Source organism: Elgaria multicarinata, chromosome 5 (assembly GCF_023053635.1).
Source record: "Elgaria multicarinata webbii isolate HBS135686 ecotype San Diego chromosome 5, rElgMul1.1.pri, whole genome shotgun sequence".
Taxonomy (NCBI): domain Eukaryota; kingdom Metazoa; phylum Chordata; class Lepidosauria; order Squamata; family Anguidae; genus Elgaria; species Elgaria multicarinata.
The window spans coordinates 2,475,457-2,599,323 of NC_086175.1; the positions used below are offsets into that span (position 1 = coordinate 2,475,457).

The following is a 123,867-nucleotide window of genomic DNA, read 5'->3' on the forward strand; positions in this document are numbered from 1 at the left end:
CTTTTTTGTTTTCAGGTCATCTCTAAGCTTTTTGTGGAGCCACATTGGTTTCCTCTGTTGTCTTCTATGTTTTCTCCTTGTTGGAATTGTTTGTAACTGTGGCTTTAAAATTTTAAAGTGCATGACAGTCAGCATACTTGCACAGATACTAACCAGAAAACAGCATCCATGTTTTTTAAGGATCTACAAAGAAAAATGAGACCGCTTCATCTTTTCTTTTCACTTTTGGATAGTGAATACTCAAGATAGGAGTAGGGGGAGGGAAACGCCACCTAGTGGTGTGATTGCCATTTTGCACCAAAGGCATTTTGTTCAGCACAGCAATGTTAGCGTGATTGATTGTTTCAGTGCATCAGCGCACAATCATAGAATCATAGAATAGCAGAGTTGGAAGGGGCCTACAAGGCCATCGAGTCCAACCCCTGCTCAATGCAGGAATCCACCCTAATGCATCCCTGACAGGTGGTTGTCCAGCTGCCTCTTGAAGGCCTCTAATGTGGGAAAACCCACAACCTCCCTAGGTAACTGATTCCATTGTCATACAGCTGTAACAGTCGGGAAGTTTTTCCTGATGTCCAGCCAGAATCTGGCTTCCTGTAACTTGAGCCCATTACTCCGTGTCCTGCACTCTGGGAGGATCGAGAAGAGATCCTGGCCCTCCTCTGTGTGACAACCTTTTAAGTATTTGAAGAGTGCTATCATGTCTCCCCTCAATCTTCTCTTCTCCAGGCTAAACATGCCCAGTTCTTTCAGTCTCTTCTCATAGGGCTTTGTTTCCAGACCCCTGATCATCTTGGTTGCCCTCCTCTGAACACGCTCCAGCTTGTCTGCGTCCTTCTTGAATTGAGGAGCCCAAAACTGGACGCAATACTCTAGATGAGGCCTAACCAGGGCCGCATAGAGAGGAACCAGTACCTCACGTGATTTGGAAGCTATACTTCTATTAATGCAGCCCAAAATAGCATTTGCCTTTCTTGCAGCCATATCACACTGTTGGCTCATATTCAGCTTGCGATCTACAACAATTCCATATATTGGGGAAGCCTAACGAACATTACATTCGGAGCTCTTCATCATAAGGAACCCAGCAATACACCGTATGGATTCAGAACTAAGTAAAGGACAGGGACTGAACGTAGAAATCTGCATCCATTTACTGTTCAAGTGAATATCAATAACGAGAAGAAACATTTGAGAATACAGGCAAATGTACTCACCTCTACAACATTGCCTAGGCAAACAGTGCTTCTGAGGAACACATGCTCCATGGCTAGGCAGACCTCCATGACGATTGCTACTGCTGTTGTCCTGTCCACACCAAATTGATGAGCCACCCGCCTGTAGACACTGACATTGGAAAGCCTCCAAATGCAGATTGCAACCCTCTTTACAACTGGAATTGGTTTCCGCATGTCCAATTAAGTAGGCCATCTCAGGACCAGACACCATACATGGACGCAGAGCTGCTGGGTTTTCTGTTAGGCCTCCAGTCCCACCATCACCTTTTGCAGATGCATTATTCTGCTCGTGGGCCTAGTCAATGGCAATAGCAGAGAAGGCACATTTGGATGTTTTTGTGACAAATTTCCCTTTCATGAATTCTTCATAGATTTTACAGTGGCGCTCTTTAAGTGAAACCATGTCACATAAATGGGATCCATCTTGCATAGTGGTATGGTCCAATGCAAAGAACCAGGGAACAACTTTGGTCAGGGCTTCAATATAGAGCTGGACGTCTCCCTCTCGTATCGCTCTCACATAAATCGTCAAGACAAGCTCCAACTATAGAATGATGTACCAGAATTGGAACTGGGAACATACATTACTTCTTTCCTTACACCAGCCTTCAAGCGACAAAAAGTGGCCATTGTCTTCTAAGTCTATAAATTAATCAGCTTTTCCTGCTGTGGTAGCACCAGCCTGAACAAGTGCTCCAGTCCATCCGCTTTCATCCAGAAGATCTCCAAGTACCATCATCTCAGTATGGAGCCCACCAAACATTACAATGCATTGATCCTCACAATGAGTTGTTGGACAGATCCACTGGATTTGCTTATTTGTGCATGCGCATGCGCAAATGTGTGTGTGCGTGTGTGTATCAGTGTGCATGGCGGATGTCTCCACATAGAATCATAGAATCATAGAATAGCAGAGTTGGAAGGGGCCTACAAGGCCATCGAGTCCAACCCCCTGCTCAATGCAGGAATCCACCCTAAAGCATCCCTGACAGATGCTTGTCCAGCTGCCTCTTGAAGGACTCCAGTGTGGGAGAGCCCACAACCTCACCAGGCAATTGATTCCATTGTCGCACTGCTCTAACAGTCAGGAAGTTTTTCCTGATGTCCAGCTGGAATCTGGCTTCCTTTAACTTGAGCCCGTTATTCCGTGTCCTGCACTCTGGGAGGATCGAGAAGAGATCCTGGCCCTCCTCTGTGTGACAACCTTTTAAGTATTTGAAGAGTGCTATCATGTCTCCCCTCAATCTTCTCTTCTCCAGGCTAAACATGCCCAGTTCTTTCAGTCTCTCTTCATAGGGCTTTGCTGAAGTCAAGATACATGACGTCCACAGCATTCCCACGGTCCACAAGGGAGGTTACCTTATCAAAAAATGAAATCAAATTTGTCTGACAGGACTTGTTCTTGACAAATCCATGTTGTCTTCTAGTGATGTGTTTACACACCAAATTCAAGCAAAATTACATTCATTTTGACCCACATAGCATCAAATACACAATAGGGCAGATTGAAAATGTTTCTTAGGAGTCTATTTTGAAAAATGTTCACCATTGCTGTTAGGAGAGAAATCTGCGATGGCCCTATAGCTTATAATCTTCATGAAAATAAATCCTACCTGTGCCCAAAGTCTCAGGCTTTTATCATTAAAAACACAATTTGGCCAAGTGTTGCACCGATCTGCTGGACTAGTTGGGAAAGGGTAATTTTAGCTTGTTCTTATTATGCACGAAGTTTAAATGACAAAGGGCCTTGGCAAAGGACCTGGAGTGGGGAGAACAGACAGATAGCTAGGCCTCAGCACCAGGAAGATGTTTCATATCTACCAAAAGGCCTTGAGTCATCACAGCGCAGGAGGTGGTGTGAAACGGAGGTAATTGACAGGAGCTGAGAAAGGAGGGGGCCAGGGTGAAGCGAGACGGAAAAGGAGTGTAAGTAGGGGCCCACCCCCAAACCTGGGTGTGTCTTGTCTTTGCCAAAAGGCAGTGGAAGAGCTCTGATGTGGGGGCCAGGTCTGGCGTGAGTATTTAGGCACAGTTAAGTTTTATTGTTTTAGTGGTTCCTGGGTTCTGTGCTATGCATGCTTTTATGGTAGTTTTTTAGTTATTCTTCCTATGTAACATCCCTACCCTTAGTCTTATTAAAATCTTCGACTTCACATGGTGAAGCTTCTTATGTCTTGATTTGGGTCCGTGCGAAATCCAGTAGGAGCAGACTACAGCAGGGCGTGTCCTATTCTTACACAGACTTTCTCTGAGTGATCTAGATACCGTATGAGGATCCCTCTGCATACATAAAAATGAATAATTTTAGGTCAGTCAGTGGGGAATGAGGTAGGGGTATCCCATTTCCTCACTAACCAAAACAATCCAGTTTAACCAGGGGAGTGGATGTTGTTAGCAAATGTAACTCCATTTTAGAAAAATCTTGCTGTGTGACTTGGGAATGAACTCTGTTTCACCCAAACCCCCTGTCCTATGTAAGTTGTTTTTCAGAATCAGCAGTTGAGGAATCGGTTTGAACCAAACCCGGATGCCTGCTAACATTTAGTCAGAACCAGTACAATGTACACATTTTTAGAACAATGGTAGGAGAGAGGCATATGTAATGCTAACTATACCACGTATACATTTTTAGAATAATGGCAGGAAAAGAAGCATATGTGATGTTAACGGTATAAATAATTGTAATTTCTTGTATTCAGGGTCCGAATAGCTTTAGAGCTTTTCGCACCCAGCGCTGCAGCCTGAATATATATATATATATATATATATATATATATATATCTCCTCCAAACTTGATCTGTGCATTTCTATGGGATCCGCCCTTAGGAAGAAAGAACCAGATATTTGTCTAACAATTTGGTGATGTGACTCGGATATCTTCCTAAGTTGGATTGCTGTCGGCCGTTCTGTCGAAGTGTGGGGCAACTAGGGTGTGGCCACAGGACTGAATTCAGTCCTTCCTCTTTGCCTCAAGACCACGGACTGACCGATGCCGATGTCCAATTAGGCAATGATCTGAAAGTCTGACAAATTTAGACACAGATCGGAGGCTTTGAAAGGACGTCCTAAAGTTGGCAGTTAGACGTGACTGCAACATTGTCTTTGGAGTTCCCGGGAACAGGGGTAAGTGTAATTCTTTTCTTCAAATTGGAAGTTCAGACTTGTCTGAATTTCACTTGGGAAGACATGGGAGTTAAAGTCCCAGTCTGTAGAAGAAAGTTCCTTAACCCCACTTGGTTATATGTTGGGAAATTTCTCTGTCCTTTGTGGCGTTGTGCTAAAAATGTTTGTTGTGTTAAAAATGTCTGTTGTGTTAAAATGTCTAAAGATGAATTGATTAAGTTTTGTGATTGTGAATGGCCAATTTTTGGCACTGGATAGAGACCAGGGGGGTCTTTTGATGACGTCACAGCCTGCCCCCTCTTGGCTTTTAAAAATGTAAAATGCAAACGTGTAATATTATGTTAATAGAGAAATGGTTTAAGGAGTTAAAGTCCCATGTTTTACCCCAGAGTGAAACCTTTGCACCCCCCCCTTCTCAAGGAGGCAAAGATGATCCCTTTGATCATCCCCCTTTGAAACCTACCCCCAAGAATAAGGTTCACGCTCCCAGCAGGGCATCGCCTGCCGTCAATAGGATTAAGACAAAAGAAGTTAAAGCCCCCCCTTCCTCTGACTCTGATCAAGAGGAGGGAGCGTTTGCCCCGTCATGAGTAATGCCGCTCCGCTTGCGAACATATTTGCTTACTCTCTCTTCTTCACGTCAAATCTGCACAATTGGAAAAACCAGAACCCCTCATTTAGCGAAGACCCAGAGAAGTTGGCAGGTCTGTTCGAATTTATTGGAGTTGGCGGGGGCTCAGCGGATGCCGCTGATTCAGCTCATGCCTCAGGCAGATCCCAGCAGGGGAACTGGCCAGGCAGAGAGAGCACCACCTATTACAATTGTATAGTAGCCGGTTTAAGATAGATTGTTTCGTAAACCAGTGAACCTGTCTAAAGTTTTTGAAATCAAACAGGAGAAAAACTGAGAGCCCTTCCGCTTTTTTGGGGGGGAATGGCTGACAAATACTTTTAAAATGTATTCTGGCATAGAATCATAGAATAACAGAGTTGGAAGGGGTCTACAAGGCCATCTAGTCCAACCCCCTGCTCAATGCAGGAATCCATGGATCCCTTGGCATGGGTCCCTTGGATGATGCCAACCAAAGGGTAATAGTGAATCAGTTTAGATACAACACAGCCAGATATATATATATATATATATATATATATATATATATATATATATATAATGCAGAAGATAGATGGAGTGTATGGGAAAGGAATTGGAGAACTTTTAGAGATTGCTCAAGCAGTATATGATCGAAGGGATGAGATAGATGAGAAGAACCAGGTGAGGCGACAGGCAAAATTTATTGCCCTAGCCTTAGAGGAGAAAGACAAAAAGAAAGTCAGAAATTATGGAGGAGGTTCAAGAGGGCAGGCAAGAAAGCAGCCCCTTGGCAAGAGTCAATGTGCGTTCTGCAAAGAACAGGGACACTGGAAATGGGAATGCCCTATTTTAAAGGCAAAATTGGAACGTGAAAGTCCCAGAGGAGGGTCTGGACCAACACCAGTCCTTTATGAATCCCAATGAAGGGGACCTGGGTTGGGCTCCCCCATTCTTCGAACTGATTCAGCCAGCACCGACCCAGTGGTTAAGATTAAGGTGGGGGATAAGACCTTTGAAGCCCTGCTGGATACCGGGGCGGCACTTTCCTTACTCCCTTTAGCTAATGCCCTGGGAGGAAGAACCCGTGTCGCTGCCATTACAGGCGTGACAGGAAAAGCACAGCAAGTGGACGTCACGCGCCCCCTGCTGACAAAAATTGGCAATACTCATTTGCGACACCAATTTGTTTGTTCAGCTGCTTGCCCAGTACCCTTACTGGGCCGAGATATTCTAACAAAACTACAGGCTCAAATTTGTTTTCTTGAAGATGGCAAACTTGAAGTAACCATTCCTAAACAACAGGGAAGCAATTACCAAATGGCCTTATTACTCCAAGATTTGTCCCCCATGAGAGAGGACAATGAAGAATTATTATTATACACTGTGGACCAGGATGTCTGGGCTGAAAATGGGGGAACAGCCAAGGCCAAGAATGCTGTACCGTTACGCATTCAGCTTAAACCAGGCTCTAAGCCAGTGGCCCTCCGCCAGTATCCCCTTTCATTAGCTGCACGAAAAGGCCTCCAGCCTTTAATTACGTCCTTTTTAAGGAATGGATGGCTTAGGAAAACCTCCTCCCCTTATAATACCCCTGTGTTGGCCATTCCAAAACTAGGGGGCAACACTTGGAGGATAGTTCAGGACCTACAGGTCGTGAATTCACAAATTTTGGCCCCACACCCAGTCGTGCCCAACCCCCACAAGCTTTTAGCCTGACTGAATGGACAACATGGGTGGTTTACGGTCCTAGATCTTAAGGATGCTTTCTTTTCCATACCTCTCGACAAAGAGAGCCAACAGCTGTTTGCTTTTGAATGGGATGATCCTAATACAGGGGAAAAGACCCAACTCTGTTGGTGTGTAATGCCTCAGGGTTTGACCTGCGCGCCAGATGTTTTTGGGGCTCAGTTACAGGCAGATTTGGCCCCTTGGAAAGAACAGAACCCCCACATAGGCCTGCATCAATATTGTGATGATCTTTTGATAACAACTGAAACAGCCGAGGACTGTCAAAGAGCCACTATCAGTCTTCTTAACTGGCTGCATGATGCGGGCTATAAAGTATCTAAAAAGAAGGCCCAAGTTATTAAACAGAAGGTTACCTTCCTGGGATATGAGCTTAAACAGGGAGAGAGGTCCTTGAGCACTGCACGTACCCAAGCTATCCGTGAATACCCTCGAGCTCTGAGGGCATTTTTGGGTCTAACAGGATTCTGTCGCCTACGGATACCTGATTATGGAGGGAAGGCAGGCCCCTTATATGAGGCATTAACTAAAGAAAGATTATTGCAATGGAAATGGACCCGAGAGATGAATAAAGCGTTTCGAGACTTTAAATCAGCATTACAGGTGCCACCCGCCTTAGCCTTACCCGATTACCGGAAGCCATATCATGTCGCCTGTACGTGCACGAAAAGAAAGGACTGGCCTCAGGATTGCTGTGCCAGAAGCTGGGACCTTCATGGAGACCGGTAGGCTATTATTCTAAAGTCTTAGATCCTGTAGCTAAAGGTTGGCCTGCATGCTTGAGAGCTGTCGCTGCCGCCGCCCTCCTCGTCCAGGAAGCGGACAAGCTGACCATGGGAGGAGAGATGGAAGTTCTTGTGCCACATGGAGTGCCCCAGATCCTAGGATCAGGAGGAGGAGATAAGTATCTCAACCCTGCACGGCAGTCAAGGTATGAAATTGGATTATTGTTAACTGAACGATTGACTTTCAAGGCCATTGCCTCTTTAAATCCTGCAACATTGCTACCTGAAGGAACCTCAGAGGAGGGCCCCGAGCATGACTGTTTAGAGACTTTAAGTCTAGAATCCAAACCTGGACCTGATTTAAATGATATTCCCCTTGAGCACCCTGATGTGACTTATTTTGTTGACAGCTCTAGTTTTGTAACTGAAGGGAAAAGACACACAGGAGCAGCTGTGGTAACCAGTGAAGAAACCATATGGCAGGAGAGATTACCTCCACATTTCTCTGCACAAGCCGCTGAATTGATTGCTTTAATGTGAGCCCTCGAGTTTGGAACAGGTAAACGCCTAAATGTATATACAGACTCTCGTTATGCTTTCTCTGTATTATATGTACATGGTGCCTTATGGAAAGAAAGAGGTTTCATCACTGCCAATGGACAGCCTGTCGTGCACTGAGGTCTCATCAATGACCTGATGCTTCCCCTTGAAGTGGCTGTGATGCATGTGCAAGCCCATGGACGTGCGCCTGGAGAAGAATTGAGAAAAGGAAACCAGAAAGCAGACCCAGCTGCTAAACAGGCTGCCCTGCAAGGAGAAGCAGGAATTTTTCTAATCCAGCCCACCAAGCTGCCACCACCCGTGAACGAGCACACAGAGAGACTATAGCTCGAGAAGCCAAATCCCAGAAGAATGAGAGTGGTTGGTGAATAACCCCCAAAGGACTTGCAGTGCTGCCTCGATTGATCATGAGAAAAATCCTACAAGATCTCCATCAGAACCTGGGACATACTGCAGCCAGCAGCATGGTGGAGCACCTGCAAAGAACAACCATTGGAAAAGGGATGCACCAAGAAGCCCAAAGAATAGCCACAACCTGCACCATCTGTCAGAAGACCAACATTCCCAGACGACCCCCTCCAGCGATGGGAAGAAGACCGTGGGCACACTACCCATTTCAGCGTCTACAAGTAGACTTCGCCAAAATGCCTCCTGCCAAAGGGTTTAAGTATTTGTTAGTTTTTGTTGATCAGCTCACGGGTTGGATAGAGGCCTTTCCTTGTCAGAATAACCAAGCTAAAACTGTGGTTCAAAAGTTAATGTCAGAAATTGTAACTTGCTTTTCCTTACCTGAAGTCATAGAAATCAGATCAAGGAAGCCATTTTACTTCTAAGATAGTGCAGTGGGTAGCTAAAAGAGCTAGGGATAGATTGGAAGCTCCACACTCCTTGGAGGCCACCGGCCTCAGGACAAGTGGAAAGAATGACTAGATCCTTGAAAGAAACACTTAAGAAAATCCAGCTAGAAACCTCTCAAAATTGGGTAGATGCCTTGCCCCTAGCCTTAACAAAGCTTAGGAGAATGCCTCGCAAGGGTTTAAAGATATCACCTTTTGAATTGATGTTTGGGTTTCCACCGCGTGTGCTGACTGGGATAAGGGAAGAAGTTAAGTGGGAAATGGGAGACCAGATGTTATTTGATCATGTAACTGCCCTTCAGTCTGTTTTAACACAGCTCCACAAGTACGCCGCACCCTTCCAGCGATTGCCACTTGATGCCCCGATCCATCGCTTCCAGACGGGAGATGAAGTGTTGTTGAAAAGGTGGAACCCAGATTCTGACGGCGTACGGTGGGAAGGACCTTATTCAGTAGGAATTGTAAGCCACTCAACAGTTAAGTTAATTGGACTAAATAAATGGACTCATTGTTCTAGAATTAAAGCCACCCCTGCCTCCTTCGAGCCTCGCATGCTCGAGGGACACGGGCAACCTTGAGGACAGCAACCCTCCCTCTCTGAACTCACCGGAAGCAGCTCAGAGCATAGGACAAGAATCCAACAAGGATCAAGACAAGCGTGTTAAGTATACTTGTATACCTCTTGGAGGCACCAAAGTTAAAATTGTGAAAAATCAGTAGATGGGTGGGCCTCCAAGTGTGCACTATCATACAGCAGCTGAACCAGTCATTCGAAATTTTGTAAACCCACTGCCCCAAGGAGAACAGAACAACACTATTGTGTGGACACAAGGAAAAGGGCCTCAGAAAAACCCCTACATCTTTCAGAGGTTAGGGACTGTAGAGCCCAAAATCTACTGGCCTTTGTGGTATAGGCGGCATCCAGAGAATTATCGGCCTCGGCCCTAAATTAAAAATAAGTGTGTAACCACTTTAAAAGTAAAGAGTCTCAATTAGATACTCCCATTTGTGTACACCACGATCGGCACCCATCAAAGTGTGCCATTTCCACGATAGGCCATGTCTACTTTTAAAAGATTCAGAAGCATGGCCTTGGTCCTGCTTGAATGCTTGATCCTAATCCAGACGGGACAAGGAAACTGGTTCAAAACACATGCTGAATATATGTTTAACCAACATGGACAAGATGCAATTTTGTTTTATGAACATCCTCTTACTGTAAGAGACTTTGCCATGATACCTAGTTTAATTACTGATCCTGACGTGGTTGTAGGAGTTCTGCAAGCCACGCTAGGGAATAAAGGAGCAGGTACTCTTTTTACTAAAGTAAGTAGCAGTGAATTCAGAGCAAACCCACACCGAAAGTTTAAAACCAATAAGTACACCAAAGGAATGTGTTTTTGTTGTTCACACTCAGGAAGTTAGAATAACAAAACCAAAGATTGGGGAAAATAGAAGCCATTCTATGAACGATTAAAGAATTATTCCTATTGTTCTGATAAATTTTGGTTGTGGGGACAGAGAAATACTTCCATGTCTATTAACTCCCCTAATCAAATAACCTTTTCTGATATATATCCTGAATACCCAATGTTTCAGGCGAAATATTCAGGAAAAGGAGGAAGCATTTGCTCTGGATGGCAAGCCAGAGACCCCAATTTATGGTTCTTTTATAAAGGATGGGCCACTAACTATCACCCTGGAAACTACCAATGTCTGGGCGTTGGGTATCTGACCATGCCAGTGCAAGTGGTAAAACTTGCTGGAACCAGAACTCGGAGAGAAACAGGGGGCTTAGGACAGCTAGTAGGACCCATAGGAAAGAATTGTAATGACATGGTGATTGTAGGAGAACAAATGTCTAAAACAGAACCATCAAGAGTAGCAGGTGGATTATTCTCTGGAATCCTAACATTAGGAGCATATCCTGGCATCATTGCACAGGAAAACCGTAAAAGTATATTAGGCTTGACCTGCCGCTTAGAGAAAACTATAAATGCTACTGCAAGAATGATTAGAGCAATGCAATCTGAAATAGAAGACCTTAGTCAAGAAGTTGCACAGCAGCGTTTTGTATTAGATTATATTTTGGCTAAACAAGGAGGATATTGTAAGATAGTTGGTAAAGGGTGTCGAGTCACCTTTCAAGATTTAAATAAAACTATTGAAAATGAACTTGAGAATCTCCAGCATATGAATGGCCAAAATACAAGAGGGATCAGCGGACCAAATGATTAGTTTAACTAGCTTACCAGCTGGTTACCTGATTTAAGTTGGCTCAAGGGATTGATAATGATTATGTTAGCCGTATTGTTTGTTTGTCTAGTATTATCTTGTTGCTTTCCCTGTTTAATGGCTCTTATTCGCCACATGCAAAAAAGCTTGATGCAAAAACAAATGCTTGTAATGTATGAACAAATAGATGAAGGAATCAATGATAAACTGTGATTTATGATCTATAAAACGCTTTAAAGGAGGGAGAAATGTTAGCAAACGTAACTCCATTTTAGAAAAATCTTGCTGTGTGACTTGGGAATGAACTCTGTTTCACCCAAACCCCCTGTCCTATGTAAGTTGTTTTTCAGAATCAGCAGTTGAGGAATCGGTTTGAACCAAACCCGGATGCCTGCTGACATTTAGTCAGAACCAGTACAATGTACACATTTTTAGAACAATGGTAGGAGAGAGGCATATGTAATGCTAACTATACCACGTATACATTTTTAGAATAATGGCAGGAAAAGAAGCATATGTGATGTTAACGGTATAAATAATTGTAATTTCTTGTATTCAGGGTCCGAATAGCTTTAGAGCTTTTCGTACCCAGCGCTGCAGCCTGAATAAATATATATATATATATCCTCCAAACTTGATCTGTGCATTTCTATGGGATCCGCCCTTAGGAAGAAAGAACCAGATATTTGTCTAACAATGTGGAGATAAGGAAACCAACACAATACTTTTGCTGATGATGTGTTCACACATCTAATCCAAGTGCAGTTTTTTCTGTATCCCAGGAAGAACTGGCAATATATAGAGGGGTGTTTGGATTTAAAGTAAGCCACAACATGTCATAGAGAAAGGGCATCATTTGAGTGTTCATCTGACAACTACTTCTGAGGACTGGATTGAGAACCATTACCGATATTGCTTTCTAAAATTAAAGCAGCTTTGCAGAAATTGGATTGCTTAAATTTAAGTTTGCTCATGTGCCACCAAGTGGTGAAAATGATTATACTCCATTGCTTTTGTTTTTATTTCAATCCATTCCGTATACCCCGCTGAACCATCACCCGCAGAGGAAGGCAGCCCATTACCCAGGGAAGAGGGGGGTGCTGGCTGCCAGCCTGCCTGCCTGCTTCCATGCTTGCTGCTGTTGCCGCCGCTGCCATCACCACCACTGCTCTTTCTCTGTGGACTTCTGCCTGGCAGACTGCCACTCCCTGCAGGCCCAGACCCCCAGGTACTGAGCCAACTGCTGTGGACATCTTCCACTTGTCCCCGTCCCTGGAAGGCATATATAAGCTGGCTGGCTGGCTGAGGTGGCCTGGGAGAGCCATCACCTGCAGGAGAAGGAGCCCTATTGCCTGGGGGAGGAGAGGGGGCTGGCTGCTTTTTTCCAGGCTTGAGCTGTGTGCCTGGGAGGGAGGACGGACACAGGGCCAAGTGGGGGGGGGGATATGAGGGGTGCCCAGTCAGTGCAGTGATGGGTAGAGGGAGATATGGTGCTGCGAGGAGGACTTGCCAGGTAAGAGGAACGTGGCCCGGGGGCGGAGCCTGACGGTTCAATGAAGCGGTAGGCTTTTTTCTCAGTTCCAGAGAAGGAGGCCAAGAAGCGTAATTATCTCTTCCTAATTCTCTTCCTAATTGGCAATTATGTGAGTACTGTCTTTAATAATGAACGGTGAAATATCTTTGTAAGCGGATAAGTTGAACTGTCTCTCAGTGAGCTGTGGAAAGGTTAGTTTCACTTTCGAAGATTTCCTAGCAGCTCCAAGGGAGACTTTCAAAATATAAATCACAGCGTTACCAGAGGCAGAGACAGTAATTATTCACTATCTGGAAGCAATAAAGACAAAAGTATTAAATAACCCTGAGGTGAAGGTTTACTGAGGCGAAGAAAGGTTCAAAAAGTTGTGAGTTGTTAATGTGATTGACTTCCGCCCAGTAATTAGAAGAGTGTCGGAGGATTAAATGCCAAAAAGGAAGAATAAATAAAAAAATCCCACTTGGGTGAGAGAGAAGTCACACCCCTCAGACCACTCAGCGGCGAGATTGTTTAAAGTTGAAACCCCCAGTAACAGCAACGGGGAAGAAAATAGTGTGGGAAATAAACAAAACAGTGAACAACAGCAGAGCGAAAAGATGGTGGCAGAAGCTGGCATTGGGCCAAAATCAGCACTTGATGAACTGCAGAAGAATTTGAAAGAATTTATTAAAAGCAATAATGAGGCAATGCTTCAAGAAATGAAATCAATTAAGGAAGAAGTGTTTAGAAAGATGGAAAATCTACATACTTCAGTGGTGAAAGCAGAGAAAGATGTTAAAGAGATTAAAACAGAAATTAATCAAATATCAAAAAAGTGGATCTGAATGAACAACAGCTAACTGAGCAAAATATTAAATTTGATCTGAATGAGAAGAGGCTGATTCGTTTGGAAGACCAAGAACGAAGAGGAAATATTCAAATTAAATATCTTCCAGAAATACAAGGAGAAAATTTGAGATCTAGTATTCTAGAATGGTTAAACGAGTTGGTCCCAGATTCGGATATAAATCAACAGGACATAGTCAGAATTCATAGAGTAGCTGGAAACAGATCAAGAACTATGCCAAGAGATATTTTGGTTAAATTTGGCAATTATTACAAGAAGGAGGAATTGATGAAAAAATTAAGATCAATAACCACGCTGAAGTTTCAAGAAACACCAGTCCAAATCTACGACGATCTTTGTCAGCAAACTATTCTTTGGAGAAGGAGTGTAAAACCAATTTTGGCAAAGCTTAAGTGGGTGGGCATTGCTTACTCATGGGTGTTCCTGAGATTTACGCGAGATGGAAAACAGCACATAGTAACATTGCTGGAGCACGGATTGGAGCTGCTGAGAAGTCTGGGAATGGATAGTGATATTTCATCTCAGCAAGAAGTAGGAGAGGGAGAAGGTCCAGGCCCAAGTGGGGAATAAAGTGTCAATAAGAGGGAGATAACAAAAATAAAAAATGAGTAAAGGGCTTGCCGTATCAGAACTGTGGGCTTCATCACACACACCCCTTAGGGTTGGTTGACCATGACCGGGGTGTTACACCCACGGAGCAGAGGAGGGGGGAAAGGGGGGGAGAGAGGGAAGGCGAGGGAGGGGGATTGAGGGAGGAAGGGGAGGGGTGGGTACTAAAGTAGTGTTTATATGTTGTTATATGTTAAAAATTATGTTTTTGTTACAAATGTGGGTGGGCACACGGGATCTAGAAGAACTCAATCAAAAAGCATATGGATAAGAAGATACGAATTTCAACACTCAATGTCAAAGGTCTGGGGGCAATTGTTAAAAGGAAGAGAATAGAGCAATTATTAAATAAAGAAGGGGCCGACTTTATCTTTCTACAGGAAACACATCAAGCCAAGGAAGGTATGAATGAAATACGTTTAAAGTGGTCAGGGTGCTATGAAAAGTCCCTGGGGACTTAAAAAAAATGGGGTAGCTATAATAATCTCGAAGAAAAGTGGATTTAATATGGAAAAGAGTAAAAAGGATGATAAAGGGAGATTTATTATGATACAAGGGCAATTGGAAGGTAATTATTATACTTTAATAAATGTATATGCCCCAAATGAGAGACAAAAAGATTTTTTTTAAGAATTGTTTAAGGAAATAGATGAATTTAAAAGAGGTTATGTTATTTTAGCTGGAGATTTTAATATGGTTATGGACAATAGGGTAGATAGGTCCAACCCTACCAGGTTTGAGATAAGAAATAATATTACAATTTTAAATAAAATGATAAAAGAGAAGGATTATGTGGATGGGTGGCATTTATTCAGTAGGGGGGAACCAGGTTTTACGTATTATACTCCAGTTCATAAAACTTTTTCCAGGATAGGTCATATTTTTGTCTCAAAGGATTTAGCAACAAAGGTGTGTAATATGAAAGTAGGGGTAATTAAAGTAACTGACCATGCATTGGTAAGCCTTGATTTTAAAGTTAAAAGAAATTATAGGGAAGCGAATAGATGGAAGATGAACACTAGGATTTTAAAATATGATAAGGTTGTAGGAAAAATGCAGAAAGAAATGTCGGAAATATGGCAAATTAACGAAAAGGGGGAAGTTCACCATCAGTTGTGTGGGACACAATGAAGGCTGTGACTAGATGGATCTGTATTAGAGAAATGTGTAACTTAAGGAGGCAACAAGAGGGAATACAGAAAAACCTAGAGGAAGGGATAAAGAAGATGGAAAAAGAGTATTTGCAAAGCAGAAATAAACAAATATTGTTAGAATTATAAGCAAAAAAGAAAGAATTAGAAAATAAGAATTTAGAAGAAATACAGAAGAATTTTATATATGAAAAGAGAGTATTTCGAGAATAGTAATAAAAACTCAAAGGTGCTAGTGAGACTCACACAAAAGGAAAAGTTAAAGAATTCGATAGGGATAGTGAAGGACAAATTAGGAAAACTATGCAGTATTATGAAAGAGAAAATAAAGATATTTCAGGAATTTTACCAAGAATTATATAAAGAGAAAGACACACTAAAGATGAAGATGGAGAGATATATAGATAAATATATAAAGAAGGGTCTAATAGAAGAGGATAAAGATTTAATGGAAAAGGATATATCTCAAAAGGAAATAGAGGAAGCTATTGAGAAATTGAGAGAGGGTAAATCCCCCGGGTAAGATGGGTTGGGATCTGAATATTATAAAATATTTTTAAAAATGTTGGTACCAAAATTATTGAAATTATATAATGGAATTATAAAAGGAGAGAAGATACCACCATCGTGGGAACAATCATTAATTATATTAATTCCAAAGCCGGATAAGGACTTAACAGACCCAGATTCTTATAGACCAATTTCATTAATAAATCAGGATGCAAAAATCTTTTCAGCTATATTGGCAAGAAGAATGAATACTTTTATAGGTAAATATATTGGAGAAGATCAGTGTGGCTTTGTGGCGGGTAGACAAATGCCTAATTTGGTTGGAAGAGTTTTAAATTTGATCAGCAGGGAACGCTGATCAAATTTGCAGATGACACAAAATTGGGTGGGATAGCTAATATCCTGGAAGACAGAAACAAACTTCAAAGTGATCTTGATAGGCTGGAGTGCTGGGCTGAAAACAGCAGAATGAAATTTAATAGGGATAAATGCCAAGTTCTACATTTAGGGAATAGAAACCAAATGCACAGTTACAAGATGGGGGACACTTGGCTCAGCAATACTACAAATGAGAAAGATCTTGGAATTGTTGTAGATCACAACCTGAATATGAGCCAACAGTGCGATATGGCTGCAAGAAAGGCAAATGCTATTTTGGGCTGCATTAATAGAAGTATAGCTTCCAAATCACGTGAGGTACTGGTTCCTCTCTATTTGGCCCTGGTTAGGCCTCATCTAGAGTATTGCGTCCAGTTCTGGGCTCCACAATTCAAGAATGACGCAGACAAGCTGGAGCGTGTTCAGAAGAGGGCAACCAGGATGATCAGAGGTCTAGAAACAAAGCCCTATGAAGAGAGACTGAAAGAACTGGGCATGTTTAGCCTGGAGAAGAGAAGATTGAGGGGAGACATGATAGCACTCTTCAAATACTTAAAAGGTTGTCACACAGAGGAGGGCCAGGATCTCTTCTTGATCCTCCCAGAGTGCAGGACACGGAATAACGGGCTCAAGTTAAAGGAAGCCAGATTCCGGCTGGACATCAGGAAAAACTTCCTGACTGTTAGAGCAGTGCGACGGTGGAATCAGCTACCTAGGGAGGTTGTGGGCTCTCCCACACTAGAGGCATTCAAGAGGCAGCTGGACAAGCATCTGTCAGGGATGCTTTAGGGTGGATTCCTGCATTGAGCAGGGGGTTGGACTCGATGGCCTTGTAGGCCCCTTCCAACTCTGCTATTCTATGATTCTATGATTCTATAAAATATGGTACAAGAGGTAAAAAAGATGGGAACAAAAGCAGGAATAATAGCGTTGGATATATTTAAGGCGTTTGATTGTGTGAGCTGGCAAGCACTAAAGAGGACAATAGAAAAAATGGGGTTTGGAAATAGATTCAAAGGTATAATTGAGCAATTATACTCACAAAACACAGCTTCAGTGGTGATAAATGACGGAGTTACAGAAAAGATACAATTGGCCCGAGGGACTAGACAAGGATGTCCACTCTCACCAGGTTCTATTTGTATTGGTTATAGAACTATTGGCAAATGTGATAAGAGAAGACGATATTATAGAGGGAGTAGGGTGCAATAACAATAAAAAAATAAAAATAAATATGTTTGCAGATGATACATTATTGACAATTAAGAATCCATTAGAAAAAATGGAAAGAATTAAGCATCATCTGAAGGATTTTTTTTAAATAGAATGTTATTAAACACTAAATAAAATACAGCAACATAACATCACATACATAAACTAGTCGTAATACATAACAAATTACTTGATTATTTGACTGTTAACACATATTTTTATCCATAAACATAATCAAAAAAGAAAACATAGTGCTCCCCCTGCCCTCCGGGATCATTCCTGATTCCCAAACCTTAAAACCTCTTCTGGAGGCGGTTTCCCACTTCCTTTAGATAACACATATACCAGGAACTGTCTCCAAATCCCCTCAAATTCATTCGTTTTTGCTATACCTCTTCTTACTTTAATATTACATGTCAATTTATCATTAATAGCAATATCCCACACTTCTTTATACCATTCTTCAATAGAATAATCTCCTTGAATCTTCCAGTTCCTTGATACAATTAATCTTGCAGAAGTCAGCAAGTTTGTTATCAATTCTTTAGTTTCTTTGGTACACTTTACATCTCCATATAAAGATAGTAATGCCACTCTTGGTGTCTCATCAATCTTTATTCCTACAATATCTTTAATCTCAATAAACACCATCCATCTGAAGGATTTTGAAGAAGTTACGGGATTGAGAATAAATTGGACAAAATCAGAGATGATGTTGTTTAATTATACTAAAAAGGAAGGGAAGGATTGGGAAAGTAAAGAGAAGAATATGAAAATTAAAGAGATGATTAAATATTTGGGAATTAAAATTACAAAAGATTTAGAGGATTTAGAAAAGGAGAATTTAAACAATTAAAAAAAATAATTTAGAAAAATATATAGGATTAAATTTATCGTGGTTTGGAAGAATAGCTTTAGTAAAAATGAAGATATTACCAAAGGTAAATTCTGTGTTTAGAATGTTACCAATAAGAATATCTGAAAAAGAGATTAAAAGTTGGCAAAATATTTTAAATAATTACTGCAATGGGAATAGGAAAGCGAGAATAAACAAAAAAAAGGTGGTATTTAACACAAAAAGAAGGAGGATTAGGACTCCCGAATATAAAAATATATTATGTAGCCAATAGATTAAGACATATAGTAGAAGGTATGTTAGGAGTGGGAGATTTAAGTTGGTTAGAGGATAGAAAAGGAATGGATAAAGAGTGGAAATTGGGAAATATATATTTTTTAGAGAATATAATAAAAAATGGGGGGAAGAAATAGAGAACCCTCATCTAAAAAATCACTGGGAAATATGGCGTGTATATAAAAAGGAGTTACTTCCAAGTATTTCTCCAATTACACGAGTGATAATGTTAGGAAAATTTCCAGGGAACTTAAAGGATAAATTAGGGAAAATATTAATAGAGAAGGATATAATGAAACTAAAAAATTGGTTAAGGAGGATGAACATTCGAGAAGAAATAGAAGAGATATTAAAGGAGAAAAATTTAACATGGTTAAATTATTTCCAATTAGAGCAATGGACGAAGAAATGGTTAAAGGATAATGGAGAGTGTAGAGAATTAACAAAATTTGAGATGATTTTAAAAAGAGAAAGTGAGAAGGGAGAAAATAAAATGATAAAAGGTTTAACGAGTGAAATATACAGAATATTGGTTGGGAGGGGGGAGTCAGAAAACATGGGCAAGATGGTGTGGGAAACGGACTTGAAGATACAAATAGGGCAACAGAGTTGGAAGGGAATATGGAGACAAAGAGTGTTGAGAAGTATGTCAGTGAGGATAAAAGAGAATTATTACAAGATTTTATGGAGGTGGCATCTAACCCCAGTGAGATTAAATAAAATAAACAAGTTTTATTCAGCAAATTGCTGGAGAGGATGTAAAGAAAAAGGAACGTATTTACATATGTGGTGGGAATGTGTATTTGTTCAAAAACTGTGGAAAATGGTGTTTAAAGAGATAAATGATATAGTGGGAATGGAGATCGAAGAGACACCTACAGTGGCATTGCTATCATTATATGGAGATTTAAAATGTAATAAAGAAACAAAAGAATTGATAACAAATTTGTTGACAGCAGCAAGGTTGATCATATCTTGGAACTAGAAGGTGCAAGGAGATTATCATGTTGAGGACTGGTATAAAGAGATTTGGGATATTGCTATAAATGATAAATTGACATGTAATATAAAAGTAAGAAGAGGGATAACAAAAATGAATGATTTTGAGAGAATTTGGAATCAGTTCCTAGAATATGTATTATCTAAGGGGAGTGGAAAACCACCTCCAGAAGAATCAATGAGATTTTGGAAACAAGAATAGATCCCGGGGTGGGGGGGGGGTGCACTTTATGTTGTGCAATGATGTAAAAGTATTAAATTAGAAATGTTATAAGGTTATTCAATTTATATATTATGTTTTTTCTTTTTGTTTTTGTGTTTTTGTGATTATTGTAGTATTGTATTAGTGTATTGTTAAATAAAAAAAATTACAAAAAAAAAAGAGGAACGTGGCCCAGACAGTTAATAGCTGTGCCGTGTTCCGATTCTCCCTACACCCTCCGGTTTCTGGGTTGTCCTATCAGACAGCCCTCTGTTTTCTGGATGCTGCTTTTAAACGTCATAGAATCATAGAATCATAGAGTTGGAAGGAGCCTAGTAGTAGTAGTAGTAGTAGTAGTAGTATCCCGCCTTTTGCCCAATACTGGACCTCAAGGCGGTCTTACAAAGTTTAAAACATACATTGTTTTAAATGTATTAACCTAGGTTAAATGTTTTAACCTAGGAAAAGAAATTAAAAAAAAAAGGGGGTTAAAATACACAACAAAATTATAAGTCATTAACATAGATGGAGGACCAAATTACTCTCCAAAGGCCTGCTGGAACAAACAAGTTTTAACCTGCTTCTGAAAGCCCATCAAGGAGGGAGCCAGCCTAGCTTCCCCGGGAAGAGAGTTCCAAAGCACTGGAGCAGCCACCGAAAAGGCCCTCTCCCATGTTCCCACCAAGCGTGCCTGTGGAGATGGTGGGACTGAAAGAAGGGCTTCTCCAGAAGATCTTAAAGCACGGGCAGGCTCATAAGGGAGAATACAGTCTTTCAAATAACCTGGACGCGAGCCATATAGGGCTTTAAGCCTATAAGGCCATTGAGTCCAACCCTGCTCAATGCAGGAATCCACCTTAAAGCATTTCTGACAGGTGGTTGTCCAGCTGCCTCTTGAATGACTCTAGTATGGGAGAGCCCACAAACTCCCTAGGTAACTTGTTCCATTGTCGTACTGCTCTAACAGTCAGGAAGTGTTTCCTGATGTCCAGCCGGAATCTGGCTTCCTGTAACTTGAGCCCATTAGTCAGTGTCCTGCACTCTGGGAGGATCGAGAAGAGATCCTGGCCCTCCTCTGTGAGACAACCTTTCAAGTATTTGAAGAGTGGTATCATGTCTCCCCTCAATCTTCTCTTCTCCAGGCTAAACATGCCTAGTTCTTTCAGTCTCTCCTCATAGGGTTTTGTTTCCAGACCTCTGATTACCCTTGTTGCCCTCCTCTGAACACAGCTTGTCTGCATCCTTCTTGAAGTGCGATGCCCAGAACTGGACGCAATACTCTAGATAAGGTCTAACCAGGGCTGAATACAGGTGAACTAGCACCTCACAGATTTGGAAGCTATTCTTCTATTAATGCATAAAGTGGAAAGGCTCGATTCTACCTACAATGGATGAATGGCTGGTGAAGTTATTGGAGTTGGCAGAGATGGCAAAACTTACATCAATAATTAGTGAACAGTCAACATCTATGTTTATAACCATATGGAAACTTCTTATAGACTTTTTGCGGGGACTAGAAAAAAATGATTTCTTTATCTGTGGATTCAATGAATAAGAAGAAAATGTAAAGAAAAATAGAAAGGGGGATTTTTTCTTTTCTTTTCTTGTAATTATAGAGTAAGAGAAAATAAAGTTACATACTTTTGCTGTGGAGAAAATCAGAAGTCCATTTTAACTTTGTATGGTTTTTTTGGTAGTGTCTGCTTGTTTGTTTGTTTGTGTTTTGAAAAAATAAAAAACATTTAAATCCAAACAATACTTGCCCATAGGGAAACATAGGACAGTTCTTGTCTGTAGAGAAACCATACTCGCCCATAGGGATCCACAGGACAGCACTTGCCCACAGGGAAAACATACTTGCCTACAGGGAAACGTAGGACAGTGTTTGCCCATAGGGAAACATAGGATAATACTTGCACATAGGAAAAATATACCACCCCATCGGGAACCATACTTGCGCATAGGGAAAATATACTTGCCTACAGGGAAACATAAGACAGCACCTCCCTATAGTGAAACCATGGTTGCCCATAGGGGAAACATGGCATTCTTAGTCATATGAGCTCTATCATTCCTGTGTTGCAGTTATAAGCCATAGTTTGAAATATACTTGGTACTCTTATTGGGATTGAATGTTGTTTTTAGTGAGTCCAAAGCATCAGTCAATCGTACCCTAACCAGTGCTGTGCCAAAAATTTCACTCATGAAAGTTTCAACCATTCACATTCAATTTGATAGAAAGAAAATTGCCTTTGAAAAGAAATTCAAAGGAGAAGAAATTTCAGAGAAATTCTCATGAATTTAGTTTAGGGTTCTTGTGCTTTCCTTACACATGAGATGACTGAGGACTGTGCATGATTGTCCTGTCTTTCATTGTACAGCCATCCCTCTGACATCCTGTAGCCTCCTTGGCTTCTTGCACTTCCTGCGAAGGGGAAGAGTTCATGAATTTATTCCTCCCATTGGGCCTCTTCAGATCAGGAAGTGCAGGCAGCCTGGGAAATGGCACAGCAATGGAGAGGTGTGTAACTGGGCGGGTGGGGACGATACACACACAGTACTACCCTTGACCATCTCACAGTGATTAAGGTAAAAAAAAACCCACCACCAACACACATTCAAAATAAATGACAAAATGCCCTGAGAATGAGGCAGAAAAATAAAAGCCTCTTTCATAGAGGAAGAGAACTTTCAGGAAATTGGAGGATGGATTTTGGCACAGCATTAGCTCCACCTTTTACATGGAGCTAGATGTAGCACTACATTTTTGTGTTGTCTTGCTTTGTATAGTATTATTAATAATAATATTAATAGCGTCATCTGTGGACTGCTCCTTCAATCTCCGTTTTTAAGGCTCAGCTGAAAACTTTTTGTTTTTTGTAAATAATTTTTATTTTAAATTTAATACAAAAATAAAGAAATGGATACAAAATAAACTTGAACATAATAATCCCTCCCCTCCCCCTATCTCACAGGAAACCAGTGAACCTATTATAACTATTACAGTATATATTACAAAATATATACTTCAGATCTTAAACATTTCCTTCCTTTCTTTGTAGGTCAGAAAAAATAGTATACTGTATTTTCTGGCGTATAAGACTACTTTTTAACCCAGGAAAATCTTCTCAAAAGTTGGGGGTCGTCTTATACGCCCAGTATAAGATGACTTTTTAACCCAGGAAGATCTTCTCAAAAGTTGGGGGTCGTCTTATATGCCCAGTCGTCTTATACACCGGAAAATACGGTAAATTAATCCACCACAGGAGAGATACCTTTCATTATGCCAACTAAAAAAATTGAAATACTTTTGAGATTTTGTTCTCCCATTCCAACCAAGGGCCTTGCTAGACCTACCTGAAAATCTGGCCGGGAGTCGCGGCGACGGCGCGCTACAGCTAGCGCGCGCCGTCGCCCTTTTCCACACGTAAGACGCGACGGGGCAAGGGGAAGCCCCGTTGCATCCGCCATTTTTTTCAGCAATTAAAGGGCCATGTGCACAGGAGCGCACCGCCGGAACGGGTAAGTGGTTTTTTTTAAAAAAATAAAGGGCCCCCTGCTCCTGATCCCCCCCACAATTCCTGATGCCCCCCTGCCCGCTCGCTCGTTCTCCCCCCATGCCTGACGCCTTGTCCCCCATCCTTCTTTCCCCCCCCGGCCGCCCGGCCCGTGCCCGATGCCCGCTCTTCTCCCCCGCCCCCTGTGCCCGCTCTTCTCCCCCCATCCCCTGTCCGCCATGCCCGTCCTTCTCCCCCACCCTCTCTCCTGCTGGTTCTGGCCTTCCCACCAGCCCCTATCTCCCCTCCCCGGCCCGATGGGCACAGCGCTCCTATGAGCGCTGTGCCCAGTCCGTGGCTTCTTCCGGCTACTCACGAGTAAGCGAGCAGCCGGAAAAAGCCACAGACCCTGCTAGACCTTCCTCAGAATCCACTTATGCCGGGTTAAAGGAGGCTTTAGCCTGGTCTGACCCCGGAATCCCGTGCGTCATTTGGGGCTAATGGGGCTAACACCTGGTGTAGCAACAGCCCAAGTTGTATATATCACGAAGCAATGCCAATTTGTATTAAATTTATTTATTTAAGGATTTTTATGCCGCCATTCAGCCAAAAAAGGCTCTCATGGCGGCTTACAATGGTATTTCTTGACAGTCCCTGCCCACAGGCTTACAATCTAAAAGACATGACACAAAAGGAAAAGGGATTGGGAGGGAGGAGGAGGAGGGGGAAAAGGAAAGCAAACTCAGGCACTACAATCTTAGTTGGAAAGTTCAGCAGTTACAGATGACAGCAGGAGGGAGGGGGCTCTCAGCTGGAGCTGGACCCAGGCATGGTGGAGAGGTGCCTGGCTGCTGCTGCTGTTTCCTCCCTCTCTGATGGCCTCTTAAATGTATCTTTAGATCTTGTTCTACTTAGGAATTTCAGTATATTGCTCAGTTTCTCCGTTAAAGCTATGTGCCAAACTTTGCTATACCAATTTATTAGTGTGACGCCAGCCAAATCCTTCCAATATCTAAGAATTACCAATCTGGCAGCAACCAAAAGAAATCATATTAATGGCTTAAATACAACTTTTTCGTTATCCTCCTGAAATAATCCTAACTATGCTAACACTGGGAATTTAATAACCTTTTGTCTTGTAATCTTTTCAATTTCATTAAAAATTAAGTTCCAAAATTTTTATTTTAGCACAATGCCACCACGTACGCTGCTGAATAGCGCCTACTTCTCCACAGCCCTGCCCTATGGATCCCTATGGGCAAATTCTGTCATTTGTTTTAGTTCGTCCTGCATTGCCAGTTTTGCGGGGAGGGGGGGGAGTTGTTTGTTTCCTTTCGTTTCTGCTTGAACTCCATTTAGGTTTCATAGACGTTAAACACTAGACTAACAAAACTACGCCAACTGTGAAGACTTCTTGCTTTCTTTTGACGCTACTTCTCTCCTCCCTGGCCGGGTAAACGTGACGGGTCTTATGGGAAACCGCAGCACGAGCCAGCAACGTGTCCTCCGCCGAAGATAAAAAAGACGGTTTAAATGTGCTGGGATGGGCGCTGCCGCCGTTCTGCGCCGCTGCGCATTCTCCGTCCGGCGCTTCCGCTCCTCAGGCGGCGCTGCGACCCGCTCCTCGCACCCGCCTCGGAGCCCAGGCTCCACTTCGCCCGCTCCGTCGCCCTCCCAGAAAGAAGGGCGCCTTTCCCGCCCTCCGAAGCAGGAACACGGAGAGACGCGCCCTCGCGCCGCACTTCTACCCCCCTCTCACAGCTAACGCGGAGATTTCAAATCGAACCGGAAGCGTTGGCCATTCTGCCCCTCCTTTTTTTTTATCTTTACGGCGTAGCCGCTTCCTCGCTCGTCTCTTCCGAGGAGCCGCCGCCGCCGCCGCGTCTCGCGATCACGTGAAGACGAGTCAGCTGACCGTTGGCCGGAGGAGGCTGGGTCTGCACGGAGCCGCCCCCCTTTCCAGCCGCCCCGATGTCTTCGGCTGCTTCGTTGTCCCCCTCGTCGTCGTCGGAAGCGGAGGCTCCGTCCGGCGCTGGGGCGGCGGCGGCGGCGGCGGCGCTGCTGTGGGAGCGGGCCTGGCCCCTTGAGGAAGTTCGCGCGGGAAGCCAAGGCTGGTCTTTGGCCGCCGACGCAGGGGTGAGGCCGGTTGGGGAGCGCGCCGGGGCGGAGGTCCTGCTGCTGCTGCTGCTGCTGCTGCTGGCGTCTCCCCAGAGCTTCCGTTCACCCGGGACGAGGCCTCGTCGCGCCTGGCAACACCCGCCCACGCCCCGGTTCCCAAGTGGGACTATCGGGAGGATACCGCTCAGTGCGGGCACAAAGTTACTGCTCCTGACGGGGATCTTCCGAAGTGGACGTGCCCAGAGCATCTCCCCCACCCACCGCCCCCACGGCAAGGGTGGACGTAAACACTTCCCCCCCACCGCCCCCGGCCCCCAATTTCGGGCGTGAGGGGAGCACGACACCCCTGCGTTTCCCGAGGAAGCAGGACTTCCTGTGGAGAAAATGCGGCTTACAGCAGTCGACCTCTCTCACTCCCTCTTAGGAATGGGCGGCCCTACGTTGGTGGGGTTGCAAGAGTGGTGTAAGCCGAACAGATAAGTCTCTTACAGGTAGTGTTAGCCACGTCTAAATCGGGGTGGGCAACATTTTGAACCCCGAAGTCAGTGCTCTGAAATGTAATAAATAAATAATTCCCATCTTGTATCTGGGCATGCTGTTGAATCAAAGTGCTGCTGTTGCTCATTGAAAGTTAACTAATCTACCTTACAGTGCTTATATGTGAAATGTCTCAACATATCAATCATCCCAGAGTACAGGGCACAGAATAACGGGCTCAAGTTACAGGAAGCCAGTTTCCAGCAGGACGTCAGAAAAAACTTCCTGACCGTCAGAGCAGTATGACAATGGAACCATTTACCTAGGGAGGTTGTGGGCTCTCCCACACTAGAGGCATTCAAGAGGCAGCTGGACAACCATCTGCCAGGGATGCTTTAAGGTGGATTCCTTCAATGAGCAGGGGGTTGGACGTGATGGCCTTATGGGACCCTTCCAACTCTATTATTCTATTTCTAACTCCATGTGAAATACACCTTCGTCTATTTTAGTGACAGGCTGTATTCTCATATCTGACAAACTTCCCAAGAATTCAATTGTTCCATAATGAACAGTATTATTCTTAGCCACTTAGCTGTCAGTTTTGCATTTTTTTTAGTTGCTAATGGCCTGATAGCAAACTTAATAACTTTGAATGGAGGACAGTGCCCTGTTCTCGTGTTTCAGTGTCTTCCATTACTTCACTTTAATCTCTGGCTGTCTAAATTAAGGTCAGGACAGAAAAAAAGGAGAGCAACAGATTCTCAGGATGCTTAAAGTACTTTCATTTCAAAGCCCAACGCATTTCAGCCTGTGTTCTTTCAAAGGCCTTCTTCAGGGGGTGGATAAGAGAAGTCTGCAGAAATACTCCTAGCAAGGTGATTGTCAGTTGCCATTGATTATTTAAGGAGACGATCATCTTGCTAGGAGTATTTCTGCAGACTTCTCTGAAGAAGGCCTTTGAAACATGTTGGGCTTTGAAATAAAAGTATTTTAAGCCTCCTGAGAACCTGTTCCTCTCATTTTTTCTCTGTCTAAATTAAAGACATGAAAGGTGTAATCCTATGCTTGTGTTATGCTGGCTGGGGAATGCTGGGAGTTGTACAATTTTTTTCTGTCTAAATTTGCATAGGATTGCACCCTATGTGAAGTAATCAGATTGAAATTTAACCATTCTGGTATTTTTCACTTCCTAGTAGGGAATTTATTAATTTATTGTACCCCATGTGTGTTTGAATGAATAGTGTATTGCAAGTTTGCTATGACTTTAAATGCTGAGCAAGGGCATATTATTTTTCTGTAGCTTTTGCGTTTTCTACAAGAGTTCTCCCAGCAAACAATCTCCAGGACACATGAAATCAAGAAGCAACTGGACAGACTGGTCCATGAAACAAAAAGCACAGATTGCCGCCTGCACAATGTCTTCAATGGCTTCCTCATGCTTTCCAATACACAGTTTATTGAAAATGTGAGTATGCGGTAATTGTACATTGGGCTATGAAAAGTCATATGGTGATCCCTAGATCTTTGGTAAGGTGTGAGAAGTCAGTATGAAAGAAACTGCACTTAACACCATCAATCTCATTCGTTTGCCTGTGTCTTGCATCTCTGAGTATAATGTCATATAGACGTATTCTTAACTTGTGGTATCTTTTGAATTCCATAATATACAGTAGATTCTTGCTCTCTAAAGTTTTGCCTAAGAAATTGTGTTTTAAATGTTTAATTATTTTCTAAAACACAAACAAATAAACATAAACAAAATCAAACAACATAAAAAACATACACAATTAAGATGGACTTCCAATTCCCTCCCCAGCAAAAAATATGTAACAATATTTTCTCTTCCTCTATAATTAAGAAGAGTTTCCTTCTTTCTTTCATTTTAGCATTTTCTTCTCATTCATTGAATCCACACATAAACACATTATTTTTTCTAGTCCCTGCAGAAAGTCTATGAAAGGTTTCCATTCAGTTATAAACCTAGATGTTGACTTTTCTCTGATTATTGACATAAGTTTTGCCGTTTCTGCCATCTCCAACATCTTCAACAGCCATTCATCCATAGTAGGTAATATTGTGCCTTTCCATTTTTGTGCATATAGTAGTCTCACTGCCATAGTCATATACAAAAACAAGGTCCCAAAGTTCTTTTTCATCTGGTCATTCATTAATCCCAGCAGAAAATATTCTGGCTTCAATTGTATATTGGTTTTTAATATCTTCTGCATCAAAGAATGAATTTGTATCCAAAAAGTTTTGGCTTTTTACAAGTCCACCACATGTGATAAAATATTCCTTCTTGCTCTTCACATTTCCAACAGGTTCCTAATACATTTTTATACATTTTAGACACTTTGGAAGGGGTCATATACCATCTATACATCATCTTACAAAAGTTTTCTTTAAGACCAGAACTTAAGATAAATTTTAAACCTCTTGACCACATATCCTCCCATTGGGCCATTGTTATGTTATAACCAAAGTTTTGGCCCGATTTTATCATACAATCCTTTCTTGTTCTTCCTCCGTTTCAAACTTCAACAAAAATTTATACATTTTTGTAATAACATGTTCATCATTTTTACATAATGCCCCTTCAAATTCACCTTAGTTTTATCATACTACAAGTAACCGTGCCATCTAAATCTCAATTCATGTCCTTCTAATTCCAATAGTCTTCTATTTTTCAAAAATATCCATTCTTTTATCCATACCAAGCAACAGGCCAAAAAATGTAATTTCAAATCTGGTAAGCCCAGTGTTGTAATAATGGGTGGCTTCAATTATCCTCACACTGACTGGAGAAATTCATATTCCAGTCATGACAAAGAGGTTAAATTTCTTGATGTCCTAAATGACTGTGCCCTGGAACAGTTGGTCATGGAACCGGCCAGAGGGGAGGTAACCATGGACTTCATCCTAAGTGGTGCTTCCCAGGACCTAATATGAGATGTAAATATTGTTGAACCTATCAGTAACAGTGACCACAGTGTTATCAGATTCAATATATACTTAAGTGGGAAATTGCCCAGGAAATCCAACACATTCACACTTGACTTCAAAAGAGGAAACTTCTCTAAAATGAGGGAACTAGTGGAAGGAGGAATCAAGAGGGTTAAATCCTTGGAAAATGCATGAAGCTTACTCAAAAGCACAATAATAGAAGCTCAACTAAATTGTATTCCACAGGTTAGGAAAGGTAGCACCAAGTCCAAGAGGTCACAGGCATGGTTAACAAGGTTAACATGGTTAACAGGCATGGTTAACAAGCAGTGTCAAAGAGGCTACTGTAGAAAAGAGGGCTTCCTTCAAAAAATGGAAATCTTGCCCAAGTGAGGAAAATAAAAGGGAGCACAAGCTGGCACAAAGGAGATGCAAACAAACAATAAGACCTTCTAAAATGTGAGAACAAATAATATTACTAGATTATTATTTATTTAAAGCATTTATATCCCACCCTATATCACTAGGATCTCAGAGGTACAGATAAAATCATACAATACTCTTGGCTTAACTAAGAGCCAAACTAAACATGGTGGCAGCACATTGGATATTTAAATGAGGTTCTGTAAAATCATGTAGATGGTGAGTTTGAGCAGACAATTTGAGGAGCAAAAGAGATGAACCCTCCTCTGTCCCCACAACTTAAAATCCACAGCTCCTTTCCTCAAGAACATTTCTCTCACCTGAGGTTCAGATACTGAAGTGAGCTTGCTTAGACAAATCGCTTAGTGAGAGGGATTGTGAGGAGATCAGCCATGGGAAGTGACGTATTCCAGTCCACTTGCCTATGTGTTAAAGGAACACAATCACACACAGGGGTGCCACCATCATGTCCCCTTTGGTACTTAACTCTTTAATTGTTATTGATACAAACTGAGTGGAGACTTATGAACAGTATCTATATCTAATGCTAAAACTTAATTGAAAATATTTGTTTACATTTATAGAGAGTATATGATGATGAAGTCGAGGAACCCATACCCAGAACTGACGTGGGAGATAAACCAGAACAGGCAAGTGGATTACATAAGAATTATCTGTTGGTAACATTCACTATCCTTGTGCAGTGCTGAACGGTGAGAAATTTAAGAATTCAAAGGGGCAGAAGCTTACCCATGTTTGCCAAAAGACAGCAGTGGATCAAGATGCCCCCGCTTCTTTCTCCCTTCCTCTCCCTACCCCAAATGTTGCATGCTGAAAGTTGCATATGCACTTTTCCCTCAAACCTTGACTGGAGAGGGCAGTGTACAGAGGCAAATTGTCCTGTGGAGGCAAATTGTGTTGGCTGATAGGATGCTTCTCCTTGACAAGAAAAAAAAACCTTCATGTTTGCAGGCCATGGTATCCTGAGTTCTGTCAGGTAGCAGCAACAGCCTCCTGCTTAACAATTCCTGGGTCCTCTCTAGAATTGTCAAGCAAGTGCATTCAGTTGCTTTGTGGACATGCACAGAGTCTCTCCACTCTAAAATGATTGATGAGTCTACAAGACCTTTTTCATCAATTCCTTATCTCCTCAGTGTGGGTGGAGAAAGGATGGTTGTTGAAGGAGACAGCAGAGGAAACCAGAGGCAGCATAATTCTGAAGAGAAGGGCGAAAGGATTTCCCCACTCCTTTTCTCTCAGTTCCTTTTCCAAACTTGTAGAATGCCACAAAGAGTTATATCTAAAGGGAGAGATTTGTTAGAGAGTGGTGTGGTCTTGGAGTGGGTGCATTCCCTTCCCTCCCTTACCATGCTTATACCATATAACAAAGGCAAGCACCCAGTTGCATGGATAATTGGTTTGCACAATCATAGAATCATAGAATAGCAGAGTTGGAAGGGCCTACAAGGCCATCGAGTCCAACCCCCTGCTCAATGCAGGAATCTACCCTAAAGGATCCTGAGGGGGGAAATAATCAAGTTCAGAATCTATAAGGGACATCTGTGTCATGCATTAAGTTATGTACGTTGGTGGAGGTAGGGAGCGGAGCGCCCACTTACCTTTCACATGAAGTTTCTCTGCCCCAGTAACGGTCTGAATCAAGTCATTAATTAGTCGAGCTAGAAATATTCATTATAAGTATTACTCAAATTAGTGATAATAATTATTGCTGAAGCCACAAAGTAGTTCTTTAATGTTCTTTAGGGATTTTTATGGGATTTTATGTTTTATGGGATTAAAAGATGACAAGATTTTGTAGCTTTTTACTTAGTGGAGCCGCTGTTGAAAACTGTTCAGAAACTATGTACTGTATAGTGTGCCTTACTGCAGATGAGAGGCAATATGAATATATTCTGGTTAGATAATGTCACCTGAATTGGCCAACCATTGGTATTTGGGCACAACTCAGGGTGCAACTTCTTAGTTTGAAATCCCCAAATATGTCCTCCATATCTCCCCAAAACATACCTATTACAACCTGTGGCTTGTTAAGCAGGGCTTTTTTTAACCCTTGCCCTGGTCTTATAGAATAGGTTCCTGACTGTTTTTATGTTCAGCCTGTGGGCATTTAGGAAGACTCAACAAGCTGTCTTGCTTTGGCAAGAAGTCAGACTTGCTGAATATGTCTTTATCAAGATATTCACTTTTATCTGGGGTACTTGTCTCCGTATTTAGTACAATAGTTCTAGTGACAATGGCTGCACAGTGCTGAACAAAAATCTCAACTTGTTCCATTGGACTTAAGAACATTGACTGTTATGGGAAGTTAACTGTGGAATGTGGTGCTTTTGATTCTAAAGGAGAAAACACGTGAAGAGAAAGAAGCTGATTTGATTCCCCAAATCCAGGAAGCTGTGAATTATGGACTGCAGGTGCTGGACAGTGCCTTTGAACAGCTGGACATTAAAGCGGGGAACTCAGATTCTGAAGAAGAAAGTAATGAAAGAGTAGAACTAATACTGGAGCCTAAGGTATTGGACTTCTGCTTACCTACACTGAAGGGAGATGATGATGATGATGATGATGATGATGATGAAGAAGATGAAGGATATCCTGCCTTTTTCCCAGTACTGGGACTCAAGGCAGTTTACAAGATTAAAACAAGTACAATTAAAACATATAAATATAAATTACAGAAGTTAAAATAGAATTAAACCTACAGAAATTAAAAACATGTTAAAAATTGTAACAGGTTAAAAAGGGGGATCCAATACATTAACACAGGTCCAGTGTAGTTCCAAAAGCCTGCTGAAACAAAAAAGTTTTGCCTGCCTCTGAAACTGTAGCACAGAGAGAGCCAGCCTAGCCTCCCTGGGAAGGGAGTTCCAGAGCCTTGGAGCAGCCACTGAGAAGGCCTTCTCCCGCATACCCATCAGGCGTGCCTGGGATGTCGATGGGACTGAAAGAAAGGCCTCCCCAGAAGACCTCAGAGCACGGGCAGGCTCATATGGGAGAATACGGTCTTTCAGATAACCTGGACCCGAGCCGTAGAGGGCTTTATAGGTGATACCAGCACTTTGAATTGTGCCTGGAAACAGACCAGAAGCCAGTGAAGCTGTTTTAACAGGGGAGTTGTATGCTCCCTGTAACCAGCTCTGGTCAACAATCTGGCTGCAGCTCTTTGAACCAGCTAAAGTTTCCAAAAAGTTTTTAAAGGCAGCCCCACGTAGAGTGCGTTACAGTATTCCAACCAGGATGTAGCTAAGGCATGTATCACCGTGGCCAAGTCCGACATCTCAAGGAACGGGTACAGTTGGTGCACTAGCTTTAACTGTGCAAATGCACAGTTTGGCCACTGCCAAAACCTGGGCATTCAGGCTCAGGGAGTACACCCAAGCTGCGAACTTGTGTCTTCAGGGGGAGTGTAACTCCATCCAACACAGGCTGAATCCCTATTCCCTGATCTGCCTTTCAACTGACCAGGAGAACCTCTGTCTTGTCTGGATTAAGCTTCAATTTGTTCACCCTCATCCAATCCATTACTGCCGACAGACGCCGGTTTAGCACAGAAACAGCTTCCTTGGAATTGGGTGGAAAGGAGTAGTAGAGTTGGGTGTCCGCATACTGGTGGCACCACACCCCAAAACTCTGGACAACCTCTCCCAACAGTTTCATGTATATATTACACAGCATGGGGGACAAAACAGCCCTGAGGGACTCCACAGGCCAATGGCCAAGGAGTCAAACAGAAGTCCCCCAGCACCACCTTCTGGGTCTGCCCCTCCAGGAAGGAATGGAGCCACTGTAAAACAGTGCCTCCAACTCCCATCCCAGCAAGGTGGCCCAGAAGGATACCATGGTCGATGGTATTGAACACTGTTGAGAGGTCCAGCAGAACCAACAGGGACACACTCCCGCTGTCCAGTTCCCAGCATAGGTCATCCACCAAGGCCACCAAAGCTGTTTCTGTCCCATAACCAGGCCTGAAGCGAGATTGAAATGGATCTAGATAATCCGTCTCATGCAGGAATCCCTGAAGTTGAGAGGCCACCACATGCTCCAATACCTTGCCCAAGAATGGGAGACTGGCCAGTAGTTATCCAATATGGTAGGATTCAAGGAGGGCTTTTTCAATGTAGGTCTTACCACTGCCTCCTTCAAGCAGGTTGGCACCCTACCTTGGCGAAGGGAGTCATTGACCACTCCACTTAACCACTCAGCCAGTCCTCTGGCTGCTTTTATAAGCCAGGAAGTGCAAGAATTGAGCATACATGTGGTGGCTCTCACCTCTCCAAGGATCCTGTCCACATCATCAGGCTGCACAAATGGAAAAGTATCCAATAATACTGGACAAGCAGGTGCCAAAGTTATGTCCACTGGGTCTGTATCAACTATAGCAACCAAGTCAGAGTGGTCTGAATACTCCTCTTGGGGGCCAGTATGTAACAGGCCCCTGACCACTCGAAATAGTTCCTCTGGACGGCTCTTTGTAGATGCAACAGCAACAGAAAAGAATAATTGCTTTGCTACCCTTATTGCCACGGAGTAGGTCTTTAAATAGGCTCTAGCCCATGTTTGATCGGATTCACTCCGAGTTTTCTGCTAACGTCACTCTAGTCTCCGTCTCACTTGTTTCATTGCTGCCATCTTATTATTATTATTTATTTATTTATTTATTTATATAGCCCCATCAATGTACATGGTGCTGTACAGAGTAAAACAGTAAATAGCGATACCCTGCCGCATAGGCTTACATTCTAATAAAACCATGATAAAACAATAAGGAGGGGAAGAGAAAGCAAACAGGCACAGGGTAGGGTAAACAGGCACTGGGTAGGGTAAAACTAACAGTATAAAGTCAGAACAAAATCAAGTTTTAAAAGCTTTAGGAAAAAGAAAAGTTTTTAGCTGAGCTTTAAAAGCCCCCTGGTAAACCAGGGTGCTGGGGTAGCTCCACTTCGTGGGAGAGGACACTCAGGAGCAATCGTGTCCACTGCCCTGGCCACTTCTCCATTCCAGAGATCGACCAGGGCTTCGACAGAATCACCTGCTGAGGCAACAGGAAAATCCCCAAGAGCCATCAAGAAACCATTCAGCCTCCTGGGGCGGACCATCTTATTCGGTCCTCCACCCCTGCAGAGGTTCTGAGTGCCAGCAAGTCTAAACCCCACCAGGTAGTGATCTGTCCATGACAACGGAACTATAGAAAGTTCCTCCCTGCCACCCCATCCAGCACAACAAACGAGGTCCAAAGTGTGCCCAGAGCATGGGTGGGTTCCAGATACTATTTGGGACAGACCCATGGTTGTCATGGCAGACATGAAGTCCTGAGCTGCTCCCAACAGGGCAGCCTCAGCATAGATATTGAAATCCCCCAGAACAACAAGCTGGGTGGACTCCAACCCCAACCCCGACACTACCCCGGCTAGCTCAGGAAGAGAGACTGTTGAGCAGTGGGCTGGACGGTACACCAACAAAATCCCTATTCTGTCCCAGGCACCCACCCACATTCGAACCCCACAGACTGTGGGACAGGGCACCTGGTCAGGGGGATGGAATCCCAATAGACCACTGCCACTCCAGCTCCCAAGCCTTGCCTGCTGCTGGACAGAGAACCCTGGTGGGCAAAGCTGAGAGAGATTAACGTTCCCAGTTTCATCCAACCAGGTCTTTGTGATACAGGCCAGGTCAGCATGCTCATCCAGGATCAGGTCCTGGATAGTAATTGTTTCCCCATTCACTGACCTGGTGTTCAGTATGACATTGTGAATGGGCTTAAACTGGGAGACCTGGGTTCATTTCCCCTTTCAGCAATGAAACGTATTGGGTGTCCTCAGGCTAGTCACTCACTCAACCTAATTCACCTCACAAGTTATTGTAAAGATAAAATGAGGAGGTTGACCACATTTGCCACTCTAAACTCCTTGGTGAAAGGTCGGGATAAAAATGTAATAAAGTAAATTAGCTGAAAATAAAGTTCACCAAAGGGCAACAGATCTACTGTTCCCACCTCTGCTTCCTAATGAGGTCAGTTCTGGCTGTGCCAGAACTCTTGGCTGAAGTTTTGTTTAAACCTCTAGGATTAGAGCAGCAAATTGAACTCTTACCTCTCTAAAGCTTCTGCTCTGATATCCTAATCCCTGAAGCCTTGCTTCTAAAGCTGCTGAAGGTTTAGGATCCCCAAAGATATTGGGCAACAGTGCAGGCTTTAGGAGTTTTGGTGTCCAAAATTGATGGCATGGGTTCAGGCTCTTCCTCCTTGTTATATATAAAAAATGGATCATTGGAGTGAGATACAGGCTGAGACGGAAAGGAAAGGAAAGGAAAGGAGCGTCTCGTGCCAGCACTGAGTCATTACTGACTCTTGGAGGGGCTCCAGCTTTCTCTGACGTTTTCTTGGCAGGCCTTATAGCAGGGTGGTTTGCCGTTGCCTTCCCCGGCCGTTATTACCTTTCCCCCAGCTCGGGAGGATGGAAGGCTGAGTCGACCCGAGCTGGATGCCTGAAACCAGCTTCCGCTGGGATCGAACTCAGGCCGTGGGGAGAGTTTCAGCTGCAGAAACTGCTGCTTTACTGCTCTGACTCAAAAACCTGAATGTAATTTTTAGAATACCTTTACTTAGATAACATGCAGTTGGTTTCAATCCATTCACAGTTGTCACATTCACTCAAATAGTTGCCAGTGTTGGAGGAACCAAACCTGATGGCCAACCCAGATCAAATACTCAGAAGCAGAAGGGATGCTAGCTGCTTCTCTGGCGTTCCTGTCTTTCCTCAGTTTTGCTGAATTTGGTGTACTTATATACTATTTTCCTCAGGTTTTTGCACACTTTGGGAAAACATGATCTTTGGTTGCATGTTTTGGGTATACATTATTTGGGCTCATCTTGTTTCTTTGGGTGGGTGGGAATGCATTATTATATTGGTAATTTTATTTTCTATTCCTTTCCTAATGACCAACATGGAATTTGCCTTTTTCAATACAGCTGTGCACTCGTTGAACAATTTTATCAAGCTATCTAACAAGATCTCTTTCCTGGTCAATCACCACCAGCTCGGTTTCCATCAACATCTATGTGAAGCAAAGATTTTTTTGACCCGATGTCTATCATCTTACACTTGCTTTTATAGAGCCCCATTTGCCATTTTAATGCCCACTCACCCTTTTGGAGCTATTCACAGTAACTTTTTGTTTTTACCACCCTGAATAATTTTGAATCATAAGCAGACATAGTCACTTCACCTCTAATGCCACATAATTTATGAACACTTGAGAGCAAACGTAGTACTTTGACTCTCTTCATTGTCAAAGTCTTGAAGCATGAACAAGAGAATCCTCTGCACAGAGCCTCTACAATGCCACACTACAATGCCAATGAGACTGTGTTTGACCTTTGTATTCCTTGTTATGGGTTCTTTAAGGTTAGAGTGGGGAATAAGACCCTAACTATAGTAACAGATGAAATCCATCTAGTCACCTGGAGGTGATGTTTACTGACCACTGTGACCAAATGAGTAGCTAATTGCAAAAGTGGAAATTGGAACTTTACAAACTGTCAAATGTTTTTGGAGCTTTATTCTTGAAATATAAAGTTTGATCTCGCATTGATATTAGAGAACTAAAAAAATACTTGTTTGCCCTTTTACAGGATCTTTATATTGATAGGCCCTTGCCATATTTAATTGGCTCCCAACTTTTCATGGAACAAGATGATGTTGGTCTTGGTGATCTCTCCAGTGAAGGTATGTAATGGAATTAATAATGGATGGGTAGAACCTAATTTACTTTTATGACTTATGGTGGACCAAGTGGTTCATCGCTACATATGTTACAATATTTTCTGGTACAAGTTTAACTAATTGGGAAATCCAGTATCTCTGACCTATAATACTAGCTCATAACCCTTGGTTAGCTTTTGGTGCTTTCAAAAATGTGGTGTTGTCTTTGTGGATGTCCAAGTTCTGCAGCTGTAATTACATGACCTCATCTGATTCACCGATACTTCGGTTGTGGCATCAGTGTGAAATAACTACTGAACATGCTTAAGCATCCAAAGCCATATCTTTTTCAGTTATGACAGTCTTATAACTGTTTTCCTGTCCATGCCTGAGCATGTTTTCTGGATAACTTCCCAGCAATCTTCTTTGGAGGAAAAAAAAATCATTTTAACAACTTGCGCCTTTACTTCTTAGGATTATTGTTTACTGCAAAATGGAAAATCAATCTCTTCATTCAGGGATGGAAGGGGGGGCTATGAAGAAGGATCCAGAACTGGGTTGCTCCAGGGAGGGATTTCACCTGTGAGGCAGGGAGTGCTGAGGTGACATAATTCTTTGGAAATCACTGCTGTGTTGAGTTGGGTTCTGGTTCTGCCAGGTCCAAATCATCAATCAAGTTCTTTTGATTTATCAAGATGAAATAAGCCACTTGGGCAAAAAGAGAACAGTTTATTGATAGAAATGGATGCAGAATATAAACATGCAAAGAAAATTCATACATCCTTCCAGCTTTCATAGCTGGGTGTCTATCGGGGGGCCCACAATAGATGGAATCTGTCCTTTTGAGTCACAGCAGGTTCTCCAGGCCAGTAGCACATGCAGGTTCTCCCGAAGCGAGGCCAAAGCGAGAAGCTTGTGTATTAGACCTTATAGGCTCTCTGGCTAGATGCCTCCCTCCCTCCCTTTCAGGAGCTGACAGGCTGCGTCCCTCCCGCCTCTCAGAAGAAGCTGGGGCTGCCCTTTTCATAAGTTCTCAAAGCATCTCAGCTTGGGAAACTAATTGGCCTGGTTAGGAGTGAAAACCTCCCAGCTATCCTTAAGATAAGACTCTGTGAGAAAAGTATGACATAATTATGAGCGGCCCATCCAGGGAATGAGGCCTGCTCTTGTCAGCTAAAGCCTGCTAGAATCTACTCTTTGTGTTAAGCTACGCAGGTCTGTTAGCAGCATTTTGGAATTCTGTGAAGTCTGTGAGGTCACTAACAAATTCACCACATCTGCCACTGATAGTTTCCCTCCATTGGAAATACTTTCATGTTTTTACCATTCCTATCCTGCGCATATGAACCCTAAGTAGACTGTTCTTTCACTTGGTCTCTTCTGTTTGGAAGACTAAACTTGGAAATTAATGCAGTCAATGAGTAGAGAGGATTCTATGCATGCTTGTGTATATTTGCAATATACAGGACAGTTAAAATTTTATAATAATCTTAAAGAGATGATACAGAAGGAAAAATGAATTAGGAGAAAAGAGGAAAATAAGCATACTCAGGTAATAGCTCTTTCATATTGTTTCATAAATAGGTGCAATGTTGGCATCTGCCAAATATGGGGGGGGTGCCTCAACTTCCAACAACAGGAAATAAGCATGTGTCATGTATGTAACTGTGACTTGGGGGAAAAGGCATTTAGGATATAGGCTATATGCATAAGTCTTACCGTATTTCTTCGATTCTAAGATGCCATCAATTGAGACGCACACTAATTTCAGTACCGCCAACAGAGAAAAAGCTTTGATTCTAAGAAATAATAAATGCACCCGCGATTCTAAGACGCACTCTGTTTTTAGAGATGTTTATATGAGGAAAAAAGTGTGTCTTAGAATCGAAGAAATACAGTACTTTAATTCATCTTCTTTTCCCTTTCTCGGTGGAACAGAAGGTTCTGTAGACAGCGATCATGGCAGCATGGTTAACAGTGAAGGAAAAGAAGAAGAGGTAGGAAGAAGAATTTCCTCTTGAGTGTTTTTTGTTAGTTTCAAAACATAACATTGTAAGGCTTCTGGGACATTATAGGAATTTATGCATCATGTTGTGGGGCACCAGGCTCTGTTGTTGATGTTGGCTGTGGAAAGATGATATAGATAAAATACTCAATATTCTTAGCCCTGCTTAAGTATCCTTGGGCTCAGGTTCTCTTTAGAAACTGTTTTGCCTTTCAGGATTTGGAAGAAGAACTTGAGAATGTAAGTGAGGAAGACCAGAAACAGGTAAGAAACGGACTCTGTCTGCTTTCTGCTACACCCTTATCCAAAGTACCTGTGCAGAGAAGGTTGGGAGCAGACCATGGAGTTGAATATTGGGGCTCTAACAATGGCATTAGAATGGGCTGAAAGCAACAGAATTAAATTTAGTAGGGATAAAGGCAAGTTCTACACCTAGGAAAAAGAAACCAGTTACAAGATGGGGACACTTGGCTCAGCAATACTACAAGGGAGAAGGATCTTGGAATTGTAGATCACAAGCTGAATACGAGCCAACAGTGTGATGTGGCTGCAAAAAAAGCAAATGCTATTTTGGGCTGCATTAATAGAAGTATAGCTCCCAAATCGCACAAGATACTGATTCCCCTCTATTCGGCACTGGTTGGCCTCATTTTGAGTATTGCGTCCAGTTCTGGGCTCCACACTTCAAGAAGGATGGTCCCTCTGAGGAGAGACTGAAAGAACTGGGCATATTTAGCCTTGAGAAGAGAAGACCTAGGAGAGGCATGATAGCACTCTTCAAATACTTGGAAGGTTGTCACCCAGAGGAGTGACAGGATCTCTTCTCGATCATCCCATAGTGCAGGAAACAGAATAAAGGGCTCAAGTTACAGGAAACCAGATTCCACCTGGACATCAGGAAAAATTTCCTGACTGTTAGAGCAGTACAACAGTGGAACCAATTACCTAGAGAGGTTGCGGGTTCTCCCACACTAGAGGCATTCAGGCCTCAGCTGAACAGCCATCTGTCAGGTATGCTTTAAGGTGGATTCCTGCATTGAGCAGAGGATTGGACCCGATGGCCTTATAAGCTCCTTCCAACTCCACTATTCCGATTCTATGACCTCATCATGATATATCTAGTACCTAATAATATTTCTAACTTATTTTTTAAGATTCCAAATTATGAAGCCTATTATCGTACAAAGTGGGTGTTGTTAACGTCTTTTGCTCAAAAATAAAACTGATGGGGGAAAAGTCTTTTAAGGTTTTATGAATGAATACTTCCCAAAATTTTATAAAGTATGTAAATAGAGCCATTGTTATATCCACCCAAACCATCTTTAAGCATTCTTCTGTAATTGAATCTTTTCCCACATTTCCAATTCTGTATAATCATTCTATTTGTATATTCAGATTCCATGGTTTGCTTCAACCTCATTTTAAAAAAGACTCAGAAGTTAAAGCAAAACACTGACTATCAAACACAGAATTTAAGATCCAGATAGTATAATGAGTCTGACGTTCTCCAACAGATTTAGGTCATGCCTAGATCTAAGGCCACTGGTGAAATATCTCAACTTTAAATTTCATATTATTAATTTTCTGGAAATTAAATTGACCATAAAATAGAAGAGAGTGAATGCTGGGGGTGGAGAAAGGGGTCGTTTCTTTCCCCCAACTGTGTTTGTGTGTAGTTCATGGTGAGTGCTTGTGTGTGTGTGTGTGTGTGTGTGTGTGTGTGTGTGTGTGTGTGTACACTCCATGCTGGGTTGAGGGGATAGGTGTAGGTTGTATCTACTTCTTTCCCCACTCTCTCTGTGCCCTCCATTAGAGTGTCTTCTATAGTAGTCAAGGCCAGGAATTTGAGAGGTCAGGCAGGACAGAAAGTAATCTTCTCCAGTGCTCTGCATTCCTTCCCCTTACTTGCTGGGTTCTTCCCCTGAGCTTAAGATAAGCACCTGCACTGGATTTTATTTTTATTTAATTTAAAGTATTTTTTATCCCACTTCTGAGGCAAAGAGGTTTCCAAAGTGTCTTACATATAATCAGTAAAACAAGATAGGCCCTACCTGTAGGCTTACAATGTAAAAAGACACAACACATTAAAAACTGAGGAAAAAATTAAGTCTCTCAGCTCATAACGTCAGGGTAAAGTATGCCTTGTCACATTCTCTTAATTTGGCCAAAGCCAACTCCTATAATTGCTTTCAGGGCAGATGACTTCTTAGTATAGGAGATACCAAAATAAATAGGTCTGACAAAAGGTTAAGTCTACTCCTTGGCCCTGAATCAGGTTGTTTGTGGGTCCTTGTTTTATCTATTTGTGGCGGGCTGCTACCATGGGAGCTCTTCTCTGTGCAGTTGTCACATGTTTGCTAAGATCCAATCCTCACAGTGCCTCTTAAGATGCAGTATGAGGGAGGGGATGGCATAACAAGATGCTGATATTCTCACTTCCACCCTCTTTCTGGCACTGGTAGACTGGCTTACCAGTCTGCTTGCTGCACTGACGCTCTCTTTCTCAGGCACTGAAGACACTTTCCCATTGCCACATTGCCCTAGTGACATTCTCAGATAATATCCCTCAGTTGAACTTCTCAAAACTCCTTATATTTGCTCCTGACAGGACTCTCCAGACCATCAGTTTTGCTGTGGCCAACATTCCATCATACCACCTCTTTTCAAACTCTGATCCAATTGGCATCTTTGGAATATTTAGCTATCCTCCAAACAGATAGTATCAATTTCAATCTAAGCTTCCTGGCTGCTTATTTCCCTCACAATGGTAACAGTAACTGCCATTCCACTAGCACACCATACTTACAACTTATCACTCCTTAGGCACAGGCATCTAGCAAAAAGGACATTATTTCCCCTTCTACAGTTAACTTCTTCATCTTCACTTGTAAAAAAACAACAAACGCACAGTTGAACGTATTAGACTTTATCTCACAAAAAGTCAGTTTCTTCACATTCCTAAAGTTGATCTAAACATCTACTTTTCATAGGGTGACCATATGAAAAGGAGGACAGGGCTCCTGTATCTTTAACAGTTGTATTGAAAAGGGAATTTCAGCAGGTGTCATTTGTATATATGGAGAACCTGGTGAAATTCCCTCTTCATCACAACAGTTAAAGCTGCAGGTGCCCTGCCGTCTTTTAAATCTGGTCACTCTGGTATAGCTCCTGCAGCTTTAAATGTTGTGATGAAGAGGGAATTTCACCACATTCTCCATATATACAAATGACTCCTGCTGAAATTCCCTTTTCTATGCAACTGGAGCCCTGTCCTCCTTTTCATATGGTCACCCTAACTTTTCACCCACTAGTCTACCCACAATCCATGTGCTTTTACCACATGGATTTGGATAAATTGGCTTTAGGAGAAAGAAGCTTGAAACGATGTGGTTTAGGAACTAAATGGAAGCTTGACTTCAGGCACTCTTATTGACTAGATATGCCTTTGAGAGGCTTTCAGGGAGCACTTGGGAAGAAGGGCAAAGGAAATACTATACCTGTCATAAAACCTGGAATATCCAGGTCAGATGCTCCTATTGCCAGGAAGGGAATGTACTCCTTGACAGTAAGGCCATAGCTAGACCTAAGGTTTATCCCTGGATCGTCCAGGGGTCAAACCTGTTCATCTAGGTGACGCACAGGAGATCCAGTGCTCAGGCAGGGGTGAACCCTGGATGATCCCAGGATAAACCTTAGGTCTAGCTGTGGCCCAAGTCTAAAGTTGGCTAAATCTAGCTTCCTACAGTACACATTTCTGTCTCAGGTGCACTGCAGCATGAAATGTAGTATTTGCCACTTTTTCAGAGAACAGTGTTATTGAGTGATGAAGATGATGACCTTTTTGGTGACTCTGAAAGAGGGGAAGAGGAAGACGAAGGTGACTTAGAAGAAAATGCAAAGCTGGTAAGGAATTGCTATTTTGCATGACTCCTCATTTAACCCTTCTAGAGAGCCTTAAATCTAGAAGTCTTTCCCTTCTTAGTACATGTATTTCATCTCCAGATAGTAAAAAATACATTAACCAGTGGTGCACTTCACCTATTGCTTTGATTCTATCCCGTTCTTCTATTTTCATAACTTGAGATTTGTATAGTTCTCTGAGAAATAAACTATTTTTCATAACACCTTTTGAACAAAGGGTGGTTATCAAATTGAAATTTAACTACATTTGTGTTTTCTTATTAATCCCCACATAAACTCTTCAGAAAAAGAAAGGGCCCACATCATTTTCAGATGAACTTGCAGCTCGTATCAAGGGGGACGTCCTATGTAAACGAGAAGAACAATTGTGTAAGTTGCTTCTCAAATTTATTTTCTTCACCTATGTTGAGGCCAGTGCATGCAAGAAACAATTCCTATTGGGGTTAGGCAAAATATTTTTGCTTTGTATTTGGATACCAATAACACACTCCAGTTTTTTACATCCTTCAACTAATGTTGAAAGAATGTTAGCTGCTTCTGTCAGAGAGAGTTCATTAAGTATGCTCAAACTTCAAGATACTTGGAGAAGTTCTCCATTAGGATGAACTCTTTCCATATTTTTTAATTAATCCATTGCATTATAGGAGATGAACACTTATTCTTGCATTGTTGTGATATCAATCTTTTGACTGTCATAAGGAGGACGTGAACATCATTCAATATTAAAGTGTGTTCCAACACAAAGTTTATCCATATTATGACTTCCTACCAGAAGTAGGCAGCTATTGTACATTACCAAAACATATGGATAATAGAAGCATTAGATGCATTACATCTCCAACAATTATGCAAATTAGTTATTTTTAAAGGTGGCCAAATCTTTCTATTTGTCTAGCTTTCTATTGGTTGTTGCATGTAAAATGTTTTCATAAAAAATGCAATGGTGAAGAGGAAACACTAGTCAAATATTAAATGTTTCTGCTTGAACCATTAGCAGATACGAAAAATAAGATGGTGGCTGACAAGGAAGAAGTTAGTGTTCCATCCGATGGTAGGTGTTCTTTTTTATGTGCTAAGTTCTGTTTGAGAGGCTGGAGGGGGAATGATGAAGGCATCACTGAGTCAATTCTATTCTACATTTCTCAATGTCCTCAGTCTTAGTAAATACTACTGTGGCCTGGAAGCTCCGGCCCTTTTTCTTTTTTACTGCCTGAGGGGAAGAGGGTATATGGAGATGTCTGTGCAATACTTGCTTGCGTGCCTTATTGTGACCACATCCTTTGTCAGCTGTTTCTAGCTTTAAATACTTTCCTCTAAGTTTAGGTTTGCTTTATTGAATTCTAAGTCCATTTCTTCGTATTGCACATATGGGAAATTTAAGCGCGATACCCAAGATTGCTCAATGAGTCAAATGAAATGGGGTTTGAGCCTTGAGTCCTGGTTGCTCTACCCATTGGTCTACATCCACGACTTCCAAGGCTCCATTGCCCTATTCTACTGTGGAAAATCAAAGGGTAGGAAATTTGAGTTTTCAGGGGCCTCAGATAGGATAGGTGTTTCAGTAAAATTACTTCTAGCTTCTGTTTGGGATAGGTGACTGAGTACCTCTTAGCAGACTTCTTTCTAGCTCCATTGAATGTATATTCATGCATATATTATCTCTTCCCAGGTGATGAGGATATCTTTAATCCACCCAAGTTGACTGACGCAGATTTCTCACCATTTGATTCTAAGGAAGGCCTCTTCAGTGGTGGGGCAGGACTCTTTGATGATGAAGAGGTTAGTGACAGATCCAGATCTCTAGGCTGAAAGCGCTCAGAGCCAATACATTGGTTCTTCTTCGTGGTCTCTATGCATCACACATATGGGCTTTGCGCCTGCGCAGAGACCAGACCGGAACCTACTATAGCTGAGTGGAACGTTTTTGGCGGGAACCCCTCCCCCACGCTACCGTGCATGTCCAACGGGGTTCCCGCCCTTACCTCAGTTCTTCGTCGTCCGCCATTGTGCATAGACATAGAACCAACCTGCTTAGCGTTTTCTCTATTAAAAACCTTTTTTTCTTCATTCTTCTTCTTACCTTCGCTCCTCACTTTAACTTGCCTTTCTCAGCCTCTATTCTATCTAAAAAAAAAAGAAAAATTTTGTAGTTAGATTTTTCCTCAGCGACTTCGGTCGCGTGAGGCCTTTATGGCAATCAAAGCACCATTTAGAAAGTGCGTCAAGTGTGGAGCAAAGCTTCCTCCGTCGGACGGACATTCTTTGTGTATTATTTGTTTGGGAGAGGGGCATGTGGTAGAGACCTGCCACCATTGTATGTCCTTTACCAAACAGACCAGAAAGAACCGGGCAGACCGACTCCGTTCGATACTCTGGGAAAAGGCTCTTAAGGCCACGGAGGCCCCTTCGATGGAAAGAGCTGCGGTTCACAAGTCCGTTGCCCATAAAACGGCAGTTACAAAGACTGTTGCGGGAAAACCGCCAGACCGCAGCACTGAAGTGCAGGCCAGAGCAAATAGGGCTGAGATACCCCTCACGCCTGGTCGGTCTTTATCGAGTTCGATGGCTAAAGAGGTTTCTAAGAAAGTCAGAGCTCTGATACCTTCTTCTGAAATGGAGAAGAAAAAGAAGAAGAAGAAAAAGAGGGACGCGGAGAAATCCACCATAGCGTCACCTCGACAGCGGGAATCGGCCAGGAGCCATTCCACCCCTCCTGCCGCGCCGACTACTTCGATACCGAGGTCACCTTCGGTATCGAGATCGATGTCGGTACCGACGGCCACGGTACCGACATGCCCTCCAAGTTTGTCCGAGGGTGAAATTCGAGATTCCGTGTCGGTAGCCTCCGCTCGGCAACCTATGAGGCCGCAAGAACTGGTACAGCCTTCTCCAAGACGGACCTCAAGAAGCGATTGGGACAGAGTATCGCAGTATTCTGATTCCCAGCCTAGATACAGCACTTATGACTGGGAAAGATACCGTCCTCAACAATATTTTCAAGGGGATCAAGGATACTACCAGCAGGAAGGTTATTATGCACAACCTCCTCCAACAACAAGAGTCTGCCAGTTGCCTCTGCCTTCTCCTTCGGCTCAGTTAATGTCGACGGTGTCGACGCCTCGACACCGTGTACAGCACGCAATACCATCTGCTGCATCCGCTACTGTGCTGCCGCAAGACGAACAACATGATCTGCAAGTGGTGACATTATCATCACCAGAGGATAACTATCCTTCTGATTCTGAATCTCAACATTCAGTTGCCCCAGCTGCTCCTTCACCAGACGATGCAATCGAAGATGCCGATCCGTCCTCGCCTTCGGACGATATGGTACGTTTTTCGGACCATATGCTTAGGATGTCCAAAGCATTGGGACTTGACATACAGGAAACAGATGAATCGGTAGTCGACCCAATCTATGATGTGTTTCAGTCGACAACGAACCAACGTTTGGCCATTCCTGTTCCTCAAGCCTTGAAACAAACGGCTCAACTGTCATGGAAAACCCCTGCAGTGACACAGGCAACATCAAAGAGATTGGAGACACTCTATAAAGTTAAGGAAGAGGATGCACAATTTTTGCTTCAGCATCCTAAGCCGAATTCCATTGTAGTGGAATCGGCACAGGGACAGTCACAAAAGACTCATTCCGCACCTGTCGACAGGGAGGGGAGAAAATTGGACCAAACTGGCAGAAGAGTTTACTCGTCCTCATCTTTGGGCATCAGAGCGTCGGCGTATGAGGCAACTATGGCGAGATACCAGATTTTCCTTTGGGAAAAGATGGGTTCCCTATGCGAGCATCTTCCTGAGGATAAAAAGGAGCTCGCAAGAGTCTTTCAAAACGAAGCGACGGCCATAGCAAGGCAGCAATTGTCTACCGCTCGACACCAGGTGGATTGCCACTCAAAATCAATGATGGGGGCCATTTCTTTGAGGAGGCACGCTTGGCTCAGATCAGCCAATCTTACTCAGGAAACAAAGTGGAGGATAGAAAGTATGCCTTTCGATGGCGAAGGTCTATTTAATACAAAGACCGACGAGACGCTGGACTCTATCTACAAGGCGAGAACAACAGCCAAAAAGATGGGGTTTACTGCTCCTCCTCCGCAGACTCAATACCGGCAGAAAAGATGGACAAGGCCCCCGATGCAGCAACAGCATCGACCACAATATCAGCCTCAACCTCGGCAGCAGCAACAACAGCTGCAGAGGAAGAGGCCTTACCAAAGCCGATTCCAGCTGGACAAGAGGCAACCTGACTTCAGTAAGAAGCAGCGTGTTTGACTCTTCGGCCCCAGATCCACTCCCTTTTGCGAACCGCCTAGCACCCCATTACCATCAATGGGAGTCAATAACAACAGACTCCTGGGTGCTCACTATCATCAACTCGGGCTATGCCATCGAGCTCGATGCCCTTCCTCCTTTTTCCGGCGTGAAAGTAACGACTCCATCCCTTCCTCTGCTGCTCGAGGTACAGACCTTACTATCGAAGGGAGCCATCTCTCCCGTACCTGCAGAGGAAATCAACCAGGGATTTTTCTCCCGATACTTCACGGTCCCGAAGAAAGATGGAGGTCTTCGACCGATCATGGACTTAAGACAATTGAACAAGTTCATCACCCCGAGGAAGTTCCGTATGATAACGGTTACTTCAATTCTGCAACTTCTACAGAAAGGAGTTTGGTTCGCAGTGGTGGATCTGAAGGATGCGTACTTCCATATCTCCATCAGGAAGTCGCATCAAGCTTACCTTCGGTTTTCGATCGGTACATCCCAGTACCAATTCACCGTTCTTCCGTTTGGGTTGGCCACGGCACCGAGGGTCTTCACGAAGGTCATGGCGGTGGTGTGCGCCCACCTAAGGCAGAAAGGCATTTACGTTTATCCATACCTGGACGATTGGCTCCTCGTAGCGGACAACAGCGAGGCGCTCCAGTTAGACATATTAACCACCCTCAACCTGTTGGACTCGTTGGGGCTGTGGGTCAACCACGAAAACTCCATTTTGACTCCACAGCAGAGACTGGATTTCATAGGGGTAACCCTATCCTCTCGAGACGGGAGGGCATACTTACCGTCAACCAGGGCGAACACCTTACAGCAGTTAGCCATCGATACCGAGAGCCGCCGAAAAGTTTCGGCATGGACAGTCCAGAGACTATTGGGCTTGATGGCAGCTACTACGGCAGTCATCAGATTTGCAAGACTCAGAATGAGGATACTGCAAGCCTGGTTTTTGAGGACTTTCGATCTCCGGCACGATGCTCGACGAACTTACCTTTCGATACCGAAACAAGTGAGGGCATCTCTGAAATGGTGGTTCTCGATGTCGACTCTTCTCGAGGGCGTTCCATTCCAGCAGCAGGCGCCCTCGGTAACGATCACAACGGATGCATCCCTAGAAGGATGGGGAGCTCATTGCAACTCCCTTACCGCTCAAGGTCGCTGGCCTCTATACCAGAGAGAACATCACATCAACCATCTCGAACTCCTGGCAGTAGAAAATGCAGTAAAAGCATTTGCACAGATGATCGAGGGCCAGAATGTCTTGATCGCGACGGACAATACTACCGTGGTGGCATACATCAACAGGCAGGGTGGAACAAGATCACACCCCCTGAACCGTTCTGCACTCAGGATATGGAACTGGTGCATAAGGAGAAGGACTTACCTGACTGCAATCCATGTAGCCGGCAAGGAGAACATCATTGCGGATTCTCTCAGCAGGTCCTTCCATGTCGACCACGAGTGGGAGCTCGATGTCGAAGTGCGAGAAAGTCTTTTTCGGTACTGGGGCCGTCCTGTTGTCGATGTCTTCGCTACCGAAGACAACGCAATTTGCGCCAAGTATTGCAGCAGGGCAGGAAGAGGAAAGCGCTCTCTAGGAGACGCCTTTACCAGGACTTGGAGAGGAAATCTCCTGTACATGTTTCCTCCCTTCCCACTGTTGACAAGGGTGTTAGCCAAGATCCAAATAGACAACTCCAACTGCATCCTCATCACACCGTGGTGGCCTCGACAGACGTGGTTCTCTCATGCCCTTCGGTTATCGAGAGGGGATTACATCAGGCTTCCGTCGACACCGAAGCTACTGTCCCGACACCAAGGCAAGGTTCGACACGCAGATCTGTCGACCCTCAAGATGACTGCATGGAGAATACCAACCATTCCTCTGCTAGAACTGGAGTTTTAACTGTGGACCATATTATGTTGGCAGCACTAAAGCCTTCCACGAGGAAGGCTTATGCAGCAAAGTGGCAAAGATTTCAGAACTTTGCATCAGAAAACGACCAAACACCAGAGTCTTGCCATTTATTATTAATTCTCAATTATTTATTGACACTTTTCCAGCAGGGACTTAAGCTCGCATCTATCAGGGTTCACCTTGCTGCGATTACATCTTTTCATCGGGGTGTGGATGGTTTTACACCTTTTACCCATCCAACAACCAAGAAATTTCTGAAAGGTCTGAAGAACACGATACCGACTGTGAAGACTATCGTGCCGCCTTGGAGCCTGTCAGTTGTGCTGCAAGCATTGACACGCAAGCCCTTCGAGCCCATGGCTTCGACAGACCTTAGGCTTCTTACTTTAAAGACTGTCTTTTTAGTAGCCATCACATCGGCAAGACGAGCAAGTGAGCTTAAAGCTCTTAGAATAGATGTCCCGTACACTATTTTTCATAAGGATAAGGTTGTGCTACGTACAGATCCAGCCTTCCTACCTAAGGTAGTGTCAACTTTTCATCTGTCCCAGCACATTACTTTGCCTGCTTTCTTTCCCAATCCGACTACACCTCTTGAGTCTTCCTTGCACACTCTCGATGTAAGAAGGGCTCTTGCTTTTTATAAAGACAGGACAGAGACATTTAGAAAAACAAAGCAATTGTTTATTTGTTATGGTGAGCCTTCTAAGGGACTCCCTGTGTCTTGCCAGCGGTTGTCACGCTGGATAGTGGAGACTATTGAATTGGCCTACTCTATTTCTAAATTAGAGTTAGTGAAACCTGTGACAGCTCATTCCACCAGAGCTGTCTCAACATCAGTGGCCTTCGCCAGAGGTGTTCCCTTGGCAGAAGTCTGTAGAGCCGCAACGTGGTCCACTCCATCCACGTTTGTCAAGCACTACAGTTTGGACACCCGTGCGAGGCAGGACTGCTCATTTGGGAGGACAGTGCTCTCGGAGATCTTCAGATGATGCACCAACCCACCTCCAAAGGTATGTCAGCTTGCTACTCGCCCATATGTGTGATGCATAGAGACCACGAAGAAGAAATGCAGGTTGCTTACCTGTAACTGTAGTTCTTCGAGTGGTCATCTATGCATTCACACAACCCACCCACCATCCCCACTTGGTGGTGTGAGATTTATAAATGACACTGTTATACTGTGGAATGTACTTTATTTATTTACACTCATGTTTATGGGGGGCACAATGTCGGACTCCTGTAAACTGAGGTAAGGGCGGGAACCCCGTTGGACATGCGCGGTAGCGTGGGGGAGGGGTTCCCGCCAAAAACGTTCCACTCAGCTATAGTAGGTTCCGGTCTGGTCTCTGCGCAGGCGCAAAGCCCATATGTGTGAATGCATAGATGACCACTCGAAGAACTACAGTTACAGGTAAGCAACCTGCATTTTTCTTGCTTTATCATCTGGCAGGTAGATTTGCTCAAGCTACACAGGCAAGCAATTTATTTGCTGTGCTGGCAGGAAGAAAAGCAGATGATACTGGGGTAGCGAGGCATCCCTGGTTGCTTTAGGCCAGGTGGGCACAACTTTTTTTGCCCTGAGGGCCACATGCAGTGTTGGCTGGTGGGTAGGGCCACATGGACACACAAGTGTGTATTTCTGAAAATTCACACAAGCACACAGACACACAGAATCTTGACATACACACACACTGAGAGCTAGTTTCTCTGGGGAGCAGGCCCTACGAATGCTGGTTTCTAGAGCATCCTCCTGGAAGCAGGGCCTCTAAGTGCTGATTCCTATGGTGCTTTTGCCAATGGTAACAGAAAATTAGGCTGTACTTTTGGCTGGGGGCATCATGGGGGAGGGTCGTGCACCCCAACTTTTGGCACTGAATTGGGCAGCTCTTTTAGCTCATGCTTGCAAACTTCCTACTTGGGATGACAGTGGGGGAATACGTTGGGGAAGCGAGCAATTCTAACAGTTGCTTGGCTTATAGCATGAGCAGATCACTCCTGTGATCTGAGCACTTCCTTGTCTTGGCTTCCCCAGACAGCTGCACCTTATGCCCTTGGGCGTCTTGGCGTTCCCAGGCATCTCACCCCACAGTTTGATAACCTAATCCTGAAACTACTGTGGATTTTTAAAAAAAATCTTGCATTGTGTTCAGGAATAAAGCAATGTGTGTAAACCTTTCAAGTTGTGATCTTCAGCCAGTACTGCCAACTAAATTAAATTTGTTACTGTGCAAAAGTTACTCATCTTTGGAAACTTAATTAATAGCCAGAAACATAAATGACAATATGGTGCATATCATCATAAAGTATATTATGAAAAGTCACCTTTAGTTTGTCTAGTGTTATTTTTAGTTTTCACTTTTTACTTGGTCACTTTCACTGATGTGGTGACTGATCACAAATACTACTATTAATCTTTGTTTTCAACCAGAGTGATCTTTTTGCTGAATTGCCAAAAGAGGAAGATGTGATAGAAAGAGAAGCACGAGTCCCAATCAATGATGGTGAGGATTTTTGGAACTTGGAACAGCCTGAACTGTGAAGGTTTCCTGTGTGTGATGGACCAACGTTAGTCAGGAATGCTGGGCATGTGCAAATTGGAGATTTTATTATGTACACATTAGAATCCTGACAGCCTTGGCTTTAAATCGTTGGATTTAACTTTTCTATCACTCATGTTTGTGACAAAAAGTTTTCATTTATGAAAATGGCATCCCCAATATCAGATATTTCCAATATGAGAACTTCATATAGTCATCTGGCTTACCACTGTGGGAATGGAATGCTGGACTAGAGAGGCTTTTGGCCTGATCTAGCATGGCTCTTTTTAATGTTCCTCATGCTGATAATTCTGACTTTCAAGAGTTGAGTAGTAAAGCATCTCCTGGACTGTGGTACTTCATATTGAAGAAAGAACAAAGAAATGTAAATGTTGGAGAAAAAGTTAGATGAGGTCCTTTCCCTTGACATAGTAGCTTTTACAGATGTGGAGTGTCCCGTCCCTCCCCTAGTATCAACGGCTGTTGATCATGTTGGCTATATATTGAAGACAGATAGAAGAGGGAGAGTGCTGTTCTTCTCATGTCCTGCTTGTAGGCTTTCCATAAACTAGCTTTGTCTGATTTAGCATAGAATCATAGAACCATAGAATAGTAGAGTTGGAAGGGGCCTATAAGACTATCAAGTCCAACCCCCTGCAATGCAATAATCCACCCTAAAGCATCCCTTACAAATGGCTGTCCAGCTGCCTCTTGAATGCCTCTTGTGTGGGAGAACCCACTACCTCCCTAGGCAATTGGTTCCATTGTCGTACTACTCTAACAGTCAGGAAGTTTTTCCTGATGTCCAGCCAGAATCTGGCTCCCTGTAACTTGAGCCCATTAGTCCATGTCCTGCATTCTGGGATGATCGAGAAGAGATTCTGGCCCTCCTCTGTGTGACAACCTTTTAAGTATTTGAAGAGTGCTATTATGGGTAGGACTTGTGTTTCTCATTCACTCATTCTTACTAGATTTGATGAGGGAGGGATTTAAGTGGCAAGTCAGTACATGGATCTTTGTTTGCTGAATATGTAATATATGGCATAAGACCCTTGCTGGATCAGACTGAAGACCTATCTAGTCCAGTATGTGTGTGGCTGTTTTTTAAAAGGTTTATATGTTTTACTTATGTTGATGTTTATATTGACCTGGTTGCCATGATCACTACAGCTTAAACAAGCCATAGTGCACACTAGGTGCCGTTTGCCTAATTACCCATCCGAGTGAGGACAACCTTCCTCCCTCCTCCAGTTCACTGAACTGGTTGGGCTGGTCTGAATACCCCTAAAATCTGCCTTATATTAGTGGCGGTGCAGGTCAGATATCATAATTATCTATGGCAGTTTAGCCACCTCACATTTGAAGCAGCTTCTAAATGGACAGCAAGGGGTTTTTCATGTCAGCCAGGATGATAATTGTGAAAACAGGAGAAGCTAGATGTGTGAGACTTCCCTTTCCATTATCTCCCCTCACCCCCCGCCCCCACGTGCTATTAACGTTCCACAGCAAAACATGCTCCTTCCAGTGCCCACATTTATAGAGATCAGAATTAACTATGTGAAATAGTTTTGGGGTTTCAATTTTACACTTTTTATATACTCTTTAGAGCCATCTTCAAAAGCTGTGAGGAAAGTTCCTGCTGGAGCAATTTCTCTCTTTCCAGGTATGAGCAATCTAGAGTTGACTTAAAATAGTGGTTTTCAAATTATCTACCTTCAAGCCACAGGCACCTGCTTGTGCATTGTACCAGATTCCAGGGCATGCTCTAGGGCACCTGTAGGTCGTTTAATCCAATCTGTCATTGATGCTTTAGTTTACAACTGGCATTGAAGTTTTCTGTCAGCAGGGAACGCTTTCTCCACACAGATATTTCTGCTGAATAAACCTTGCATGACTGCCACTGGGATGCACAGTCAATTTACATGGAACATTGGCTAGGCCTGCTGAGCTTCATTGTGCCTGGTGTAAACCAAGAAGGCACCAGAGGATGCACAGTACTCTTTTATTGCTGTGGGTTGCAGGGAAACAGAGGAATACATTTTATTCATAACACATAAGAGTCGGTGGTGTATTAATTAAAATTGTCAGTGACAATAGTAGTGGTGGACAGCTGGGGTTTTTTAGGGATGTTTTATTTAATTACATTTTTATCCTCTTATTCAACCAAGGAACTCAAGATAGTATACAATACATAGTGTCTCCCCCTGCTCTATCTCCAAATTCTGAAAACAACTGTGAGAAGTTGTTGGAATGAAATTGGAATGTGTGGGGGCCAGGGCTTTTTCAGTGGCTGGCCCCCGGTTATGGAATAATGTGCCACTGGAGATTAGACAGGCTCCCACTCTCAATTGCTTCAAATGCCTTTGTAAGGCGTTTTTATTTTCACAAGAGTCTGGGGAGGGGTGGTTTAAATTGGGGTTGAGGGCTTTTAATGGTTTGAGGGTGAGGGTTTTAATGGAATTGTTTTATATGTTATTGTAAAGCGCCTCGATACCAGAAATGGTGAGGCGTCGCTATAAAAATGCTTTAAATAAATAATAAAAAAAAGTACATTAGAGTGCAAGAGAGTTACTGGCCCCTAACCTCTACAACTTCAAGGCTTTCTTTTCTGATCTTCTCATTGAGGAACCTTGATAAGTTTTGAAGAAACACAGTTTGACAACTATACGTTTCAGGAGTATTTGGGAAAGGCATCTCTAGGTGGTATTTTTTTGTATTGAACTTTTACTGTTGACTTAGCAAGTCCAAATAACATTGTCATGGGTGCCTCTTACTCTTCTACATGCTGTGTCCACAAGAACGATATTCACTTGATACTGTTGGTCTTCATTATTGAAAGAGGCGAGAACATTATGGTGCTATACTTTGGTTTGTTAACCAGCTGCTTGATACTTTGTTTAATAATATTTATGTATTATTAAATACATAATAATGGGGATCTCAACTTCCATGCCGAGGCTGCTGTATCCGGAGTGGCTCAGGACTTCATGGCTGCCATGACAACCATGGGGCTGTCTCAACATGTCATCGGCCCAACACATGCAAAGGGACACACACTTGATCTGGTTTTCTCGACTGGACAGGAGGATGGTGATCTGGAAGTGGGGGAACTAACATCTACCCCCTTGTCATGGTCGGATCACTTCCTACTGAGGTTTAGACTCTCGGCGGCCTTTCCCCTCTGCAAGGGTGGGGGGCCTATTAAAATGGTCCGCCCCCGGAGGCTAATGGACTCCGATGGATTCCAGAGGGCTCTGGGGGATTTTCCTGCTGATATGGCCGGTGCTCCTGTCGAAGCCCAGGTCGCTCTGTGGAATGCAGAGATGACTCGGGCGGTTGACACAATCGCGCCCAAGCGTCCTCTCCCTCTGAGCAGAGCCCGGTCAGCTCCTTGGTATACATCTGAGCTGAGGGCGATGAAGCAAGAGGGGAGACGGCTAGAACGCAGGTGGAGGAAAACTCGTGCTGGGTCTGATCGAACACGGGCTAGAGCTCACTATCGAGCCTACTCTGTGGCGGTGAGGGTGGCAAAGAGGCAGTTCTTTTCCACCAGCATTGCGTCTTCTCGGTGTCGTCCGGCGGAGCTTTTCCGAGTGGTTCGTGGCCTGTTACACTCTGGGCCAGGGCGTGAGATAGTTGAACCCTCGGTAGCACGCTGTGACGAGTTTGCACGGCACTTTGAAGATAAAGTCGCTCAGATTTGTCATGAATTGGACACCACACTTAATGCAGCACCACTAGTAGAGGCGTTCAGAGCGCCGTCCGGCTCAGTTTTATTGGATGAGTTTCAGTTATTGAGGCCCGAGGATGTGGACAAGGTGCTTGGCCAAGTCCGGTCGACCACCTGTGTGCTTGACCCTTGCCCCTCGTGGCTCATTACATCAAATAAGGAGGGGATCGCCGGCTGGGTCCAGGAGGTTGTAAATGCCTCCTTGAGAGAGGGAGTGGTGCCGGCCTCTTTAAAATTGGCGGTAATTAGACCACTCCTGAAGAAGCCTAATCTGGACCCGGAGGATGTTAACAACTACAGGCCGGTGGCTAATATCCCTTTCCTGGGCAAGGTGCTTGAGCGGGTGGTTGCAGGACAACTCCAGGCACTCTTGAATGAAACGGATTATCTAGATCCATTTCAATCGGGTTTCAGGCCTGGTTTTGGAACAGAAACTGCCTTGGTCGCCCTGTGGGATGACCTCTGTCAGGAGAGAGACAGGGGGAGTGCGACCCTGTTGGTTCTCCTGGACCTCTCAGCGGCCTTCGATACCATCGACCATGGTATCCTTCTGGATAGGTTGTCTGAACTGGGAGTTGGAGGTACTGCGTTGCAGTGGTTCCGCTCCTACTTGGATGGCCGATTCCAGAAGGTGGTGCTGGGGGATTATTGCTCTGTGCCGTGGCTCCTAAGCCATGGGGTTCCGCAGGGCTCTATTTTATCCCCTATGCTGTTTAACATATACATGAAGCCGCTGGGGGAGGTTATCCGGAGATGTGGACTGAGGTGTCATCAATATGCGGATGACACCCAGCTCTACCTTTCCTTTTCATCAAACCCAGGTGAGGCAGTGACTGTTCTGAACCAGTGCCTGGGCACGGTAATGGACTGGATGAGGGCTAACAAACTGAGACTCAATCCAGACAAGACGGAGGTACTGTTAGCGGGTGGTTCATTTGTCCGGCGAGGTGATGTTTGCCCTGTCCTGGACGGGGTTGCACTCTCCCTAAAGGATCGGGTCCGTAGTTTGGGGGTGCTCTTCGATCCAGAACTGTCACTTGAGGCACAGGTGAACTCAGTGGCAAAGAGCACCTTTTATCAGCTTAGGCTGATATACCAACTGCGCCCTTATCTGGACAGTGATAGCCTAGCTACAGTTATCCATGCTCTGATAACCTCTCGTTTGGATTACTGCAATGCGTTATACGTGGGGCTGCCTTTGAAAACGGTCCGGAAGCTTCAGCTGGTACAAAACAGGGCAGCCCGTCTACTAACAGGGACTGGCTGGCGAGATCACATTACGCCAGTCCTTTTACAACTTCATTGGCTGCCAGTCCAGGTCCGGGCCCGATTCAAAGTGCTGGTATTGACATTTAAAGCCCTAAACGGTTTGGGGCCAGGTTATTTGAAGGAACGCCTCCTCCCATATGTACCTGCCCGGACCTTAAGATCATCTACAGGGGCCCTTCTCCGTGAGCCCCTGCCAAAGGAAGTGAGGCAGGTGGCTACTAGGAGGAGGGCTTTCTCCACTGTGGCACCCCGGTTGTGGAATGAGCTCCCCAGAGAGGTCCGCCTGGCGCCTACACTGTACTCCTTTCGTCGCCAGCTGAAGACCTTTTTATTCACTCAGTATTTTAACACTTAATTTTAACTTAAATTTAAATTATACTGTTTTAACTCTGTATTTTAACCTTATATCAATTTTGCTGCGTGGTTTTATCCTGGTTGTGCTTTTTATATTGTATTTTGTATTTGTATTTTTAACTTGTTGGCTGTTTTATGATGATTTTAATTTTTGTGAACCGCCCAGAGAGCTTCGGCTATTGGGCGGTATAAAAATGTAATAAATAAAAAATAATAATAATAAATAAATTCAGCTCTTTGATATTGTTGAATGGTAAACTCCAGTAATTCAGATTTTTCATAAATAACTTGAAAACCAGCAACTGTCCTGAAGGAGGAAAACTCTTTCTCTATATCATTGCCTACTTCATTGGACTTGAGATAAGCATTGCTATAAATAACTACTGTGAAGTACATGGAAATATTAATTGTATGACCATTTTCAATAAAAGCTGTTTTTAGATAAGGCCATTCTAGGTGATCAAAATTAGTTTATTTCTAAATGGTAATGCTAGGGGCTTGATGGGTCATACAGTGACATATGCTGTTCAATATTTTGTGTATGCTATCTGAGATCTAATTCAGATGGAAAGTAGATTCAAGATTTAGGGACTAGTTGTGAGCTGCAGGATTATGCATGCCCCAGCTCCTCTGCTCTCCCATGTGGATTCTTTCCTCTATCACGCTGTCACCTTGGGTTCAGCTTTTTACGTGTGACTGTTATAATCTGATTTAAACTGAGTTCATACTGTGGATTAGAATTGTACCTGGGTTTGTCTCAGCTGCAGAACACTGCAGCTTAGTGAAGGAGCTGAGAGACATCTGTTTTCAAGAAAGAACACATGTGATCTCAGATCCTATGTCTAATCCATTAAACCTAGCTGGCATATTATAATGGCTAAGAAACCTAGCTAGAAACTAAAAAAATGGCCAGTTCAAATCTAATTTCTGCCAGAAATTCACTGCATTGCAGGGATAATCTTGACCATTATTGTAATCCAGTAAGGTATGTGAAGCTCTTTGAACACTTGAAAGAAGTGCAAATACTTGTTTGTGATGACTACTTGAAAAACGCAAATTGTTTTGGCTTCTGAACCAAATTATGTGTCACTCTATATAAAATCTCCTGGCCAGCACATAAATGGAAATTATTGTATCTTGATTCACTGGTATTGTTGGCATATACAAGCTCCTTTGAGTGTTGTCCTAGTTTGCTTGGTATAATAATTCTCCTTTGGATCAGTATTTCCGAATTTCCCTCCTTTTATAAGATGTTGTTAAACAGTGAGTAAGGGGTGGGAGAATTGATAATTCCCTCTATTTTTACTGTTCAGACTGATTTGCTTAGCTAGCCGAAATGGCACTATCCATGCACAATGGAATGAAGAGACAAGTCTCACAGTGTTGTGTATAGTTTTATTCATTAAAATAGCTCAATGCATTTCAGCCCTGTATAATATATATGGGCCCTCTTCAGGGGCTAAACGAAAAGTAGAAAGGGACAAGAATGTATAACTGTAATTGTTTAAAATACAACATTCAAGTTAAAAATCATTATAATCACATTGCAATAATGCCTGTGTCCATCTACTTGATATTTCTAAAAAATACCTGCAGATATCTCTGAAAAAGATATATCTCTAAGATGAATCCTGAGACTGGTGATATGTTTGATATGCAGTAGTCTTTGTTTAGTTTCAAGGTCTCCTAGTTTTGGACACGTACAATATTCTTAGGGAGTAAGGTTTGGCTGTGAGTCTGTGACTGGCCCAAAGTTACCCAGTGGGTTTCCATGTCTGAGTGGGGACTAGAACCCAGATCTGCCGACTCCCAGTCCAACACTTTTGCCAGTATACCACACTGGCTCACTCTACACCACACTGTTATAGAACATTTTTACAAAGCCCAAAATGTAATATCTTTTCCAGAATTGTTTTGCTCTACAAAATGTCCTACCAATCAGGTGCTGAAACATGTTGGGCTACTTCAAGGAATAAAACTATTTTTTTTCAAGATCCTGAGACTTCAACTCTTCATTGCATTGTGTTATTTTGGACTTCCTTCAGTTTTGTCTGAATCCACCAGCCATTCACAACAGGGAGATATCAGCAGGCCAGGAGGAAGCCTAAGGTTTGCAGAAGTACAAACATTTTTTTAGGAAAAAGTAATGGGCGTCCCAAAATGACCCAATGAGGACTGAGCATGCTTGGTGGCCATAGAATGCTTACTGACCAGGGAGAGTGTAAATGGAATGGAGTCACTGGATTCTGAACAGGGAGCATTCCACACTTGAACATCTCTTTGGAAGTCACATTTAGGGGTTAGAGAACTTTTGGGGTGCTTGCCCCGCAAGTTCACCAAGTGCTGCTTGGCCAGCCCTGTTCCAGGAGCCAGCCCAACCAAGCACTTGGCGAAGAACTACTTTCTGGGGTCTCCGAAAATTGTGCAATTCCCCCGGCATGCCATTAGCATGTCTGGCCCCAGAAAGCGCATTTAGCCCACCCCACCCCCCACAAGCCAATTGTGGCCTTAAGGGCCCTCTTCGAATCTTGGACTAAGAGGGCCTTTAAAGCGATGATCGTCATGGGAAGGGAGGAAGGGATGCTTTCCGGGGCTTCTGGGAAGTACCTAATTCCCCCGGACATGCTAATGGCGTACCAGGGGACTTGCACACTTTCTGGGGCCACTGGAAAGTGTGCTTTGCTTCCCCACCAGTGCCAGTCATGGCCTTAAAGGTCCTCTTAATACAAGGTTGTAAGAGTAAGGCCACAATCGGCGGGGCAGGGACACGATTTCCCCAAGGCTGGGGAAATTACGTATCCCTCCCCCCCGCTGTGTTAATGGCAGCCAGGAAAAGGACAAAGCATGTAGGTCCAGGTGGAACTGAGGTCCTCCTGGACCTGTGCCCCCTTTGTCCTTTGTCTCTGCCTTCGTGGACCCAGGCATATTTTCACCCCATCGCTAGTCCCACTTGCAGTTTCTATATTCATATGATTCTCCTGGAAACCCGTCTTAACAAGATTTTTTTTTCTAATATTACTTGTTAATCAAGATCTTAATATTAATAATGATTTAAAAAACAAATTCCGGAAGCTGCCCTTAGCTTGTCCAATGTTTGCATTTAGCAGGTAGAGAAATGGTTTATGAGCGAAATAGCAATTAATTAGCTGCAACAAAGACAGCTTTAGGAACATCAACTAAATATCTGATGTCCATATATGTGTCCTCTATTTATAGGTAGTAATGATGTGTTTAGCCCCTCCTCATTTCTAAGGGAGAAAGAGGATAAGCTGACGGAACCGATCACAGATAGCGTCCCCAAACTACATAAAAGTCTTGGCCTCTTTGACGATGATGATGATTTTGAGTCAAATAAGAAAAGCTCAATTTCAGGTAAGCTTCTACATTTAAATCCTTACATTTCTTCTTCCCTCATTCGCTTTTACCAAATGCTTTCTTGGAACTTCATCTTGCTCTTCCCACTCAAGAACCTTGCTTGGGGCAGAAGTGTTTGCAGAGTCTTAATTAAAGCATTGGGAATTAGAATGTTTGGAGTAATTGTGTTATTTAATAATCACCCAATAGTCCCAAGTCATCCCTTATATCTAAAACTGCCACTTCTTTAACAGCTCTACTTCTGGCTCAGTTCACACACCTTTCTGTACTCAGTGGGAAAACTCCACTCAATGATGAAGTTTGTAGGGGGTACTCACCACACAACATGTTCCAACTCCACCGTTCTTCTTCGTGGTCTCTGTGCATCACACATATGGGCTCTGCGCCTGCGCGAAGCCCCGCTTCGGGAATCTTCTATAGCTAAGAGGCATTTTGGGCGGGAACCCCTCCCCCTCTACTGCGCATATGCAGAGGGGTTCCCGCCCAGATTCCCTCAGTTCTTTGACCGTCTCAGCAACAGCCTCGTCAGGAACGCTTTCTCTAATAATACAAAATAGCTAAGACTTACCTTCATTTTCTTCCTTTATTCATATTTCCCTCTTCTTCTACTCTTCTTATCTATATTTTTTTTAAAAAAATTGTTAATATTACTCTTCAAACTTTACCTCAGAAATCTTTCCTTCCCATCTTCGCCCGTATGGGCCTAAGGCCCCGTTTAAAAAGTGCGCCCGTTGTGGCGCAAAGCTACCGCCTTCGGATGGACACAACCTCTGTGTAATATGCCTAGGAGAAGGGCACAAGGTTGATACTTGCCCCAACTGCCAAGTATTTTATAAGCTGACCAGACGCCACAGAGCGGATAAGTTAAGGGCTGAGCTGTGGGAAAGGGCACTTAGAGCAGTAGATAAACCTGCCATGGCACAAGAAGAGCCGTTTGTGCCTCCAGCTCCTGTCCAGCCGACAACTAGTCGAGCTGACCGGCCCCAACAAGACGCTCCTGCTACAGCAGGACGATCTTTAGCTACGGCCGTAGCCAAAAAGCTATCCAAAAAAGCGAGGACACCAAAATCCTCCGACAAAACTAAACACAAGAAAAAATCTAAGGCTCATTCGCATGATATCGAAAGAACGGCGTCGACATCGAAAAAGACGATGGGTCCAGCACGACCGTCGACAGCTCAACAAATACCTAGGCAATCGACTTCGACAGTTGACCCCATAACTACAGCATCATTATCAGAAGGGGAAATAAGAGATGCTTCCTCTACTCAGGTAGCAGGGATCTGCTCCCATTGTCAACAGAGCAACCAATCCCTTCGCGATCGATTGATTTACCTACTGAAAGACATCACAGGTCCGAACACCGAGATCGGGCTTCAAGCCGTTATCGATCTCCGGACTCAGTACGATCCTTGGACTCTCGATATAGAGAGCATGATCACTACTATCGGAGACAACATCACTGCCGATCCCCCTTAAGAGACTGGGAGAGAGAGTCCCAATGGTCGTTACCCCCTAGGCACACATACCAGTACGCAAACTGGCGAGAACTCGAAGATCGATATCGACGGTCACCAACCCAACGCCGGCCTTCGGCAACGGTATCCGCACCGGAGCCGATATCGACAGCTCGTGCAAGCCAAGTGCTTACGCGAGACATAGAATTAAGGCAACTACCACAGGCAACTCAAACAGCAACCCATGAAGAGCAACGCATGGAAATTCAAACGGTGCAGATACACTCCTCTGATCACTCCGTGGAAGATTATTGCTCTGATTCGTCATCCATGGCCTCACCAGCCCCATCAATACCATCAGTCGAAGCACAAGGAGCTGTTTCTCCCTCAGAGGGTCTTGGACATTTTGCTGACATCGTCCAAAGAATGGCTCAGTCCTTGGGCATTGACAGAAGACAATCACTGGAAAAACCTATGGACTTTGTATTTGAAGCCATCTATACAGAGGCTACAACGCCGGTAGCCATCCCCTTTCTTTCTTCACTAACAAAATCAGTAAAGGAACATTGGAAGGATCCCGCTGCACTTCAACCTTCATCGAAAAGACTAGACAACATGTGCAGAGTACTGGAAAAGGACGCAGAATTTTTGTTTGCGCACCCCCAACCTAATTTGATCATTGTAGAGTCAGCGCAGGGACACTCACAAAGGACTCATACAGCGCCGGTTGATAAGGAGGGAAGGCGCCTGGATCTGATGGGTCATAGAGCCTACTCTACAGCAGCCCTAAGCCTTAAGATAGCCAATTATCAGGCTACGATGTCCAGATATCAGCTCTTCCTTTGGGAGAAGATGATGTCCCTATGTGAAAACTTAGGAGACGACCAGAAGGAGCTAGCTCGAATCTTTCATGCCGAAGCGACTCGCATGGCCCGTCAACAAATTGCGACGGCGAAACACCAGTCCGATTGTGGAGCAAAGGCCATGGTAGGATCAGTGGCTTTACGTAGGCATGCCTGGTTGAGATCTGCCGGTCTCTCCCAAGAGGCCAGAACGTGCATAGAGAGCCTTCCATTTGATGGATCAGGCCTCTTCAACTCCACGACCGATGAGGCGATGGACACAGTGCAAAAGGCAAGGACAACCGCCAGAAAGATGGGTATCGGAGCAGGGCAACAGGGACAATATTATAAGCCCAGAAAGTGGTACAGACCTGGAAACAAGGCACCACGATACCAGACTGACAGACAGCAGCAAAGACAACTTCCAGCAATACAGCAGGGAAGGAGACAATTCCCCGCGTCGAAGCCTAAGTTTCAGCGTCGAAGGCAAGATTACCAGCAAAACCGGCGCCTTTGACTTGACGCCGACCAACAACAACAGTACCCCCTTCGGCAACCGCTTGTCAGCATCGATCGACACTTGGTCCCAAATAACAACGGACAAATGGGTTCTCTCGATAGTCGAAGGAGGATACAGAATAGAATTCGATGCAATACCACCAACGGGTCATCTAAAACGAACAACACCATCAGCGCCTCTACAAGAGGAAGTTCATTCATTGATACAAAAGGGAGCGATACGGCCAGTACCGAAAGAACAACTACACCGGGGGTTTTACTCTCGGTACTTCACCGTTCCAAAGAGCGATGGAGGAATTCGTCCCATTTTAGATCTAAGAGACGTAAATTACTACATCACACCGAAAAAATTTCGAATGGTCTCCCTTCCAAATATACTACCACTTCTCACAGAGCATTCTTGGTTCGCCTCCATCGACCTAAAGGATGCTTACTTGTGAACCGCCCAGAGAGCTTGTGAACTGCCCAGAGAGCTTCGGCTATTGGGCGGTATAAAAATGTAATAAATAAATAAATATAAATACTTCCATATAGCCATCCATCCAGACAGCCAACGGTTTCTCAGCTTCATCATCGGCGATCGAGCTTTCCAATACCAAGTGTTACCCTTCGGCTTGTCAACAGCTCCGAGGGTCTTTACGAAATGTATTGCCATAGTCTGCTCCCATCTCAGAAAACAGAGTATACAAATACACCCTTATATAGACGACTGGCTGGTGGTAGCAGAATCGAAGCAAACCCTTCAACAACATATCCTCTATGTTAAAAACCTCCTAAACCAATTAGGTCTCTTGATAAACACAGAAAAATCAGTTCTCTCTCCAGCCAGAACGATAAAATACATAGGAGCAATCTTAAACTCGAACACTACCAGAGCATACTTACCTGTAGACAGAGCAACTACCATAAGAACCCTGATAACTCAAGTGAGGAAACAACGAATTGTGACCGCTCACACAGTACAAAGACTGTTAGGACTGATGGCATCAACCACCATGGTGATGGCCCTAGCAAGACTCAAGATGAGAATCTTACAAATGTGGTTCAACAGACAGTTCAATCCCTTGCGAAACACCAAGAGAACCATCCTTATCCTACCACCAAATGTGGTCAAATCTCTGAAATGGTGGGAGAACCATCACACCCTAGCAGAGGGAGTGCCATTCCGACTCTCCACTCTGACCATAGCAATCACAACAGATGCCTCACCCGACGGTTGGGGAGCCCATCTCAATTCCTTAAGAATACAAGGATCGTGGACATTAAAAGGAAAAAAGCACATAAACTATCTAGAACTACTAGCTGTCCAAAAGGCCCTCAAGGCTTTCGAGACAAGGATAGCCAACCAACATATACAAATAACCTCAGACAACACAACAACTGTGTTCTACCTCAACAAACGGGGGCACCAAATCTCCATCATTGATAAACTTACCATACAAATCTGGGAGTGGTGCACTCGACGCCATATATCCTTGACGGTGGTCCATATAGCAGGGGTGGACAACCAGCTAGCAGACGACCTCAGCAGGCATGCGTCACTCGTACACGAATGGAGCATTCATCCCTCGATCATCGACCAGGTTTTTCGAACCTGGGGGAGACCACAAATAGACCTATTCGCAACGGAAAACAATGCGGTCTGCGACTTCTTCTGCAGCAGAGCAGGAATAGGAAGACGATCACTAGGGGATGCGTTCCTTTACAAATGGGACCACTCCTTCCTGTATATATTCCCACCGTTTCCTCTCATAACGAGGATATTAGCCAAGATTGTCCAAGACAACGCGAATTGTATAATTCTGACACCCTGGTGGCCCAGGCAGAATTGGTTCGCAACATTGTTGAACAGGTCCCGGGGTCTCTATTGGGGGCTGCCCACGAGGAAGGACCTTCTCTCCCAGCACAAGGGTCAAATACTTCACCCGGATCTACACACGCTCCACATGACAGTGTGGAGGTTAGTTCCTCAATACGGAACACTGACTTAACCAGAATTCAAGTGGTCTTGGATGCAGCACTGAAACCTTCCACAAGACTAAATTATAACAGGAAGTGGGCTGCATTCAACTCTTTTGCATCTGAAAATGATTTTTTCCCTAAAACTTGTTCAGTTCATCAGATCCTGTCATTTTTATTAGTTTTGGTTGACAAGGGTCTGAAAGTTTCTTCGTTGAAAGTATACCTAGCAGCAATCTCCTTTTTCCATGATTGCATTGATGGTTTTAAGGCGTTTTCACACCCGACAATTAAACAGTTTTTAAGGGGAGTATCTAACTTGAACCCACCAGTAAGAACTTTTTCTCCTTCCTGGAGTTTGTCCGTAGTGCTACATGCACTATCAAGGCCACTGTTTGAGCCGTTAGCAACCACTGATTTATGTCTTCTCACGTTGAAGGTTGTTTTCTTAGTGGCAATAACTTCAGCAAGGCGAGCAAGTGAACTCTGTGCTCTGAGAATAGATGAACCATATCTTGTTTTCCACTTTGACAAGGTGGTACTTCGCCCTGACATCCAATTCCTACCTAAGGTCGTGTCATCCTTCCATGTTAATCAAGACATTGTCCTACCAGCATTCTTTCCATCTCCTTCCACTGCACTGGAGAGAACTCTTCACTCACTAGACATGAGAAGAGCTTTAGCCTTTTACAAAGATCGTACTGCTCCTTTTCGAAAATCACAACGTTTATTCGTTTGTCATGGGGGGAGCAAGAAAGGCCAACCCGTGTCATCTCAGAGACTCTCCTCCTGGCTGGTCCAGTGCATTACTCTAGCCTATCAGCTGCAAAAATTGGAACCCCCAAAATCGGTCAAGGGGCTGTAAGCCTATGCGGCAGGGTCTTGCTATTTACTGTTTTACTCTGTACAGCACCATGTACACTGATGGTGCTATATTAATAAATAATAATAATAATAATTCCACCAGAGCTGTCTCTACATCATCTGCCTTCCATCATGGCATCACCATCCCAAAGATATGCAAGGCAGCAACATGGGCCTGACCAATGACGTTCGTGTCGCATTATAAACTGAATGTCAGGTCGAGAGCTGACTGCTCCTTTGGCAGGGCAGTATTGTCATCTGTATTCACCTAAGGACACCAACCCTCCTCCGGTGAGTAAAAGCTTGCTAATCGCCCATATGTGTGATGCACAGAGACCACGAAGAAGGACAGGTTGCTTACCTGTAACTGTGGTTCTTCGAGTGGTCATCTGTGCCGTCACACAACCCACCCACCATACTCCCCTCTTGGTGTCCATTAAGTATTACTAATGCTTTATCAAGTAGTTTTTTCAGATACACCTGAAGGTGTCAAAATTCCTCGGACGAGGCCTACTGGTCTCAGAAGAATCTGGGCGGGAACCCCTCTTCATATGCGCAGTAGAGGGGGAGGGGTTCCCGCCCAAAATGCCTCTTAGCTATAGAAGATTCCCGAAGCGGGGCTTCGCGCAGGCGCAGAGCCCATATGTGTGACTGCACAGATGACCACTCGAAGAACCATAGTTACAGGTAAGCAACCTGTCCTTGTGTGGGTGAAGCCTCCTGTGGAGTGGAGTAAAAGTCAACACAGCGTTTGATTGACAGTTCCTCTGCCCTCTCTCATCCCCCAGTCCTCCCCATGGTATCCCATCAGCCATTGCTGCAAAAAACCAATCCTGGCGGCTCTCCTAGAGTGGCACTCGCTCCTTTCACTGCTCTTGCCAGGGAACACTATGGCCACTGGGAAACAACTCAACAGGAAACTTGACGCAGCCCTCCAGACAACACGTTTTTCAAAAAGAACTCCATTGTGGGGTAGAGTTTTCCCTACAGACAACAGTTTTCTCAATGGTGGTATAACAACTCCACAGTGCAGTTGTTACACCACCATTGAGAAAACTGTTGCGTGAACTGAGCCTCTGTGTTTTAACAGCAACTAAACATGCAGACATCTAGTAGGTGAAACTTGCCTTGGCATGACAGTAAAGTAATGGAGAAAGCTTCACCTGTAACATTTTTGTACCATGAGTTGCTGATAAAAGGGTCTTGACACATTAGGCAGTGAACATAGGTTTGTGACAGTGCACACTTGACCATGAGCTACAGGTAGCCCTGTCTTTCTGATGAATATCATTATCATACACATTAATAAATTAATGTTTGCCTCACTCATGCATGCTATTTAGCATCCACCTAAAACTGTTGTGTGAAGTTCATAGGTAGGATCAGATTTTTTTGTTTCTTTCCTTGGGTGCGAGATGTTTCATTGCTGTGTAATAGGTATCTTGTGTACGTAACATGGGAATTGACACATCAGATAGTGAACATGTTATCTCTTTCTCACATGCACACACATTTTGTTAGCATAGCTACTTCCGTGTTTTTAATAGTTGACTTCTTATATATTGGTAACTTTGATCCCAAAGTGAACGTTTATGTCTTGCTTTTAAACAGCCAAATCTACAGCTGATTTCTTTGATGTTGAGGAGGATCTATTCAAGGAAAAGCATGACCTTACAAATGTTGTAAACAATGTAGCTAAAGAAAATAAAGAACTGATAGCAGGAAACAAGGTAATTGAACAGAATCATGAACACTGAATAATTACTGCTTTGAGCTCTCACTCTGCAGAAACCTGTCTCAACTTTAGCATTCAAGTCAGCCTGGATGCAAGAGACTTTAACAAAAAGTATCCACCAGATGTGTTGCAGTTTATTAGAGTCCTCTGGACTGGGACAAAGAGAGGCTGAACAAGTTGGCTGGATGTTGCTGGGTGAATTTACTAGTCCCAGAGAAGAGATTTTGCTGCCATCGGTGTATTCTAACGGCAGAGCCTGTCTATATGGTGCTCACTTGGATTCACCTAGTGTATTCTTCTGTCACTTCCACTCTGTTCCTAGTTTTTGCCACCTCATCAGCCTCAACTGTGCTGAAATTCAAGGGGAGGCCTCTTTACAAAGCAGCACAGGATGCCTAGAAGCAGCTGTCCATGTCCTAGATCAGGGTAGGCAATGTGCCTGTGGGCACGAATGTGCCTCCAGACACCTTCCTTGATGCCCATCAAGACTTTGTAGTCCTCCCAATTTTTATTTTAAAAATATTTTTGTATTTTCTTAACTGGTAGTTGGGATTGCCTCAAAGCAAGGTGAGAATTTCTACTTGCTGCCATCTTAATTTCCCATGAATGCTTCTGGACAGGTTAGGAACAGTTTCTCAAATATCCAAATATGCCTGTGGGCCCAGAGGGCTGCCTAGTCCTGGCTTAAGACCACTGAGTTCCTCAGAATTGTTGCTTACTAATCCACAAGAATTCTGGAAACCAACAGTTCATAGATCTAATTAGCCTGTCACCTGTGGAGGTTCTTTAAAACACAAAAATCATGCCTATAAATCTGATCACTTGTAGGGAGCCAAGATGACATATTCTACTTCAGATCACCTGTTTCCAAGTCAGTGTGGCTTGCAACATGCATTGTGCCAATAACACATTAAGAGCCCTACAGTTGCCACAGTGGCCTAGGTTCAGTTAAGCTATGGGGTGGTAGGTACACCAACAACCCAAGACAAGGCACATTGTTAGCAGTGCTCAGTGCTTACAAAAAGATGTGATAATCCTGCAGGCAGTCTTAACTTTATTCCCTTAGTGGAGCACTGAGCATCTGGTTGGAACAAGTTGAGCCAGTGTAGGCGCTTGTTATCATCCAGATGATTCTGTGTTGCATAATGCTCCAGAACAAATTGTACAAAATGAAGATAGTATTTGCCCATGATCCTTCTTTAATAAGCATCAGTCCAAGGCTGGAGGCAGTTTTCATACTACGATTGTCATATCCTGGGGCTCTAGAGGGGACCCTACCCACAATTGTCAGCATTCTCTTCCTCTTTTAGCCTACTTTCTCTACTCAGTGTCATATTTCTCCCTGTCCCCTATTATCCCAATGGTAGTTCTAGCTCCCATGCCACTGACACATAGTTCATGGAATAGATCCTTTCCTCATGACTGCAGGATCCAACCAGTGCCTTTTTTTCTCCCAAAACTCTCCTCAATTTCTGATTTATTTATTTATTTATTACATTTTTATACCACCCAATAGCTGATGCTCCTTTCTTACAAGAGGCATCCATCTTCATGCAGCCTGAATGAGACATGGGGAGTAATACCTGCTCCTCAGTCACATATAAACCAAGAGTGATTAACTGTGACATCAAACAACTGGCAAAGAGGATTAATGCATAGCACAACAAAAGTTAAATGACCAGATCCTTACTGCAAAGCTACAATGACTGAAATCCTAACATGCAACCACAACCCAGGCTTAAGGGCTACTCCAAGGCATTCTCTTTGTTTTCTTTCTAGCATGCTGGCTGGGGGTTGGGGCACTTGTTATTGGGCTGAATTCAAAAGCTTTGGAGGCTATCAGGGGTGCTGTTCTCTTTTGTCCCTCTTGGAGGGGGATGGGTCTGTGCAGTCTGGAATAGCAGTTGGTACCAACTGGGGATAGGCCTGGAAGGAGCAACACACCTTCCCACGGCTGGCATTTGCTTGGCCCCTCTACTTCCCACAGGCTGCATGGCCTTCTCTTATGTGAAAAACCAATCAATACTGTCTGTGTGTGGGCTTGACATTTCGCTTCCACATTTCCTGTAAAAATGGTTAATAGTAATTCTAAATTAGACGGCTCATGAAAATTTGCAAAAAAAAATCTTACAGACTGGCATAAGTGTGTGTTTGTTCATTTTTAAGAGACAGCCATCTTCTGCTGAAAACATCAAGCCTTTAAGTCGGACACCTTCAAAAGGCCAGAAGAGCCTGTTCTTTGATGAGGAGGATTCTGAAGTAAGTTCTTAAACCATTCTACTCTGCACCAAATCAATTGTACAGAAACCTCTGAATGCTGTAGATGTCTCAAAAGTTCCGTATTCCTCCTTTTATTAGTTATCAGTGTATGAAGCCTGTAGCTGTGATTGACTCAGTGTCTAATCAGCTGAGTACTTGAAGTGAAGAGTGTAAGTTATTCATGAGGAATAACAATTAGAGTATGTATATTAAGAGCATTAACAGCCTTGTGGCTCAAGTTGCTAATACACTGAGCTAAAGTGTAAGAAAATGTGCAAAATTATGGGGACGGTGTGATCTAAATTCACACCAAAGTGATACAGAACAAGTTTCCTCCAGGGTACTCCAGCTGTAATGCTTCGAGCTGATGTTAGTATGTGCTTTGTTAAAGCTAGAATAATAAGCGACTATTTAATGCCTGATTATAGGCTACTAAAACTATGCTTTCAGGAACAACTATGCCCAAAAATCTGGAAAGAGGTGTGAAGAACTGTCCAAAGATTATGACCTCAAATTTGAGACATTAGGAACAACTGATTTTCGGGGGATTAGAAAAACTAATTGAGGATCAGATTGCAACTGAATATGGAAAATCTTGCAGATACTGGTTTTCCCTGTGGTATAGGCATATGAAAGTAAATCATACTCAGCAGCAGTATTTACATTTTATTTGTCTATGGCACAAAGGCTGTTAAGACCACAATAAAACAAAGATGTCTCTATGACAGCCAAAATTCTTACAAACTCAGAGGGAGAGAAGTCATATAAAAACCAAACTGAGAGAAAATGCTGAGATTTATACTGGTGAAAAAAATGATACTGACCGTATTAGCAAAGATAACAGAAAATTATAGCAGGTGGTCCCCTTTGCAATCTATACCAGTATTTACATGAACTTACATTTGCTTTTATTAAGAAAAGCTTTTACCAAGCTCCACTTTCAAACTATGCCGGCTTCTTTTTGGGCAGGAAGTACCCTTAATATATATGGGAACAACTTCTCTCTGTCTTTTGGTGGTGGAACGTGGAGAATATCTGTCATTACGTCCTGTTCTGCGCACTGTATAGGGCACTCATAGAATCATAGAATAGTAGAGTTGGAAGGGGCCTCTAAGGCCATCAAGTCCAACCCCCCGCTCAGTGCAGGATCCACCTTAAAGCATACCTAACAGATGGTTGTCCGGCTGCCTCTTGAATGCCTCTAGTGTGGGAGAGCCCTCAACTTCCCTAGGTAACTGGTTCCTTTGTCGTACTGCTCTAACAGTCAGGAAGTTTTTCCTGATGTCCAGCTGGAATCTGGCTTCCTGTAACTTGAGCCCATTAGTCCATGTCTTGCACTCTGGGATGATGAAGAACATTTGAAAGTGATGTCCACAATGCCTGTGAAAATAAGACCATTTGTGAAGAGATTTTACCAAGCTCCACTTTCAAACTAGGCCTGCTTCTTTTGGGGCAGGAAGTACCCTTAATATATATTGTGGGAGAGCCCACTACCTCCCTAGGTAATTGATTCCATTGTTGTACTGCTCAAACAGTCAGGAAGTAGCCGGAATCTGGCTTCCCGTAACTTGAACCCATTATTCCATGCCCTGCATTCTGGGATGATTCAAAATAGATCCTGGCAACCCTCTGTGTTACAACCTTTCAGGTATTTGAAGAGTGCTGTCATGCCTCTCCTCAGTCTTCTCTTCTCAAGGCTATACGTGCCCAGTTCTTTCAGTCTCTCCTCATAGGGCTTTTTTCCAGACCCTGATCATCCTCATTGCTCTCCTCTGAACCCCCTCCAGCTTGTCTGCATCCTTCTTGAAGTGTGGTGCTCAAGAAGGATGCATACAAGCTGCAGGGGGTTCAGAGGGGATTTAGAGAGGGATTTTTATCCCTTTTTCTTTCTTGTCCTCTGATACCAGATTTTGAGGGGTGAAATGTGTTTTTGGCTGATCAGAACAAATTCATTATGTACCAAGTTTCATTATTTGCAATAGCTGCTTTTAAAATTTGACATAATTATGTATAATAATACTTAATAGTGGAGGAGATTATTTGATTTGAACCTTTATTATGGGTTTGTTTTGGGGTTCTCCCCCTTCCCCCTAATCTTCTGTTTTGTGATGACCTTTGGTTTTAAGCAAATAATTATTGTTGTATAAATATAGAGGTAGGTTGAAAAATATGTATTTTGCTTTAACGAATCAAAGACAAGCTGTGGGGTGGGGCAGACTTTGCAGAGCAGGGAATAGGCTTGTGCTTGTGGGAGAAAATGACACATATGCCCTCCTGCCAGCCCAACAAAATCCCTGCTGGTCTTCTAAATTTGCAGCTGTGAGCCAAGAGGCTGTACTATTTTGAGTAGAAGAAAAGGAATGGAATTATGCTCCCAAGCCCCTGCTGTGTGTCTTGAGATTAGCATTTCACTGTACGGTCAGCAAAGCTCCAACTCAGGCAGAGGAGATGGAACATTATCGCACTCCTTTCCAGGGTTCACCTGAGCTCCAGCCCATACATAAGCTGTGAGGTCCTCGATTTCCTTATAACTAACATCATTTTATGGCTTGGCAGACCTGGGGCCAACTGCTGTTCTCAGTATCCCTGCCAGTATCCCTGAGAGTTTGAGGGATTTCCATATGAACCAACTCTTCAGCACTATGACTTTCACAGGAAATACTGCTATTTTTCTACAATGCTATGAAGTCTCTCATAGAGACCTGCTCCTACCCTGTCGAATCCCCGGTTTGTCACCTTTAATGTTGAAGATGGATACTGAAGGTTCCAAATGAGTAGATGCATTTCTTTAAAAATTGCTAAATGCAACTTTCTTTTTTATCCAACAGGATTTGTTTTCTTCCAATCAATCCGTAATAGCAAAGAACTCATCTTTATCTAGCAAAGTGACAACAAAAACATCACTATCTCTGTTTGAAGATGAGGACGAAGAGGTAGGTGGTATTTGAAAACAGCTAGATCTCACTTCAGAGTAAATGTATAACCTTAATGCAGGCCTGCATGTCATCATGCCTTTAGGCTGATTGTCATCCCCCGGGGAAATACTAAACTTAAAACTGCCTCTTGAATGTCTCTTGAATGCCTCTAGTGTGGGAGAGCCCATGACATCCCTAGGTAATTGGTTCCACTGTTGTACTGCTCTAACAGACAGGACGTTTTTCTTGATGTCCAGCTGGAATCTGGTTTCCTGAACCCTGAGATGATTGAGAACAGATTCTGGCCCTCTGACCACCCAATCAAGAAGAAGACGAGGATGAAACTTTTGAGAAACAAATTGCCAGTGTTTCAAGGAAGTGTGATGTAGTAGTGATGGGGGACTTCAATTACCCTGATATCTGTTGGGAGACCATTACTGCCAAAAACCGGCCCTTCCAAGAAATTCCTGACATGTGTGGGTGACAACTTTCTCCTACAGAAAGTGGAGGAAGGAACTAGAGGATCGGCAATCCTTGACTTGATATTGACCAATAGGGATGTTTTGTTGTTTATTCGTTCAGCCACTTCCGACTCTTCGTGACTTCATGGACCAGCCCACGCCAGAGCTTTCTGTCGGCCGTTGCCACCCCCAGCTCCCCCAAGGTCAAGTCTGTCACCTCCAGAATATCATCCATCCATCTTGCCCTTGGTCGGCCCCTCTTCCTTTTGCCTTCCACTTTCCCTAGCATCAGCCTCTTCTCCAGGGTATCCTGTCTTCTCATTATGTGGCCAAAGTACTTCAGTTTTGCCTTTAATACCATTCCCTCAAGTGAGCAGTCTGGCTTTATTTCCTGGAGTATGGACTGGTTTGATCTTCTTGCAGTCCAAGGCACTCAGAATTTTCCTCCAACACCACAGTTCAAAAGCATCTATCTTCCTTCGCTCAGCTTTCCTTATGGTCCAGCTCTCGCAGCCATAGGTTACTACGGGGAATACCATTGCTTTAACTAAGCGGACCTTTGTTGTCAGTGTGGTGTGGATAAAGTGGCAGTTACGGGAACTCTGGGGGAAAGTGACCACGTCATACTTGTATTCTTGATGATGAAGGAGACAAAAGTTGAGTGTAGCCATACACTTACTCTGGATTTTAGGAAAGCTGATTTTAATAAATTCAGAACTATGATAAGTAAGGTCCCGTGGCAAGTGAGCCTAATGAGAAAAGGCGTGCAGGATGGGTGGGAGTATTTTAAAAAGGAAATTTTAAAGGCACAGTTACAAACAATTCCAACAAGGAGAAAAGATAGAAGACAACAGAGGAAACCAATGTGGCTCCACAAAAAGCTTAGAGATGACCTGAAAACAAAAAAGGATACATATAGGAAGTGGAAGGAAGGCCAGGCTACAAAAAAAGAGTACAGACAGGTGGCACAGAAGTGTCACAATGGCGTCAGGAAGGCTAAAGCTGTGAATGAGCTGAGATTAGCGAGGGATGCTAAAAGAAATAAAAAGGCTTTCTTCAGATATGTGAGTAGTAAAAGACAGAGGAAAGAAATGGTGGTTCAACTGCTTAATGAGGATGGCAAATTGATAACAGATGACAAAGAAAAGGCTGAAGAGCTCAATTCCTACTTTGCCTCAGTCTTCTCCCAAAAGTGGGTCTATGACCCCCCTGAAAAAAGTGAAGCAGAAGTTGAGGGGGCAGGATTGCAGTTTGAGATTGATAAACAAATGGTCAAAGAACACCTAATTTCCTTGAATGAGTTCAAATCTCCAGGGCCCGATAAACTGCATCCTAGAGTAATGAAGGAGCTAGTGGAAGAACTCTCAGAACCTTCGTCTATTATCTTTGCAAAATCATGGAAGACGGGTGAGGTGCCGGACGACTTGAGGAGGGCTAACGTCCCTAACTTCAAAAAAGGCAAAAAGGAGGAACCTGGGAACTACAGACCAGTCAGTCTGGCATCCATCCCTGGGAAAATTCTGGAGCAGATTATAAAGAAGTCAATCTGAAAACACCTTGAAATCAATGCAGTGATTACTAGAAGCCAACATGGATTTGTCAGGAACAAATCCTGTCAGACTAATTTGATCTCATTTTTTGATAGGATAACCTCCCTTGTGGACTGTGGGAATGCACTCTTCAAATACTTAAAAGGTTGTCACACAGAGGAGAGCCAGGATCTCTTCTCAATCCTCCCAGAGTGCAGGACACAGAATAATGGGCTCAAGTTAAAGGAAGCCAGATTCCAGCTGGACATCAGGAAGAACTTCCTGACTGTTAGAGCAGTACGACAATGGAATCAGTTACCTAGGGAGCTTGTGGGCTCTCCCACACTAGAGGCATTCAAGAGGCAGCTGGACAAGCATCTGTCAGGGATGCTTTAGGGTGGATTTCTGCATTGAGCAGGGGGTTGGACTCGATGGCTTTGTAGGCCCCTTCCAACTCTGCTATTCTATGATCCTCTGTGTGACAACCTTTCAAGTACAAAACATTGGCAACAGTTTGGAGTGGATCTGAGAATGCAAAATTTTCTCATTCACCAGGTTGCAGCACAAAACTTGGGATTTGTGGCACAAAATGGCACAAAACTAACACATACTTTTTGCACCAGTTTGGAGTTGACCTGACAATTAGAATTTCATAGAATAGTAGAGTTGGAAGGATCCTGCTCAATGCAGGAATCCACCTTAAAGCATACCTGTCCAGCTGCATCTTAAAGACCTCTAGTGTGGGAGAGCCCTAGGTAATAGGTTCCATTGTTGTACTGCTCTAATGGTCAGGATTCTTTTCCTGATGTCCAGCCAGAATCTTGCTTCCTGTAACTTGAGCCCATTATTCCATGTCCTGCACTCTGGGATGATTGAGAAGAGATCCTGGCCCTTCTCTGTGTGATAACCTTTCAAGTACTAGAAGAGTGCTATCATGTCTCCCCTCAGTCTTCTCTTCTCAAGGCTAAACATGCCCAATTCTTTCAGACTCTCCTTATAGGGTTTTGTTTCCAGACCCCTCATCATCCTCATTGCCCTCCTCTGAATCGCCTCCAGCTTATCTGCGTCCTTCTTGAAGTGTGGTGTCCAGAACTGGACGCAATATTCAAGATGAGGCCTAACCAGTGCCAAGGGGAACTAATACCTCGCTTGATTTAGAAGCTACATTTCTATTAATGCAGCCCAAAATAATATCTTTTTTTTTTTTTGCAACCGCATCACACTGTTCAGCTTGTGATTTACAACAATTCCAATATCCTTCTCACTTGTAGCATTGCTGAGCCAAGTATCCCCCATCTTGTAACTGGTTTCTTTTTCCTATGTGTAGAACTTGGCATTGTTGTTGTTTGTTTGTTTATTTCGGTCATAGACCAGCACAACAGAAAACATCATCACAATAATATTAAAAAACCCAATATACAATAAAATACATACATAAAATCCATAAAACGCGGCAGTCTCAGCCTAAGTCTAAGGTGCAATAAAATTCTTCAACATCAATTTCACACAGCCATATCACACTGTTGGCTCATATTCAGCTTGCAATCTACAACAATTCCAAGATCCTTCTCGTTTGTAGTATTGCTGAGGCAAGTATCCCCCATCTTGTAACTGTGCCTTTGGTTTCTATTTCCTAAATGTAGAACTTGGCATTTATCCCTATTAAATTTCATCCTGTTGTTTTCAGCCCAGTCCTCCAGCCTATCAAGATCAGGTTGAAGTTTGTTTTTGTCTTCCAGAATGTTAGCTATTCTACCCAATTTTTTGTTATCTGCAAATTTGATAAGCATTCCCTGCACCTCCTCGTCCAAGTCATTCATAAAAATGTTGAAGAGCGCTGGGCCAAGGACTGAGCCCTGCGGTACCTCGATTGTTATCTTCCCCCAGTTTGAGAAAGCACCATTGATAAGTACAACTTGGACCTGTTCAGAAGACACTTTAAACCCTGCTGGTTAAGGCTTTTGGTTAAGCAGCAAGGTTTAAGGTGTCTTGTGTGATGTGCTTTGCTGAACCCTGCTCACTCCCTAACCACAGTTGGACCGTCTGCAGTTGGGTTAGAGGCTCTAACGGTGGTTTAAAGTGTTGTGTGTGACAGCATAGCTTGTGGTTAGTGCTAACCCCAGAGAACCACAGTTTCTCTGACACAACATCAGGTCCTTTGAGTCTGATGTTCTAGCCAACTGTAGATTCACCTAATAGTTGCTCCATCTAGCCCACTTTTAGCTGGTTATCTAATCAGAACGTAATGGGGCACTTCATCAAAAGCTTTGCTGAAGTCAAGATATATTACGTCCACAGCATTCCCATAGTCCACAAGGGAGGTTGCATGATCAAAAAATGAGATCAGATTAGTCTGGCAGGATTTGTTCCTGACAAATCCATGTTGGTTTCTAGTAATCACTGCATTTTTTTCAAGGTGCTTACAGATTGACCTCTTTATAAACCTATCCAGAATTTTCCCAAGGATTGACCTATGTTCCTCCTTTTTGAAGATAGGGACAACGTTAGCCCCACTCCAGTCATCTGGCATTTCACCCATTCTCCATAATTTCACAAAGATAATAGACAGCAGTTCTGAGAGTTCTTCTGCCAGCTCCTTTATTACTCTAGGGTGCATTTCATCGGGCGCTTGAAATTTGAACTTGTTCAAAGAAATTAGGTGTTCTTTGACTGTCTAAAGGGGCCGCTTTTGGCAGAATTTGTCTCCCAACAGATATTGGGGGAAATCCCCCATTACTACTACATCGCACTTCCTTGAAACATTGGCAATTTGCTTATCAAAAGTTTCATCCTTGTCTTCTCCTCAGTTAGGTAGACACCAATTATCATGTTTGTTTTATTCCTCTTCCCATTTATTTTAATCCAGATGCTCTCGATGGGGCTACCAGGCTCATCCTTCTGTATTTCTGTGCGGGTATTTTTAACATATAGTGCGACTTCACCTCCTTTCTTTTTCTTCTGTTCTTTTTGAACAAGTTATATCCTTCAGTTGCTATATTCCAGTCATGGGAGTCATCCCACCAAGTTTCAGTTATACCTATAAAGTCGTATTTGCCTTCATGTATTAAGAGTTCAAGTTCATTCTGGTTGTTTCTCATACTTTGGGCATTACCATATTTTTTGTTCCTCTTTGTAGCTAACTGTTATTCTTACCAGGAGGTCAATCTATACTCTTTTTTTCCCCCATGGTTGGAACTGGCAAAGAGGAGCCTGGGACCAATAGAATACACAAAAGTTTTAGTCACATGGTCCCTGCTTTTTCCTGGGCGATAGGGGGAAATAACCCATTTCTCTTTTGCATTATATTCTAGAAATATGTTAGTTTTTAATTGGGTTTGAGGGCTCTTAGCCTACTGAGCTAAGTCTGAGAAGCTGGGTAGCCCGTCCCCTTGGTATCCTAGCATCTTGACCCCACCTATAGCCAAGAGAAGGCACTATCTGAAATGTGATAACTGCCTTCCCGACATACCAGGAATGGAAAGAAAGAAAGTCTCTCACACCCCACATTTCTATTAGAACTCCCTAAGAAAAGTGGAACTTTTCAGTCTTTCAACTGGGGGTAACATATTTATCTTCACTGGTTCAAATTCCTGTATCTTCTCAGGCAAAAGCCATATTCTGGGGAGAAATAACTGCAGAAAACAAAATGCAAGAGAACATTTTCTTTCAAAATGCTGATTTTATTATTCCTGCAACAGGAAATTCTCTCTCGGAAGTTGTGGGACCAAGGAAACGCTAGAGGATAGTGTAGAGTGACTTGGGCCTGCATGCTTTGCACAGTTTGAGACTGGAAAGGAAGAGGGAGGGTGGGGAAGCCCCTTTGTGATCAGAGGTAGGTGGTTTAGGGATTCAGAGAAGAGAACTGTATCCCTGTTAAATCCTTAATTGTTAGATGTGGATCCTCCTCAGGGCAACATCAAGAGAGTTTAAAAGGGACAGATTAAGTCTTCTAGATGGGGTGAGTTTGTATTTCCTTGATAGGGCACATATCTTTCTTGTAGAAGATCTTCAGTTTAGTCCATGGCATCTCCCGCTATAAGAGATCCTTTTAACAAGGCTGTAAAGGAACCATGAATGAAAACTTTGTAAGCCACTGTCAATCAGAGTAGACCAAACTGGACTAGATGGACCAGTGATCTGACTTGTATAAGGCAACTTCATATGATCACATCTCTGCTACAGCTAAAATTAACTCTGCTACAGCTAAAATTAAGCTGGCTTTTATTTAATGGGCCCAAGAAAGACATATGCTGTATATTATAGTGAGAGGCTGTGTGGCATTACCCACAGTTCTGTTCCCTTAGGTATGTCTAACTTTGTATGTTTAGTGAGTGCAGAATGTTGGACGGAGTGGGTGTGGCTGGTGATTCTGTGAAAGGGGGGGAGGAGTAGGAATGTTGGTTGGGAGTAGAGGGTGCCAGTTAGGCTTATGAGTGGTGTGGAGAGTGAAAGGAGATAAGATTTTAAGAGATTTAAGATTACTGTTGTTATTATTAAAAACAAGTAGATTAAGCAGATTAACTTGAATTTGAAGTAACTAAGATCTGTTAACAAAAATAAGCATTTTATTTTGTTTTGTTACCTGAAACCACATGTCTGCTTGGCTTTATCACCTGCTCTACAGTTACTATAGTAAACACCATATAACCTTCAGCTTATTACATACACAGTAAAACCTTTTCAGATTCTAGCCTTTACCCTCTCATATGAGGGAAAGGTTGTGTTTTACCCTACTCTCAGGTTGCTCAAGTGGTGGTGCTTGGCTTGAGGAGGGTTTGTGTGCAACAAGGCCTGGTGTGTGAGGCCTGTGTCGTGACAGGTTGCTTTAATTTTCTAGAATGGTGTCTCACTGTTTTGGTAGCTTCTCAATTAATGTGAACTTTCACTGATGCTTCTTGATGTGTGCTTAAGCCTGCGAGGACAAAACATGTTATAAGTAACTGCTGTATTTTTAGGACCACTGGAATATCACGGAAGAGGTCAAACCTACCACTGAATGCAGCCAAAAGGGAGGACCTGCAACGTCTACCTGTGCTGTGAGCCATGCTATTAAGAAGGGCCTCTTTGAGGAGGAAGGGGATGAGGATTTGTTTGCTATCACTAAAGACAGGTAAAATGTTTGGCATCAAGGATGTGTCTACTACTTTTCTTGGCACTGAGTACAGTACTGTTTTACCAAAAACATCACATACAAGGCTGTGGTGTGTGGTGTTTTGGCCTTCACCTTCAATTTCCTCAGTATCAGCCCTCCAACGAAAAATAAGCCTGTAAATCTTCTCCAGCTTGGATTTTAATCTGGCTTTTAATACTTACCTCTGCTTTAACATGAGCAGTATCACGGCCCCAGAGCTTGTTTCTGGGCCTGGCGACATTTGCTGGCATCTGTACTAATAATTCTTATAAAATTATTTGAAGAATTCTTATAAAATTATTTGAAGAATTATTTATAATTCTTATAAAATTATTTTAATCTAAGATAGATTAACTCAGTTTAGTTTTTAATTTACCAAGAGCACTCAGAAATGGATTTTATCTGATGTAAACTAGAGGAGCTGCCAATGACAAACCAGTGAAGATAATTGAATGTTAGTTGTTATCTTAGCAAGCGCAGGTACTTTGCTATTAATCTGAATGTGCTGATAGTACCAGTACAGATTTTATAGGAGAGTGACTCACACAACTATAGAATTCTAGGTACTGGCAAATTCAGGGCTGCATTTGAAATATGGTGATAATACAGAGGAGGCTAAGATTTATGCAAAGCAATTGCATATTTTCCCCTACTAGGGACTCAGAGCTTGCCAAAAACCATAACAACCCTTTATTCCACTCAGTGGTACTACTGGCTAATATTTTGTGGTCCTAGCATTGTATTGTTGTTACAATCTACACGTTTAGGTCAAGAATTCTAATGTGACAACGTTATTCGGGTGATGTGGTTTGGCTTCTTTCTTTTTTTCTTGCTGCAGTCAAAGAAAACCTCAAAAAGCTGCTCTCCTATTTGAAGATGATGCTGTAAATGGAGGCTTGCTCTTCGACTTTGAACCATCCCATCTCCTGTCTGGTGTCCAAGTAACAACAGTTTGCGAACCACAAGTATGTACTATTCTAAAATTAGGAATTTCCAAACAATTTAAGCAATCCTGTATTCCTGAGGCTCAGCAGCTCCCCCACCTCATATCCTGCTTCCATTCAAGGGATGGACGTTTTGCCATTTTCTCTGCCTAACCAGCTAGTACCTGTTCTACACAATGTTTGTTCCATTCCTATACATTCAAAGAGGACTGTGAAGGGAAGGCAGGAGTTACAGACTCTCTCCAGTTTATAATTTGTCCTCGCATTTCTGTGAGAGACAGCAACCCCATTTTGGGAAATTCTGGATTAAATGTAAAAACAAGAGCCTAGTAGCATCTTTAAAAGAGTGATACATTCATTATGGTGAAAAAAAAATCATGGACTAGTGTCCATCAGCTGGATAATGTCCATCATTATCCAATAATAGTGTCCATCAGCTGGATAATGATGATCTGGATTATTTTCTATAAAAGCATTTGCCAAAGTAAATGTCTTAGTCTTTAAAATGCTATAAGGCTTTCAATTTTTTTTGCAGCAAACACAACAAACATGGCTATGTCGGGGTAATCACTGAACTTAAGCTTGCTGTAAAATACAGACGCACAGTGATAGCAGAGTATACAGCGGCTCTTAACTATGAACACAGCAAAGACTAAAAAATATAAGGCAGAGATTTTTGTTTGTAGGGTACAAAAATAAATACTTTACTGACAGAAAATAATTAGTTATGGCAAAACAATGTACAATTCAATACTCACACATGGTCACATGATATACAGCTTACAACAGGTTTCACAGCAGCGAGAGTGATGATTTAATCTCGTTACAGTGGTTCCAAACACTCTTTATATACACTTCACAGTACAAATGATGCAATCAATAATTGGCACTAATAGAAAAATTAACACTATGTCATAGTCCAATTATTCAATCAAGCCCATCTGCAAAGTTGACCTTTCAGTGATTGTCTTTTGCTGACTTCACACTTCTTCCAGGATTTGCAGAATCGTCCAGGAATATGGAAAAGGAAAAACAGAGTCCAGTCCAGGACTCAACAGGCTACCTTTCTGGATTAAATGTAATCCTGTTATAAAACAGTCTCTGCTATGTCACTCTCATTGTCTGCGTTTGGATGTCACAGTAAACCATAGTTAAGATTAACTACAGTTTGCTGGGTCTGGATGACACTGAGCCACTCACTGGTGAACAATTCTGAACTCGCAGTCACACTGGAGTAATTAGAAAATGCTTGACTAATTTCTTTGCTGATCTGCATTCAACACTTCACTCCTGCGCATATGCATTTAATAGTCAAGCACTGCTTGCAAACTTCCCAGATCTCTCCTAGCTATGTGGCATGTTTGAGGTAAACAGGCTGCATGAAGAAAAATGCTGGAGGTGGGGAGCTCACCTACCTTGAAGAGGACCCTTGAGGCAAGAGCATCTATGTGCCCCTGTAACCTTTTTAAATCTTTTCCTATTCAATCTATTCAATCCTATTCATACCACCATGTACATTGATGGTGCTATATAAATAAATAATAATAATAATAATAATAATAATCTAACAGAGGCATAGCACCTAAAATTCTTCTCCACCTTGGATTTTAATCTGAACTAGAGAAAATTGCCTAGGGTTGGAGTGTTTGCCTCTTCTTTGAGGCAAGTAGTACAAGTTCTAGAACTTACTTTCAGGGCCTGAGCATCTCTAGTCGTACTTTACTATAGATTTATACACATTAAACCCTTTGCTCCTTTTTATTAAGTCCCTGTTGTCTTATGTTGAAATATTGCTGAAAGTTTCTTTCAAAACCTTGACAAACCATGATGAGTGCATTCAAAAGTTTTTAAATTACTCATTCATTGTTTCCAAAAGAACATTGTTCCAGTGATGCCAAATTCTGTCACTTCTACTTATTCAGACCAGAATTCGTGGTGGTTGTAATACTTGAAATAAAGAACAAAACTACAGGAGGGTCTTCTTCCAGATGCTACTTGGTCAAAGTAATATTTCAGCTCAGAAAATATTCTTCTCTCCCCTCCCTGTGTCCCCAGTCAGATTGGCTCTTGAAGTCCTTTCCCGGTAGCCTGTGGATTGGATCATTTTCTTGAGACATCTGGAATTGTTAAGTGGAGCCTCACATTTTTCCTGTTCTTCTGCTTGAGGCCCTTTGGCTTAATTTGTGGCGTTTGGCTGATGAAAGATCCTACCATATAGTTTTAGATGAGACTTACCTGACCCCCACCACCACAACCACCCTGCTGGGCTGGTGGCCATGGTTGGCTTTTCAGGTTGCAACTCTCTTCTGTTTGCAGTATTGAAATCAGCAAGCTTTCTAATTGCATAGGAAAAGGGTCAGACTGCTCATCCTTTACTTATTGGTCAACAGGCAGACTTGGTGGAAGCACCTCAGAAGAAACTAGCGGAAGAGAAAGCAGGGCCTTTGGATGAACCTGGTATGCTACATGGTTGCGGCCTTGGAAGAACAGATGTAGCAGAGCAGCAAAGGAATGAGGAAGTGAGGAAAACCTATTGATTTTGAGAGAAGCCCTGGGAAATGATCGTTTAGAAAGTACCTGTTCTGTGGCTAGTGGAACATAATGGGCAGATTGTTGGAGTTAAGACCTACGAGAGTTTGGTTCAAATTCCAGTTAAGCTTGATTAGCCGCTAGGCAAGTCACATTCTCTCAGCCAGATGATGCTGTTCCTTTAGATTTTAGTCAAGTCCTTTATTAAAAATAGGCTCAAAGCAGCATATAAACACAAAGTATAATATCAAAGTAACATCTAATAAAATAACACATTAAAACATGGTCCTAGAAAAATAAAAAATGTCAGGTTGATTAGATAAAATCAGACTCCCAAGAAATTGTCAATTGATAAACAAGAAAGGCTTTTTTGCTTCAAAAGTATTATTTTCTTCCAGTAGAAGGTAGTGGTTATCATAATCTGTTTAGCACAATTGATATATATGACAGTTTACAAGATAATATAAACGAAAACTTAGGCTCCTGCCCCTTTGCAACCTAAATTTTAGCAAAGGGGAAAACAACATCGATACTCCCAGAGTGCAGGACACGGAATAACGGGCTCAAGTTAAAGGAAGCCAGATTCCAGCTGGACATCAGGAAAAACTTCCTTACTGTTAGAGCAGTACGACAATGGAATCAGTTACCTAGGGAGGTTGTGGGCTCTCCCACACTAGAGGCCTTCAAGAGGCAGCTGGACAACCATCTGTCAGGGATGCTTTAGGGTGGATTCCTGCATTGAGCAGGGGGTTGGACTCGATGGACTTGTAGGCCCCTTCCAACTCTGCTATTCTATGATTCTATGACAGAGCAATTAGGGGAAAAGCAGAAATGCAAATATATTAATTCCAAAATCCATATTGCTGTAATACTTTTATTAGGCCAACCGAAAGATTACCCCGAAATTGTGCAAGCTTTCAAGATCCCCAGATCTCTTCTTCAATCAATATGTTATAAAAGGGGGGCAGGGCAGAGGAGTTAACTAGATGGTGAAGTCACATTGTCTTCAAAACCAGACTAGCTACTCTCAGGAGTAGTATAGGAAGAGGGGTCTGCAGGTCATGTGATAGTTACAGGAGGGCTTTGCTGCCTCAGGTTATGCTGGGAAGAAGGAGTGGGGGAGAGTTTGATCCTCCATTTGTGGCAATACAAAGTCCAGCTATTCTCAGGAGTGTTTTCCATACTGGTAGAGTCCAAGACAGCGAATGGAAGAGTCACTTCAAAGGTGGGAGCCAAAGGCTTGTATGGCTTGCGTCCAGGATATTTGAGGAAATGCTGCCCCCTACATCCATCTCCCAAACATTGAAATCTAGTAGTGACAGCTTGTTTTAAGTGCCAACTACTATAAAATTAATGATGGTAGCCAAATGGGTTCTTTCTGTTATAGCCGAGGATTATGGGACTGCTTCTTAGAAGAAACCTGTCAGATCTGGGAGCATTGTCCATTTAAGCTGATCTTGAAAAACCATTTTATTCAGATTAGTTTTCAACTGTTGAATTTGCTAATTAGAGTTGTTACTTGCCACAGATGTGTGAAAATAAGTTATTGTTTTATTCATTACACTATTCTCTTCTTTGGAAACATTTTGTTAAAAGGCAGCTTGTTTTTTCAAAATAAAATAAATATATATATAAGGAGGCAGCAAGGGAGAGGAGGAGACAGCCCAGACAGAAAGATTATCAACTGTCAAGGAGAGTAGGGGTATTGTTAGAGCAAAAGGTTGAGCCATGATGTAAAATGAAAATTAAGAGGTGGTCATGGGAGCAGTATAGCACAGCAGCATAGAGATATGGGAGGGGAAATAGGGGCATATAGGATGAACTTGATAGAAACAGTGTAGTGGAAGGAAGAGGGGTAGCAGTGCTGGAACTAGCAAGATTTGTCAAGAAGGAGGCCAGCACAATCACTGTAGCCTCCATGAAGAGGTGTGCAGTAAGAAAAAAAGGCCTATAAAGAAGGGGCTAGTGGCAGTAGCAGTGGTGGAGTGATGGGGAAGCCAAGTTTCAGTAGTGGCAAGTGCTGGAGAGATTGGGAGAGGAAAAATCATTAAGAATCATTAAAATCACTATTCATTAAGAATAGTAACTGTTTTGAGGGGGGGATCAAAAAGAACACATTCTAAATATAAGCAGGGACAGGAGAGAAAGTTTGATTGCAATGGAGATAGCATTGAAAGTTCCACAAAGGGCTTGTTTGTTTGGTTCTGAGTGGGAAATACCATGGAAAAAGACCCTACATTTTTTGTGGTCAATAGTGAAGAAGGAAAAGCAGCACCCACAGATCTCAAAGGACAGGGGAGAAGACACTCCAAAGTATACTTGGGTCTCACAGCTTTAAACCAGCAACTTGAATTGGACTTGGAAAAACTGGAACAGATGTTCCAAGGCTGAAGTATTTTGCAGTTCATCATTTTTAAAAGGCCACAGAATTCTGCATTAGTTGAAGTGTCTAAACAGAGTGATTGCATTAATTTAATTTGAGGCTACCAATGTATGGATGGTTATGGCCGTTATTGCCACACATCCTTCAATGTACCTTCAATGTATATATGTATAATAACCAATGCGGGTCCAAGGGGCCCTTTAATGGGTGTAGTGTGTAGGCAATGGACTTCTGCACTATGGTTTTACTAAAATGGAGAAAAACTACTTCTGAAATGGGCAAATTAGCTCAAACACTCATTCAAAGTTTAAAAACCATGAACTATTTTTACAGAAGTTTATTCTCAAAACCAAGAATGCGCCTTCATTACAGACAAGAAACTGTTCACATCTTTGAATGATCAAAGAGTTGGAGACAGATTTGTTGGGGAAGCTCCTTGATCATTTGCTTGCCTGAGACATGTATGACCTTGAGCCTCAACAGCCAGGTGCTGGCTATTCTCCACATGTTTTCATAAGTGTGACTGAAAACAACTGTTAATATCTGAGAAAGGGCACCTATACTGTGTTATTTCCATTACTGGAGCGTAGAGTGTAAAATCAAATTAGTTAGTTTTAAATATAGCGCAAGCATTTTAAGCTCATTCTGCCCTAGATCTTAATGACAACTCATATTTATTTATTAATCCTCAGCCCCTTATGGAAAAAGATACCAGGAGAAAAATTAAAAGTGTATACAGTTTGTTTGAAGATGAAGAGAAAAATGAAAATGTGGATGTTAGTAAGAGCACACAGAAAGAAATAGGGAAGGTGAGTAATATGCATGGCAGTTTGAGGAGGAATCCTCAGAGAAGGTAACATTCCTCAGTACAGCCACATAGCTCAATTGGGATCGAATTTTTAACAAATTCCCTTTAGGAAGCAACAGGTGGTGAATGAGCCTGACTCACTTGGGAACGTCTTTGGGACTACATCCACTAGTGAAACCTGGAAGTCCAGGGGTGGGGGTCAGAGAAACACACGTGCTACTCTGCCTGCTGCACACTCCTTAGAGGTCTTCGCTTCAGCAGCCTCCAACATGCTATGATGTTGGTTAGCAGGGTCTGTGAAAACTGCCTCCCCTGTGAAGGTGATGTGGAAGTCCTGGGTGAAATCCTTCCATAAATAGGATACTGGCTCCATATCCTGGTAGTGGGGGAAAGGGCACATGGGCAGAGTGGAGTGTGAGCCAGCTTTAAATGCCTTGTACCTCACCTGGGTTATCTGTTTGTTAGCCTGTGGTCAGGAATGCTGGGAGTTGTAGTTCAGAACATCTGGAAGACACAAAGTTGAGAAAGGCTTCTGTACAATTGAAATCCCTCCTGCTGGGATTTTGCTGCCTCAAAACTATCTGTTTTAGGGCTCATGATCACTAGCTACAATTTGTTATGTCATTTAAATAAAGCACCATTGCTTATTTAACCCATCATGGGTTATCGTGACATTCAAACCCAGTCTGACATGTTATAACCAATTTCTGCCACAATGTGTTATGAGGACCATTAAGTCATCATCAGTTTTATTTCCTTTCCAGACCCCAGAGAAGAATGTTTGTTCCAAGAGCACGGGCGTCTTTCAAGATGAAGAACTTCTCTTCAGCAAAAAAATGCAGAAAGACAATGATCCTGATTTTGATCTTTTTGCCAGTAACAAAAATGGGGTCAGTTAGTATAAATTACTTTCAGAATGTTTGCTTAAAAATGGATTATGTTGATTTCAAAGAAAAGGAACCATTTATGCTGGTGTGGTAGCATGCAAACTATAGATCTGGTAGTTAGGCTTAAAGTACCTTTTTACACTTCTTAAAATGTAAACATTACTAAGTTTTATGTGTGCTTCTGTTTCACTGCCATGGCACAATTGCAGAAGAACCTGAGAAAAATTACCATGGGAGGAACCCTCAACAAGGTAAATACAACAAACAGACAAGGACCATGCAACCCAGTTCAAGACATACTGGGTTGCAGCAATCCCCCCATTGTGGGGCTCCGTAGGACTCCAAGGGCTCATCTACACCAAGCAGGATATTCCGCTATGAAAGTGGCATTTAAAAGGCAGGAGCCACACTGCTGCATTATAGCAGTACTGAAGTGTACTGACAACTGTTGGGGCCCATTGAGACATACTGCGTATACACTGCTTTCATATGGCTATATGCTGCTTGGTGTGGCTCCTGCCTTTTTATACCACTTTCATAGTGGAATATCCTGCTTGGTGTAGATGAGCCCCAAATCTGGGTGATAAATTGGTCCATACTGATGTTCTTCAAAGCAATTCTCTTACTCTTCACATTATTGGTCACCACAAATGTGGACATTTTATGTGTTGTCCACAATCCCTTCAGATTAAGGAATTTCACAACCCAGTGGACAAGAAATATCTTCTAAGAACATTTACCAATTGTGGCATGCAAAATGTGATCTATATTATCAAATGTTCTTGACCTAAATTGTATGTCGGCCAAACCTCCAGACCACTTAGGATCAGGATCACTGAGCATAAGAGTAGAATACATACTCATCATATGGAAGCCCCGTTGACTGCCCACTTCCAGCAATGCCATCATTCACCTGACTCTTTAAATTCTTTTGCATTTGAACATATAGAACCGATGCCATTGAAATGTGTTTTGCTGTCTGAAATACTATCTAAGAGGCTTTCTAGATACACAGATTAAATTCATTGGCCTCGGGGGCCTCTCAATGATCAATTAGATCTATCACCTTTCTTGTAAATTGTTTCCTTTAAATTGCATTCTTGTAAATTGTTTCCTTTAAATTGTTTTGTGTAAATTATAATGTTGACAATTTTGATCATTGCATATGTACATGTTGCAATTTTGCAACCTTGTATGATGCTTTGATAAGATCACTTCATTGGTAATTTTATCTTCTGTGAAATTGTATCATGGGTAAAACCATGTTATGTGCCAAATTGAGTTTTCAGCCAATTCAGTGTCGCACATTGGACCTCATTAATATGATTGCAGCTTAATTGCACCTTTAACAGAATAGTTTTTTCTAATTAGCCTTGTTACACTGTTGCAGCTGCTCTTATCATATAAAACTTACTCTGGCATCTTTCATGCTCAAGCCACAACATTCCTCCTACACGCTTAACATTGATATGACCAAGAAAGCACTAGGTGGGTTATGAGTTCTCACAAGCAAGTACTTTGCAATCTTTATTTTTCATTATTACTTTGGTTAAACACAGCCTATATTTGTTCTCATTGTCTAAATATTTTAGGACATGAGAAGTAATGCCAGCAGAGGAATAATTGAGCTCCTGTAAGAATTTAAACTTTTGACTCCCTGCAGGTAACATCCTTAGTTATGTCAAATCAGTAATTTATTTGTACTTTCCTGAGTATTTATCCTCCCTCACTCTTTATCTTATACCTTAATTTCATTTTCGACCTGGAACAAGAGAGACATAGAGCATGGCCGGAAAAACATCACAGAGTCACTTTCCCTATATTTTCTGATGAGGCATTGAAACAACCAACACATTCCGGAGTTGTTGTCTTCTGTTATCTATTGAGTATTATCTCCAGTGGCTTTACCTGGGGTGAATAACATGCCCATTTAGAAAGAATTAACTAGAACCAATGTTGTTTTCTGCATTGTATATTTTGTATACAGTATATTGAATTGTGTAACCCATAGGGTGTATCATTTATATGCATGATAAGAGCATCTAGTAGTAACTGCATGAATATCCAGCATTACTTATATTTAGCATTATACAGTATATGATTAATAACGTTCAACAATTTATGTTTCATGGTCCTTGTCTGTTTGTTTGAAGAACCTGAGAAACAAGTTAGCCAGACGCGTGTCTTTTGCAGTAAGAAAAGATCTGATAGAACCTTTAAGGGAAGTCTGCATATAGTGTAAGAAGCAGGACTTGAATATGCTTGTAATAAAAAAAAAAGTAGCAGACACCTAAATCTCCAACATTGCAATACAATAGGGCGTCATTCCATCATGAGACCCCTTATCCACAGCTTAAAGAGGTATAAGCAGGTCAGGCAAAATTCATGAAAATTGCGTAGAGCCACAAATGATCTGGCACTACTATTCTGTAAATAAATTACCACATTTTTAGATTTAAGGAAAAATGTTTAGCAAGTAAATGAGTCTGAACTGTTTCCTTTTCTAGGTTTCAACTCCCAGGATAAAATCATCATCTGAAGGAGAGCTGTTTGGCGATGAGGATGGGGATGAGGATGGCGGCCTCTTCAGAGCCTTGAAAGCAAAGCCCTTGGTAGTTACTATTTTATCTTAAGAATTTGACAAATAGGAAAGAAGGCAGAGAGGTTGCCTGTTACTTTGCATTTAATAAGCCTTGCATATTATCACCTGGAATTTTGTGTTTTATTCTTTTAAATGACATTTTCCTATAGTGGAGGTGGCTATCAAAGCAAGTCCTGCCTATTGAAGCAGGTGGGAGGAGCTGCTGGTTGTACTGAAAGACATGATCTCTCCTTCAGGCCATTAGGATTCCCTGCAAGATCTTTTCATTTGTTTTGCAAAGACCTCTCAGTGTGTCCCATCCACCCTGGATAGAGTTGTCTCACTGATGGGGGAAGTAATGGGCACATCTCAGGGAATTCCTCAGAAGTTCTGGATTCTTCCAGAAAACCTGTTGTGCCAGTAGAGATGTAAAATGTCTGGAAATGTTTAAGCCATTGAAGAGAGTTCCTGAGGGTTTGTTTTCCCTAGGGAAAAATGGAAAAATAAGCAACGCCTTTTTTTTAGTGCTCTTTACAGATCTAAAGTTACTTCATTGCTTTAAGAAAGCCTTCCTCAACCTGGTGCCCTCCAGTTATTTTGGACTTCAGCTCCCATCAGCCTCATGCAACATGACCAATGGTCAGGAATGCTGGGTATTGTAGTCTAAAACATCTGAAGAGCACCAGGTTGGGGAAGGCTGTTCTAGGAACATGAAACACCCTACAACGAAACTCAGTAGCCATGTTCCTATGGCATAAGCATGGGACTGACACCACCACTAGAGACAACTTTTAAGTGCCAGCAATTAAACAGTTTTATGGATAAGGCATCATTACTAGTGGTGAGGACTAATTAAGAATTTTATTACAAACTGTGGCAGTGAGTTATATAGATCCAAGCCCCCGAGTAAATTTGGAAAAACAACAACAACAACCAGAAGTGGGGTAACCCATGCTGTACTATCACATCTGGAGACAGTGGTGGGATAACCTTATACCAGGGGTCCCCAACCTTTTTGGACCTGTGGGAGCATCTGGAAAACTGCTGTGGGAAGTTGCCACTTTGGCATTTACCTATTGCATCTGTGAATCTTAGGCTGTGTCTTATTCAACAAAAATGTTTGTTTTACATCTATTGGACACTTCATTGTCTCTTTAATAAAGGAATGACTAACTTGGCTAGTTGATGGTGCAGAAAAGCTAATGATTCTTTTAAAACGTATTGGTAATGTCCAATAGTAGCTTGTTTTGGGGAGGAGATTATTACACAGATAAATTTTGTTGTGAGACAGTCTTTAATATTCACTGATGTGTACACACTCTTTTAAATGATGGAAATTAACAAATGGTTAACGTAAATGGATTCTCCACACCGTTTTCACAGCTAAAAGACTGCTATTACAACATTGGAAGGATAAGCACTCATGTTCTCCAGGTTGGTGTGAGGAAGGCATCCCACAGTGGGTTAACTCCCCCTATCGCCCAGGAAAAGCAGGGACTCACGTGACTGAGTTTTAAGCCCTCTATCGGTCTGAAGCTCCTCCTAGCCAGTTTGTCTGCCCAGGACAGAGCTACTTCTCATCTCCTCCTATCTCAAGCCTATACTTATCTCTATTTCTAGCATTTTTTAAACTTCTTACCTCTTTGACTTTCTTTCTTATAACCAGCCTTTATTTTTTTCATCCTCTCTTACCAAAAAACAAACAAACAAAAACTTCTCTGCTTCTTTTTCTCTGCCGCTTGCCTATCCTCCATGACCCCTCCGGCAAAGAAAACCATTTTGAAGCCTCAAAAGATAAAGAAAACAATGACTCATGTGAGAGGAAGCCATCAGCAGACAAAAGGATGACCTGCCAGAAAGGTCAAGGAGACAACCAGTTTGCCTAGGCTGCCTACTGAGTCTCCCAGCCACGGAGGATCAAAGAGATCACCAGCCCGGAGGCCAAGGCCCCTCGCTGAGTCTCTTACACACCAGGAACGGTGCGATCCCGGCCTCAAAAGATGCAGCCGAGACTGAGGGAGTCGGGGGCTCAGCACGCCACCCTCTCCACTCAGAACAAGAGGAGGAAGCAACGGAGCAGCTGGATGCTCCAACAGCATCAAGGGTGAGATCAAATCCATTCTTTCTCCCCCACGTGGATGTTTCCCGCCAAACAAAGCGGGCGGCCATTTTGAGTTGCAGTTTCGATTCCAACTTGCAAAGGGAAGCCCCTCCTCCTTCCACCTCCTCCATTGCTCAGACACAGAATAATGAGATAGCCCCAACACCTATCCCAAGCATGGCTCAAATAGATAAATCTGTTTTAGCACAGATCACTAAGGCAGTACTGGATAATCTGTCTGACCATTTGTTAGACAAGCAAACCTTGAGATCAAACGGTTCTGCAAAACGCACCAGAAGCTTGCACACTTCTGAGTCTTCCTCCTCTCCTCCTCCACAATTAGAAAACAAAAATAAAAACAATGATAAAACAAAAAACAAAAATAAGGCTTTCAGGTCAAAACAGCCCAATTCTTCCCATTGTCTGCACTCATCAGCAGGCTCTGGGGATGACTCTCCAGACCCACACTCCATAGCCAAAGGTCGCTCTAACAAATCCAAGACCCCCTTGGCTGAGCCCCACCATGACAGTGATTCCTCCATAATGTCACTGCAGGAGTTCTTTTCAGAAGGAGAGGAGGGTGGATGGTCAGACATAGAAATTACAGACCATATCTCGGCTGATCGATTCTTTAACAAAGAGGATTTTTTACCTTTATTGTCCAAAGCAATTGTCTCTCTAGCTAGTGAGCCAGTACAACCCGACAAACAGCAATCTTTATCTAGAGGGGCAGCGATGTTTCCAGAACCCAAGCCAACCACCAGAGAGGTCCCTTTTCCCAATTCCTTTAATAAATTAATGAAGGAGGAGTGGAAATCTCCCTTCCAGGGAAAAAAGGGAGTCAGTACAACGCAGAGGTTTTATACTCTTCCTCACAATGTGATGGAAGAATTAAAAATTCCATTAGTAGATGCCCCTGTGGCGGCCTTGCTCTCAGGCGCTGTATTGCCAAAAGATGGTGACTTTCCCCTAAAAGACCACGGGGAAAGAAGATCAGATACAGCTTTAAAAAAGGCGCATGAAGCTTCAGCATTAGCTTTAAGGGCCTCAGCAGTATCATCTTTTTTCGCTAGAGCTTCCATCTTATGGGTGGAAGACATAATAAACAATAAGGAATTAGATCAGCCTACTTTATACAGAGGACTGCTCAAACTCTCTAAATCTTTTGCCTTCCTGGCTGATGCTAAACAAGATGCGCTTCAGTTTTCAGCCCGCTCCACAGCAGCTGCCAGACATTCCATTTGGCTTAAGCACTGGAATGTTGATCTTCCCTCAAGGGGAAATCTTGCGACTGTACCTTTCACAGGTGCACACCTTTTTGGAGAAGAGGCCTTAAAAGATGTCCTCATAGAGACTAAGGATAAGAAAAAAGTTATGCCTTCATCCTTCCGGCGAGAAGATAAAAAACTCATCCAGTCTTATACATCCTTTCGCCCATTCCGGACCACTAACCAATCTTCCTTTCGATCCAAAAGCTACAGGTTTCCTAAACCAGCATGGTCCAGATCCCGCTTCTGGTTCAGAAGCGCCAACTCCTCTAGCGCTTCTGCCAAAACCCCTTCTACTTTCCAGACCTCAAGGTCTGGACGACAGCAATTCTGACGCCAGGGAACCCTTCATCGGGGGGAGACTTCAACATTTCCTCCCAGCATGGGAACAATCCACAGATGATCGCTGGGTCCTGGACACCATCTCCCATGGTTATCTCATAGAGTTTTGGAAACAACCTCCCCCTCGGTTCATCCCATCCCCCACATCACAATCCGCCACCAAGAATCACATCATATCTACCGCCATACAGCATCTACTTCAAATAGGAGCGATAGAACCAGTACCATCCATAGAAAAATATGAAGGTATTTATTCCATCTTATTTCTAGTAGCCAAAAAGGGCAAAGGCTGGAGACCAATTCTGGACCTCAAGCATCTGAACAGGTTTGTCAAATATCGAAAATTCCGTATGGAGACACTGCAAACCATCAAAGAAGCCCTTCACAAAGCAGAATATTTGACTTCCATAGACCTCAAGAGGCATATCTGCATATTCCCATCTCACTACCTCACAGAAAATTCCTATGCTTCACCTACCAGAACTGTCATTACCAGTACAAAGCACTTCCATTTGGCCTATCCTCGGCACCCCGCATCTTCACCAAGATCAGGGTGACACTAATAGCTCATCTCCAGCTAAAAGGCGTGCATATTTATCCATATTTGGACGACCTTCTTATCCATTCTGTTTCCAGTCAGAAAGCCTCGCAGGATCTACAGACAACTGTCAAGTGCCTAGAAAGACACGGCTTTGTCAAAAACAGAAAAAAGAGCCATCTCACACCCACCCAGGTCCTCCCTCATCTAGGAGCACTCATCGACACCTCCAAGGGTTTAATATTCCTCTCCCCAGAGAGAATAGTCAAGCTTCAGGACCGCTCAAGGGCAATTCATCGGCAAAGAATAACCAACTTAATGGCTGCTGCGCATCTTCTGGGTTTAATGATCTCATGCCTCGGCATTCTCCCATGGGCCAGGCTGCATTCTCGCCCCCTTCAGTGGTTCCTATTGCCCTTCCAAGCTCAAATAGCAAGGAGGGATCGCCTCCCAATACTTCTCCCTCTGCACGTCAGAGACTCCCTCATGTGGTGGCAAGACCTCCAAAATCTACAGGTGGGCAGCCCCTTCCAGGAGCCTCAGAGGATCTTACTGACAACAGATGCCAGCCTCGAAGGGTGGGGAGCCCACTGCAACTCTCTCCTGGCCCAAGGAAAATGGAATGCAGAGGAAAAATGCCACAGCATCAACTGGCTGGAGCTCAGGGCAGTACACCTGGGTCTAAAAGCATTCTCACGCCATCTGCGACATTCTCATGTCCTAGTCAGAACGGACAACACAACAACACGAGCCCACATAACGCGTCAAGGGGGTTCCAAATCCCTCTCCCTACACCTGGAGGCCCAGAGCATGCTATTATGGGCCGAACAGAACTTAGCCTCCATATCAGCCCAACACATCAAAGGGACCCTGAACCATACAGCAGACTATCTGAGTCGGCAACAAATAGGCCCAGGGGAATGGAGCCTACATCCAGCAGTCTTCCAGAGAATCATACACCATTTCGGCCCACTAACACTGGACCTGTTTGCATCCAGGCACAACCACAAGCTGCCAAGATTTCTCTCCAGATTCCAGTCTTACGGAGCCAAAGGGATAGATGCACTATATATCAACTGGCCGAAAGAGAGGCTCTACGCACTCCCTCCAATCCCCCTCTTAGCCAGAGTTCTACAAAAATTCAGAAAGGAACAAGCCACTGTAGTCCTAGTAGCCCCCTTCTGGCCCCGACGCCCCTGGTTCTCCGAGATTCTAGCCCTAGCAGTGCATGGTCCATGGTTCCTGCCCCAGATCTCAGATCTCTTGTCTCAGGGACCAGTATTGCACCCAGACCCAAATTGGCTCAAACTAGCCGCTTGGCTGCTGAAAGTTCCATCTACTTAATTCTGGATTATTCTGAGGATGTCATATCCACCCTGCTGGCATTCCGCAAGGACTCCACCACCAGAATTTACAAAACAACCTGGAAGTCCTTCTGCAGGTGGAGTGAAAGGGAGAAGCTTATTTCCACGGGCAACAAGTGTCAAGGAACTCCTAGCCTTTCTCCAACAAGGCCTCCAGATGGGTTTAAAACCGGGTACCCTGCGCAGGCAAACGTCAGCCCTGTCATAAGTCCTTTCCAGGCCTGGTAGGCAGCCACTGAGTTCACACCCTCACATCAAAAGATTCCTCCGTGGAGCAGCACTCAAGAGTCCTCCCATTGTCCATAGGTTTTCTTCCTGGAGCCTACACGTTGTACTTTCTGCAATGACTAAACCTCCCTTCGAACCAATTGCCTCTATCCCACTACGCATTTTGTCACAAAAAGTTCTTTTCCTTGTGGCCATAACATCTGCTCGCAGAATCTCAGAGTTCTTCTTCGTGGTCTCTGTGCATCACACATATGGGCTCTGCGCCTGCGCGAAGCCCCGCTTCGGGAATCTTCTATAGCTAAGAGGCATTTTGGGCGGGAACCCCTCCCCCTCTACTGCGCATATGCAGAGGGGTTCCCGCCCAGATTCCCTTGGTTCTTCTTCGACTGTCTCAGCGACAGCCTCGTCGGGAATGCTTTCCAATCTATAATACAAAAAATAGCTAAGACTTACCTTCGTTTTTTCCTCTTTGCTCTTATTTCATTCTCCTTCTTCTCTTTTACCTAAAAAAAATAATAATAAAATGTTATTATTACTCTTCATACTTTACCTCAGAAATCTTTCCTTCCTATCTTCGCCTGTATGGGCCCCAAGGCCCCGTTTAAAAAGTGTGCCCGTTGCGGCACAAAACTGCCGCCTTCGGATGGACACAACTTCTGTGTAATATGCCTAGGAGAAGGGCACAAGGTTGATACTTGCCCCAACTGCCAAGTATTTTCCAAGTTGACCAGACGCCACAGAGCGGATAAACTAAGGGCTGAGCTGTGGGAAAGGGCACTTAGAGCAGTAGATAAACCTGCCATGGCGCAAGAAGAGCCGTTCGTGCCTCCAGCTCCCGTCCAGCCGACAACGAGTCGAGCTGACCGGCCCCAACAAGACACTCCTGCTACAGCAGGACGGTCTTTAGCTACGGCCGTAGCCAAAAAGCTATCCAAAAAAGCGAGGACGCCAAAATCCTCCGACAAAGCTAAACACAAGAAAAAATCTAAAGTTCATTCGCACGATATCGAAAGAAGGGCGTCGACATCGAAAAAGACGACTGGTCCAGCACGACCATCGACAGCTCAACAAATACCTATGCAATCAACTTCGACAGTCGACCCCATAACTACAACATCATTATCAGAAGGGGAGATAAGAGATGCTTCCTCTACTCGTAGCAGGGATCTGCTTCCATTGTCCACAGAGCAACCGATCCCTTCACGATCGATTGATTTACCTACTGCGGGACGTCACAGGTCCGAGCACCGAGATCGGGCTTCAAGCCGTTATCGATCTCCGGACTCAGTACGGTCCTCGGATTCTCGATATAGAGAGCACGATCAGTACTATCGGAGACAACATCGCTCCCGATCCCCCTTAAGAGACTGGGAGAGAGAGTCTCAATGGTCGTTACCTCCTAGACATACATACCAGTATGCAAACTGGCGAGAACTCGAAGATCGATATCGACGGTCACCAACCCAACGCCGGCCTTCGGCAACGGTATCCGCACCGGAGCCGATATCGACAGCTCGTGCAAGCCAAGTGCTTACGCGAGACATAGAATTAAGGCAACTACCACAGGCAACTGAAACAGCAACCCATGAAAATCAACGCATGGAAATTCAGACGGTACAGATACACTCCTCTGATCACTCCGTGGAAGATTATTGCTCTGATTCGTCATCGGTGGCCTCACCAGCCCCATCAATACCATCACCCGACTCCATAGTCGAAGCACAAGGAGCTGTTTCTCCTTCAGAGGGCCTTGGACATTTTGCTGATATTGTCCAAAGAATGGCCCAATCCTTAGGGATCAAGACAAGACAATCACTGGAAAGGCTTACAGACCCTGTTTTTGAAGCCATCTATACAGAGGCAACAACACCGGTAGCCATCCCCTTCCTCCCTACAATAGCAAGATCTGTTAAAGAGCATTGGAAAGATCCCGCGGCGCTACAACCTTCATCAAAGAGGCTCGACAACATGTACAGAGTACTGGAAAAGGATGCGGAATTTTTATTTACGCACCCCCAACCAAACTATAATTGTCGAGTCAGCGCAAGGATGCATACAGCACCAGTTGATAAAGAGGGGAGGCGCTTAGATCTGATGGGACGTAGATCCTACTCCACGGCAGCCCTAAGCCTTAAAATAGCCAATTACCAGGCTACGATGTCCAGATATCAGCTCTTCCTTTGGGAGAAGATGATGTCTCTATGTGAAAACTTAGGAGACAACCAGAGGGAGCTAGCTCGAATTTTTCATGCCGAAGCCACCCGCATGGCCTGTCAGCAGATTGCAACTGCAAAACATCAGTCCGATTGTGGAGCAAAGGCCATGGTAGGATCAGTGGCTTTACGTAGACATGCCTGGTTGAGATCCGCCAGTCTCTCCCAAGAGGCCAGAACGCACATAGAGAGCCTTCCATTTGATGGATCAGGCCTCATAAACTCCACTACCGATGAGGCAATGGACACAGTGCAAAAGGCAAGGACAACTGCCAGAAAGATGGGTATTGGAGCGGGACAACAGGGGCAATATTATAAGCCAAGAAAGTGGTACAGACCCGGAAACAAGGCACCACGATACCAGACTGACAGACAACAACAAAGACAACTTCCAGCAATACAGCAGGGAAGGAGACAATTCCCTGCGTCAAAGCCTAAGTTTCAGCGTCGAAGGCAAGATTACCAGCAAAATCGGCGCCTTTGACTTGACGCCGTCCAGCAACAGCAATACCCCCTTCAGCAACCGTTTATCAGCATCGATCGAGACTTGGTCCCAAATAACAACGGACAAATGGGTTCTCTCGATAGTCAAAGGGGGATACAAAATAGAATTCGACTCCATGCCACCAACGGGCCATCTAAGACGAACAACACCTTCAGCACCTCTACAAGAGGAAGTTCATTCGTTAATAAAAAAGGGAGCAATAAGGCCAGTGCCAAAGGAACAACTACACCATGGGGTTTACTCTCGGTACTTCACCGTTCCAAAGAGCGATGGAGGAATTCGTCCCATTTTAGACCTAAGGGACGTAAATTACTACATCACACCGAAAAAATTTCGAATGGTCTCCCTTCCAAATATACTACCACTTCTCACAGAGCATTCTTGGTTCGCCTCCATCGACCTAAAGGATGCTTACTTGTGAACCGCCCAGAGAGCTTGTGAACTGCCCAGAGAGCTTCGGCTATTGGGCGGTATAAAAATGTAATAAATAAATAAATATAAATACTTCCATATAGCCATCCATCCAGACAGCCAACGGTTTCTCAGCTTCATCATCGGCGATCGAGCTTTCCAATACCAAGTGTTACCCTTCGGCTTGTCAACAGCTCCGAGGGTCTTTACGAAATGTATTGCCATAGTCTGCTCCCATCTCAGAAAACAGAGTATACAAATACACCCTTATATAGACGACTGGCTGGTGGTAGCAGAATCGAAGCAAACCCTTCAACAACATATCCTCTATGTTAAAAACCTCCTAAACCAATTAGGTCTCTTGATAAACACAGAAAAATCAGTTCTCTCTCCAGCCAGAACGATAAAATACATAGGAGCAATCTTAAACTCGAACACTACCAGAGCATACTTACCTGTAGACAGAGCAACTACCATAAGAACCCTGATAACTCAAGTGAGGAAACAACGAATTGTGACCGCTCACACAGTACAAAGACTGTTAGGACTGATGGCATCAACCACCATGGTGATGGCCCTAGCAAGACTCAAGATGAGAATCTTACAAATGTGGTTCAACAGACAGTTCAATCCCTTGCGAAACACCAAGAGAACCATCCTTATCCTACCACCAAATGTGGTCAAATCTCTGAAATGGTGGGAGAACCATCACACCCTAGCAGAGGGAGTGCCATTCCGACTCTCCACTCTGACCATAGCAATCACAACAGATGCCTCACCCGACGGTTGGGGAGCCCATCTCAATTCCTTAAGAATACAAGGATCGTGGACATTAAAAGGAAAAAAGCACATAAACTATCTAGAACTACTAGCTGTCCAAAAGGCCCTCAAGGCTTTCGAGACAAGGATAGCCAACCAACATATACAAATAACCTCAGACAACACAACAACTGTGTTCTACCTCAACAAACGGGGGCACCAAATCTCCATCATTGATAAACTTACCATACAAATCTGGGAGTGGTGCACTCGACGCCATATATCCTTGACGGTGGTCCATATAGCAGGGGTGGACAACCAGCTAGCAGACGACCTCAGCAGGCATGCGTCACTCGTACACGAATGGAGCATTCATCCCTCGATCATCGACCAGGTTTTTCGAACCTGGGGGAGACCACAAATAGACCTATTCGCAACGGAAAACAATGCGGTCTGCGACTTCTTCTGCAGCAGAGCAGGAATAGGAAGACGATCACTAGGGGATGCGTTCCTTTACAAATGGGACCACTCCTTCCTGTATATATTCCCACCGTTTCCTCTCATAACGAGGATATTAGCCAAGATTGTCCAAGACAACGCGAATTGTATAATTCTGACACCCTGGTGGCCCAGGCAGAATTGGTTCGCAACATTGTTGAACAGGTCCCGGGGTCTCTATTGGGGGCTGCCCACGAGGAAGGACCTTCTCTCCCAGCACAAGGGTCAAATACTTCACCCGGATCTACACACGCTCCACATGACAGTGTGGAGGTTAGTTCCTCAATACGGAACACTGACTTAACCAGAATTCAAGTGGTCTTGGATGCAGCACTGAAACCTTCCACAAGACTAAATTATAACAGGAAGTGGGCTGCATTCAACTCTTTTGCATCTGAAAATGATTTTTTCCCTAAAACTTGTTCAGTTCATCAGATCCTGTCATTTTTATTAGTTTTGGTTGACAAGGGTCTGAAAGTTTCTTCGTTGAAAGTATACCTAGCAGCAATCTCCTTTTCCCATGATTGCATTGATGGTTTTAAGGCGTTTTCACACCCGACAATTAAACAGTTTTTAAGGGGAGTATCTAACTTGAACCCACCAGTAAGAACTTTTTCTCCTTCCTGGAGTTTGTCCGTAGTGCTACATGCACTATCAAGGCCACCGTTTGAGCCGTTAGCTACCACTGATTTATGTCTTCTCACGTTAAAGGTTGTTTTCTTAGTAGCAATAACATCGGCAAGGCGAGCAAGTGAACTCTGTGCTCTGAGAATAGATGAACCATATCTTGTTTTTCACTTTGACAAGGTGGTACTTCGCCCTGACATCCAATTCCTACCTAAGGTCGTGTCATCCTTCCATGTCAATCAAGACATTGTCCTACCAGCATTTTTTCCATCTCCTTCCACTGCACTGGAGAGAACTCTTCACTCACTAGATGTGAGGAGAGCTTTAGCCTTTTACAAAGATCGTACTTTTTCATTTCGAAAGTCACAACGTTTATTCGTTTGTCATGGAGAGAGCAAAAAAGGCCAACCTGTATCATCTCAGAGACTCTCCTCCTGGCTGGTCCAGTGCATTACTTTAGCCTATCAGCTGCAAAAATTAGAACCCCCAAAATCGATCAAGGAGCATTCCACCAGAACTGTCTCTACATCATCTGCCTTCCATCGTGGAATCACTATCCCAGAAATATGCAAGGCAGCAACATGGGCCTGACCAATGACGTTCGTGTCACATTATAAACTGGACGTCAGGTCGAGATCCGACTGCTCCTTTGGCAGAGCAGTATTATCATCCGTATTCACATAAGGACACCAACCCTCCTCCGGTGAGTAAAAGCTTGCTAATCGCCCATATGTGTGATACACAGAGACCACGAAGAAGAAGGACAGGTTGCTTACCTGTAACTGTGGTTCTTCGAGTGGTCATCTGTGCAGTCACACAACCCACCCACCATATTCCCCTCTTGGTGTCCATTAAGTATTACTAATGCTTTATCAAGTAGTTTTTTCAGATACACCTGAAGGTGTCAAAATTCCTCAGACGAGGCCTACTGGTCTCAGAAGAACTGAGGGAATCTGGGCGGGAACCCCTCTGCATATGCGCAGTAGAGGGGGAGGGGTTTCTGCCCAAAATGCCTCTTAGCTATAGAAGATTCCCGAAGCGGGGCTTCGCGCAGGCGCAGAGCCCATATGTGTGACTGCACAGATGACCACTCGAAGAACCACAGTTACAGGTAAGCAACCTGTCCTTATCTGCCATCTCAATCAGAAAAGGGCTCATCACCTTCCATAAGGATTCTGTCGTCCTTCGAACAGACCCGACCTTTATCCCTAAGGTCAACACACGCTATTCCATAGGTCACAGGAGCTTATTCTGCCATCTTTCTGTCCTAACCCTTCTCATCCACAGGAGAAGGCCTGGCACAAGCTGGATGTCCGCAGAGCCATTAAAGTTTACTTAAAAAGGACAGAATCCTTTCGAAAATCTGATTCACTGTTTGTTTCCTTTCACCCTGTGGATATGGGCAAGAAGGTTACCAGATCTACCCTAGCTAGGTGGTTAAAAGCATGTATTTTTTCGACCTATGAGGCCTCATGCCTCCCCAAGCCATTAGGAGTCACAGCTCACTCCACTAGAGCAGCAGCCACATCATCCGCCTTAAGTACTAATGCCCCTCTGGCAGAAATCTGCAAGGCAGCCACCTGGACAAGTCCTAATTCCTTCATAAGACATTACAGAATAGACACATATGCCTTGGCGGATGCCTCCTTTGGCAGGAGAGTCCTCCAGCAGGTTGTAGGACTACAATAGACTCAGCTTAAGATTTTCCCACCCAGTTTTAGCTTTTGCATGTCCCATTGTGGGATGCCTTCCTCACACCAACCTGGAGAACAGAACATTGGTACTTACCGAGAAGGTTCCTTCTGGGTTAGTGTGCGGAAGGCATCCCAACCACACCCTGAAACACCACCGAGTCTATCAGGCCACTTGTCTCTGCATTTAGCTGGCCAGACCTTTTCCTAAGGATCCTCAAAGTTTGTACTCTCAGATTGATTTCTAAGTACTTACTAATAAGTTATCTGTTCCTCTGTGGTTCTTCCTTACCTATGATACAAAGAGATGCTTCCTTTCTCAATTTCTGAGCTTTAGCCACGGACGGAACTGGCTAGGAGGAGCTTCAGACCAATAGAGGGCTTAAAACTCAGTCACGTGAGTCCCTGCTTTTCCTGGGCGATAGGGGGATGTGGGAACCAATTGTGGGATGCCTTCCCCACACCAACCCAGAAGGAACCTTCTCGGTAAGTACCAATGTTCCGCTCTATAATGTAATGGATTGAGGATCTTACAACGCTTTCAGTATTTGAATGGGTGTCATATAGACACCACCCTCAAATGGATACTTATTTGGATATTTGGTCCGCTTTTATTGAAGACTGTATAAGTGCTAGACGGTTGTATACATTTCATATGTTTTCATTTCTATGGATATATACAAATCCATGTACATATATTTTAAAAGCTAGAAAAAAAATATAAAAGGTTTTGTGGGTGCCCAAAGTTGCCTCATTTTGAAGCCCTGTCCTACAGTGTTTTTTTCACATGTGGGTTTCAGATTAGAATTCCATGAATTGACTACTGTAGCATCTAAAACCAAAAACAAAAGGAGGTGAGCATCCAAACAGGTCAGAAGGAAGAGAAACAAGTTCTCGGGATGCAAAATATTTGTCAAGAAGTCCAGCGCATTTCGGTCTGTTCTTTGTTCTAAGGCCTTCCTCAGGGGGCTGTAACATTAATAATAAAAATAAAGTACAATAAGATACCACATAATATTAAAATATGTTAATTAAGCACATTGCCACAAGGGCATATGCATATATGTTAGTATTAAAAACTTTTTAACATATCATAGTATTATATAAAATCTTATAAAACTGGACTGTAACAAAAAATATAATATACAAATCCTTACTTGTTAGAAGGTAGTGTCTGCAGAATTTCCTCTAGCAACATAATTGTCTCCTGTGCCTGAAAAGAGTATTCCTCAAATCCATCCTTATAGTCTTAGTTCATTTTTTTTTAGCTCTGCCAGGTATGTCCATGTAGTTGTGATAAGTCCAAGGTTTCATACTGAAACACAGCTGCTATTGGTGGGCAGTGTCTGCAAATTGTTCCTAAGTCAAAGGAATGGTAAAAATTCCAGATCTTCATTTAGGCCACTCAGATCCAGAGTTTTTAATTTTAGAATTTCCCTTCTTAGTAGCTGTTTGTCATCCTGTGTATTAAGTCTATACAATGCCCAAAATTTCAAATCTGCATAGGAATTCTGTTATTCTATGAAAAAGCTTACTAATAGAGCACCTGGTCTGTAATTTTTTGTATTGCCTAGGTGCTTTCCTATGCATCTTTTTAGGGGTCTTGTTGTTTTTCCCACATAAATCTTAGGACATTTACACTCAATAGCACTTTTTAAATCAATTTTATTGTGATTTTTTTAAAAACTAAAAACCATAAAGTTAAAATAAAATAATAAAAAATAGACATATACAGCTACATACTTCAAAAGCCTCAATTTCAAATATCACAATTTCTAAATGAAAAAAGAACAAAAAGAAAAGTAGTATATATTACACATAAACGTTCGTAAAGGCAGACCAAAGTAGAAGTCCATTCTGTATGCCCCTCTTTCAAATGTTGCTAATGTTGTTAAGTGTTCAATCCATTGCATTCTAGGGAGTGTGGTTTTTTCTTTCCTATGTTGTAGAATAAGTCTTTCGGTCGTCAAAAGCGGGCGAAAAATCCATTTACGTTGTCTGTGGGTTATTTTCCAAGAAGCCGGTACGTAGTTTAAAATGACATGTACATCCGAAAATATTAAAGAGCTTTCTAATACAAAATATATGCGTCTGATAATTTCCTCCCAAAAGGCGGCAACTATTGGACATTTCCAGAACATATGAACAAAAGAAGCATTAGCTGGTTTCCCCATTTTTATTGTGAATATCAACAAAACAGAACTGAAAGTACATAATGTAAAACAACAACAACACATTACATATTTAGGAATATCGTCATTTTTTATTTATTTACTTATTTATTTTATTACATTTATATACCGCCCCCATAGCCAGAGCTCTCTGGGCAGTTTACAGAAATTCTAAAATTGAGATAAAAACAAGTATACAAAAATTTAAATTTTAAAACACAGAACATACACACATAAAGCATTAAAAACCGTTTAAAAAAACTAAACATGTGGGTGATTAAGATGTGCTGCCATATGCTTGGGCAAAGAGGAAAGTCTTAACCTGGCGCCGGAAAGATAGAATGGTTCATCATGTGTACCATTCAAAAAAAAGGGGTGGGAAGAGAGTTATACATAGATTTCAAGAAAAGCAGACCAGATATCTGTGTATTTATCCACTTGTAAGTTGCGCCAGTATAACACCCATTCAAAATTTGATAGTGTTATTACGTCTTCAGTCCATTGCATTATGGGAGGTGAGCATTTGTCCTTCCAACATGATAATATACTTTTTTGGCTGTCATGAGAACCTTGAAGATCCATCTGAGCTGACCATGTGTTAACTTCCAAGAAGCCAGTAAGTAATTTAGGAGGAGATGCACATTGTTCCATATTATAGATTGTTTCAATATGAAATTTATTCTTATTATAACCTCCTCCCAAAAAAGGGGTGACTACAGGATATTACCAAAACATGTGAGTTAAGGAAGCATTAGATGTATTACATCTCCAACAATTCTGCAATTTAGACAGACCCTTATTGAAAAGGCGTTGTGGAGTCCAATAAACCTGAAACAATTTTTTTTGCTGAACAAGATGGTCCCTAAGGTCCGTAGAAGCTTCATATAGGGATGCTAGAACAACAGTCCATTGATTAGGCAAAGTAGGGCATTCTGATTCATTATTCCAATCCTGTCTTAAACTGTGAGTATCATATTTATTTACTGCTACTAAATACTTATATATATGGGTCGTAGATCGGCATGTCAGTTCAGCTGTAATAAATGTTTCTAACAGTGCTGGAGGCTGTGAAGCTGCAAAAGCAGCTGGACCAAACCTGGATTCCAGCAGGTGTTGCAATTGCAAGTATTGCCATTGAGCCGTAGCAGGTAGATTATATTTAACACACAAGTCTGGAGACAAAAACTCATCGTCTGTGCCTATTAATTGATCCAAAGTAAAAATCATCCATCCATGCCCTCCACAAAAATGCTTTCCTTCCAGGATAAATAAAAGGAAGCACATCTTCACACAGTGCATAGTTAAATTGTGGAACTCACTATTTATTTATTTAAAACATTTATATCCCACCCTATATCATTAAGATCTCAGGGTGGCATACAGATAAAAGCATATATAAAACAATAAATATACACAGCTAAAAACAAATAAAACCATAAACCAAGTTAAAACAATATATAATTTAAAAGCAGTAAAACAATTAAAACAGTTAAAACAATGTGCTATCTTAGTGAATTTAACCATTAAAAGCTTTGTTAAACAGCCATGTTTTCACTTGGTGCTGGAATAAAATCAGTGTTGGCCCCAGTCGGGCCTCCAAGGGGAGGGCATTCCACAGTCGGGGTGCCACAACAGAGAAAGCCTTCTCCCTTGTCGCATCATAGTAAATGCATTGTGCTGGTGGGATGCGGAGAAGGGCTCCTCCAACAGATCTCAAGTCTCAGGCAGGCATATATAAGGAGAAGCGCTTCCTCAAGTATCGAGGTCCCAAGCCATTTAGGGCTTTAAACATCATTACCAACACTTTGAATTCCAACCGGAAACGTATAGACAGCCAGTGCAATTCCTTTAAGGTCGGTGTTATGTGGTCTCTGTAAGATGTACCCGCCAGCAGTCTAGCTGCTGCATTTTGCACTAGCTGCAATTTCCAAGTCTTCAAGGGCAGCCCCACATAGAGTGCATCGCAGTAGTATCACAAGAAGTAGTGAATGCCACCAATTTGGGTGGCTTTAAAAGGGGGTTGGATAAATTCCTGGAGGCAAAGGCTATCCATGGCTACTAGCCCTGATGGTTGTGTGCTATCTCCAGTATTCGGGGCAATAAGCCTTTGTGCACCAGTTGCTGGGGAACATGGGTGGGAGGGTGCTGTTGCACCATGTCCTGCTTTGTTGGTCCCTGGCTGATGGCTGGTTGCCCACTGTGTGAACAGGGTGCTGGACTAGATGGACCCTTGGCCTGATCCAGCATCAGGGCACTTCTGATGTTCTTCTGTTCTTATTGGTGACATAGTCAAATGTTAAGCTGCAGTTGATTTGGTCTGTTATGTTCTTTTGTGCTAAAAGCTCTGCCTGTGGCTTTTTTCCTGCTTTTTTGAGGCCTTGTGTGATTACACTATAGGGATAACTCTGTTTCTTTTAATTGCAAAGACAGTGTCAGAAATTCCTCTCTGAAATCAGATGTGTTGGAACAGTTACATTTGAGTCTTAAGAACTGTCCAAATGGGAGGTTATTTCTTAGGGAGCAGGGATTGGAGCTACAATAGCATATTTTGCATCCTGAGAACTCATTTCCATTCCTTCAGAAAAGCCCAGAAACATAAGACTCTGGAGGAAAAAAGCAAAAAAAAACCCATGAACTATCAAGAATGCATATTTTCTTCCAGATTATAATATGGTGACTCTACTTGCATGTTTGGAAACTTAACATGACTTGGAGGATCCCTAAATGTCTGTTGTGATTCCAAGCCTCCTGCTGAGATGTGAGACAATAAAGAGGCCTGCCATGTAATCCACAAAGCTATATTCAGCAAATAAACATCTCTTCAAACCTGAAGGAAGAGAGAATGCTAGGCGCTTTCCTCTAAGTTTAATTAGGCTAACTAAGCTAGGCAGTTGCCCTTTAAACTAAAAGGAGAGTTTCCCACGCAGTCCAAGAGCCACTTTAGCTCAGGGAGGGTCTTTCTCGAGAAGACTTTGGTGAGTGGCCATCCTGGTAGACCGCCTCTCACCTGCTCTGCAACTCCTCTCGCTTGATCGTGCGGCGGACTCTGGGATCTGTCAACTCCAAAGTCCCCTCCCCCTCTGACAAAAGCTGAGGTCCTAGGGTCCAGGGGAGGATGGGCTCTGAGTTGTTGGCACTCTCTTCAATAAAGCTCCTGGGAGGATTTGCCCCTTGGCTCCTGAGGGATCTCCTCCCCTGCTTCCTATCTTGGTTGGTAAATTTTTAGTCAGAGTCAGAGTCCTCCTCCTCCTTCTTCAGATTCTGAATTTGACCTCCTGAAACCCCTTCCCCCATACAGGGGAGAACAGGCCTGATCCTGACAATGTCTATCAATACAGGATATATTAGATCAATCTTTTAATAAGTATTAGAAGAAATAACTACGGTGAGGATCTTATAGACAGGATTAAAAAATCCATATGGCTTCTTTATTTCCAGCTATTTTACATCTTTAGCCTTTCTATAAATTCTTATTACATAGTTTTCAGAAATCATTTGGAGAGTGTGGAGTAAAGGCAGGGTAAAATATATAAACACCTTGTCTAAAATTCAAAAAAAATATTTCAGAAAACAAAGCTATTCAGATTTTCCCAAAAAAACAAAACTACCAAAAAACAAACAGTCCTTGGGGAAACATTTCCCCCTATATATTTCTGGGATTTTTCCATGCCTTCACCAAACACTATTGCTGTTTCACTAGAAGTGATTTCCACTAGCACAATGTATTTTATGTAAACAGTAGTGTTGAATTGGATACACGGGTGTATAAGTTTAATAGTGACTGCTATGAAGTAACAGATTTTTTTTCATCATCCTGTGTACATACTGTTTCAAAGAGGCAAGGCCAATAAGATGTAATTATTATTTAATAGGTAACTCCAATTCCAGCTGTCTTCATCAGGGGACTCCACTGAACAAATGAACACATACACACTAACGATCTCATAAAAATATTATTTATACTTGCATATTACTGGACTTTCATAATCGTATACTAAACCTTATACTAAATATACTAATAAGGTTTACTTATACTAAACCTGTATACTAAATCGTATACAGACTTCTACTGTTACTTTCTACTGTTAGTTTTACCCTACCCTGTGCCTGCTTACCCTACCATGTACCTGTTTGCATTCTCTTCCCCTCCTTATTGTTTTACTATGATTTTATTAGATTGTAAGCCTATGCGGCAGGGTCTTGCTATTTACTGTTTTACTCTGTACAGCACCATGTACACTGATGGTGCTATATAAAATAATAATAATAATAATAATAATAATAATAATAATAATAATTAAAAAGAAATTAAAAAGGGCAAAAGTTCTATGTTCCTAAGGGAAAGAAAATTAAAAAGCAGAGAGGGTTAGAATTAGGCATTAACAAGCATAGATTGTGTTTAGGAAAGATAGATAAATTGCATAAGATAAATTAGCAAAAACATAAGTAGAAATACCACTACAATGCAATAATCGAAAAACTATAACCATCTCAATTTCATAATAGCCTCAGCTCTGAAATCAGATGTTAGTTGCCACAGTCTTGAGCGGCAGTTCACAACTCTGTAATGCTAGATCCATGTGAAAGGCACTTCCTGTGATATTTATTTTAAATTTGCTATAAGTATCTTGCATATTATAATATATTATCTTGAACCTGACTTCTAACGAGTAAACCAAAGTAGATTTTTTAAAAAATTAGGGGTAGGGTTTAAAAACATTAATTCTTCTTGAACCCAAAAATTTACTCAGGCAGCCAAAAGCTTAAAAACTCTTAAGTCGATGCCCCTGCTGGCTACTTTCCTGCTGTGGCAAAGTGACTGACAGGGCTTTCCACAGCATCCAGTGCCTCACTCTGAGTGTCACAAAGATTCTGTGTCCCCATTACTTCAACAGTATTTGCCACTATTGTGAAGGTGACAATGGCACATTCGTTGCCACCTGATCCAAAATGCATCACTTAGAGGATGGACTCCTCAGAGCTAGATACTGAGGGGTGAGACCACCTGTGCTAGAGAAAACACACACAATTAAGCGGAGGAGCCTTCTCCTGCTTTAGGCAGCTCATCTTGTGCTGGTTGTATCACAAACATTTGTTTTGTTTTTTAAATGGCCGTTTTATAGCTCTCACCATGCAGAATCTGGAAAATATCAAGAGATTGGGACAAGAAATCTTGATTTTATAATGTTTTAGCATTATGAAGGAAAGGAGGAAAGGAACCTCTTGTGCAAGCACTGAGTTATTACTGACTCTTGGAGGGACGCCAGCTTTCGCTGACGTTTTCTTGGCAGGCCTTATAGCGGGGTAGTTTGCCATTGCCTTCCCCGGCCGTTATTCCCTTTCCCCCAGCTAGCTGGGTACTCATTTTACCAACCTCGGAAGGATGGAAGGCTGAGTCGACCCAAGCCAGCTGCCTGAAACCAGCTTCCACTGGGATCGAACTCAGGCCATGGGGAGAGTTTCAGCTGCAGAAACTGCTGCTTTACCACTCTGCGCCACACGAGGCTCTAGCATTAAATTTTAGAACTACAGAAATAACATCTGATATTACCTTAGAACGACTAATTCTACTTATTTTTATAGCATTATGAAAGCAGATATAAAAATAAGTAGAATTAGTAGTTCTAAGGTAATATCAGATATTATTTCTGTAGTTCTAAAATTTTAACAGATCTCATCTCAAAATGACACATAAATTACAATTTTAATTGAGATGTAACTGATTTTGGCAGCCATTTTGAATTTTTACATTTTTATTTTCGCAGCATCACAGTTCATTGCATTCATTCACAGCTGGTCTTTTCGGGCCCATGGGGCAGCAAAACCCCATGGCCCTCACTCCCACACCCCATATCAATATTGATAATTCAGCTTAATTTACTTGTGGAGCACCACTGGCTGCTGCCACCCTGCAGCTGTTTGCTTTATTGTCCCTTACTCCAGTAGTGCCTGCATATTAACTTCCCATAGGACTGGGGAGCATCCATCAGCGTACGCGGGGGAACAATCCCCCCCCCAAACTTGAAATTTGCTGCATTTTGCTCTCTCTGGCAGGAAGAGCAAAGCGGGAGAAATCAGGCACTGTGTACCAGCATGTTGTACATGAATGGTAAGCCAAGATTCACTGAAATGCAGCACAAAATGATAAGCCAGATTTTCAGTAAATTCTGGCTTAGCTTTTATATGCAAACACGCTGATGCACACTGTCAATTTTTCCTGCTTTGCTCCTCCTGCCAGCAGAAATGGCTTCAGTAACAAGCAACTCACCAGTAAGAAAATGCTTAGCATTATGTCCTAACTGGGAAATCTGGTTTGTCACTCCCCGAAGAAGCCAAAATTTGAAGTTGGGAATGACAGGCCAGGCAACAGGTTCGGACGTAACACTGAACCTGCTGGTGGAAAGAACCAAGCAGGACTGATCGTGCAGCATCTTTGGACATGAATGGTATGCTAGGATTTGCTGAAATGCTGGCATTTCATTTTGTGTGAATGCAACCACTGCCACAGAAGGCTTATTTAAATACCAAATGGTTTGTCATTTAATGTTTTATGAAACTAACCAATCATGATAGATTTTGTTCAGATTTTGTGAACTTGCCCAAGTTCACAAAACAATAATTAAACTATGTGGCTGCAAGAGCAAATTCATGCTGTTAAGTAGTTGGCATAAGCCATCTTGGCTGTCATTCTTGGTTTCAGGATCAAAGGTAAAGTGAAATGCTTAGATACATACAGATTTGATTTCAACCAGTCAAAAACATTAACAGTCAGCCAACCAATTTCCCCTCAAATAGTCTCAGAACTTAGGAATTCATTGACAATTAGATATTCTAGAAAATTCAAGGTCGTTCTGATTTCTCAGACTCACCCAGTAAGTCAAACATAGATGCGGTACAATCTCTTCCTTGTTATATGTTCTTAATGCATTTTCACTTACATCTTTTTATTTTTTATTTCTGCAAGGTAGCAGAAAAGAAAACAATAATAAAGAAGGGCAATACCAGCTTTTTGAAAGTGGACAGTAAGGTTCTAGAGGGTCATCAAAATCTCAAACGAGAAGAAGAAGTGAGCTTGGAGGACCCTGAGGTTTGTATATTCCAACTTTGAGGGATGGATAAAAATGTGTGGAACTAAACAATATTAACAGTAGAAGAGTATCTGAGCCTGTTTGTTATATATCACTAGCTTCAAATAATCACTTCCTAGACTGCCCCATTTATACTCGCCTATATAGATTTCCTCATTGCAACTTCATGATAGACCCCTGGCATCCTGCCCCCTTCCTTCCCACCCCGGTTCCCCTTAAGCTAGTCAGAAAGGGCTCAACAATGGGACCGTTTTTTCTGGACAGTCTTGATGCTTCTGAGATTCTCCTGTAAAATGTTAAATGTGTTAATTCCAGTCATTTGGATTTACTTAAATCTAACTTTACACAGAAATCCACGGGCCCTGCTGCACGTAAACATAAAGAACCCTCCTCTTGGATTGGAAAATTACAAGTAAATTGTTTTACTGGCATTTTAACTTTAAATTTACTCTTCCTGCTAATTTTTACTCTCAGCTTCAGCCTTTTCTTGTAGATGCAACTTCTGATTCCTGCAAATTGCACGTTTGACATGGGATGCTGTTCCTGATCCTAGGAAGGGGAAGAGGGAAGGAGGAGGTGTGCCTATCTTTCCATGTGCATGGACGATTCTAGTGTTCCCCCACCCCCTGGCCACTATTTTGCCTGATCCTCCTTCTTGTCAAGTACAGGAATACTCCTGTTGACTTTCTTTTCTTTTCATGGATTTCGTATTTATATTTGGCTGACCTATTGCTGCCATTAATGATAGTTTCCATCATTTTTTCTAAGGCAAATTTGGATATTAACTCAGCGGTTTTGCTACCTAGCGAGACATCTAGTGTGAAGCCGCCACCAATATATCCAAAGATTCCATATCATGAGCCTCATGGAATACAGCATACCCAAAAACCCTCTGCTGCAGGAAGCAGTGAAGAGACAGGAGTCAGCTTTGATTATCCCATGCAAGCGGACACTTTACAAAATGCCAACAAGGTAACTATATAAAGCAGCATGTTAATGTAATAACTTAATATAGCCTTCCCCAACCTGATGCCCTCCAGATGCTTTGGACTACAATCCCCATCATGCCTGTCCACTGACCATGCTAGCTGTGTTGATGGGAGTTGTAGTCCAAAGCATCTGGAGGTCACCCAGTGGGGGAAGGCTGCCTTAACAAATAGTTATTAGTCCATCAATCACAACTGGTGTGTAAAAATTAAGGTAACTTTTGATGGAATTTCTATTGTTCGATCTAGTTTCCAGATGGTCTGGAGGGGGATACGTACATGTGAAATAGTTCATATTTTCTAGTGAACTAAATTAATTCATACAAAATTAAGAACACTAAGGGAGACAGACATAAGTTAGAATGCATGCAATATTTAGAAGACTATAAAGGACCTTTTTCATAGTTTAGGAGGTAAAGTTAAAAAAAAGTGTTCTCTGTGTACTAAAAATTACAGTATAGTAGACTTAAACTAGATAGTGAGCTGGACAGGAAGAATTACTAGGCAGGTGATCAAGTTGCCAGGGCCAGCCCAAAACGTTTTGCTGCCTGAGGAAGAGCAGGAAATGTCACCACCACCACCCAAGTTAATATAACTAGTATTCATGGCTATTTTGGCATCAAAGGCGGAAAATCCCCCAAGTGTCTCTCTCTTTTGCTGGGAGTAAAATTATACAATAAAAATAAAGAATTTGTTTCCCTTTCATGACACACCAAATTGGTTGTCTGAGGCAGCTGCTGGGAGGGGGATTAAACTCCCTTATCCCACACTATAGCTGAGGTTTCACACATGCAGAGTCCTATATATTCTTGGGCTGTGTGTAGTGCTCAATAAAATGCACGCTGCTCATGCTTAAAAATGTCTCTTTCCTCCTTCAGGATTTATTTCTAAGGTTCCCAGCCAGCAGAATTTAACTGGACAGCCCAGTACCTCAACCCCCTAGTAACTGCTCAAAAAGAAAGACCTTTATACTTTTCTTTCTGCTTTTTAAAAAAGTGGTACTGTTCACAGGGGGGTGGGACTCTTTCCTTACACTGATTTTTTAAAAACAGTTTTTGACATGCTGAGTGATAATTGGCACTTGGGTCCTTGAAAGAATGAAATGTTGTCCTTCTTTGAAGAAGAGGTCTCTGTACAAGCATTAAGCTTAAAGCACCAACATTTATTTTAACCACTGCACAGGAACAAAGATTAAGACCTAGCAGTGAAAACAAGATTCCAAGGGCTGGCACTGTTTAATTCACTATGGCCTGGTTCAGACAACATGCTAAACCATGCTGCTTAACCACAAAATGGTTAATGAATGCCTTTAACCATTTTGTGGTTAAGCAGCATGGTTTAGCGTATTGTCTGAACCAGGCCCCTATAAGTAAGTAAGAAGGAAAGAAAAAAAGCATGTACACACACACACGTTTTAACAGGCATGTTTTAATTATGCAGGCATGAAAGGGTTCAAACTCAACTAGTTCCTTCAAAAATATTTTTGGAAGAAATAAACCAGACAAACAAAACCTTTGGATACTACCTATAGAGAACAGCAAGTTCTGAGGATTTTGTTTTTAGGAGCTGCATTTGTAAGGTAGCGTGGTTTTGCATGTGGGAACTGAGCTCAACATAATTTAAGGAGTAGAGAGGTGTGGGGCAGGGGAAGCAAGACTACTTAGCTCTGTGGGGAAATAAGCCCTCATCACGACAGAATTCCAAGGAACTAGGAAAATCCTTTAAGTGAGTGGGGAAGAGAAACTGAGGAATTGTGGCTAGGTGGTTATTCGTGCTGGCTACTTCTAAGGAATTTTTCCATTCTCTTTTTCAACAAATTACAACAAAACCCCAAAATATAGGCAGGCAGAGGACAAGACTGCAGCTCCTTATCAGCTGCCAATGGGATTATGTCAATTAGAAGCACAATCAGACCCCTACTTCTCTCCTAAAGAAGCTCAGAAAATAGCCCCAGGACAAAACAAAAGCTGTCATGCTGCAAGTTGGCTTCTTGTAACAAAGCTAAAATATTTGCTTCTCTTGCTGCTGTAGCTTGTGACTGATTCACCAAGTTCTCTCCCTTATGGGGAACAGTGATCTAGCAACCATGACTTCTCATTTGGATTACTGTGACTCACTGTAATAATTGAACCTATGAAATAAATGCACTCTCTTTGGAAACTGCTTTATGTATATTCAGTTGAATCCTGGCTAAATTAGTTGTACTTAATCTCCATTGAAATCAATGAAACTTAAGTAAAAACTAACTTGTCCCATAGACTTCAGTGGCACCAACTAACTTGGTCTGTAAACAATCCATTATAATTAAATTGATCCCTGTAGAATATTCTTTTCTATGAATAATTTGAGGGTTGTGATGTGGGAGAAGAAAATAAAATTGTTATTTTTATCAACCTGCAATAATTGCATTAGTGTTATTATATAACAGACAATTCAGAATTTACAGGCAGAAAAAAAATTCCCTGGCCCAGAACATTTTCTAGAAGTGCAAACCATAGTTTATGTTGATGATTATTGCCCAAAAACTAAGCAAATGGACACTAATTTGAACATAGAGGTTTGGCAGGGGGAGAAGGCATTTCCTGTTCTTACTGTTAATTGAAATGTAAGCATGCTTGTTTCTCATCTTGTGTTTTGATGTCATCTAACTTGATTGTAATTGAAGGGCAGGATCAAGGTGACTGGGAAACGAAGGCCCCCTACGAGAAATGCCAGGCGGCTGGCTGCTCAGGAATCCAACGAGAACGAAATGAACATTTCTGAAGATCCATCCCTGCCTCCCTTAAAGGAAAACTCTGCACCAGCAGCCATAGTATATCCCTGCAATAGAGAACTGTGTAAAAAAGAAAACACCGAAAAGGCAAAACCGCTTCTATCGACCAACAGCAGTGAGACAGTTGGTAGCCCTGCCTCAAAATCAACAACAGCCCACTCTGATGCAGATGATCTCTTTGCGTCGAATGGCCTTTTGGGCTTAAAGTCAAAAGCAGTGGAAACAAAGAGCCTTGTGAGCCAAGCCCCTAAAGATGGGGCGCTGGATGGTTCAAAGAGTGGAGACCACTTCCAACCTGGAAAAACTTCAAAAAAAACCAGCCCTGCCTCTTTTCTGGAGGACGAAGAGGATCTCTTCGCCACTAGTAAAACAGCTGTGAAGAGGAAAGATCCAAAACCCACTACTCAGCTAGGTCAGGACCCTCCGATGCAAGATATTTTTGAGGTAATTAGGGAAGTGTCTTCCTTTGGACATGGATCCTTCTTATTTTGTGCTTTTCTGCTTTTGCTTAAGCCATCTCTATGCATGGGGAGTAGTGGAAAAACAACTTACTACATGAACTCCTGTTTAGGTGAGGAGACAATAAAAAGGAGTGGTGTCCTGATACTATAAAATGAAGTAGCTATGATAAGCTTTGGGAATGAAAGTTAATTGTGGAAGGATGCAGGAGAGATGGGCATGCTTAATTTTGTCATTGCTGGTGAAGTATTTGATTAGTCTCTGGGGCTTTCCTTTGAGAGAAAAAAACAGATAGAAGTTTTTCTCCACCTCATAATACTAGAACCAGGGTTTGTCAAATGAAGCTAAATGGTGGAGGACTCAGGACAGATGAAAGGAAATACTTCACACTGCATAAACTGAGGAATTCATTACTGCAATATGTAGTGATAGCCACCAACTTGGTCAACTCTATATACGTTTATGGAGGATAAAGCTATTAATATCTGCCAGCCATAACTACCTCCAGTATTTGGGGCACTATGTCTCTGAATGCCAGTTGAAAGGGAATATGAGCAGGAAGAAGCTTCCACCCAGGTTCTGCTTATAGACTTGCCTTAGACATCTGACCACTGTGGAAACAGTATGTTGGAATTAGCGTTGGAGTGAAAATCCTCCTGGGCCCACGAGGGCAGCAGGTGCCCCACGTCTGGCCCTCATGGGCCCAGGTGGACGTGCCCAACACCAGGACAGGCCCATGCCCGACTGCTTTCAAGAGCAGTCGGGTGTGGCTCCACCCTGACCTGTACCCTCTTTGTCCTTTTTCCCTGCTGCATTAATGGCAGCTGCCATTAACACAGCGGAGGGAAATGTGCAATTTCCACAAGTCTGCCTTCACTCTAATGCCCCCCCTGCACTGATGGGGGCCTTAAATGCCCTTATTAAGAGGCCCTTTAATGTGTCCATCGATGGGGGAGGGGGAGAAACGCAATTTGCCTAAGGCTGGTGAAGCTGCATATTTTTCCCATTCAGTTTTCCAAAACAAATTCAACAGAGAACATGAGAGTGAGCAAGAGAGAGAAAATAAATAAGATAAAAGGAAATAGATCATATGGTTGGACTAGGAGCCAGTGTGGTATAGTGACTAGAGTATTGGAGTTGGGAGATTTGGGTTGTAGTTTCCACTCTGCCATGGAAATTCACAGATTCTCAGCCCAAGCTACCTCAAAGGGTTGTTGTGAGGATAAAAATGGAGAGGAGGAGGATTATGTTTGGGTTCCTTAGAAGAAAAAAGGATATAAATGTAATAGATAGCTATTGAATTTAATTATTGACAGAGGGTAGCACTCTTAAGCTCTATTCATAATTGTTCACTATTACTTTACAATCCAAGATTGTAAACCATGTGTTACTGGGGCAAGGGGGAGTGGGTTTCACGTGGTTGGATCCCACATAGCTATGCTAAGAACTGTGAGCTAGTTAAGCCATTGCCTACCCCACAGTTTCTTCATATAAACATTACCTGAGACGTGGGAGATTCAGCAGTACAGAACCACTCAAAAGAAATGTGAGTGACTTTCTAATGAGACATCCAATGAGTACGTAGCAGAAATGTGATTTCCACCAATGTCTTCAGGTCCAAATTCTTGCCACTGGATACAACTGACTTTTAGAGTTGGCTTGTGGCATGACACATGTTTAGACAGGAAAAAGTCCTACAACTCCCAGCATTCCCCAGCCAGAGTTGTAGGATGTTTTTCTGCCTAAACATGGATAGTATTGCACTCTTAGTGGCTAAGCAGCAACTAGGAAGAAAGTATGTAGTTACAAAGACCTGCCCTATACTGAAACTCCCCTTTCTTTTCCCCCCATGAAGGATGATATATTTGCAATAGAAGCCACTAAGCAGCCTATCAAAGCAAAAGCGATAGAAGCAAACCTGTTTGATATTGACATATTTGCGGATCTCGCTGAAAAACCAAAAGAAAGGAGTGCCAAAAAGAAGATGGAGGCTAAATCCATATTTGATGAGGACACAGGTAAATAATTAATTTAAGCAGTTAAGTCTGCAATAAATATATATATAGAGAGAGAGAGAGAGATCTACAATAAATATATAAGTACATTTACAAGTACTGTAGCCACATGGTGGTTTTGCATAGGGTGGAGCATAAAACAAAATAAGAGAGATGCTACACTGTGATGAGGGTGAGGATGGGGGTTGCGGATTGTCAAAATACTCAATATATTTCTTCAGAAAGTGGTGCGGGACCCTAAGTAGCTCTTGTTTGTCAAGAAAATGGTTGACATTCCTCGGTTTCGCAGAAAAACCAGTACCCCAAACCATCATTTTATTTATTTTTAAAAGGAGCTCCGACCGCAATTGCAATTGCTGTCAGAGATGGGATGAGGGGCTTGGCAGGAGCCACGGAGGAGAAGCCAGTGGCAGCAACTCCAAAGTGCTGTTTGGGCACTTTGGAGGTTCTGGCGCTGTCAAGGGGAAAAGGGCACAGGCAGTGGCATGGCTGCCATTGTGGGCACACTCATGAAGAGCAGCAGGGGTTTCTGCCACTCTTGCTGAGCGGCTCGCTTCCCAGTGCCCTTCACCCATTATGGGTTAGCATGTTCAGGTTCGAATGACACACCCAACCTATTATGGGTAAAACAAAACCTACTGCAGGTCATGGTTGTCAGGGTTTTTCCCCAACAAAACCCATCCTGATAAAACCAGTACAGCTTGGGATGACACGCTAACCCACCATGGGTTGTTTTAGACAACAACCCATTGTGGGTTTGGCATGTTGTACAAACTCAGTCAGTGGCTCAGTTCAGACAACACAGTGTGAAAACTCCACTCAACAGTTGAGTTTTTAGGAGGTACTCCCCACACAACATGTTCTAACTCCACCATTGCGTGACTGTGGGCTACTGTGGAGTTGAGTAAAATCCATTGTGATGTTTGATTGACAGTTCCTCCGCCCTCTATCCTCCCCCATCAGCCATTGCTGCAAAAAAACAATCCCGGCAGCTCTCCTAGAGCAGCACTCCCTCCTTTTGTCACTCTTGCCAGGGAACTCTGTACCCAGTTATAACAGAAAATTCCACAGAGCCCTCCACACAATACGCAACACAACTGTGGTTGTGCAGGATCTCTACTCTGCACAGCATGGATATTCAGCGTGGAGAGTTTTCCAAAACAACAACCGTGTGGTGGAGTTTTCCTGGCAGACAACACATTCCTCAATTGTGGTGTAAAAACCCTATCGTGGAGTTCTAAAACCACCATTGAGCAACGTGTTGTCTGAATTGAGCCAATGTCACATATAGTTGGGGCCTTAGTTTGCTCAGTATAAAGGAGAGAAGTTAGGGCTTTTGAAGTCACCTGCTACTCCTAACATTATTTTAGTGCTAATGGTGTTTACATAAAATATAAACAAATGATTAGAAAGGTGAAAAATTCACAGTATCTCTTTCCTTGGACACAAGTCAAGAAGCTAACAGCTCCTGTTCTTCTTCGTGGTCTCTGTGCATCACACATATGGGTTCTCCTAGCCACAGGTGCACGGCCCAGCTGGACCGTCAGGAGACTTTGGCAGAAAGAGAGAGGGGGAGATTGTTTGAGGCTGGAGGCTTTGGTTTGGCTGCAATGACTTAGAGAGAGAGACAACAGAGACTACACAGACCACTCAGAGACACCTGTTGTAACTTAGCCCCACGGTACTGGCATGCAATGCAGGGCATTAGAAAGACGGTTTCAGAGTCACGTATTTGTGCAGGAAGTAGACAGGAGTTCCAAGTCTGGATGTGCGAAGTGGTGCCAATGCACAAGCCTTGAGAAGCTAATGTATATAAGTGAGAAGTGTGAATGGGTGAAGTAGTGTCCACCGCCAACAACACCCACCCTAATGTTAAGAGTAGAGAAACTTGTGACAATTGCACAAGTCCTGGTTGTGCTTTTTATATTGTATTTTGTATTTGTGTTTTTAACTTGTTGGTTGTTTTATGATGGTTTTAATTTTTGTGAACCGCCCAGAGAGCTTCAGCTATTGGGCGGTATAAAAATGTAATAAATAAATAAATAAATAAATAAATAAGTTTTTAAAAATAAAAAAGCCAGGTAGCCGGCCGACTGGCAGCAAACCCTGTTAACAGCAGCAGCAGCTTGCAACGAGTGAGGATATAGTCAGAAAATATATTTGAGGGAAGGGGAGAATGTATCACACAGCAAAAGCTTCAAAGTACAGCAAAAGCTACAAAAGTAGAAGTGAGTGAGTTAATTTCAGATACAATGAATGCCTCACTTGTTCTTTATTTCAGTGATTTTAACATTAAGATATTATATAAAGCAGATTTGTCTTAATTGTGTGCTATAAAATCAGATATGTCACCAAAGCTATGTTCGGATGGGCACGTCCCCTTGGGGGCTGGACAAGCCTCCTGGGGCCAGACATGTTGGTGGGCACGCCCCCTTGGGGGCTGACCATGTTGTACTCCTTTTTGGTTTCCAAAATATGGTCACCCTACTAAATATTAGTATCAAAGCCAATATAAAGTAAGTTTATCACATTTACAGACAATGTTTAGTGTGGAATATAGCTTTCTTGCAATTGGCAGACGTGTCATTTTCATTTTGTTTTTCTCTAGATGATATCTTCTCATCTAGTAGTCAGTCTAAGACATTGACCAAAAAGGCCCAGTCCTTTCAGACAACATCAGGAACTAAATCAGTATTCAAAGCATCAAGTACTTTTGAAGACCCACTGAATGCATTTGAAGGCCAATGAAGATGTCGTTACTGACCCATCTATAACACTTGTGTTGCCAAGTTCTAATTCCTTTGCTTTCCAATCAAAACAGCTGATATGACAAGGCTGTGAATATTCCTTGACCATCTCCACACTCACATGTCTAAACATCCTTCCCTGCATGGCATCTAAAGAAACAAAATGTTGTAAAACCAATCTAAGCACTCTTTAGCAGTCCTGTTCCAATTAGCTTGTCCATTCCCTTGCTAATATAATCTATTGTACAGAGTAAAGATTTTATTATCCGAACTACAAAAATAAATAAATGATATTGATAAATGGCATTTGTGAAACCAATGTTGTGCTGTTCTTTTAGTTCGTTTCATGTTCTGCTCTGTTCTAAGAATCTAAAGAGGGAAGCAAACCTAAGATTGTCTTTGTAGGGTTAATTCTACGATAGATTACCCAATATTCAACTTCAGGGTACAGTTCTACTTCATGGTTACTAATAGGAGTAGAGTAGTCTTGGTTTTGCTGCAAGGGATAGGATAGAATTCTTCACTATGATGCCCACTGGCTGAATCAGCTAAGAACATAAGAAGTGCCCTGATGCTGGATCAGACCAAGGGTCCATCTAGTCCAGCAGTTTGTCCACACAGTGGCCAATCAGCCGTCGGCCAGGGACCAACAAAGGACATGGTGCAACAGCACCCTCCCACCCATCTTCCCCGCAACTGGTGCACACAGGTTTACTGCCTCAAATACTGGAGATAGCACACAACCATCAGGGCTAGATTTAGTTAGGGACATGTTGCATATTTTTGTGAGGAGGTCAACAATTTCATATTTGAGTTCTTTGAGAACTAGGATGGATACTACCTGATGATTTATTTGCTTTCAATTTGTCAATAAGGTTGAGAACTTTATCTATTGTCACCACTATTTGCCTCAGATCCTCAGACTGCCTTCCTGAAAACATCAGTTCAGGCACAGGCATCTGTCCTGTATCCTCTAAAGTGAACACCAATGCAAAGAATTCATTTAGCTTCTCTGCAATTTCCCTATCCTCCTTTAGTGCTCCCTTAACTCCATTGTTATCCAACGGTCCAACTGCTTCCCTAGCTGGTTTCCTGCTTCTGATATATTTCAAGAATTCTTTCTTGTTGGATTTGATATTATTAGCGATGTGGTCTTCAAAATGCTTTTTTGCATCTCCTTTGTGCCAGCTTGTGTTCCCTTTTATTTTCCTCACTTGAGCAAGACTTCCATTTTTTTGAAGGAAGCCCTCTTTTCTACAATAGCTTCTTTGACACTAGCTTGTTGTTAACCATGCTTGGACTTGGTGCTACCTTTCCTAACCTGTGGAATACATTTTAGTTGAGCTTCTTTTATTGTTCTTTTGAATAAGCCCCATGCATTTTGCAAGGATTTAACCCCCTTGATTCCCACTTTCAACTTTCTTTTCACTAGTTCCCTCATTTTAGAGGAGTTTCCTCTTTTGAAGTGAAGTGTGTGTTGGATTTCCTGGGCAATTTCCCACTTAAGTATATATTGAATTTGATAGCACTGTTGTCACTGTTACTGATTGGTTCAACAATATTTACATCTCTACTAGACAGCACCAGTTAGGATTAAGTCCAGGGTTGCCTCCCCTCTTGTCGGTTCCATGACCAACTGTTCCAGGGCACAGTCATTTAGGACATCAAGAAATGTAACCTCTTTGTCATGACTGGAATATGAATGTATCCAGTCAATGTGAGGATAATTGAAGTATGATGCTGCATCTTGTTCACTATTTCTCTCTGTTGGCAATTGTTACAGTACAGTCCAGGAAGCCACCTATACAACCTCATTTCTAATAGCTTCTCTCCTGACTACATGGATAGTGTTGCATTGTATTCATGTCCTGCTTGTGGGCTTCCCATGGGCGTCTGGTTGGCCACAGTGTGAACAGAATCCTGGACTAGTTAAGCTTTGGTCTGATTCAGCATAGTTGCTCTTATGGCTCTTTAAAAACCTGTGTTGCAACACTGGGCCAAAAGCATCACAATTAGTAATCATCTTGTCCCCATCCCCAAATCCTGGCATGTACTAGAAGAATTTTTTTGGATCAGTTATGTTACTGGCATATCAGCAAATCCATGTGTCCTCATGCAACCTAGATCACGACCACAACAAGAATGTCTCTCCTGCGTCTTGCCGTTTAATTCCATCACAAAGAAGTTACAAACACATATTAGTGTTGGGGTGAATTTTCTCCACAGAGGAAAGAAAGGACTTTAAAGAGTTAAAGTGCTTGGCAAATTTGTCTCTGGACTGCAGCAGGTGTTCAGACCGGAGCCTGGCAGTTTTGGCATACGTGCAAGACCTGGAGTAGAGACAATTGGTGAATTGAACCAAAGGATAAGGTATTTAAGATGTCCCTGTTTAAAGGCATCTTGTTGTCATTTTGTTGTGACTGTTGTCACTGTTATCTTTGTACCGTTTATTGCTGTTGGTGAAGTGTGCTGTATATATTGATGACCATATGTAAAGGAAAGTTTGTTCCAGTAAAGTGATTCTTACTGACAAAATCTGAGTATTGACTTTTCCTCATTAAGCCTCTCAAGTCAGAAACTTAATTCCAGCTATCGTTTGTGCTACGCACTCTGCAAAATATTCAATTCCACGACTTGACGCGATCACCGACTCGGCGCCAACCCTCGGCTTCACTATCAGCACCTGAACCAACTTTGGCCATGCGCGCAAACCAAGGGACTAGACAGAATGAAGACATAGTAACACAGTCACGGCCCGTAGACTCAATCCATCAAGCTCAGCAAATGGAAATTCAAACCATTCAAATTCCGTCCTCTCCACAATCGGTGGAGGACTACTGTTCCGATTTGATATCGATGGCATCAGTAGCACCATCTCTACCATCACCCGACTTGATAGTCGAATCGCAAGGAGCTGTCTCACCGTCAGAGGGATTAGGACATTTCGCGGATATTGTAGAAAGAATGGCACAATCCCTAGGCATTGAAACGAGGCAAGAGCTAGAAAAGCTTACTGACCCAGTGTTTGAAGCTATTTATCTGTTCATTCAT

General features: G+C 42.9%; 1 protein-coding gene across 1 annotated transcript; it reads left to right on the top strand.

Annotated features, from left to right (window-relative positions):
• The first annotated feature begins 25,119 nt into the window (after positions 1-25,119).
• WASHC2C (WASH complex subunit 2C) lies at positions 25,120-121,122 on the top strand. Its single transcript, XM_063125898.1, has 29 exons — positions 25,120-25,284; positions 27,044-27,208; positions 29,694-29,759; positions 31,470-31,640; positions 36,758-36,851; positions 38,766-38,824; positions 39,049-39,096; positions 42,637-42,735; positions 43,038-43,122; positions 43,748-43,804; positions 44,423-44,532; positions 51,393-51,465; positions 53,108-53,164; positions 60,071-60,226; positions 67,482-67,600; positions 69,772-69,864; positions 72,693-72,797; positions 79,725-79,879; positions 80,739-80,865; positions 83,235-83,363; positions 86,449-86,565; positions 87,329-87,454; positions 89,959-90,063; positions 111,713-111,835; positions 112,186-112,248; positions 112,605-112,808; positions 115,488-116,039; positions 117,910-118,072; positions 120,678-121,122. Exons 1-29 carry the CDS (start codon positions 25,120-25,122, stop codon positions 120,815-120,817), a joined length of 3,726 nt encoding a protein of 1,241 aa, XP_062981968.1. The 3' UTR covers positions 120,818-121,122.
• The last annotated feature ends 2,745 nt before the right edge of the window (positions 121,123-123,867 follow it).

Excerpts from the sequence above, each read along its gene's own strand:
- WASHC2C (XM_063125898.1), top strand. The coding sequence starts at position 25,120 with ATGTCTTCGGCTGCTTCGTTGTCCCCCTCGTCGTCGTCGGAAGCGGAG. Across the intron at positions 38,825-39,048 it reads GTGAAGGAAAAGAAGAAGAG|GATTTGGAAGAAGAACTTGA; the intron begins GTAGGAAGAAGA and ends TTTGCCTTTCAG. Across the intron at positions 67,601-69,771 it reads AACTGATAGCAGGAAACAAG|AGACAGCCATCTTCTGCTGA; the intron begins GTAATTGAACAG and ends TTCATTTTTAAG.